The sequence below is a fragment of the Tachyglossus aculeatus genome, chromosome 3 (assembly GCF_015852505.1).
Source record: "Tachyglossus aculeatus isolate mTacAcu1 chromosome 3, mTacAcu1.pri, whole genome shotgun sequence".
Classification (NCBI taxonomy): domain Eukaryota; kingdom Metazoa; phylum Chordata; class Mammalia; order Monotremata; family Tachyglossidae; genus Tachyglossus; species Tachyglossus aculeatus.
In genome coordinates, this window is record NC_052068.1 from 39,040,314 (window position 1) to 39,184,492 (window position 144,179).

General features: G+C 46.2%; 1 protein-coding gene and 1 non-coding gene across 3 annotated transcripts; both read right to left on the reverse strand.

Moving 5' to 3' along the window:
- Positions 1–647: 647 nt before the first annotated feature.
- Positions 648–101,763, reverse strand: PAPSS2 (3'-phosphoadenosine 5'-phosphosulfate synthase 2). 2 transcript variants are annotated; one of them, XM_038744098.1, is made up of 13 exons: positions 101,621–101,763; positions 40,429–40,534; positions 37,442–37,677; positions 36,515–36,653; positions 35,032–35,150; positions 33,765–33,878; positions 32,320–32,431; positions 28,527–28,541; positions 21,670–21,875; positions 16,930–17,065; positions 11,365–11,633; positions 2,371–2,600; positions 648–1,299 (listed from the first exon to the last, which is right to left on the reverse strand). In XM_038744098.1, the coding sequence occupies exons 1-13, from the start codon at positions 101,645–101,647 to the stop codon at positions 1,158–1,160; spliced, it is 1,851 nt and encodes a 616-aa protein (XP_038600026.1). In that variant the 5' UTR covers positions 101,648–101,763; the 3' UTR covers positions 648–1,157. The 2 variants fall into 2 exon arrangements, with proteins under 2 accessions (XP_038600026.1, XP_038600028.1); XM_038744100.1 differs by lacking the exon at positions 28,527–28,541.
- A 38,920-nt stretch (positions 101,764–140,683) lies between these two features.
- Positions 140,684–140,821, reverse strand: LOC119925998. The gene has a single exon (XR_005449917.1). It is a non-coding gene; the product is annotated as a small nucleolar RNA SNORA7 (small nucleolar RNA).
- Between the last annotated feature and the right edge of the window lie 3,358 nt (positions 140,822–144,179).

A 144,179-nucleotide genomic window follows, 5' to 3' on the forward strand; every position in this document is an offset into this window, starting at 1 on the left:
AAGTTAAGTGACTTGCCCAAGGTCACACAGCAGACATGTGGCGGGGTCTGGATTAGAACCCACATCCTCTAATTTCCAGGCCCATACTCTTTTTACTAGGCCACGCTGCTTCTCTAATTAGTACATGCTCACTCTGAGCCAAACACTGTACAGATTCTTGGGAGAATACAATAGAGATAGTCGATACAATCCCCAAGCTTACGCTGTAGTGGACTAATAATAATAATAATGATAATAATGGTAGTACTTGTTAAGTGCTTACTATGTGCCATGCACTGTACCAAGCGCTGGGGTAGATTCGAGATAATCATATCCCACTTGGGGCTCACAATCTAAGTAGGAGGAAGAACAAGTATTGACTCCCCCTTCTAGACTGTGAGCCCGCTGTTGGGTGGGGACCGTCTCTATATGTTACCAACTTGTACTTCCCAAGCGCTTAGTACAGTGCTCTGCACACAGTAAGCACTCAATAAATACAATTGAATGAATGAATGACTTTCCAATTTGCAATCGAGGGAACTGAGGCATAGAGACGTTAACTGCCTTGCCCCAGGTCACACAGCAGATATGTGGCAGACCCGAGTTTCGAACCCAGATCCCCTGACCATGCTGCTTCTATCATTGTTATTATTATTATTATAGTACTTGCTACGAACTTACTAGGCGCCAAGCGCTGTACTATGCACTGGGGTCAGGCAGTCCTTGTCCCACGTCGGGCTCCTGGTTGGTCTAAGTGGAAGAAGTTTGTCCGTGTTGGAAAGCCAATGGGGAAAATGGGAAGTAGTAGTAGTATTTATAGAGTGTCCCGCTTAGTGTGGGGCAAATAATTAGGCACTTGAGAAGTACAGACTAAAGCAGTCAGCCCTGCCCTGAAGTGATGTTCTGGGCTGACTGACGAGACTGCAGTCTGCCCTGGAATGAGATGTGGGGCCCTAGCATAGCATCATTCCAAGATAATTAATGAAAGCAGAAATGTACGAGATTGTGGTTTTCCACAGGGCAAAAGTTGGTTGTCAGTTGTGACGCTTCCTTTTGGATCTCTCAGTTGGTTTGGAACTGCAGGCCCGGTTGGAGCCAAGGAGCAAACAATGAGCTATAATTAGAAGAGAGAAGGGAGAGGAGGGCCAGGCCGGGCGAAGCTGCTGGGGCCAGCCGCTTTAGCTGTTCTTTTCTAGGGATTGGTAATATTCGGTCAGGACTTTCCAGGCTTTGGGGGCCATGAAGCCATCTGGAGGGTTTTCTCCTTCCCGGGCGAGCTTCCTCATCCGCGTTCCTGAGATGAAGTCAAATTCGCTGTGCCTGTTGCAAAACAGTGACTGGGTGAGCAGAATCCGCCCAAGCGATTCTTACCACGCATCTGGCCAGCTACCTGGGGGTCGCGCTTCTGAACGTTTTCCCCATCAGCTCCCTCTAAAACCTCCCCAATCAATCAGTCAATCAATCAATCGTATTTATTGAGCGCTTACTGTGTGCAGAGCACTGTACTAAGCGCTTGGGAAGTACAAGTTGGCAACATGTAGAGACAGTCTCTCCCCAACAGTGGGCTCACAGCCTAAAAGGGGGAGACAGAGAACAAAACCAAACATACTAACAAAATAAAATAAATAGAATAGATATGTACAAGTAAAATAGAGTAATAAATATGTACAACCATAAATACATATATACAGGTGCTGTGGGGAACCGTTTAACAGATACCACAATTATTAATACGATTATTAGTACATCCACACAGACCACCACTCTTCCTACTTCCGAAGCCTTTTTCAGATCACATCCTCAACCAAGAGGTGCTATCCAATTAAGCCTTCATCTTCTCTCCCCCCTCCCTCTCCCTTCGGTGTCACTTAGGCACTTTGAACTTTACCCTTAAATTGATTTTAATGTCCGTCTCCCCCTCTAGACCGTAAACTCCTGGTGGACAGGGGACACGTCTACCGACTCTGTTGTAGCGTACTCTCCCAAGGGCTTAGGACAGTGCTCTGCCACTGATTGACTGACCGATTACACAGAGGTTTCACTTGGCGGCCAGCAAGAGCCCACCACCAGTCATCAGGAATCGGTCCCTTGGCCCCCCCAAAAACCCCCAAAACAGAGGAAAGCAAGGGTGGGCTTAGCAGGGACCCCCACCACCCTCCCACCTGGGTAATCTCACCACAGCCGGCCTTGTAGGCCCATGGCAACGGCTTTCCCAAGATGAAATAGAAGGCCAGAGGGGTTACTGCTGAAAAAGTTTTTAGACCTTTCCCACTCCCTCCTGCACTGCCTCTCTTCTTCCTTCATCTCCTTCCAGTTCTCCTCCCCGTGTCTCCTCCTGATCTTCCCATCCGTAGGGGGCCAGGTGAAATTCCAGCGCTCCGAGAGGCTCACCTGGCCTGGTCGTAGAAGGCCATGGATTTCTCCACTTTGTTGTACGCCGCCACTCGGAAGGGGATGATTTCCACCGAAGTCAGGCCGGGGGCCATGCTCAAGACCTTCCCGCCGTGGGTGGGCTCGTACAGGTCCTTCTTGGTGTCGGGATGCGGCATTCCCGCGGGGTCCCGCCCCACGATGTAGAAATTGGCTCCTGCGATCATCCGGGCCCTGCAGTGCCACTGGACCTGAGGGAAGCGAAGACACACACACGAAGCAAAGACTTTCAATCAATCGTATTTATTGAGCGTTTACTGTATGCAGAGCACTGTACTAAGCGCTTGGGAAGTACAAGTTGGCAACATATAGAGACGGTCCCTACCCAACAGTGGGCTCACAGTCTAAACCCATGGAGAGCTGGTCACGCTGAGTTGGACCAAGCAGTGTGGCATAGTGGATAGATCCCAGGCCTGGGAATCAGAAGCTCGTGGGTTCTAATCCTGGCTCCGCCACTTGTCTGCTGCGTGACCTTGGGTAAGTCACTTCCCCTCTGCCTCAGTAACCTCATCTGTAAAAGACGGAGATTGAGTGGAAGCCCAAGGTTGGAACTGTATCCGACTTGATGAAGTTACATCTACCCTAGCCTTCATTCAGTCGTACTTATTGAGCGCTTACACATAGAACAGTGCTTGGTACGTAGTAAGCGCTTAACAGGTACCTTAATTATTATTATTAGGGCCGCCCCCACATTCTGGGAATGTAGATGGAGGGGGCGAGCCAAGAGGCCAAGGGTCTGAACCACTTCTACAGAACCTGATGGTCCTTTCCGCTGAGACTGAGATTGAAGCATTAGAACAGTGTTAGAACCGTGCTTGGCACATAGTAAGCGCTTAACATTTGAACCCATGACCTCTGACTCCAAAGCCCGGGCTTTGGAGTCAGAGGTCATGGGTTCAAATCCCGGCTCCGCCACTTGCCAGCTTTGTGACTTTGGGCAAGTCACAATTTCTCTGGGCCTCAGTTCCCTCATCTGTAAAATGGGGATAATAATAATGATAGCATTTATTAAGCGCTTACTATGTGCAAAGCACTGTTCTAAGCGCTGGAGAGGTTACAAGGTGATCAGGTTGTCCTACGGGGGGCTCACAGTCTTCATCCCCGTTTTACAGATGAGGGAACTGAGGCCCAGAGAAGTGAAGTGACTTGCCCAAAGTCACACAGCTGGCAATTGGCGGAGCCGGGATTTGAACCCATGACCTCTGACACCAAAGCCCGGGCTCTTTCCACTGAGCCACGCTGCTTCTCTGTCATGAAGACTGTGAGCCCCCGGCGGGACAACTTCATCACCTTGTAACCTCCCCAGCGCTTAGAACAGTGCTTGGCACATAGTAAGCGCCTAATAAATGCTATCATTATTATTATTATTATTAACAAATACCATAATAATAATAACAACAATTGGGGTATTTGATAAGTGCTTTACTAGGTGCCAAACAGTGTTCTGCGCACTGGGGTAGATACAAGGTACTCAGGTTGGACATAGTCCCTGTCTCACAGTCTTAATCCCCATTTTACAGATGAGGTAACTGAGGCACAGAGAAGCAAAGTGACTTGCCCAAGGTCACACGGCAGACGTGTGATTAGAACCCATGTCCTCTAACTCCTGGACCCATGTTCTTTCCCCTAGGGAACACTGTTTCTTCTATGTTTGTCTCCTGATGAGAAGTCCCTGAGTCCAGACCAACCATGGCTTCTCCTTCTGAATCGTTACAAATCAGCCAGGAAGCGCATCTCGCTGGCCGCCGCAGGAGTTGAAAGTTACTATTTATTATGTCTGCTGTGTGACCTTGGGCAAATCACCCGACTCCTCTGTGCCTCGGTTCCCTCGTCTGCAAAATGGGGATTCAATACCTGCCCTTCCTCAGACTGTGAGCCCCATGTGGGGACTGGTTACCTTGTATCTGCCCCAGCGCTTTGTTCAGTGCTTGGTACGCGGTAAGCGCTTAACAAATACCACAGTTATTATGATCATGATCAGAATAGCTGGTAGGGGAGAGGGAGAATAGCCTCAAGTCAACATATAAAGCCCAAACATCAACGTTTTCAAAAAACAAACTCGACTTTGTTGATTGGCGTTAGGGAATCAATCCATCAGTGGTATTTATTCATTCAGTCATATTTACTGAGAGCTTACTGTGTACAGAGCACTCTACTAAGCACTTGGAAAGTACAATCAATCAATCAATCGTATTTATTGAGCGCTTACTGTGAGCAGAGCACTGGACTAAGCGCTTGGGAAGTACAAGTTGGCAACATATAGAGACAGTCCCTACCCAACAGTGGGCTCACAGTCTTACAATTCAGCAATAAAGAGAAACAGTCCCTGCCTACACCGGGTATTGAGGGCTGAAGCAGCGTGGCTCAGTGGAAAGAGCCCAGGCTCGGGAGTCCGAGGTCATGGGTTCAAATCCCGGCTCTGCCAGTTGTCAGCTGTATGACTTTGGGCAAGTCACTTCACTTCTCTAGGCCTCAGCTACCTCATCTGTAAAAAGGGGATTAAGACTGTGAGCCCCCCGTGGGACAACCTGATCACCTTGTATCCTCCACAGCCCTTAGAATAGTGCTTTGTACATAATAAGCACTTAAATGCTATAATTATTATTATTACATGCAGAGCACTGTACCAACCACAATAGGGTAGGCTTTATTCTATTTCCCAATCTACATTTTTCTGAATGGTATTTGTTCAGTGCTTACTACATGCCAGGCACTGTACTAAGTTCCAGGGTAGATACAAGGTAATCAGGTTGGATACAGTGCTTGCCCCACATGGGGATCACACCCTTAATCCCCATTTCACAGATGAAGTAGTTGAGGCACAGAGAAGTTGAGTGACTTAGCCAAGGTAACACACACTTCAATGTCTGGCTTCCTCAGTAGATAGCAAGCTCCTTGTGGGCAGGGTTAAGGGTTAGGAAAAGAGTTAAAGATGGGAATCGATGAAAATTCCTAAAAGATAGGAATCGATTAGGTCCATGGTTCAAACTATATATTAGATGATCCATAGATCGATAATTTACCTCGAAGCTTTGGATTTCCCCCAATTTGTTGTACCGGTTCTGAGAGCTAAAACTGTGCTTTGCACACGGTAGGCGCTCAATAAATACGATTAAATGAATGAATGAAAACGAGGGGCTTAGTTTAGGTGCCAAGATCCGCCCTTTCCTCTCCATCCACACCGCTACCCTGCTCATTCAAGCTCTCATCCTATCCCGTCTGGACTACTGCATCAGCCTTCTCTCTGATCTCCCATCCTCGTGTCTCTCCCCACTTCAATCCATACTTCATGCTGCTGCCCGGATTATCTTTGTCCAGAAACGCTCTGGGCATATTACTCCCCTCCTCAAAAATCTCCAGTGGCTACCAATCAATCTGCGCATCAGGCAGAAACTCCTCACCCTGGGCTTCAAGGCTGTCCATCCCCTCGCCCCTTCCTACCTCACCTCCCTTCTCTCCTTCTCCGGGCCACCCTGCACCCTCCGCTCCTCTGCCGCTAATCTCCTCACCGTACCTCGTTCTCGCCTGTCCCGCCGTTGACCCCTGGCCCACGTCATCCCCCGGGCCTGGAATGGCCTCCCTCTGCCCATCCTCCCAGCTAGCTCTCTTCCTCCCTTCAAGGCCCTACTGAGAGCTCACCTTCTCCAGGAGGCCTTCCCACACTGAGCCCCTTCCTTCCTCTCCCCCTCGTCCCCCTCTCCATCCCCCCATTTTACCTCCTTCCCTTCCCAACAGCACCTGTATATATGTTTGTACATATTTATTACTCTATTATTTATTTATTTTACTGGTACATATCTATTCTATTTATTTTATTTTGTTAGTATGTTTGGTTTTGTTCTCTGTCTCCCCCTTTTAGACTGTGAGCCCACTGTTGGGTAGGGACTGTCTCTATATGTTGCCAAATTGTACTTCCCAAGCGCTTAGTACAGTGCTCTGCACACAATAAGCGCTCAATAAATACGATTGATGATGATGAGGTGGAACCCGTTCCCTGTTCCTGCCCTTGGGATCCCGAGACTTGGTTTGGCTTCAAATAGAGGCCCCCGGCCTTGGAGTCCCGTGAGCTGGATCGGAGCAGGCTGGATGGCTGGGTGAGAGGCATTCTAGGTTTTCTCTTTAAACCTGAAGCAGTGACCTTCCCTGTCCTCCCTCTGGCATTAATCTTCAGAGACACGTGTGGGCTTCTCTGGTGGGTTGGATATTTTGGCCCCTATGGGAGCTAATTGCTATTGAAGGCCCATCTCCTCCAAAAGGCCTTCCCAGACTAAGCTCCACTTTCCCTCCTTTCCCACTCCCTTCTGCGTCATCCTGACTTGCTCTCTTCGCTCTTCCCTCTTGAGAAGCAGCGTGTCTCAGTGGAAAGGGCACGGGCTTTGGAGTCACAGGTCGTGGGTTCAAAACCCGGCTCCGCCACTTGTCAGCTGTGAGACTTTGGGCAAGTCACTTCACTTCTCTGTGCCTCAGTTACCTCATCTGTAAAATGGGGATTAAGACAGTGAGCCCCCCGTCCCCCACCTCCCCCTCTCCATCCCCCCCGCCTTACCTCCTTCCCTTTCCCACAACACCTGTATATATGTATATATGTTTGTACGTATTTATTACTCTATTTATTTATTTATTTTACTTGTACATATTTATTCTACTTATTACTCTATTTATTTATTTATTTTACTTGTACATATTTATTCTACTTATTTTATTTTGTTAATATGTTTTGTTTTGTTCTCTGTCTCCCCCTTCTAGACCGTGAGCCCACTGTTGGGTAGGGACCATCTCTATATGTTGCCAACTTGTACTTCCCAAGCGCTTAGTACAGTGCTTTGCACACAGTAAGTGCTCAATAAATACGATTGAATGAATGAACAACCTGATCACTTGTAACCTCCCCAGCGCTTAGAACAGTGCTTTGCACTTAATAAATGTCATCATTATTATCATTATTATCATTATTCCCCCATCCCAGCCCCACAGCACTTACGTACTTATCTGTCATTGTATTTATTTGTACTGATGTCGGTCTCCCCATTTCTAGACTGTAAGCTCATTGTGGGCAGGGAATGTCACAGTTTATTGTTGTATTGTACTTTCCCAAGCGCTTAGTACAGGGCTCTAGTGATTCTAGACTGTAAGCTCATTGTTGGGTACAGATTGTCTCTATCTGTTGCCAAACTGTACTTTCCAAGTGTTTAGTACAGTGCTCTGCACACAGTAAGCGCTCAATCAATCAATCATTTGTATTTATAAATACGATTGAATGAATGAATGAATGAATGAATGAATGGCTGAATTGGAGAAGAGTTTGGCTCAGTCTGGCCTGCAATCTGTTAGGGAAGTCCAGAGCAGGGGCCTGGGTTCTAATCCCCACTCTGCCACTTGTCTGCTGAGAGACCTTGGGCAAGTCGCTTAACTTCTCTATGCCTCAGTTACCTCATCTGTAAAATGGGGTTTAAAACTTTGAGTCCCATGCGGGACACGGACTATGTCCAACCCGATTATCTTGTATAGGTGCTTAGTGCAGTGCCTGGCATCCAGGAGGCACTTTAAAAATACCACAATTATTATTATTATTGTATTTACCCCAGCACTTAGTACAGTGCCTGGCACTTAGAAAGCACTTAAATACCATTTAAAAATAAAAGCCACTGACGTAGCCCGGGTTTTTCCGACAGTCTCATTCTGCTGCTGTCTCTATATGTTGCCAACTTGTACTTCCCAAGCGCTTAGTACAGTGCTCTGCACACAGTAAGTGCTCAATAAATACGATTGATTGATTAGAGGTCTTTCAGGCAGACAGAAAAACCAAATAAACCCAGAACCAAAAATAACAGAGAAGCAGCATGGCTCAGTGGAAAGAGCCTGGGCTTTGGAGTCAGAGGTCGTGGGTTCAAATCCTGGCTCCGCCACTTGTCAGCTGTGTGACTCTGGGCAAGTCACTTCACTTCTCTGGGCCTCAGTGACCTCATCTGTAAAATGGGGATGAAGACTGTGAGCCCCACGTGGGACAACCTGATTACCTTGTGCCTACCCCAGCGCTTAGAACAGCGCTTTGCACATAGTAAGCGCTTAACAAATACCAACATTATTATTATTATCTGGTTCGTAGTGACAAATTTCCCTATAGGTCTCAGCCCTTGAGTGGCACATTTGGGTGAAGGTGGTGATTTTTCAACAAAAAAGAAAAGAAAAATGTTTTCCATGGGGAAGCCGAGGCCCTTGGATGTGTTTGTCTTCCACTGCATTCCTTGTGCACCCAAGGGGGCTCAGAAGTCACCTCAGAGGCAGGGCGGTGCTTCATCATCATCAATCGTATTTATTGAGCGCTTACTGTGTGCAGAGCACTGTACTAAGCACTTGGGAAGTACAATTTGGCAACATTTTGAGACAGTCCCTACCCAACAGTGGGCTCACAGTCTAAAAGACTGCACTTGTGCAGTGCTTGCACAAGAGATGCTTTTTTTTCCCAGATAAGGAGTGGTGATAAGCTAAATGCCTGTGTGGAGGGGTCACAAGACGAAGCCACCCATAGTCCAGACCAAACGTCAGCAGCAAACAACCTCTCTACTTTTAATCGCGTCAACACTTACCTAATGGCCGCACCCCCCTTTAGAAAGCCAGTCCCTCAGTGGGTCTCTGAAGGACGATAATAATACCAATAAATTGTGCTATTTGCTAAGTGCTTATTAAGTGCCAAGCACTGCACTAAGCGCCAGGGTAGATGATCACAGTCCAAGTGGGAAGGAGAGCAGATATTGAATCACTATTTTACAGATGAGGTAACTGGGGCAAGGGAAGTTAAGTGACTTGCCCAAGGTCACTCAGCAGGTAAATGGGAGAACGGGGATTAGTACCGCTCCCTATGGAGTGAAATCCTCACCCCATAGATTGTAAACTCCTTGTGGGCAGGGATCATGCCTACCAACTCTGCTGTATTGTTCTTTCCCAACTGCTTAGTACAGTGCCCTGCCCAGAGTAAGCACTCGATAGATACCATTGATAGATAAATACTAGTCCATTCATTCTCCTGTAACACGGAGGAGATAATTCTTCCGGAATCCCACATTAAGGAAGCCACCCCAGCTGGGTGCGTCCACATAACTGTTTTCCCGGACATCGCGGCACATTCTGTGAGCCCACTGTTGGGTAGGGACTGTCTCTATATGTTGCCAATTTGTATTTCCCAAGCGCTTAGTACAGTGCTCTGCACATAGTAAGCGCTCAATAAATATGATTGGTGATAATGATGATCATGCCTACCAACTCTGCTGTATTGCTCTTTCCCAACTGCTTAGTACAGTGCCCTGCCCAGAGTAAGCACTCGATAGATACCACTGATAGATAAATACTAGTCCATTCATTCTCCTGTAATTCCAGATAATTCTTCTGGAATCCCACATTAAGGAAGCCACCCCAGCCGGGTGCATCCACATAACTGTTTTTCCGGACATCGCGGCACATTCTGTGAGCCCACTGTTGGGTAGGGACCATCTCTAGATGTTGCCCACTTGTACTTCCCAAGCGCTAAGTACTCTGCACACAGTAAGTGCTCAATAAATACGATTGAATGAATGAATGAATTCCTCCCAGAGAACCTGGCGGAAGGTGCGGTCGGAAGAACCACCTTATCAATCAATGGCATTTATTGAGCGCTTACTATGGGCGGAGCATGGTACTAAACGCTTGGGAGAGTATGATACAACAGAATTAGTAGACACTTTCCCTACCTTTAATGAGCTTACCATTTTGGAGACAGACACTAATATAAATAATATATATCATTTAAAGATGTGTACATATGTGCTGTGGGGTAGACAGTGGAGTGAATGGGAAAGCAGCACGGCCTAGAGGATAGAACCCGGGCCTGGGAATCAGAAGGACCTGGGTTCTAATCCTTGCTCCACCACTGGTCTGCTGTGTGATCTGGGGCAAGTCACGTCATTTCTCTGTGCCTTACACTTCACTTCTCCGTGGCAGCCCACACAGTTTGCTCCTCTGGTGCTAACCTTCTAATTGTACCTTCATCTCCTCTATCACGATGCTCATCTCCTGCCCACGCCTGCCTCTGACCTGGAACGCCGTCTCTCCTCATAGCTGATACAGACAATTACTTTTCCCGCCTTCCAAGCCATATTGAAGGCACATCTCCTCCAAGAGGCCCTCCTTTTTTCTTCTTCCACTCCCTTTCATTCATTCAATTGTATTTATTGAGCGCTTTTACTGTGTGCAGAGCACTGTACTAAGCACTCCCTTCTGGGTTGCCCTGACTTGCTCCCTTTTTCATCTCCCTTCCAGCCCCACAGCACTTACGTGCCTGTCTGTCATTTATTTATATCGATGTCTGTCTCCCTCTCTAGACTGTAAACCCATTGTGGGCAGGGAATGTGTTTGTATATCGTAATACTGTACTCTCCCAAGGGCTTAGTACAGTGTTCGGCCCACAGTAAGCGCTCAGTAAACACGATCGACTGACCAGCTTGTCCGTTGTGTGATCTTGGGCGAGTCGCTTCACTTCGCAGTGCCTCAGTTACCTCCTCTGTACAACGGGGATTAAGACTGTGAGCCCCACGGGGGACAGGAACTGTGTCATCATCAATCGTATTTATTGAGCGCTTACTGTGTGCAGAGCACTGTACAAAGCGCTTAGCACTGTACAGTGTCCAACCTGATGAGCTTGTATCTGCCCCGGCACTTAGTACGGTGCCTCGCCATAGTAAGCACTTAAAAATACCATTAAAAAAGGGCCCAAAGGTCAGAGATCCAGGTGCCTGGATGAGTTTCTAGTTTCCCGCCAGGAATTCATCCAACTTGTACTTCCCAAGCGCTCAGTCCAGTGCTCTGCACACGGTAAGCGCTCAATAAATACGATTGAATGAATGATTGAATCCAAGAGAAAGAGGGGATGGGAGAAGGGGTCGAGGGGAGGACCTCGTCTGCCCCGAGCGGGGTCGGTCTCACCTCGGTCGGGCCGGCGTAGAGCATGGGAGACGGGAAGATGGCGATGGCGGTGGAGCTGGGCTCCAGGACTCCCTCCTCCAGGACGGCCGCGTGCTGCTTCATGCGCCACTCCAGGGGCACGTCGTCGTCCTTGGTCCAACCGCCCAGCGGGTGCAGGAGGAGCACCGGGTGCTTGTAGCCGCGCTCCAACAGGCGCCGCCGCGTGTCCTGCATCAGCAGCGCGTGGCCGTTGTGGACGGGGTTGCGGAGCTGGAAGGCGAAGACCGCATCTGCAACGAGAAGGGGCAGAGCCTCCCAGGACGCGGGAAGGAACGCGCGAAATGCGGCGCGGCCTAGGGGATAGAGCAGGGCCCTGAGAGGCAGAAGGACCCGCTTCGTGACCTTGGACCAGTCACTTGCCTTCTCTGGGCCTCAGTCACCTCCTCTGTAAAATGGGGATTAAGGCTGTGAGCTCCGGGAGGGACGGGGACTGTGTCAAACCTGATTATCTTGCATCCACCCCCTCGCTTAGAACAGTGCTTGGTACCTACTCATTCAATCGTATTTATTGAGCGCTTACTGTGTGCAGAGCACCGTACTAGGCGCTTGGGAAGTACAAGTCGGCAACATATAGAGACGGTCCCTACCCAACAGTGGGCTCAGAGTCCCTAAGCACTGGGGAGGTTACAAGGTGATCAGGCCGAAGTACAAGTCGGCAACATATAGAGACGGTCCCTACCCAACAACGGGTTCACGGTCTAGAAGGGGGAGACAGACAACAATCCAAAACACGTGAACAGGCGTCAAGTCAGCAGAACAAATAGAATTAAAGCTAGACGCACATCATCATCATCATCAATCGTATTGATTGAGCGCTTATTGTGTGCAGAGCACTGTACTAAGCGCTTGGGAAGTACAAGTTGGCAACAGATAGAGACAGTCCCTACCCAACAGTGGGCTCGCAGTCTAAAAGGGGGAGACAGAGAACAAAAACAAACATACTAACAAAATAAAATAAATAGAATAGATATGTACAAGTAAAATAGAGTAACAAATATGTACAAACATATATACATATATACAGGTGCTGTGGGGAAGGGAAGGAGGTAAGATGGGGGGGTGGAGAAGGGGAGAGGGGCACATCATTAACAAAATAAATAGAATAGTAAGCATAGTAAGCACTTAAGTAATTCCATAACAACAACAACAACAACAACAACAAAAAGAAAAGTCTTCCCCAAACTGGTCACTTCCCCAAATCTGCCTCTCAAGGAGGAGGAATTGTAAAGGGGCGTGATGCCCAGTGTGGCCTTGTGGAAAGAGCTTGGTAGTTGGAGTTAGGAGACTTGGGTTATAGCCTTGGCATTGCCATTTGCCAGCAGAGTGACCTTGGGCAAATCACTTTATTTCTCTGTGCCTCTGTTTTCTCACGTGTCAAATGAGACTTCAATACCTGTTCTGTCTTTCCCTTAAACAGTGACATCCATGCGCGGGACTGTATCTAAGCTTGATTAACTGCTTAGCGCAGAGCTCTGCACATAGTAAGTACTCAGTAAATGCCACTGATTGATTAACTTGTATTTGCCATAGTGCTTGGCACCTTGTAAATAAATGTTTAGGTGCCACAGTTGTTATTAAAGCCTGCTTTCTGGATCATTCTCACTATAGCTACTTGAAACATGCTTTCTAAATAGCTTGGGAAGCTTTGGATTGCCCCTCCCTCAATTCAATAAAGGGAAGTTATAATAATAATAATAATAATAATAATAATAATAATAATAATAATTGTTGTATCTGTTAAGCTCTTAATGTGTGCCAGGCACTGTACTAAGCACTGGGGTAGATATAAGCTAATGGGGCTGGACATAGTCCCTGTTCCACTTAGGGCTCACAGTCTTAATCTTTCAGGAGTCTTTTAGACCGTGAGCCCACTGTTGGGTAGGGACTGTCTCTATATATTGCCAACTTGTACTTCCCAAGAGCTTAGTACAGTGCTCTGCACACAGTAAGCGCTCAATAAATATGATTGATCCCCATTTTACAGATGAGCAAACTGAAGCACAGACAAACCAATCAATCATATTTATTGAGTGCTTACTGTGTGCAGAGCGCTGTACTGAGTGCTTGGGAAGCACAAGCTGGCAGCATATAGAGACGGTCCCTACCCAACAGTGGGCTCACAGTCTAGAATAATAATAATAAATAAATAATGATGGCATTTGTTAAGTGTTTACTATATGTAAAGCACTGCTCTAAGCGCTGGGGCAGATACAAGGTGATCAGTTTGTCCCACGTGGGGCTCACAGTTTTAATCCCCATTTTACAGATGAGGTAACTGAGGCTCAGAGAAGTTAAATGACTCGCCCAAGGTCACACAGCAGACGTGTGGTAGAGCCGGGATTAGAACCCATAACCTCTGACTCCCAAGCCAGGGCTCTATCCACTAGGCCATGTTGCTTTCTCAATAAAATGGCAGTTCAATATTTTCATAAGCAGCAATAAATACGATTGATTGATTGATAAGCAGCCTGGCCCAATGGTTAGATAAGGCCAATCAGGAGATTCTTTCATTCATTCAATTGTATTTATTGAGCGCTTACTGTGTGCAGTGAACTGTACTAAGCGCTTGGGAAGTACAAGTTGGCAATATATAGAGACGGTCCCTACCCAACAGTGGGCTCACAGGGTTGCAATCCCACTCTGTCACTTGCCCGCAGGGTGACCCTAAGCAAATCACAACTTCTATGTGTCTTAATTTTTTCATCTGTAAAATAGGGTTTTAATTCCTATTCCTTCTCCAATTTAGACCGTGAGTCTCATGTGGGAACAGATGCTGTAGCTGATCTAATTGTATTATACCTGCCCTTGCGCTTATAGCACAGTGCTTGGCGCATAGCAAGTGCTTAACAATCAATCAATCAATGTTATTGATTGAACACCTACTGTTTGGCAAAACAGTCAGCCAATCCTATCTTTGAACACTTACTGTGTGCAGAGCACTGCACTACACGCTGGAGAGTGTACAATGAAACAATATAATAGGCACATTCCCTGCCCACAGTGAGCTTCCTTAGCACTTGGAAAAGTACAGTACAACAGAGCGCGTAGATGCAATCCTTGTCCTTGGGTAAGTCACTTAACTTCCCTGTGCCTCAGTTTCCTCATCTGTAAAATGGGGATGAAGACTGTGAGCCCCCTGTGGGACCACCTGATCACCTTGTAACCTCCCCAGTGCTTAGAACAGTGCTTTGCACATAGTAAGCGCTTAATAAATGCCATCATTAAATGCCATCATTGTCCCTAAGGAGCTTACAGTCGACAGGGGGACTTAGATATTAAAAGCGGCGTTGCTCAGTGGAAAGAGCCCGGGCTTTGGAGTCAGAGGTCAGGGGTTCAAATCCTGGCTCCGCCAATTGTCAGCTGTGTGACTTTGGGCAAGACACTTTACTTCTCTGTGCCTCAGTTACCTCATCTGCATAATGGGGATTAAGACTGCGAGCCCCCCATGGGACAACCTGATCACCTTGTAACCTCCCTAGCGCTTAGAACAGTGCTTTGCACATAGTAAGTGCTTAATAAATTTCATCTTCATTATTATTATTATTATTATTAAAATAAATTATAGATAGGGGAAATAGTAAAGTGTAAGAATACATAGATACTGTGGGATTGGGGTGAGCAATGAAGTGCTAGGGGGAACGCAGTCAAGTACATAGTAAACTAATTGTATTTATCAAGCGCTTACTGTGTGCAGAGCACTGTACTAAGTGCTTGGGAGAGTACAATATAAGAGTTGTTGACCCATTCCCTGCTCCACACTGAGCTTACAGTCTAGAGGGGGAGACAGACATTTACATAAATAAATTACAGACATGTACATAGGTTCTGTGGGGCTAAAGAAGGGGTGTAAATCCACATAAGGGTGACACAGAAGAGAGTGGGAGACGGAGAAATGAGGGCTTAATCGGGGAAGGTCTCCTGGAGGAGGTGTGCTTTTAATAAGGCTTTGAAGGTGGGGAGAGCGATGGTCTGTCGGTTATGAAGAGGGAGGGCGTTCCAGGCCAGAGGCAGGACGTGGGTGGTCTGATAGATGAAATCGAGGTACAGTGAGTAGGTTGGAATTAGAGCAGTGAAGCATGTGGGCTGTGTTGTAGTAGAAGTGAGGTGAACAATAAATAATTATGGTATTTGTTAAGCGCTTACTATGTGCCAAGCACTGTTCTAAGCCCTGGGGTAAACACAAGGTAATCAGGATGTCCCACTTGGGGCTCACAGTCTTAATTCCCATTTTACAGATGGAGTAGCTGAGGCGCAGAGAAGTTAAGCGGCTTACCCAAGGTCACACAGCAGACAAGCAGCAGACTCGGGAGCAGAACCCGCGTCCTCTGAATCCCAAGCCCGAGTCCTTGCGGCTAGGCTGCGGGTGGAGGGCGAGATGATTGAGTGCTTTAAAGCCAATAGTAAGGAATTTCTCTTTGATGCGGAGTTAGCTGGGCAACCACTGGAGGTTCTTGAGGTGAGGGAGATGTGGAATGAATGTTTTTTTAGAAAAATGATCCAGGCAGCAGAGTGAAGTATGGAGCGGAGTGGGAAGACACAGGAGGCAGGGAGGTCAGCGAGGAAGCTGATACACCCTCTCCCCGTCCTCCCCCTCTCCATCCCCCCCGCCTTACCTCCTTCCCTTCCCCACAGCACCTGTATATATGTTTGTCCGTATTTATTACTCTATTTATTTATTTATTTTACTTGTACATATTTATTCCATTTATTTTATGCTGTTAATATGTTTTGTTTTGTTCTCTATCTCCCCCTTCTAGACTGTGAGCCCACTGTTGGGTAGGGACCATCTCTAAATGTACTTCCCAAGCGCTTAGTACAGTGCGCTGCACAAAGTAAGCGCTCGAATACGATTGAATGAATGAATGCAGTAAACAAGGCAAGACAGGATAAGTGTTTGGATCAACATGGTCATTGCAGAGGGAAGGGTTGACATGGGAAATAAAGGGCTTAGTCTGGGAAAGCCTCTCGGAGGAGATGTGGGTTTTTAAAATTTTTATTATTATTACTATTAAAAAAAATTAAGCAAGGTTTTAAGAAGCTCTTAGAACAGTGCTTTGCACATAGTAAGCGCTTAATAAATGCCATTATTATTATCAAGAAGAAAGGCCTTGGCTGGGGAGATGGAACCGGTTGGAACAGGTGAATTCATTCATTCAATCGTATTTATTGAGCGCTTACCGTGTCCAGAGCACTGTACTAAGCGCTTGGGAAGTACAAGTCGGCAACATATTGAGACGGTCCCTACCCAACAGCGGGCTCACAGTCTAGAAGGGGGAGACAGACAACAAGGGGAATTTGTATTGAAAAAATGTCAGCCTTGGTCCTGTCTTCAAACCATCCACTCCTAACCCATTAATTCCCACTGGGTCACTAGAATAATAATAATAATAATGATAACGATAGCATTTATTAAGCGCTTATTATGTGCAAAGCACTGCTCCAAGCGCTGGAGCGGTTACAAGGTGATCAGGTTGTCCCACGGCGGGCTCACAGTCCTAATCCCGACCTTACGGAATAAATACCCACCGGCATTCATTTCTTTAAACTTCTGTTTGAGCTCCAGAGGCGTTAGGCGGTAAAGATCCAAGCCGTCATTCCATCTGATCCTCTCCAGCACATGCAGGTCTCCCCCGACTAGCCAGTCTCCACTTGCCAGGACCATCTTGGAAGAAAGGAAGGGGTGTTGTCAGGGAAAGGCGGCTGAATGCAAGAATCCCAGTGATCTATGCTGCAGGCAAAGCCCATTATTTTCTAATGTCCCCAGTTGGGTCCCGAAAAGCTGCAGATGATGGTATCTGTTAAGCGCTTCATATGTGTCAAGCACTGTTCCAAGCACTGGGGTACATATAAGCTGATAATAATAATAATAATGATAGCATTTATTAAGCACTTACTATGTGCAAAGCACTGTTCTAAGTGCTGGGGAGGTTACAAGGTGATCAGGTTGTCCCACGGGGGGCTCCCAGTCCCCATTTTCCAGATGAGGTAACTGAGGCCCAGAGAAGTGACTTGCCCAAAGTCACACAGCTGACAATTTCGGAGTCGGGATTTGAACCCATGACCTCTGACTCCAAAGCCCGGGCTCTTTCCACTGAGCCACGCTGCTTCTGATCACATTGGATGCAGTTCCTGTCCCACATGGGGCCCACGGTCTTCATCCCCATTTTACAAATGAGGTAACTGAGGCACAGAGAAGTTAAGCGACTTGCCCAAGGTCATACAGCAGACAAGTGGTGGAGCCAGGATTAGGACCCAGGTCTTTCTGACATCCATTGAAGCAAAAGAGAATCTGGAGAGAATCATATGGGGATGTATGATTCTCATTCTCATGATTCTCATGATGTATCATACGGAGAAGCAGCGTGGCTGGAGAAGCAACGTGGCTCAGTGGAAAGAGCCCGGGCTTTGGAGTCAGAGGTCATGGGTTCAAATCCCGGCTCTGCCAATTGTCAGCTGTGTGACTTTGGGCAAGTCACTTAACTTCTCTGGGCCTCAGTGACCTCATCTGTAAAATGGGGATTAAAATTGTGAGCCCCACACATGGGACAACCTGATCACTTTGTATCCTCCCCAGTGCTTAGAACAGTGCTTTGCACATAGTAAGCACTTAACAAATACCAAAATTATTATTATTATTATTATTATGTATTTTCTGCATTTCTCTTGTTGGAATTTCACTGATCCAAGCAATGTCTTAAGAATATCTCTCCCCAAAAGATACTCTGGATAATAATAATAATAATAATAATAATGGTATTTGTTAAGCGCTTACTATGTGCAAAGCACTGTTCTAAGCGCTGGGAGGGGATACAAGATGATCAGGTTGTTCCACTTGGGGCCCACAGTCATCATCCCCATTTTACAGATGAGGTAACTGAGGCTCTGAGAAGTTAAGTGACTTGCCCAAGGTCACACAGCAGACATGTGGCAGAGCAGGGATTCAAACCCATGACCTCTGACTCCAAAGCCCGGGTTCTTTCCACTGAGCTACACTGCTCCTCCAGATGCGGAAGCAGTGTGTCCTAGTGGTAAGAGCCCGGGCCTGGGAACCAGAGGACCTGGGTTCTAATCGCAGCTCCACTACCACTCGTCTGCTGGGCAAGTTGCTTGATTTCTCTGGGCCTCAATTCCCTCATCTGCAAAATGGGAATTCAACACCTGTCCTCCCCTCCTACTTAGACTGTGAACCCCATGTGGGACCTGATCATTTTGTATCTACCCCAGTGCTTAGTACGTACCTTAGTACCCCGGTAATATGTGCCTGGCACATAGCACTTAACAAAGATCATTATTATTAGTAATAATATCATTATGCCACAAAGAAAGTAATGTTCTAAGAATGTGAAAGAATAGAGCAAGATTTCCACTAAACCATCACCTTCCCCCTCCTCTCTTACCCCCGGCGTACCCCCCCAAACTCCCCCCCACCACACCTACCCACTTTTCAACTAAATCTTTCCACCCCAGTCCCTGCTCCCGTATCCCATGGTGAGGTGATGCAGGGAAGAGAGGAAGTCTATCTTGATCCACTGGACTTCTCAAACTGGACAATGGGATTCTTTGGAGAAGCAGCGTGGCTCAGTGGAAAGAGCACAGGCTTGGGAGTCGGAGGCCATGAGTTCTAATCCCGGCTCTGCCAATTGTCAGCTGTGTGACTTTGGGCAAGTAACTTCTCTGGGCCTCAGTTCCCTCATCTGTAAAATGGGGATTAAGATTGTGAACCCCACATGGGACAACCTGATCACCTTGCATCCCCCCAGCGCTTAGAATAGTGCTTTGCACATAGTAAGCACTTAAATACCATCATCATTATTATTATTTGGGCAAAATTGGCCTAAAATTTCCCTGCATCGCATGGTCCAATGGGCATCGCATCCCCCTCCCTTAGTTGTGCAACATTTGGACTGGATGGAGCCCCAACCCAAAGAGAGGTCATTCAGGGACACCCCTCTGGGACACCAGGTTCAATGCAGGGCAGCTTGTAATAACAATGATAGCTATTATTAATAATAATAGTGATATTTGTTAGGTACTTACTATGTGCCCAGCACTGGAATAATTTTATTTTTTTAATGGTATTTGGTAATAATAATAATGGTATTTGTTAAGCGCTTACTATGTGCCAAGCACTGTTCTAAGCACTAGGGGGGATATAAGGTGATCAGGTTGTCCCACATGGGGCTCACTGTCTTAATCCCCATTTTACAGATAAGGTAACTGAGGCCCAACGAAGTGAAGTGACTTGCCCAAAGTCACACAGCTGACAAGTGGTGGAGCCGGGATTAGAACTCATGGCCTCTGACTCCCAAGCCCGTGCTCTTTTCACTGGGCCACGTTGCTTCATCACAGTAAGTTAAGCACTTACTGTGTGCCAGGCACTGTACTAAATGCTAGGGTAGAGGCAAGATTATCAAGTTGGATACAGTCCCTGTCCCCCGTGGGGCTCACAGACTAGGAGGGAGGGTTACACCTGGACACTAGTGCTGAGAGACCAAAGCATCCCAAACGGGCCGGTTGAATTTTTAATTTTAGATCCTCCTACATGATAACTGAAATCAGCTCAGATTTCCTTAGCCAAAGTGAATCCTCTGTGGAAAAAGATCTAAGCACTGCGGGCACCTTGAAAATGTCTTAATGCTTTCTGTGGTTGGTTTTATCAGTGGGTCCTACCTGGGATTCCCTCCTGTTGGAAAGACCCTGAATTATATTTCCTGCCCTCTGGGAACGGGGAGGAAGGCCCGAAAGCCCGGCCAAAGGCGGATCTGTGGAGGCCTGCCTGGCACTACCCCTGCCCCAATCAAGCAGTGACCTCTCAGGCTCCAACGAAAGGAGTAATTGCCCTCCCTCACTGGCCCCGGGCTCCCTGCCCAGCTCAAATCCAGGTATCTTTTGGTAGAAAAAAAAAACAAGACCGTGTGTCATCATAATTTCAAGGAAATAAGGCTTTGTTCTTCTCAAACCAGTGAGCTTGTGAGTTAATGTGGGCGTGTGTTCCCGAATGCTTGTTCATAAGCTTTCCCAGAAATAATGTTTGCAGATTTCAATGCCATCACCGTAGAAATGCAGCACTTTCTCCTTTGAACTATGGGATCTAGACCTTGGCTTTGGTGGTAGATAAGAGCAGTAGCATGGCCTAGTAGAGAGAGCACAGGACTGGTAATCAGGAGACCTGGCTCTGCCACTTGCCTGATGTGTGACCTTAAGTCACTTGACTTCACTGTGCCTCAGTATCCTCTATAAATGGAGATTAAATACCTGTTCTGCCTCCCCCTAGACTGTGAGTCCTATGTGGGACGGGAACTTTGTCTGACCTTGATTATCTTGTATCTAACCCAGGGCTTAGTTCAGTTCAGTTCTGGGCACGTAGTAAGTGCTGAACAAATACTGTTGTTATTATTGTTATTATTATTAACATGGGAGTGAGGTGGGGGTGGATATGGGCTTGGTAATCTATCTGGGGAATCATTCTCTTTTCAGAATTTCTGGGCTGATCTGAGGGAGAAAGGGAAGAGGGAAAGGAGAGAGGGAGGAACAGAGGGAGGGAAGAAAGGGAAGAAGGAAAGAAGAAAGGAAAAGAGGAAGGGAAGGAGAGAGGGAGGAAGGAAGGATGAGAAGAAGGAAAGCAGAGAGAGGAAGAAAGGAAGGGAGGAAGGGAGGAAGGAAGGATGGAAGGAAGGAAGGAAGGAAGGAAAGAAGGAAGGAAGGAAGGAAGGAAGGAAGGAAGGAAGGAAGGAAGGAAGGAAGGAAGGAAAGCAGAGAGGGAGAATGGAAGAGAAGAAGGAAAGAAGATAGGGAAGGAAGCAGGGAGGGAGGAATGGATGAAGGGAGGGATGGAGGAAGAAAAGGAAGGAGATAATCAATCAATCAATCAATCAATCGTATTTATTGAGCGCTTACTATGTGCAGAGCACTGTACTAAGCGCTTGGGAAGTACAGATTGGCATCACATAGAGACAGTCCCTACCCAACAGTGGGCTCACAGTCTAAAAGATAACATGTTCTTTTGGGCAGGAAGTCACTCCCCTCCCACTGAGTGGAAGTCCACCATACAGCAGACTGGTGAGGTGGATGGCAGGCTCAGGTCAGGGCCATCCCAGCTGATTGACTGGGAATACAGTGGAGAAAGAGGAGCCTAACAGCTTCCCACACTGCCCTTTTTCCTGCCCTGCCCTGAGACCACTCTCCACAGCCAGCCCTCCCCTTTCACTGGCTCCATCTCCGAAGAGCTGAGGAAAGACCTGGACTTGCCCAGGCCCCCGGACTTACTTTGATGTGAGGGTGCTTCTCACAGGTAGTCCCCCAAACCTGGGCACAGCGCTCTTCCTTTCTGTGTTCAAAGAACTCGGGGTCTCGGAGGATGGCAACTTTCCGCCCATTGTACTCCAGGGCGAACTCGGAGGCCCCCGCCAGCCGCTTTCTGTCTTCCTTGGAGACCGGCAGCACGATGGGGATGGACAGGTTAATCACGCCATCTGTAGGAAGAGGGGGTGCCACATTAGTTGGTGGCCTGATTGGAAGGGTGGAAAAAGGTGAACCAAGCAGGGAGAGCCGGGAGGGGGTGTGGGCTGGCAGAGGAATATGAATAGGCCAGGATGGACACCACTCAATTTCAGGGTGTTGGCCAAGTGAGTCAGGGGGCCAAGGCTTGAAAGTTGGGGGTACACCCCCTCCGGACCCCCAACCCAGTGGCACCAACCACATCCACTTCCTTCCCCCTCAGCAGCTGTCTAGTTTTGACTGGCATCATGTGTCTGGGGTGGTGCCAGAGCACAGCGAAGGGCACAGCTGCCCCAGGGCTCCTTCCACAATGCCATTCTAAAACCACACAGTTCATTGATTCTGGCACTTTAGAGCAGCAGTGTGGCAAGTGGAAAGATCCTGGGCCTGAGAATCAGGGGATCACGGTTCCAATCCTGGCCCTGCCACTTGCCTACTTTGTGACTTTAGGCAAGTCACTTAATTTCTCTGTACCTCAGTTTCCTCATCTGCAAAATGCCTCTTCTCCCTCTCTCTCCTATTGCGAGCCCCACGTGGGACAGGGAATGTGTCCAACCTGTTCATCTTGTACCTGTTCCAGCATTCAGTACGGTGCTTGGCACATACCAAATACCATAATTACTATTACTAAAATGGGAATTCAAAACCTGTTCTTCCTCCTTCCTAGAATGAAAGTCCCATATAGGACAAGGACTGTGACTGGCAGGATGCAGCGTGTGGCTGCATCGTGAAGCAGCCATCGAGAAGCAGCGTGGCTCAGTGGAAAAGAGCATGGGCTTTGGAGTCAGAGGTTGTGGGTTCAAATCCCAGCTCCACCCATTGTCAGCTGTGTGACTTTGGGCAAGTCACCTCACTTCCTTCATCTGTAAAATGGGGATGAAGACCGTGAGCCCCCCGTGGGACAACCTGATCACCTTGTAACCTCCCCAGCGCTTAGAACAGTCCTTTGCACATAGTAAGCGCTTAATAAATGCCATCATTATTATTATTCACTCATTCAATCGTATTTATTGAGCACTTACTGTGTGCAGAGCACTGTACTAAGCTCTTGGGAAGTACACGTTGGCAACATATTATTATTATCTTGCAGCTACCCCTGGGAACGGCACATCCTGAGCACTGAACGAATACTACCATTATTATTGGCTTTATCCCAACAGTCCAAATGCATCTCCCAAAGCAGAGACCCAAGAAAAAAAAATCACCCTATATCAAGCATCATCATCAGTGGTATTTATCGAGTGCTTACTGTGTGCAGAGCTTGTGCAAAACAACACAGATGGTATTCACATTTCCTGCCCACAGGAGCTTATATCTTGCCCTTTTCTCTAGTTTCTTTCCCCACCCCAGCCACGTGTCAAGCTTTTTTTTTCTTCCGAGGAAGATTTGGATTGTCAATTTTCTAGATCTGATTCTGACTGGGGAGGGAGGGGAAAACTGAATCCTTCAGTGACACCCTTTTCCTCAGAGTGGGCGCTTGGGGCCGTAAACAGCTATTTGGTGGGTGAGGCCAGGAGCGCAGTTTAATCTTTCTCCCTCCTCTGATGGGTCCGTAGCCCAGGGGTTGCCCCACTGCTTCGAAGGCGGATTGGGGAGGTAGCATCGGACGGGGTCACGTGTCACGCTGGCCATCCCGCCCAAGTCAGTCTACAGATGACACGATGCTGGCCCGGCTCCGAGCAACGGACCTAAAGTTGCCCAGAAAGCCAGTGGTCGAACCGGTTGGCGAGCGTCCTAGTCCACCTGCCTTCTCTGCTGACTTTGGTTTGGCAGAGGCTCATAATAGTGATTTCCATCTACCTGCACTGTGGTCAGGGAGAGTTCTGCCCACTACCCACCTCCTCCATCTCAGGCTCCTGGTAGCCAAGGGCAGGTGGTGGTCGTGGTCCCCTGCTAAAGCAGCTTTCACTCCCCTATCCCCATTCTGCTCCCAGGCCCAGGGCCCAGAATCAATCGTATTTATTGAGCGCTTACTGTGTGCAGGGCACTGTACTAAGCGCTTGGGAAGTACAAGTTGGCAACATATAGAGACAGTCCCTACCCAATAGTGGGCTCACAATCTAAAAGGGGGAGACAGAGAACAAAACCAAACATACTAACAAAATAAAATAAATAGAATAGATATGTACAAGTAAAATAAATAAATAAATAAATAGAGTAATAAATGCGTACGAACATATATACATATATAGAGGTGCTGTGGGGAAGGGAAGGAGGTAAGATGGGGGGGATGGAGAGGGGGACGAGGGGGAGAGGAAGGAAGGGGCTCAGTCTGGGAAGGCCTCCTGGACAAAGACAATCCAGGCAGCAGCATGAAGTATGGATTGAAGTGGGGAGAGACACGAGGATGGGAGATCAGAGGCACCAGAATCCCCTGGGGCTCCCGTGGTGCCTTACCCCTGCATGGCTCCCCATAATAATAATAATAATAATAATAATAATAATAATAATAATAATAATAATAACGGCATTTATTAAGTGCTTACTATGTGCAAAGCACTGTTCTAAGCACTGGAGAGGTTACAAGGTGATCCGGTTGTCCCACGGGGGGCTCACAGTCTTAACCCCCATTTTACAGATGAGGGAACTGAGGCCCAGAGAAGTGAAGTGACTTGCCTAAAGTCACACGGCTGACAATTGGCAGAGCCGGGATTTGAACCCATGACCTCCGACTCCAAAGCCCTTGCTCTTTCCACTGAGCCACGCTGCTTGCCATCATCCTCAGGGAGGGCCAGCTGAGAAGTCTGGGGCCACGTTCAAAGGGCCAGCAGGCAGGTAGACAGGAAGAAGGGTGAGCAAGCAGGCAGGTATGTGGGCAGGCTTTTCCTGCGCTTCAGGGAGGCGTCAGCCTGGGCCCACTCCGCCGGGAGCCCTAGAAGTAAGCAGCCACCCCCTTCGTCCCACCCGTGGGCTCTGCTAAGCCCAAAGCAGGGGACCCGCCACATGCCTTCCACGAGGGCAGAGTCACACCTCAATTCCGACTTGGGCCACTTGGCCGAGTAATAATAATAAATAAATAATGATGGCATTTGTTAAGTGCTTACTATGTGCAAAGCACTGTTCTAAGCTGGGGGGGGATACAAGGTGATCAGGTTGTCCCACGTGGGGCTCACAGTCTTAATCCTCACTTGACAGATGAGGTAACTGAGGCTCAGAGAAGTTACGTGACTTGCCCAAGGTCACACAGCAGACATGCGGCAGAGCCGGGATTCGAACCCATGACCTCTGGCTCCAAAGCCCGGGCTCTTTCCACTGAGCCACGCTGCTTCTCAACATAAACCTTCTGGAGAAGACTAGCTCAAATTTTCCCCAACCCTGCTCCAGGCCAGGCAGGGCCTTGGTCGTCCGTGGGTGGTTGAGGAAGGGGAAAGCTGCTGGCCTTTTTCATTTTTGAAATTTGGTGGTGCTAGATTGTAGGCTCCTCAAAGGCAGGGATCTCGTCCACTGACTTTTTAGTTTATTCTCCCAAGTGCTTAAACGCTTGAGTGCAGGGATCATGTCTACCAACTCTACCGCGCTGTGCTCTCCCAAGAGCCCAATGGAGAGCTCGGAACACATAAATATCATTTTTGACTGACTGCTCAGTACAGTGCTCTGCACCCAGCAAGAGCTCAATAAATACCACTGATTGATTGAGGACTATTCCCTGAAGCTGGAGAGGTGGAGAGGAGCCAGTGTGATCCTTGCAGAGGCAAAATGAAGGGAAAACCCAATACGGTAATAATAATAATATCGATTGTGGTATTTCTTAAGTGCTTACTGTGGGCAAACCACTCTGCTAAGCGCTGGGGCAGATTCATGATAATAATAATAATAATAATAATGGCATTTATTAAGTGCTTACTATGTGCAAAGCACTGTTCTAAGCGCTGGGGAGTTTACAAGGTGATCGGGTTGTCCCACGTGGGGCTCACAGTCTTAATCCCCATTTTACAGATGAGGGAACTGAGGCGCAGAGAAGTTAAGTGACCTGCCCAAAGTCACACAGCTGACAAGTGGCGGAGGCGGGATGTGAACCCATGACCTCTGACTCCAAAGCCCGTGCTGTTTCCACTGAGCCACGCTGCTTCCCCAATAATCAGGTTGGACGCAGTCCCTGTCCCAAATGGGACTCACAGTTTAAGTAGGAGGGAGGGCAGATATTGATTCCCCATTTTACGGTTAAGGAAACTGAAGTACAAAGCAATTAAGTGACTTGCCCAAGGCCCCACATAAGGCAAGGAATGGAGCAGAGCCTAGAACCCAGCTCCTCGGACCAATAGGCCGGTGCTCTTGCCACTAAACAACATTGTTTCTAACGGGAGCCTGGAAATGTTCCTTCAGGGATTTCTCCTCAAATGTGAAATATCCTGAACGCCGGACAAAAATGGCATCCTGTCCTTCAGTAGAACCGATGGAAAATTTCAGACACTTGGAATTCGTGTCTGGGGTAGGGTTCTGAAAGCAAACTCTTCAGTCACTGCCCATTTTCATGTAACAAAAGCTCTACAAAATTTAAGAGTGCCCTAAAGAATCTGAAGGATCGAGAGAGCAAGGTACTAGCGGCCAATTAAAAAGCGAGACCTAACACAATGTCTGAAGACTGTGCCAAGGTGAACTTATAAATTCTGAGTTCAGTACTGCACTTGGTAATAAACCACTTAATATTTTAGTGGTTTTATTTTAGTAAAAAAAAAAAAAACCAAAGGAATGATTTGAGTCAAATTAACCTTATCATCTAGGTGAGGAAAGGAGCTGAACAAATCAGGAAATTCAGGTGGTGTGGGCCCTAATTTTTTTTTTCATCCTTCAATGCCCCCAAAAATGCTATCCAGTGATGGATTTCAGGGAAAAAGCCTGTCTCTCTCTTTCGCCACCCCCCTAGACTCCTTCTGAGGTCTGGAGGGACTTTACGAGACAGCCAGTCAGAAGGGGCTGAGAAATATTCCCAGATATATTGAACCCGATCATTCATGGTTTTGAGGAGGAGCTCAGCCTGACTCCTTATTGAGGAGAAACAGGTAGTTTTCCCATACTGAAGTCAGGTCCAGTCGTCACCCCCTCCCACCCAATCCTCTTCCACACCTCTTTTTTTCCTCTCCTTAAGAGGGTTTATTTTTCCATCAAAATGTGCAATTTATGCCTTATTTAATTTACAGTTTTTATGGTATTTGTTAAGTGCTTACTATGTGCCAGGCACTGTACTAAGTGCTGGGGTAGATACAAGCTCATCAGGTTGGACACAATCCATGTCCCACATGGGGCTCAGTGTATTATATCCCGGCTCCGCCAACTGTCAGCTACCGGGTGGCTTTGGGTAAGTCACTTGACTTCTCTGTGCCTCAGTTCTCTCATCTGTAAAGTGGGGGTGAGGACTGTGAGTCCCATGTGGGATAGCCTGATGACCTTGTACCTACCCCAGCGCCTAGAACAGTGCTTGGCACATAGTAGGCGCTTAATAAATTCCATCATTATTATATGTTTTGTTTTGTTCTTTGTCTCCCCTTCTAGACTGTGAGCCCACTGTTGGGTAGGGACCGTCTCTATATGTTGCCAATTTGTACTTCCCAAGTGCCTAGTACAGTGCTCTGCACACAGTAAGCGCTCAATAAATACGATTGAATGAATGAATGAATGAATCCCCATTTTACAGAAGAGGGGACTGAGGTATAGAGAAGTGATTTGCCCAATGTCACTCAGCAGACAAGTGGCAGGGGTGGAATTAGAACCCAGGTCCTTCTGATTCCTAGACCCACGCTCTATCCACAAAACCACGCTGCTTCTCATGTCTTTTCTCTATGATATTTAATTTTTTTATTCTGCACTCAGTCTTGCCTTTACAACATGTACTTTACCTTTGATATTCGGCACTCATCCGTTTTTTTTTTTAGTGGATAAGACAGGAATCCCACTTTTTAAACAGAAGTTATTCTTTTTCACAGTTGATCCATCTATTTATGCACTACTTTAGACTGCTCAGTTACACATTACAGAGGGTTTTATTTTGATTCCAAGAGATTAATGAGGGACTCCACGGATTAACAAAATTAATCCTAGTACCAGTGAGTGACCATTAAATGAAAATACCCATGAATTCTCACTTGCTTCTCTGAGAGTAGGCAAGGCATGCACAATCATTGTCTATTTCCATTATTTCCAATTCCATAACTGTCTACCAAACATTCCATCATTAGCACTGAAATTAAACTCATGCACAATTACGCACCTCAACCAAATACTACAGTTCATGTTCAATGCAACCAGATGCTTATTTAACTTTTGTCTACAATGGAGTTGTCCTTAATTCACCAAAACTCCTTTAAAACGCATCAAGAAAATTTCTCTCAGATGCCAGTTAGATGAAACAAGAACCAACCAATTAATAAATTGCTGCAAAACAATTAAAATGAAAGTTTTCTCCTGACATCCAAATAGATTGGAAAGCCCATCAGCTGCATATGCTTCTACAACTTCTATTCCACCCAGGATTCAATCAGTAAAAAAAATATGGGAGAAGTTAATCCATTTTAACTGGTTGGATCATGAACTGAAGGCAACTATAATTGGCTAATTTGGTTTTGTCCCTAATTGATATGAAACAATCTAAACAATTTCTCTTCCACAGGGAAAGCTGTTAAAATACATACCACGTTGGATGGTACCTAAAGGAACACAAACACAATTAACAAGCCTGTTTGCTTCCCACCAAGACAACAAAAAATGACAGTTTTAGGAGTCAAATCCATTAAGAAACTTTATATAACATCGAATACATTTCCAGTGTATCCTTTGCTCCCGGTGACACGGAAATACATTAAGACACAAAATCACTAGCGACAGGGTGGACAAAAAATTGTCGGTTCCCTTTGGGCAGAGATTGTTTTCACCAACTCTATTTTTTAAAAATGGTATTAAGTGCTTACCAAGTGCCCGACTATATTAAGCGCTGGAGTTAGGTACAGGTTAATCAGGTTGGACACAGTCCATGTCCCACGTGGGGCTCACAGTCTTTTATCCCCTTTTTACAGATGAGGGAACTGAGGCCCAGGGAAGACTTGCCCAAGGTCACACAGCAGACAAGTGGCGGAGCCAGGTTTAAAGCCGGTCCTTCTGACTTTTCGGCCTTTGTTCTACGTACTAGATCATGCTGCTTCTCATTTTATTGTTCTCTCCCAACCACTTGGTACTCCGATTTGCTCCAAAGGAGGCAAGGACTCAGTAGCATTGATATGAACATCAGGTGACAACCCAGCCCAGTGTTCCCACCTGGGGGAAAGGGAAGAAGGCAGCAGAGCGTAGTGGAAAGAGAACAAGGCTGGGAATCAGAGGAACCTGGGCTCTAATCCCGGGCTTTGCCACATTTCTGCTGTGTGCCTTTGGACAAGTCACTGAGATTCTCTGTGCTGCTGCAAAATGGGAATTTAGACTGCGAGCCCCATGTGGGACATGGACTGTGTCCAACCTGATTAGCCTGTACCTACCCAGTGCTTAGTATAATGCTTGCTACATAGTAAACGCTTAAATACCTCGTTGTGGGCAGGGACTGTCACTGTCTATTGTCGTATTCATCATCAATCCTATTTATTGAGCGCTTACTGTGTGCAGAGCACTGTGCTAAGCGCTTGGGAAGTACAAGTTGGCAACATATAGAGACAGTCCCTACCCAACAGTGGGCTCACAGTCTAAAAGTATTGTACTTTCTCCAGCACTTACAGTACAGTGCTGTACAAAGACAGTACAGTGCTTTGCACACAGTAAGCGCTCAATAAATACAATTGAGGGAATGAATGAACAAATACCATTAAAAAAAATAAAAGGGCTAGAGTTGATTCAGAGGGTCTCCTCAGGTCTTTGAACTGAGGGCACAGGTGGTTGGAGAATAGCAGTACCACCTATGCTCCCACAGACAGCTGCCCCACTCCATGGTAGAGAGCTGTGTGTCTGCTGAGAGCTCACCTCCTCCAGGAGGCCTTCCCAGACTGAGCCCCTTCCTTCCTCTCCCCCTCGTCCCCCTCTCCATCCCCCCATCTTACCTCCTTCCCTTCCCCACAGCACCTGTATATATGTATATATGTTTGTACATATTTATTACTCTATTTATTTACTTTACTTGTACATATCTATCCTATTTATTTTATTTTGTTGGTATGTTTGGTTCTGTTCTCTGTCTCCCCCTTTTAGACTGTGAGCCCACTGTTGGGTAGGGACTGTCTCTATATGTTGCCAATTTGTACTTTCCAAGCGCTTAGTACAGTGCTCTGCACATAGCGCTCAATAAATACGATTGATGATGATGATGATGATGATGATGGTAGCTTTGGTAATTCTACCTGGGAGCCCAGTCCATACCACCAAGCTCTACTGGGAGAGCCTAGAGGGCCTGATTTCCTCTGTGCATTCAGGGAGTATAGGAAGCTGGGATGAGGGGCTCGGGAACTGAGAGCTGGATTTAGCAGAATTTATGGTGGTAGTCTCAGAACAAGTTACCCAACTGAGCCTGTGGTATAATAATAATAATAATGATAATAATAATAATAATAATAATAATAATGGCATTTGCTAAGCGCTTACTATGTGCAGAGCACTGTTCTAAGCGCTGGGGGGATACAAGGTGATCAAGTTGCCCTAAGGAGGTGGGCGAGGAATTGGGGAAGTTCCTTGGCTCTCTGAGTTGCAGGGGAATTAATGTAAGCTCTCTGGAGCCCCAAGGGCAGCCAACCATCTCAAATCCAAACTAATAATAATAATAATGATGGTATTTCAATCATATTTATTGAGCACTTACTGTGTGCAGAGCACTGTACTAAGCGCTTACTATGTGCCAAGCACTGTTCTAAGTGCTGGCACAGATACAAAGTAATCAGGTTGTCACACTCGGGGCTCACAGTCTTAATCCCCATATCATTCATTCAACTGTATTTATTGAGCGCTTACTGTGTGCAGAGCACTGTACTAAGCGCTTGGGAAGTACAAGTCGGCAACATACAGAGACGGTCCCAACCCAACAACGGGCTCACAGTCTAGAAGGGGGAGACAGACAACAAAACAAAACATGTAGACGGGTGTCAAAACCATCAGAATAAGTAGAATTATAGCTATATGCACATCATTAATAGAGTAGTAGATATGTACAAGTAAAATAAAGTAATAAAATATATACCCCCATTTTACAGATGAGGTAACTGAGGCACAGAGAAGTCAAGTGACTTGCCCAAAGTAACACAGCTGATAAGTGGCAGAGCCGGGGTTAGAACCTTAGAACCAAACCAACCTCTAAACTCCCAAGCCTGTGCCCTTTCCATGAAGCCAAGTTAATACCACAGCGCAGTGACAAAGGCCTTGTATCTGCAGTAGCAGTGGTGCTATTTATTAAGTGTTTACTGGGTGCAGAGCACTGTACTAAGTACTGTGAGAGGATACATAGGTGGGAATTGGACATGGTCCCTCAATCCTAAAAAATTTAGCCTAATATGTCTTTCCAGTGAGCTCTGTCTTTGTTTCTGGTCTGGTTTGAGGCCCAGACAGCACTGGGAACTGTGGAAAATAAAAAATAACAAAAAACAGAAAGGCAGAGCGGGTGCATTTTTGAGCTCCAATGAGGTTTTCACTTTCCTCATCTGTCCCCACTCTCCAACCCTTCCCCCTGTCCCATTCCCAGGCTCTGGAAATCCCAACTGCACACTGGTCTATGTATGACAGGGATACGAGCGAGAAGGGGAAATGAATCTATTAGAGCTTCCCTCCCAGGCTGTGTATTATTATTATTATTGTTACTACTATTATTAGTGTATTTCTTAAGAAGTTACTATATCTCCAAGCATTGTTCTCAGTGCTGGGGCAGATAAAAGTTAATTGGGTTGGACACAGTCCCTGTCCCATATAGGGCTCATAGTATGAACTGGAGTCCTGTAGACCTCTGTTTGGTCCTCAACCAAAAGGAAGCAGCATGGCCTAGTGGATAGAGCCCGGGCTTGGGACTCAGAAGGACCTGAGTTCTAATCCCTGCTCTTCCACTTGTCTGCTATGTGACCTTGGGCAAGTCACTCAATTTCTCTTTGCCTCAGTTCTGTCATCTGTAAAATGGGGCTTAAGACTGTAAAGCCCCACGTGGGACATGGACTCCATCCATCCCCGTACTTAGTACAGTGCCTGGCACAAAGTAAGGGCTTAAACAATACCACAATCATTATTAGTATTATTATTATCATTATTATAAGGAAAGCTGGAGGAGAACCCAGTAGGGGGCCAGGCAGCTCCCCCCAAAAGATGCTTTTTAGAAAACCAAATCTGACCACAAGGAATGCATTTGTTTTTCCATTGACTTCCTCAATATATTGGCTAAGGAACACTGCCCGGATAAACCTTTTCAAATGGGCTTGCAAGGCTCGGAGAGAAATATATTTCCTCTTCTACGAAGTTTTAGGAAATAAAGAATCATACCGTCCAGCAAAGTGCCAAAGTGAATTGCCTGCAGGTACTCTTTCTCTCGCATAAAGCCCTTGAGGGGTGAAGCCCATCCTTCACTCAACACTTGAACCCACTGAAGATCCAGCTGTAAAACAAAGTTAAACACATCAGCATCTCAGCCTGACTGAGAAGAGGGGAATTAAGCCTTTCCCTATGAGCCAGACAAAAGTGATAAGGGCCATCTGAGAGAACCTGAAAGGGCATAGCAGCAAAGGACACATGCCTAGACCCTATATGGTTCAAAAATTGAGCCTTCTGCAAAGACAAATGCACTTCTGCAGGGGCCTCGGAAACGCTCTGAAAACCTAGGCCTTAAATCCTAGTTTGTGGAACCTTCTCATTTCGGGGCAGGGAAAAGAAAAAAAAAGTTGTGGTATTTGTTAAGTGTTTATTATACACCAAATACTACACTAAATGCTGGTTGGGTACAGTCCCTGTCCCACATGGGGCTTATAGCTTAAGTGGGAGGAAGAACACATACGTAATTCCTAGTTTTCAGGGGAGGAAACTGAGGCCCAGGGAAGGTAATTGACTTGCCCAAGGTTAGCTAACAGATGAATGGTAGATCCAGGATTAGAACCCAGGTCCTTTGACTTTCAGGCCTGTGCTCCTTCCACTAATAATAACGATGGCATTTATTAAGCGCTTACTATGTGCAAAGCACTGTTCCACTAGGCCATGCTGCTAAACAGACAAGGTGAAGTGGATTGATGGATTGAGGAGCAGGGCCCGCCGAGGACCCCCTCAGAGGAAGCTGCGTTTCTCTGCACATTTCTCTCACCTTGAGAAGCAGCATGGCCTAGTGGAAAGAGTACGGGCCCGAGAGTCAGAGGACCTGGGTTCTAATCACGACTCTACCTTGCTCAAGTCACCTAACTTCCCTGTGCCTCAGTTTCCTCATCTGTAAAATGGGGATGAAATCCTGCTCCCTCCTATCTAGAGTATGGACAGGGCCCACATCCAACCTGATTGTCTTGTATTTACCTTAGTACAGTGCTTGGCACACAGTAATCGCTTAACAAATACCTCTGTTATTTTTATTATCACCTACCATTTCTCAGATTGGACCCATCTTGGGGGCTCAGGGGCTGACTGCTCAGTGGGTGGATCACCCAGACCTCTCCACTTAGCCCACTCACAGCCCTCCCCTCCTGCCAAAGGGTGAGCAGGAGAAGGGACAGAATGCAGCCTGGCCGTTTCAAGGCAGCCTAAAGGTAACATTGAGTTGTGAAAGAGGCACATTGCTGCTATTGCTGCACATGTGCTGCTATTGGCCGAAATGAGGGCTGGGATGGGCTGCTGGATTTCACTTGGCCACGTCCATTCCCATGGCCACTTGAAATTGGGCCCAGATTTCAAGGCAATCGAGAACGGCTTCATTTTGCTGACATCATTTGATCTAGTCGGGACCATCTCACCTTGGAAATTATCAGTGATGGCAGCTTTTCAGCTTCAGCTCGGGCCAGGTCAAGTTTGTTTTCGGGTACAAAGAGTTCGTGGATGCCTTTTATTACAGAATGTGGGACGATGTTCTGCAGTTAAAGAGAAATGATCCAGGGTAATTAGAAACCGTGCAGTGTCTTCAGTGGTCCATTCAACCCAGGGCTCTGTCGCTGATAGGAGACCAATGACGCTCTGAACTTCATTCTAACCATCGGAAATGATCACAAAATGGGGCTAAGCTCATTTAAGACAAGTGAGAACAACTTCCAACCTGTAGCTTCAGAGATGTACATCCTGCCGGGTCACACTACTGACATTCTGCATTACCCAAACTTGTAAGAAAGCTTCAGACAGAAACTCCTGGCCATTAGTTTAAAGGCGATTGATTCTCGCCCTCCTACTTTCCAATTTCTTCTCCCACTAGACTCCAGCTCGCAATCTTCCTTCCTGTCAGGCTAGCCTAGTTACTGTTTCTGGTTCTCGTTTCTCCTCCCACTGAACGCTTGCTGATGCCCTGCCCCTGGCATGAAACTCCCTCCTCCTTCAAAATCCGCCAGACACCACTCTCCCCATCTTCCAAGTCCTGAAATCACATCTCCCCCAAGATGCCTTCCCCGATTAATTTTTCTTTCCCCACAGATTTTATCCCGACTACCACTTAACTTACAACTACGCACTTGTGTGCTCTCTCAAGTGCTTAGCACAGTGTTCAGCACACAGTAAGCTCTAATATAGTTGATTGATTCTGTACATATCAATTTATCTACCATTATTTAAATCCAAACACACACTCAAACTCATCCACTTCTCTTTCTTCCTTCTATTTGTAATTTACATTCTGTCAGTCCCGACTCAATTTTCAGGTCCCTGAAGGCAGGGATCATAGCCACTGTCTCTACTATCTTCTAAGGGCTTTGCATTCAATCGCATTTATTGAGTGCTTACTGTGTGCGAAGCACTGTACTGTTTGGAAAGTACAATACAGCAATTAAGAGAGAGAATCCGTGCCCACAGTGGGCTCACAGTCTAGAGGATCTAGACTACTCATTCATTCAATTGTATTTATTGAGCGCTTACTGTGTGCAAAGCCCTGTACTAAGCGCTTGGGAAGTACAAGTCTGGAGGCGCTTCTCACATTAGGTCCACAATAAATACTATTGATTAATTGATCGCCCAATCGAACCTAAGGGGTCAGGGTGCAAAGACTGACAAACATAGCCAGAGTTTCCTTTTCCAACTCACCTGTTCCTGCAGGAGCTCCACTACCTGGACGATACAGTCACTCACTGAGGACAAGTTGGTTTTCAGTACAAGTTCAGGCGTTTCGGGTTTCTCATAGTCGGAATCGATTCCCGTAAACCCTGCAAACCACGAGAGAGGAAATGGCTGCAGACAATGCTTTGCACATAGTAAGCGCTTAATAAATGCCATTATTATAATAACAAATTGACTCGAGACTGTTAAATCAGAGAGGGATGGCAATCTCCCGGATGGGGAACATGGGTTTGGAAATGACTGACAAAGGGGCCCAAGTCCCAAATGAAGAGCTCCTCTCTCTCAAAGACACTCATGTTGTCGCATTGTCGTCAGTGTCACCCCTGAATGGAAAGTCCAATATTCTGCTCTATTTGGAGGGCTGCAGGGGCACAGAGGCTTCACAGAGAAGCAGCGTGGCTCTGTGGAAAGAGCTCTGGCTTGGAAATCAGAGGTCATGGGTTCTAATCCTGGCTCCGCCACTTGTCAGCTGTGTGACTTTGAGCAAGTCACTTAACTTCTCTGTGCCTCAGTTATTTCATCTGTAAAATGGGGATTAAGACTGTGAGCCCCATGTGGGGCAACCTGATAATCTTGTATCTACCCCAGGGCTTAGAACAGTTCTTGGAACATATTAAGTGCTTAACAAATACCATCATTATTATTAGTATTCACAGAGTGCCTAGCACAGAGCCAGTATAATTAGGAAGGGATTTGGAAGGACTTGCAAAGCAGTGTGGCCTAGAGGAAAAAAGCACCAGCCTGGGTATCAGAGGAGCTGGGTTCTAATCCCAGCTCCGGCCCTGTCTGCTGTGTGACCTTGGGCAAGTCACTTAATTTCTCTGTCCCTCAGTTACCTCATCTGTAAAATTGGGATTAAATCCTCCTCCCTTCAATTTAGACTGTGACCTCAGTCTTGGACAGTCACTGTTCCCAACTTAGTTTATCTCATATCTACTCCAGTATTTAGTGAAGTTCCAGGAAAATAGTAAGTGTTTAACAAGTATTGTAAAAAAAAAAAGGGATTAAAAAAACAAAAAGGGGCAATTTCAAGTCCTTTTTCCCACCTGGCAACTGGCCATTCAACTTTCAGATGAGCATGTACCAGTCCTGATTTTAATTGACATTATCAACTCGCCTTCGGACATAAAGCAATTACGATCATTAACAAAAATTATCGACCCCATTTAATTTGGGGGATCCATGACATAATTGTTCAGGTGTGGGCAAGTCACTTAACTTCTCTGGGCCTCAGTTACCTCATCTGTAAAATGGGGATTATGACTGTGAGCCCCCCGTGGGACAACCTGATCACCTTGTAACCTCCCCAGCGCTTAGAACAGTGCTTTGCACATACTAAGCGCTTAATAAATGCCATCGTTATTATTATTATTATTATTATTATGTGGTTACTGGGCAGGGTTGAAAGAGAGACAATAAGGATAGATGCATTGCCAGTTGTTTGTCATACCTTTGATTTCTCCTGCTCTGGCTTTTTTATAGAGGCCTTTCACATCTCTGCTCTCACAGATATTGAGCGGAGCATCTACAAAGATCTCAAAGAACGGGAGCCCTGCAGACTCATGAATTTTTCGGGCATTCTCACGATCCTTTAAAAGATAACAGAAAATCAGGGAAAATGGAGGTATTGCGAAATTCTTAAAGTGTTTTTGCAACCTATGCCTCTCCTCTAGGTCAGATTGTTGGCTCCTGTTGGGATGTCTGTTATATCATACTTTCCCAAGCACTCTGTTCACAGTACGTGTTCAATAAAAAGCAGTGATTAATTGACTGATTAATTGGTCTGTTCTTTAAAGGGAAATGTAGAAACACACACTAAACGCATAGGTTCCTCCCTCTTGGATTTTCATGGAAACCTTAAAAAAAAGAATATTATCTCTTTACTAGAACAGCAGGATCAACCCTCTTTTAATTCAGGTCTTTAAACCACCTGCAAAAAGCAAGACTATTAAGGAATGCATCTGTAGCCTATTGAAATTCCTTCAGAGAAGCATGTCTCTGTGGAATTTTAAAAGTATGAGGGCCATATCTTGTGTTAACACTTCATTAAATAAAAAAAAGTCTGAAATTGGCCACTACAAAACATGTCTTTCATTCTTCAGTTTTCCTCCAAATTGAAATAACTGAGCTCTGGTGTGTTTTCCCAGCCTAACTTTTCCTTCCTTTCAAATAAAGCCAAATGCAGAGGCATCTCTGAACGTGAAAGATTATGGCAACTGCTTCCGGCACCTGGAACAAAGGAATTTTCTCTTAGCCCCTAAGGAAGAGCAGAGGGACGGGTAGGGAACCAACAGATTGGAAAATGCCCCCCTAGAAGTCCACTCTCGGCTCCAGAAGCGTTTGGATGACCAGGTGCTGGTTGGGAATTCCAACTTACCTTCGCGAAAGGGGAAATAAAGCTGGTAATGCAAACCAGACCGGCATCAGCGAACAGCTTGGCCACCTCGGCTATCCGACGGATATTTTCCTCTCGGTCTCCAGAAGAAAAGCCAAGGTTTTTGTTGAGGCCGTGGCGCACGTTGTCACCATCCAGCGAGTAACAAGGGATGGAGTGAGACACCAAGTACTCTTCGAGAGCAAAGCTGATTGTCGTCTTTCCAGCACCAGAGAGACCTTTTAGGAAGGACAGACAAAGCAGTCTGAGTTAGACGGGAACCCAAAGCGGAGCTGGGATGCTTGACTGGAGCAAAACATCTGTTATCCAAAGAAAATCACTGAGAACTCACCAAACAAAATTAGTTTCGGTGACTGGTGTCTACACTGCACAGCGAAAGAGCCCAAAATGGTATTTCTGGTAGTTGGTTTGGAGTAGTAGTGTAGCAGTAATAGTATTTACTATTTTATTTTTGGTATTTTCTAAGTGCTTACTATGTACCCTAAACACTAGGGTAATCAGGTTGGGCAAAGATCACGTCCTACAAGGGACTCACAGTCTTCATCCCCATTTTACAGATGAGGTAACTAGGGCACGGAGAAGTGAAGTGACTTGCCCAAGGTCATGCAGCAGACTAGTGGCGGAGCCAGGACTGCAAACCAGGTCCTTCTGAGTCCCAGGCTCGTGCTCTATCCATTAGGCCATATTGCTTCTTTAAGTGCTTACTGTATGCAGATCACTGTAGAAAGAGCTGCTTCATACCTTTGTATAAAGCAAAAACTCCTCAGTATTGTCTTCAAAGCTCTCCTTCATCTCGCCCCCTCCTACCTCCCCTCCCTTCTCTCCTTCTCCAGCCCAGCCCGCACCCTCCGCTCCTCTGCCGCTAATCTCCTCACCGTACCTCGTTCTCGCCTGTCCCACCGTCGACCCCCGGCCCACGTCATCGCCCGGGCCTGGAATGCCCTCCCTCTGCCCATCCGCCAAGCTAGCTCTCTGCCTCCCTTCAAGGCCCTACTGAGAGCTCACCTCCTCCAGGAGGCCTTCCCAGACTGAGCCCCCCTTTTCCTCTGCTCCTCCCCCCCTCCCCATAGCTCCTACTCCCTCCCTCTGCTCTACCCCCCTCCCCACCCCACAGCACTTGTATATGGACATATTATTCTATTTATTTTATTAATGTGTACACATCTAGAATTCTATTTATTTTGGTATTAATAATAATAACAATGGTGGTATACTTACTATGTGTCAAGCACTGTTCTAAGTGCTAGATACAAGGTAATCCAGTTGTCCCACATGGGGCTCACAGTCTAAATCCTCATTTTCCAGATGAGGGAACTGAGGCACAGAAAAGTGAAGTGACTTGCCCAAGGTCACCCAGCAGACAGGTGCAGTCCTTCTAGACTGTGAGCCCACTGTTGGGTAGGGACCGTCTCTATGTGTTGCCAACTTGTACTTCCCAAGCGCTTAGTACAGTGCTCTGCACACAGTAAGCACTCAATACGATTGATTGATTGATTGATTGATTGAAGTGGTGGAGCCGGGATTAGAACCCATGACTTCTGACTACCAAGCCTGGGCTTTGCCACCGAGCCACGCTGCTTGATGCTATTGATGCCTCTACTGATGCCTGTCTACTTGTTTTGTCGTCTGTCTCCCCCCTTCTGGACTGTGAGCCTGTTGTTGGGTAGGGATTGTCTCAAATTGTACTTTCGAAGTGCTTAGAACAGTGCTCTGCACACAACAAGCACGATTGAATGAATGAATGAAAGACTATACAGGTAGGAGCATTTCAAGATGAAGTTAGGCATTCTAAACTCTAGACAGTGACAGGCTGTCTGAACTCTGGGCACTGTTCTGAGGCTACCAGGGTGGTAGTGGATTTGGCGGGATGGAGAGGAAAAGAGCTAAATCCAAGTTGGACCCCTTCAAAAATGCTTTCCACCAGGATTCCTGGGCCAGTTCTGAAGAGGGGCTAGTGACTCCTAGCTCCAAAAATGTTCATCTTGTCTGCTTGTGCAATCCCCAAAATGTCAGGCTGTCTAAACGCGTTAAATTTGCCCCAGGACAAAGTGGACATTCAATTTGAAAGCAAATCCATAAGTGATTGCGCGCCTCGCCACAAAAGGCCACTGGCTGTGTGACTTCATCATCATCATCAATCGTATTTATTGAGCGCTTACTATGTGCAGAGCACTGTACTAAGCGCTTGGGAAGTACAAATTGGCGACATATAGAGACAGTCCCTACCCAACAGTGGGCTCACAGTCTAAAAGGGGGAGACAGAGAACAAAACCAAACATACTAACAAAATAAAATAAATAGAATAGATATGTACAAATAAAATAGAGTAATAAATATGTACAAACATATATACATATATACAGGTGCTGTGGGAAAGGGAAGGAGGTAAGATGGGGGGGATGGAGAGGGGGACGAGGGGGAGAGGAAGGAAGGGGGTCAGTCTGGGAAGGCCTCCTGGAGGAGGTGAGCTCTCAGCAGGGCCTTGAAGAGAGGAAGAGAGCTAGCTTGGCGGATGTGCGGAGGGAGGACATTCCAGGCCAGGGGGGATGACGTGGGCCGGGGGTCGATGGCGGGACAGGCGAGAGCGAGGTACGGTGAGGAGATTAGCGGCAGAGGAGCGGATAAACAGATTTTTAAATAATGGCTCCTGCCCAAATAAATGTGTGGGCATACAACAATATAAATCTCAAGTTTATAGACCCCATGAAAATCATGCTTTCCTTGATCTGCAGGGGTGTCTTTGAGGTGGGGTCTCTTAATGAGCCACAAAACAATTTACCAGGATGTGAAAACATAAAGCTGTGGAGAACATCTAAAATCTGCTGTGTTGCCAAATGTTTGATGTCTTAGCTGGCACTCGGTTCGCTTGGGCTCCTTACGTTACTCCTTGAAGAAGGTTAAAAGTAAACTCTAAACATTGGAAACACGTTTCCCAGGCGGATTTTTGGTGAGAAAGGAATATGAGGTACCTGTCAACCAGACCGTACATCCTCGAAATCCTCCCCTCGTGCCCACCACCTGTCCTCTCTTACTCCGGCTCACGTGATGAGCTTGGTACACCACATTGGTGGATTTCTGGAAAGAAACAAACAAACAAACTCAATGCCATTCAGTACATGGAGTGAAACACCAAGTAACAGAATCGCCTTTCACCCTAACCCCTCTTCCTCCTCCTCTCCCCGTCTCATCCCCTGCAATCCCTCCTCAAGCCTATATTTGATAGGCTGAATGTGCATTTTTAAAATACCACTAGTTTAAAAACTAAAATTGTGAAAGGTAATTTTTTATGGTATTTGTCTGTTCTAAGCACTGGGGAAGGTATAGGTTTATCAGGGGGAATACTGTCCCTGACCCACATGGGGCTCACAGTCTAAATATGAGGGAGTAATGTAATGCAATGCTCTGAAAGTTGAAAGACAATTCAAATAGAGATGTCACTGACAATGCTTGGCTGATTTAGTTCAAGAAAAGGCAATTTTACAATCTGCAGATTTATTGTATTTGCCTATGTCTTTAAAATTTTATTAATCACTTCCCCATGCCCAGAAATGTCCTCTCATTCTTCAAAGTTGCTCCTGGCTAAGGCCGAAGGAGGAATTATTTTAAGGTGAAGGGCGTGATCCCACTCCTTGAAACCAACCCATGGCTCTGAATGTCCACAATAAAGACTTATTAATAATAATAATAACAACAACAACAGTAGCAACGATAACAACTATGGCATTTGTAAAACGTGGCTCAGTGGAAAGAGCCTGGGCTTGGGAGTCAGAGGTCATGGGTTGAAATCCTGCGTCCGCCAATTGTCAGCTGTGTGACTTCGGGCAAGACACTTCACTTCTCTGTGCCTCAGTTACCTCATCTGTAAAATGGCAATCAAGACTGTGAGCCCCACATGGGACAACCTGATCACCTTGTATCCTCCCCAGCACTTAGAACAGCGCTTTGCACATAGTAAGCGCTTATCAAATGTCATCATTATTATTATGATTATACTTGCATGCCAAGCACTGGGATGGACCCAACACATTCAGATCAGACACAGTCCCTGTCCCATGAGGCCCTTATGGTCCAAGTGGGCAGGAGAAGAGGGATCATCCGTATTTTATATATAAGGTAGCTGAGTTCCAGAATAGTTAAGCGATTTGTCCAAGGTAACATAGCAGGCAACTGGAGAAACAGGGATTAGAACCCAGGTCCTCTGACTCCAGTTCTGGGCTCTTTCCAGTAGCCCACATTCAACCCTACTGCTAGATAGCAGTCTATTTATTTTATTTTGTTAGTATGTTTGGTTTTGTTCTCTGTCTCCCCCTTCTAGACTGTGAGCCCACTGTTGGGTAGGGACTGTCTCTATATGTTGCCAACTTGTACTTCCCAAGCGCTTAGTACAGTGCTCTGCACACAGTAAGCGCTCAATAAATACGATTGATGATGATGATGATGATGATGATAGCGGTCAGGCTGGAGTGGCGTTCTTTTTTTATCCAACAGGAGCAATGTGGTAATAGTTGTAGAAGCAGTGTAGCCTAGAGAAATAGTGCGGTCTATTGAATAAATCCCAGGCCCGGGAGTCAGAGGACCTGGAATCTATCCCCAGCACCACCACCTTGGGCAAGTCACTTAACTTTTCTGTGCCTCAGTCACCTCATCTGTAAAATGGGGGTTAAGACTGGTAGCCCCATGTGAGACTGGGACTGTGTCCAACCTGATTAGTTTATATCTACCGTAGTTCTTAGTACAGTGCTTGGCACATAGTAAGTGCTTAACAAATACCGTTTTAAAAAATAGCAATGGTATTCCTTGAGCTGCCATTGGTTGCAATGGCTGTATTCAGGGAATGTGTCTGTTTATTGTTGTATGGTAATAATAATAATAATGATGGCATTTATTAAGCGCTTACTATGTGCAAAGCACTGGGGAGGTTACAAGATGATCAGGTTGTCCCACGGTGGGGCTCACAGTCTTAATCCCCCTTTTACAGATGAGGGAAGTGAGGCACAGAGAAGTTAAGTCACTTGCCCAAAGTACTGTACTTTCCCAAGCACTCAGTATAGTGCTCTGCATCCAGTAAAATGCTCAATAAATACCACTGAATGAATATTAAGTGCTCGGGATAGTATGAGAGAAACAAGAGATCAGTTCCCTACCCATAGGGAGTTTACGGTCTACTGGGGGAGATGGATATACAGATATTTACAAATGGACTCATTCATTCATTCAATCATATTTATTGAGAGCTTACTCTGTGCAGAGACTCAAAGTCTGCTGATAAACTAGATCTATGTATTCCTTAGCACTTTGACACTCACCCCAATCCCACAATATTTATGTAAATATTCTTACACTCTACTATTTCCCCTAATCCATTTTAATATCAGTCTCCCCCGTAAATGTAAAGCTACCTGTGCATCTACAAACTCTGTTGTATTGTACTTTCCCAAGCACTAGTATAGTGCTCTGTACCCAGTAAGCACTCAACCAAGCAATGGTATTTATTGAAGGTTTACTGTGCACACGGAACTGTTCTAAGCACTTGGGAAAATACAATACAATAGAGTTGGTAGGAACATTCCCTGCCCAGAAGGAATTTACAGTCTACAGTCAATAAATACCATTGATTAATTGACTGGGTTAACTTCAGTGGGAAGTGTCATTATTGATATTCTGCTAATCTACCAAGTTCAAATTTTGGGGAAAACAAAATGGGGGGTGCTAGAATTAGAATTGGAAGTACTCTACTCTCTAAAGGAGAGCTGAGATTTCCACAGATCTCCAAAACGAGACATCTGCGGACCTGTGCCCAGCAAATGGAATGGACCTTCCCCGGGCCTGACCTCCCCCGATCTCTCTGGTCTTCCTGAGACACGTGTCTAGTAGCGATTTGTGTACAGTCCCATAATTCTTTTTATTATTCACAGTTTGTTATATATGAAAATTCCAACCAAGATCAGTAGATATCCTGTGGTTACAATGTAAACACAAACGAATACGATCTCATGTACCGTCGCACGCCACTCGCTGACCGAAGGCCCGAGGGAGAAGGAGCCTTCAGATGTCTGGGGTTTTGCCCACAGTGCGGAGAGGCTAAGTAAGAGCTTAAACAGATGGAGGCTCTTTGTTTCTGACCTCTTGGCTCTTCAAAATAGCCCAAGGGTGGCAGTTTGACGCAGTTGCTCAAGAATCCTGGCTTGCAAAGAGCTCTGAAGTGTTATTGTGAAATCTCACTACCAGCCTGTAGCCTGCTTCAGACTGCAAGGACTCCTTCCCCCTTGATCAGATCATAGTTTGTCATATTGACTTCTTAAGGGAGCAAGGGACTCTTCTGGCCCTGCACGATTACCTCAGAGAATCTGAAATGTAGGATGCTACCTCTCTCCCCTCGGCCCCACCTCTTTCTTCAGGACCTCAATGGAGGAGGCAGAGCCCTCACTAAGAAAGCACCCACCCAGCTGAGGAAAGTGCAAGTGTGAGTGTGAAAGACATATTTTTTCCTAGAAGTGTGAGGTGGACAGGATATGTCAAGAGTAGATGCCTTCCGACCAAGGAAATTCTGAATCCACAAGAGTTTGAAATTGAACACTGTCAAGGGACAGCGGGCCTGCAACTCTATCAAACTCGGGGTAAAGCCAAAAACAGAAAAATCCAGCAAAACATACCCTGTCATCTTGAGGGAAAAAATCTTGGAAAGCAGGACAATCTGAAACACTCAGTGGGGGAGACTGAACTCTACAAGACCTTTTTCTATGTGGAAAAGACAATCCCTAGCTAATTTTTCTTCTACTAAAACATAATGTTCACTAAACCCATCTCATGATTTTTTGGAAATCCAGTCTTGGAAACCCAGAACCTTTCTCCCTCCACCTCCCCATCCCCCACCTCCTTTCCATGCAGTCGTTTAATGAAATAATTGTTTTTTAGCACACTGTAAAGACAGAGTCTCAGATCTGCAACCCAGAGATCTTTCTGCTGGGAAATCTGTCGGACCCACCAAATATCTAACGCTGTATACACCCTGGGCTTGGTTTTTGGAACAGAATCACGTTCTAAGTTAGCTGGAACTGGATAACTCACATGAAAAGAGCAGTCACATGATATCCCAGAAGCATAAGTAATGAAAGGATGTTACACTGTTCACCAGCTAATCTTATTAGCCACGTGCTAATATGACCAGGCTTTTACCATTAAGCACTCAGAGGATCTGACCTCAGGGATATTATCAAGAGGCTTCATGATTATCTGGAGGGAAAATAAGGATTTAACAAATTCTTTGGTTCTCCCTGGGCCTTGGTGTTTCTGTTTGCCATAACTGGAATGAATCTCCTCTGAAGTTTAACCCATTCAAAGGAGGGAGAAACACAAGTATTGTATTTGTGATATTATTGTTTTCACCTTGTAGATGCCCCACCCTGATTTTTGAGGTGAAAATAAAAGATTATTTTTTGTACTACATAATTATAGAGAGAGCTGTGCATGCTGGGGAAAGAGGAAGAGCAGAAGGATGAGAATGAGAAAACATAGCAGGAGGGGTAGTTAATTCACTAAAACTGCTATTGGGGAGGAGGAGCAGAAATCTGATAAGGTGGAGGGAGTTAATTCACTGAGTCCTTACTGTAGGCAGCATTTAGGTGACTGTAAGAGAACTAAGAAACATAGTCTCAAAATGCCCCTTTACCTTCCTCCTCCCCTTCTTTCCGCCTCCTCTTTTTCTTCTCTTTTCTCTCCTTCCCTTATCACTAGGCTTAATCATTATATCACCACCTCATATTAGCCTCACCCTCTTCTAATGATACAAAAAATGTGAAAAGGGAGGGCAACTGTGCAAGTAAATTTTTTTAAAACAGCATTTGTTAAGCACTTACTATGTTCCAAGTACTGTACTAAGAGCTGGGGCAGATACAAGTTAATCAGATTGGACACAGTCCATGTACCACATGGGGCTCCCAGTCAATCCCCGTTTTACAGATGAGGTAACTGAGGCACAGAGAAGCAAAGTGACATGCCCAAGGTCAGGTCACACGGCAGATAAGTGGTGGAGCCTGGATTAGAGTTCAGGTATTTATTGAGAGTTTACAGTGTGTGAGAGCACAATATAACAAATCTGGTATTTCACATGCTCTGAGAGATCTGCTGGATACCAGGCCTTCCCGGTTCAACATCCTTCCTTCTCCACCCTAGAGCTGCATCCCCAGCCTTTGTATATCCCAGGTGCTCAGGGATATTCTCTCCTGATTCCCCTTCTCCTGCCTTAGCCCCTCCCAAGGTCTAGATAAAGGCCCTCAAAGACCACCAAACTGAAGTAAGGTCCTGGAAAAGTCAGAAGCTTCTGTGGAGGCCTCCTTGGGAGAGTTTTGGGAGATGGTGCATCCTGCTGCTTTCCGATCTTCCTCTGGGCTCCTTGCCTAGTCCACAGTGCTAAGCTGGAAATTCAGTGTGGCCATGAAGGGATGGCAGGAGCCTGGGACTGGCCCTGCCCAGACCACTGTTGGGACCATTATTAAACCCTTTAAAAATAAATCCTTTACAAGCAATGTATAAAGGCTGGGGAGGAGAGCTGAACTCATTGTCAAGGGAGGGGTTTGGCTACCAGGAAATCTTGTTGTGGGAAGGGAATGTGACTGCTTATTGTCATATTGTATTCTCCCAAGCGCCTAGTACATTGCTCTGCACACAAGCACTCAATATAATTGAATGAATGAATGAGACTGCCCAGATGGCCTCCTCCCAGATGGGTTAGGTGGAGAAAGGCTGGTTAGGGCGTGGGGGGAATCTGACTGGTGAGTTCCCCACTGGTGTGACGTGGCTTGCTAGAATGGCTCGAGGAGCTCTGAAGCGGACACAACAATTTGTGTGGCTTGGGCACGTCTAGTTTCCCTGCCCTGAGCTCCAAGGGCAGGACTGACCGCTAGAGCAAGATTGTGCAAGAGCCGTAATAGCCAAAACAGGGCTGAACTGAATGGGGAAATGTCCTTCAAAATTCTACTAGAAGCACGTCTCTTCCACGAAGCCTTTCCCAATTAACCACCCGCTGCCCGATTCATTCATTCATTCAATCGTATTTATTGAGCGCTTACTGTGTGCAGAGCACTGTACTAAGCGCTTGGGAAGTGCAAGTTGGCAACATATAGAGACGGTCCCTACGCAACAATGGGCTCACAGTCTAGAAGGGGACTTCCAATCATACCATTCACTGCTGCTACTGCAACAATTATGTCTAATCTGAAAATCTCAGGTATATAGATTTCCTTTATTATGTACTATTAAGCTTTTACCTCTGGCATTTGCTCTTTGCTTAACTGTTGTTCATTTAAGTCCTGTTTCTCTCATTAGATCGTGAATTTCTTGAGGGCAGGGGCCGACCTCTTCTCAGAGTGTCGCTTATTCAATTTATCTTCCATTCTCTTTTCTCTTAACTTGTAAAGTATTCTGTGTCTGCTGTCCATCACCCCACCACTCCTCCTCCAAAAGCACTTTGCCCTCATTAGCCTCTACCCGCATGACTGCATGGATGGAGAAGCTACTTAACAGGGTTTATGGTGGGGTAAGATTAGAGGAGGTAATTAATGATGAAAGTTTAATACATTGGAAAAAACCCTTGCTTTCTGTTTTCAAGATGAGCCCTCAAGACTTCCCTCTCCTCTGAAATGAACTCATCTCCCCAACCTTCTGCTGATCTCGATCTCCTACCACTAATCCGTTACCCTGCATCACCACCACAGTCCTCTTCCTCTGCTCCTGTGCACGAGCTGCAGAGGGCTGCTTGTGGAAATCCAGATATCAGACCAACTTTATCCTCACCTACTTCAACTCTGCCCTCTCCTCCACCCAGCAACATTATTTCTCCAACCTTATTGACTCCCGTCCCCTTGGTCCTTGCCAGTTGTTTTGGATGTTTAATTCCCTCCTCAAACCTCCTGTTCTCTCTTACCTTCCATCCCTTGCTCCTACTGACCTGGCCATTTGTTTTATTGATAAAATTGAAACCATCAGGTGTGGTCTCCCTAAAATCTCCCTTGGTCCTCTCCAGTCCCTCCCTTCTCCTGCTCCTAATAATAATAATAATGATGGCATTTATTAAGCGCTTACTATGTGCAAAGCGCTGGGGAGGCTACAAGGTGATCAGGTTGTCCCACGGGGGGCTCACAGTCTTCATCCCCATTTTACAGATGAGGCAACTGAGACACAGAGAATGAAGTGACTTGCCCAAAGTCACCCAGCTGACAGTTGGTGGAGCCGGGATTTGAACCCATGACCACTGACTCCAAAGCCCGGGCTGTTTCCACTGAGCCATGCTGCTTCTCATTTATGTGAACTCTCAACTCTCAACTCTTTAACTCTCCCATCTTTCCCAGCAGAATCTCTAGGAGAGCTCCCAACTCCTCTCAAAATCCAAGACCTCCACCTGCACTTTCAATCCTTTGCACCTTATCAAAACGCTTGCCTCCTCCCTTCTTCCCTCCCTGCCCCCCATCTTCAACTGCTTTCAAACATGCTCAATGTCTGCCCTATCCTAAAAAAAGACCCTCTCCTGACCTTAAGTCTCCCTCCAGTTATTGCCCCATCTCCCTCCTATCATTCACCTCTAAATTCTTGGGGCGAGCTGTTTACACCTGCTGTCTCTACTTCCCCTCCAGTTCTCTTCTTGCCTCCCTCCAATCTGGCTTTCACCCCCTTCACTCCTTCAAAACTGTCCTCTCAATGGTCACCACTGACCTCCTTCTTGCCAAATCCAACAGTCCCTACTCCAGCCTAATCCTCCTCTATCTCTCAGCTTTGACACTGTGGACCAGCCCCTTCTTATGGAAACATTATCAAACTTTGGCTTCACTGACACTGTCCTCTCCTGGTTCTCCTATCTCTTTGGCCACTCATTCTCAGTCATCTCTTTTGCTAGCTCCTCCTCTGCCTCCTACCCCCTAACTATGGGAATGCCTCAAGACTCAATTTTGGTCCCCTTCTATTATCCATCCACACCCACTCCTTCAGAGAACTCATTTTCTCCCACAGCTTCAATTACTGTCTTTATGCAAATGATTCCCAAATCTGTATCTTCAGCCCTGATCTTTCTCCTTCTCTGCAGTCTTGAATTCCCACCTGCCTTCAAGGCATCTCTACTTGAATGTTCCATTGACACAAACTTAACGTCCAAACAGAACTCCTTATCTTCCCATCCAAACCAACATCCTCCCTGTTTCACAAGGCCGTAACCTTGGCATTATTCTTGATTCACCTCTTTCATTCAACCCACATATTCAGTCTGTTTCCAAATTCTGTCAGTTTTATCCTCACAGCATCACTAAAATCTATCATTTCCTCTCTATGCACACTGCTACTATGCTGATCCAGCACTCATCATATCCTGTCTTGACTATTGCATCATTCTTCTTGCTGGACTCCCTGACTCCAGTCCATACTACACTTTGCAATCATTTTTCTTCAGTCCATGATTTCTCCCATCCTTAAGAACCTCCAGTGGTTGTCCATCCACTTCTTCATTAAACAGAAACTTCTTATCACTGCCTTTCAAGCACTCAATCACTTTGTCCCCTCTTATCTTACCTCACTGATTTCTTTCTACAACCCAGCCCACTCACACTCCTCTGACACCAATTTACTCATTGTACGTCCAGCTCATCTATCTCACTGGCAATTTCTTGCCCAGGGCCTGCCTCTGGCCTGGAACTGCCTCCTCCTTCAATCAATCAATCAATTGTACCAACTGAGCACTTATTATGTGCAGAGCACTTTACTAAGCACTTGGGAGAGAATTAGCAGACACGTTCCCTACCCATAATGAGTGTATGTTTTATTGATAAAATAAAACATGTTCCCTACCCATAATGAGTGTATGTTTTATTGATAAAATAAAACACATTCCCTACCCATAATGAGTGTACAGTTTAAAGGAGGAAATAGACAATATAAAGAAACATAATATACAATTGAAAGATACATTCATAATAATAATGGCATTTATTAAGCGCTTACTATGAGCAAAGTACTGTTCTAAGCGCTGGGGTTCATAAGTACTGTGGGGTTGGGAGTGGGGAAAATATCAGATGCCATGTTATTTCAAATGTCTTCATATGTGACAGGACACCAATCTCCCAACTTCCAAAGCCTTATTAAAATCACATCTCCACCAAGAGGTCTTCCCTGACTATGCCCTCATTTCTTCTCTCCCTTCTATGTCGCCTACACCCTTGGATCTACAACCTTTAAGTACTTGATATTACTTCATTCATTCATTCATTCATTCAATAATAATAATAATAATAATGGCATTTATTAAGTGCTTACTATGTGCAAAGCACTGTTCTAAGCACTGGGGAGGTTACAAGGTGATCAGGTTGTCCCATGGGGGGCTCACAGTCTTGAATCCCCATTTTACAGATGAGGTAACTGAGGCCTAGAGAAGTTAAGTGACTTGCCCAAAGTCACACGGCTGACAATTGGCGGAACCGGGATTTGAATCCATGAGCTCTGACTCCAAAGCCCGTGCTCTTTCCACTGAGCCACGAGTATTTATTGACTGCTTCCTGTGTGCAGATCACTGTACTAAGTACTTGGAAAGTACAATTCGGTACCAGATAATCCCTACCAAACAATGGGCTCACAGTCTGGAAGGCGGAAGACATACAACAAAACGACAGGCATCAATAGCATCAAAATAAATAGAATTTTAGATATATGCACATCATTAATAAAATAAATAGAATAATAAATATGTACATATATACAGAAGTGTTGTGGGGCGGGAAGGGTAGAGCAGAGGGAATGGGGGTGATGGGAGTGAAAGAGGAGCAGAGGAAAAGGGGGGCTCAGTCTGAGAAGGCCTCCTGGAGGAGGTGAGCTTTCAGTAGGACTTTGAAGGGGGGAAGTGTGTTAATTGGGCGGATGTGAGGAGGGAGGGCATTCCAGGCCAGAGGTAGGACGTGGGCCAGGGTCGACGGTGGGACAGGCGAGAAAGAGGCCCAGTGAGGAGGTTAGTGGCAGAGGAGCAGAGTGTGCAGGCTGGGCTGCTGAAGGAGAGAAGGGAGGTGAGGAAGGAGGGGGTGAGGGGATGGAGAGCTTTGAAGCCAATAGTGAGGAGTTTTTGCTTGATTCGAAGGTTAGTAGGCAACCACTGGAGATTTTTGAGGAGCAGGGTGACATGCCCAGAGTGTTTCTGTAGAAAGATAATCTGGGCAGCAGAGTGAAGTGTAGACTGAAGTGGGGAGAGACAGGAGGTTGGGAGATCAGCCCCACAGCACTTATGTACATATCCATAATTTATTTTAATGTCTGTCTCTCCCTGCCAGACTGTAAGCACCTTATGGGCAGGGAACATATCCACCAACTCTGTCATACTGTCTCTCCCAAGTGCTTACTACAGTGCTCTGCAGACAGTAAATACTCATTAAATATCCCTGATCGGCTGATATTCAGCCAGCCCTAAACACATATTTACTAAGTCACCTAAGCAGTTGGTTACACATTCCTCCTCCCCTTCTTCCCACAGCACTTATGAATGGAAGTTGCGACTCTGTTGCTTCCCTCTACTTGCAATTTATTTTAGTGTTGTCTCCGTGTACTACATTGTAAGCTCCTTGAGGGCAGAGATCATGTCTCCTAACTCAACTGTACACTCCCAAAGGCTTAGTATGGCATTCTACATAAAGTAAGTGTTCTGTAAATACTACTGATTGAATTGTTGCATTACTGGAAAATGTGCTAGATTACCACAGACCACTGGTAAGTCTGTATTAATTTCTCACACTGTAACAACATTGAACACTTACTATGTGCAGAGCACTGTACTAAGGGCTTGGGAGAGTAAAACAGAATTAGCAGATAATTTTATTAATTTCTCACACTGTAACAACACTGAACACTTACTATGTGCAGAGCACTGTACTAAGGGCTTGGGAGAGTAAAACAGAATTAGCAGATAATTTCTCTGCCCTTAAGTGCTTGTGAGAATACAATATAACAGTTGGTAGACATGCTCATTGGTTCCCAATCCAGCACTGTAACACAGAGTCCCCCAGCTTCAAGCACTGTGATGAAATTATTATGAAGAATTCTCTCTCATCCTCTTCCACTCCCATAGTCCATGAACATCTGCCATTTCAGTTCATGTTTTTTATAGAAACAAAAAGTTCTGGAGGTTCTGAGTGTTCTTCAGACATAAGGTAAAAATTATTTGGGCTTTTGAGAACTCCTCAGAATGGGTAATTTTAGAATGGTCAACAGTATTGACATTTCTGAGCACTTTGTGTAAAGCACTGTGAAGTCGCCTAGTGGATAGAGCACGGGCCTGAGAATCGGAAGGACCTGAGTTCTAATCCTGGCTCTGCCACTTGTCTTCTGTGTGACTGTGGGCAAATCACTTCACTTCTTTGGGCCTCAGTTACCTTATTTGTAAAATGGGGATTAACACTGTGAGCCCCATGTGGGACAGGAACTGTGTCCAACCCGATTTGCTTGTATTTACCCCAGCGCTTATTTCAGTGCCTGCTAAGTAGAAAGCACTTAACAAATATCACAATTATTATTGTTACTATTATTATTGCTAAGCACTGAGCAAAGGGTATTACCCATTAGGGTCCCTGTTCCATGGAGGGGGCTCACAGACTATAAGGAGGGAACTGAGGACAGTCACAAAGGGACAGAAATAACAGGGCATATTCAGCAGAAATGACCACTCAACCACAAAGAGAAGAAGCAAAGCAATGGTACATCACCAATCAATGATATTTGAGTGCTTACTATGTTCAGAGCACTGAACTAAGTGTTCTATCACTGCTACCGAGAAGTCACAACCTTTTCAACACTGTAAAACTTGTTACAGGGACATCTGTCCACTCTTCCCCTCAGAATGGGCCTGCCCCTGGTGAGGGCAGGGAGGGTGTCTTCGATCCATCATTCGGTGGTATTTATTGAGCACTGACTGTATACAGAGCACTTGGCATGATACAATACCACAGAACTGGCAGACACAGTCCCTGCCCACAAGGAGATTACACTCTACAGGGTGATACAGGCATTAAAATAGAATAGGGATAAGGGAAGCAGTAGAGTATAAGAATATTTGCAGATGTACTGGGGGCCTGGGGTGAGTATCAAAGTGCTTAAGGAATACAGCCAACTTGGACTCAGAGTCATTGTAGAGGGGAGAGTGGAAATAAAGGGCTCAGAGTCAATGTAGAGGGGAGATTGGAAATAAAGGGCTTGGTCTGTGAAGGCCTCTTGGAGAAGATGAGATGTTAAGAGGGTTTTGAAGGTGGGGAAAGTAGTGCACTGTTGGAAGTAAAGGAGGAGGACATTCGAGACCCAGTGGAGAATGTGAGAAAGGAACTAGTGGCAAGATTGAAGAGCTCGACGTGTAGAGAGTAGGTTGGTGTTAGAGGAACGTAGTGTCCGGTTTGGGTTGGGTTAGAAAATCAGCTAATTCAGGTAGAAGGGAAAGAATTGTCTGAGTGCCTTAAAGTCAGTACTAAGGAGTTTCTGTTTGATGCAGAGGTGGATTGGGAACTGCTGAATGTGTCTACCAGCTCCCTTAATAATAATAATGATGGCATTTGTTAAGCGCTTACTATGTGCCAAGCCCTGTTCCAAGTGCTGGGGGGATACAAGGTAATCAGGTTGTCCAACATGGGTCTCACAGTCTTTATCCCCATTTTACAGATGAGGGAACTGAGGCACAGAAAAGTGACGTGACTTGCCCAAAGCCACACAGCTGACAGTTGGTGGAGCTGGGATTTGAACCCATGACCTCTGACTCCAAAGCCCATGCTTATTCCACTGAGCCACTCTGATTCTCTAAGTGCTGCTTCTCCATTATAGTGTACTCTCCCAAGCACTTGGTACTGTGTTCTGCACACAGTAAGTGCTCAAAAAATACGATTGATTTATTGATTAACTGATTAACTGATTGATTTATTGATTAACTGATTGATTGGAGGTTTGAGGGGAGATACAGAGCAAACAGTTTTTCAGAAAAATAATCCAGGCAGCAGAGTGAAGCATGGACTGGAGGGGGGGGATGGGATTCAGAGAGGTCATGGGGAATCTATTGCAGTAGTCAAGATGGAACATGATGGATCAGCTTGGTAGCAATATGGATGGAGAGGGAAAGGTAATTTGGGAATTGGGAATGTAGAACTGACAGGATTTGGTGACAGATTGAATGTGTGGGTTGAATAAGAGAGATGAGTCAAGGATAATTCTAAAGTTATGAGCTTAAGAGCCAGGGAGGATGGTGGCACTTTTTATAGTGATGGGAAGTCAGCAGGAGGACAAGGTTTTGGGTGAGAAGATGAGGAATTGTGACAGTATTTATCATTGGTATTTACTGGCATCTACTGTGTGCTAAGCTTGGGAAGGAGTGGAAGACATAGTCCCCACCCTTGAATCATTTAGAAACTATTTCTGGGGGAGACCAGCAGACACAAATTACAAATACACAATAAGAACAGAAAAAGGGAGTATAAATAAATTCAGAAGTGGGTAACTGAATAAATAAATATGCATGAGGGCTAAGAGTATCTGATGTGATGACATGATCATCTCCTCAAAGAGGCCTTCCCAGACTAACCCCACTTTTCCTCACCTCCCACTCCCTTCTGCACCACCCTGACTTGCTCCCTTTGCTCTCCCCCATCCTCCCAGCCCCACAGCATATTTGTACATATCTGCAATTTTATTTATTTGTATTGAGGTCTGTCTCCCCAACTCTATTGTGGGCAGGGAATGTGACTGTTTATTGCTATATTGTACTCTCCCAAGCACTTAGTATAGTACTCTGCACACAGTAAGTGTTCAATAAACACAATTGAATGAATGATCAGACAGATGGACAGACATCTGCTCTCCCCGTCAGCAAGGCCCTACTCAAATCTCATCTCCTCTAGGAGACCGTTCTTAATTAATCTCTCATCTCCCCACCCTATTATTCCTTCCTACTGTCATTTCAGCAGCTCTGTATCACCTACGCACAGGAGGGCTCAGCTCTCCTTCTCCTTGTTTATTATTGTAGTGTACTCTCTCAAGCACTTAGTGCAGTGCTGTGCACACAGTAAGCGCTCAATAACTACGATCGATTGGCTGACTACCTGACTGTTTGAGGTGTAGTCAGCTCATTCAGGTGGAGGAGATTAAAGATTGCAAAACAGGTAAGAGGATAGGGTTGGAGAGGTAGATTTGGAAACCATCCACGAAGAAGAATTATTTGAGAGCGGATGAGTGGATTAGCTCCCTAAAGGAATAAGTGTATAGCAAAATGAGCAGAGGAACAAGAATAGAGCCTTGTGGGTCAATTACAGTTAAAGAGAAAGGGGATAATGAAAAGCCAGCAAAGGAGACTGAGAAAAAGCTTTTGGGGAGATACAAGTAAACCAGTATTAGCATTGAGTAAAGAGTACTGAGTAAAAAGTATTGGGTTGGGTAAAACTAGGCTGGAGAAAGTTTATAGGGGGAGAATGCTTAACCAAATCAAAATTGAGAGATCAGGGGCATTGGAGCAGAGTAGGTAGGGCCTAATAGATTGAGCCAAAAGAAAGCCACTTGAGAACTTGATGAGGGTGGCTTCCTTAAAGGAGGCAAAAACCAGATTGCAAGGAGCGAAGAAAAGTGCTGGTGGAAAGGAAAAAGAAGACCATGCAAGAAAGCGGCCCATTCAAAAGATGGGTTAGGAACAGAGGCAGGGAAATGGAGTCGTAGCTGGAGCTGCAGGTGGTTTAGGAGATTTAAGCGTGTCGAAGGTAGACGGCAAGGAGCCAGAGGAGAGAGGAAGAGGGTCAAGGTAGTAGAAAGGGAGAAGGGGATGGTAGGAGCAAGTGCTTTTTAGAGAGGTGAGTGGGGACAGGGTTCAGAACACAAGTAGTAGACTGTACGTACACTGTAAGCTCGTTGGCAGGGATTATGTCTACCAACACTGTTGTATTGTACTTTCCCAAGTGCTTACTACACTGCTCTGCCAACAGTTATTATTATTAAGTGCCGTCGAGTCGTTTCCGATTCATAGCAACTCCATGGATATACTTTCTCCAGAACGTTCCTGTCCTCTGCAATAATCCACAAGTTTTCTAATGGTTCTTTCGTTATCGTTGTTATGGTCTCTATCCATCTAGCTGCCGGCCTGCCTCTTCCACATTTTCCCTGGACTTTTCCCAGCATTAGTGTCTTCTCCATCATCATCATCATCAATCATATTAATTGAGCGCTTACTATGTGCAGAGCACTGTACTAAGCGCTTGGGAAGTACAAATTGGCAACACATAGAGACAGTCCCTACCGAACAGTGGGCTCACAGTCTAAAAGGGGGAGACAGAGAACAAAACCAAACATACCAACAAAATAAAATAAATAGAATAGATATGTACAAATAAAATAAATAAATAAATAGAGTAAAAAATATGTACAAACATATATACATATATACAGGTGCTGTGGGGAAGGGAAGGAGGTAAGATGGGGGGATGGAGAGGGGGACGAGGGGGAGAGGAAGGAAAGGGCTCAGTCTGGGAAGGCCTCCTGGAGGAGGTGAGCTCTCAGCAGGGCCTTGAAGGGAGGAAGAGAGCTAGCTTGGCGGATGGGCAGAGGGAGGGCATTCCAGGCCCGGGGGAATTAGTCCTCCTGATTGTGTGTACAAAATATGCTAACCTAAGTCATTCGGTCGTCCAAAGACCATTTTGGTTTAATTTGCTCCAAAATCCATTTATTTATTTTTCGGGTAGTCTACACTATTCACAAAAGTCTTCTCCAACACCGCATTTCAAAAGAATCGATGTTCTTTCTATCCTGTTTTTTCACTGTCCAGCTTTCGGATCTATACTGTTGGAAAATATGGCTTTGGAAATGGAATCAAGCCGGGGACTGACAATGATTTCTGTAAAACAAATGACTTTTTTATTGCCAACACCTTCTTTATCCAATCTAAACGATGACTGTACACATAGACTTCACCAGATGGACTATATAGAAATCAAATAGACTGTATTATTTGTAGAAAGAGATAGAGGAGTTCTACTTTGGCAATGAAAACATGGCCTGGAGCTGATTGTGGAACAGATCATTCACTCATTCATTCAGTCATACTTATTGAGCGCTTACTGTGTAAACTCAGGCTAAAAGTTGCCTGAGTTGCAATTAATCAATCAATCATGCCTTACGGCTGCCCAGATATGACCTGCCAACAGTAAGTAATATTTTTTGAGCACTGATTGAATGATTGGTCAGATATATTGTTATCCCTCTCCAGCCAGCTGTCCCAGGATGTCTCCCCTTCCCTACTGCCACTCTCATCTCCATGGATTAGTGGAAATAGCACAGGCTTGGGAGTCACAGGACATGGGTTCTAATCCCAGTTCTTCCACTTGTCTGCTGTGTGACCTTGGGCAAGCTGCTTAACTTTTCTGTGCTTGTTCCCTTATCTGTAAAATGGGGATTAAGACTGTGAGCCCCATGTGGGGCAACCTGATTACCTTATATCTACCTCAGTGCTTAGAACAGTGCTTGGCACATAGTAAGCGCTTAACAAATACCATAATTATTATTATTATATAGAGAAAGCATAATGGGAGGGAACACTGTGAGCACAACTGCAGATCAGTCTCAGTACAGGAAGCCATGGGACTTGAAAGTTCGGACATATCTTCAATAACAACCGCGGTATTACTAATCAATCAATCAATTGTATTGAGCGCTTACTGTGTGCAGAGCACTGTACTAAGCACTTGGGAAGTACAAGTTGGCAACATATACTATACATATACATATTACTAAGTGCTTATTATGTGTCAACCACCATACAAGATAATCAGATCCCACACGAGGCTTACAGTCCAAATGGGTACTGAATTCCCATTTTCCAGATGAGAGAACTGAGGCACAGAGAAGCTCAGCCCCCAGTTACACAGCAGACAAGTGGCAGAGCCGGGATTAGAACCCAGGTCCTCGGACTCCCTGGGCCCTGCTCTTTTCATGGGGCCTCGCTGCTTCTCAAGTCAAAAGGCTTGGAAGACATTGCTGAATTTCAGGATGGAGGAGACACACTTTGGCCAGACAATTGTCCTGCCTGATGGGGCCTGAAAGAAAGTCCAGGTCAGGTGAGGGGTCAGCATCCAAGCAAGGTCGGTTCAGGAGGAGTAAGCCAGCCTTTAAGGAACTCTGTTTGCAACAGCCTGAGAGGAAGGGAAGAGACATAGCAGGGGAGGTTGAAACCCTTGGGGGCTACAGGTCGGGGGCTGGGGGCAGGCGGGAGGGGAGACAAGACAGAAGGGAGAGAAGCTGGGACAAAGCGACGGGCAGAACAGGGTCAGTTGAAGACCACTCCCTCACCACAGCATACAGCCCTCATTCTTGAAACCGTTCATTCCACACAGGATTTCTGATGGCACTTCTAAAGGGAGGATCTAGCCCCAGAACGGAAAAAGAAGTTTTCCAAAGGAAGGTAGATTGTCCAGTTTAAATATGGCAAGTCAACTCTGTTTCAATCGATAACTCAAAATACGGCTCATCGCTGGGAACCGGCAAACTTCACCCGGCAGAAACACTATCTTGTTCCAGTCGATAAGCAATGCTGGGTGCCATCCCACTGAAAAAGCCAGCAATTCCTTCAAATTACCACTCGGCTGATGTAGAAGCGGTCTGGACCAAATCCAGAAAATATGCCTTTAAGCAAAGTTGCTTTGGTGAGCAAGTCTGTGTTTGGCCCATTTATACCCCTGATGATTTTGTAGACTTTAATTATATCCTCTCAGCCTTATCTTTCCAGGATGAAGACTCTAATCTTTTCAGTCTGTCTTCACACAGAAGCTTTTCCGTACCCCCGGATCATTCTGTGTAACAGTGACAATGATAATAATGATATTTGTTATAACTTACTATGTGCCAAGTACTATAACAGATACAAAATAATCAGCTCAGAAACAGTCCCCGTCCTAAGGGGCTCGCAGTCCAAATAGGAGGGAGATCAGGTATTGAACCCCTCATTTTAATTGAATTCCTCATTTTATCAATGAGGGAAACTGAGGCGCAGAGAAGTTAAGTGATTGCCCACGATCACAGCAGGCAAGTAGCAAAAAAAAAGCATCTGTCTAGTTTCATCCCTTTCAGGATTTACCTACTTTAGATGTAGTGTTCTGTGGTATTCTGGTTTGGGTGTGCCCTAATAGTTTTAGTTGTTATTTTTCTACAATTCTGAAGCCTCTTGATAGAAATCTGCCCAGTGCTGTGGCCCAAGACACCACCAGTTGTCCCAATTAACTCTGGAATTAGTGAAGGTTATGTCACCACTGAAACTGAGGAGAAGGCACTGACTGAACTGGGCTTTCTTGTCTGACACATAGCTCTGAAACCAACTTTGTAAACCACACACATACTTCCTGGCCCAAGCTCAATTTTCAGTCAGCTTTAGCCCCTTTCTGCCATGAAAATAACCTAGATGATGCTCAGGAAAGCAGAGAATGTCCAGGAAACCAGCTGGGTCAATCTGGGAAACAAAGAGACTTTCAGCTTAGAGACTTTTTTGCAGCCTGAAATGCTAGAACCACTATTTGCTTTGAGAAGTCTGTGTTAGAAAAGCAGCCTCTAGGCAAACATGTCTACATGTTTTGTTTTGTTGTCTGTCTCCCGCTTCTAGACTGTGAGCCCATTGTTGGGTAGGGACCGTCTCTATACGTTGCTGACTTGTACTTCCCAAGTGCTTAGTACAGTGCTCTGCACACAGTAAGCACTCAATAAATACAATTGAATGAATGAATGAAACATATCCAATTCTGTCCCGGGGAAATTTGGAACTAAATATCCACGGTGTGCTCAACTGCCATGCTCATTGTGCGCAGTGAGAACTGGCTGGAGCACTCTGAAATCCATAGGGGAAGCAGCGTGGCTCAGTGGAAAGAGCTTGGGCTTTGGAGGCAGAGGTTCAAATCCCAGCTCCGCCAATTGTCAGCTGTGTGACTTTGGGCAAGTCACTTAAACTTCTCTGTGCCTCAGTTCCCTCATCTGTAAAATGGGGATGAAGACTGAGAGCCCCCCACCATGGGACAACCTGATCACCTTGTAACCTTCCCAGTGCTTAGAACAGTGCTTTGCACATAGTAAGCGCTTAATAAATGCTATTATTATTATTATTATTATTATTATTATTATTATTATTATTATAGGGCTTGGCCTGCCATAAAAAACTCTCCCCCAAACTAAGGTGTCCACTGGCAGGAAATACCCAGCAAGGAAACCTGAACAATGTTCCACAGAATAGAGAAAGCAGTCACAGTCATTTTCGCCAGCACCACTACAATCCTACTGCTTCCCAATGAGGAAAAAATAGCTTAGTATTCCGTGAGCTTTTTTCCAAAAGTTGGACCAGGTCCCTGTCGACGGCCTAGCAAGAAGGCAAACCAACCACTGCTCACCCACAGGGCCTAGAACCTAATGGCTTCTCTGACACGAGCATGGATGGGGGATGTGGCCAAGGCAAGCGTTAGAGGGGCCCATCAGCCCTGGACTGCGTTGAGAAAATGGAGTTTAGGGAGGGGAACTGGTAGCTGAGGAAACAGGGCTTTCCTCTACCTTTGCGCAGCCGGTTCCAAAGCCCAGAAGGTAGCCAAGGTCATTGGCTCACAAGTCCTTCAGTAAGGGTGATCACCCAGAAGAGACTGTGAGCCCATTGTTGGGTAAGGATTGTCTCTGTCTGTTCCCGAATTCTCCTTTCCAAGCGCTTAGAACAGTGCTCTGCACATAGTAAGCACTCAATAAATACGATTGAAAGAGACAGAGAAAACCTGATAGCTCTAATTAAGAACCTGAGTGTTTTCCGGGTGCGGACTCTGGTCTGTGCCCCTAACTTGTTCAGCCCCGAGTTCTTTCCTCCCTAGACTTGCGGGAGTCGAGTGTATTTTCTGAAGATAATTTTGGCTCAAATCTGCAAGGGGCCATTCTTAGGTAAATGTCAACCCGCAGCACACTCGAGAAATACCATAGGTTTTTCAACGTAAGGTGAGTGGGGTTTGGGCCGTGCAAGAGATGCTAATATTTTTGGAACCACAGTCTACTAACCCCATCCCCCAGAGGGGCACATCTTCCTGATAGACAGGCAATATTTTAGGCCCCCTCCTCCTTCCCCTTCTATGCTGCCAATCTCACTCTGGAAAACTGGAGACAATGGAGAGCACGGAAATAGTGTAGGTTGATCAGAAAGTTAACAGCCACTGCCCTTGCCTGCTGTGTGACCTTAGGCAAGTCACTTAACCTCTCTGTGTCTCCCTTTCCTCATCTGTAAAGTGGGATTTAATACCTCTTGTCTCTTCTACCTAAGACTGCGAGCCCCATGTGGGTCAGGGACTGCATCCAACCTGATTATCTTGTATCTATTCCAGAGCTTAGTACAGAGTAAGCATTTAGCAAACACCACAGTCTTCTTAGCCTATAAGCTTGTTGTGGGCAGGAAATGTGTCTGTTATACTGTACTTTCCCAAGCACTTAGTACAGTGCTCTGCACACAATAAGTGTTCAATAAATGTAGTTAACTGACCACAGTTATAATTATTAAAAGAAGAAACACAAATAAATGATCCCAGTCTCAGAATTCTTCATCAAGCAAGAGTACACTTCTCAGAAGATCCAGAGAAGAATGGAGGATCCCCCTGAACTGAATTTGGGACTGCTCCGCTGTATATACCATCAAGTTAGGGCTGACAAGATTCCCCAACCCAAGCTCGACATCACAAAAGGTGTATATAGTTATAATTCTATTTATTCTGATGGTATTGACACCTGTCTACTTGTTTTGTTGTCTGTCCCCCACTTCTACACTGTGAGCCCGTTGCTGGATAGGGACTATCTCTATATGTTGCCGATTTGTACTTCTCAAGCACTTAGTACAGTGTTCTGCACACAGTAAGCGCTTAATAAATGATTGAATGAATGAAAGGGCAGAAGTGCAGGTATGGATAGAGGTGAGGCCACCCACTATTCACTCCCTAATAAGCCCCTAGAAATCCCAGAGACCACACCTGAGCTGCACGCACAAGCACACATGAGAAGCAAACAAAATTTTAAACAACACAGACCACTGAGGTCATTGTCTACAGTAACTCCTGAGAGTTTTTCATACTGATCAGCAGAACATTCTCCTAAAAATCAGTCCTAATCAGTCAGTCATGGGGATTAGGGCTTGAGTCGCTTGACAGATCCTAAATAACCTGAGTTTAAACAAATTATCCCCCCATGACATTTCTAATCAAATTAATCCACTTTAGCCTTTCTTTTTTATCCCAGCTGCACCTTAGGGAAAAAAAACGCAACTTACCACAGGTGATAGATGCATCTTTAGGCCTCTCAGTAAGAACCCAGAATCCAATCTCAGCTCAGCCTAGTTTCCAGTGAAAGGGAGTTAAGTTTTGGGGGTTTTGTTTCCATTTTTTAAAATGATATTTAAAGCACTTACTATGTGCCTGGCACTGTACTCAATACTAGGGTAGGTATAAAATTATCAGGTTGGACACAGTCCCTGTCCCACATGGGGCTCATAGTCTTAATTCCCATTTTGTAGATGAGGTAAGTGAGGCACAGAGAAGTGAAGTGACTTGCCCAGGGTCATACAGCAGACAAATGGTACAGCTAAAAGCCAGGCCTTCTGCCTCTTAGGACCATGCTCTATCCACTAGGCAATGCTGCTTCCCTTTTCTTCCTCACACCCCATCTCTGACACACCTGAGGCACTTTCACTGTATTGGCTCATTCCTTTCCAATCAATCCAAAACACCCTGGAAGGGGATGATGGGGGAAGGACTGCATCATCACTCCAAACTGCAGGTGACTCTTAGGTCTCACAGCCAATTTTCTGGTATTCCTCACAAAAACTGCTGTTACCCCCAAGTTCTGAGACATCCTTTCTTCCCACCTGCCTCCATGTAAGCTTCAATTACAGTCTGTGTTTCATCTCCAGAATTTATTTATTTTTCTCACAGTTAGAATTAGCCTGTTGTTCTAATTCAAATCTATTACATTTGTTTAACCAGTTTGCTTTATGGCTATGTTTGGAAATGAACTGACTTCATCAAGCCCTGGCCTTGTCGTGGTTTCTGGCCACAGGTGTTCCCAAGCTACTTCTTGGGTGTTGGCTCATGCCACTAATGCTTTCCCTGGCCCTCCTTATGCTTTGGGCAATTTGTGCCTGGTTCCTTGGAATCACGGTCCTATCCCACCTTGAGTGCCAAGACTCCTTGCCAGAGTTGAGCAGTAGGACTTTGGAGGATAAAAGCTTTGCAGGTTATCCACTACATCGGTCAATTAAACAGCACCGAGTGCCTACTATTAGCAGGGCACTAAGTGCTCAGGAGTACAATAGAGTTAGCAGACATGAGGTTTTTTTTCTGAGGGAGGGGGAGTTTAATGGCATTTAAGTGATCATTGTGTGCCAGACACTATACTAAGTGCTGAGGTGGGGACAAGTTAATCAAGTTGGCAGATAATCAAGTTGGCCACAGTCCATTTCCCACATCAATCAATCAATCGTATTTATTGAGTGTTTACTGTGTGCAGAGCACTGTACTAAGCGCTTGGGAAGTACAAATTGGCAATATATAGAGACAGTCTTTACCCAACAGTGGGCTCACAGTCTAAGATCCTAATGGGCTCCACATGGGCTCCTAATCCCAATCCCCATTTTACAGATGAGGTAATTGAGGCAAGGAGAAGTTAAGTGATTTGCCCAAGGTCATATAGTAGATAAGTGACAGAACCAGGATTAGAACCCAGGTTCTCTGACTCCCAGTGCCCTTTCCACTGGACCGCACTTCTTCCTAGAAATCTGTTTTAAAATTTTTAATTTTAAAACATCTGGGTTCACCTCCCCCTTGCTAAGGAGGTATAACCTCTAGTGAATAGATTTTCACTCTTTATTCACCACAGCACTTAGGTATGTATCCATAATGTATTTATATTCGTGTCTATCTCCCCCCTATACTGTAAGCTCCTAATGGGCAGGGAACATGACTACCAATTCTGTTAAATTGTACTTTCCCAAGTGCTTAATACAGTGTTCTGAACATAGTAAGTGCTCAATAAATGATTAATTGATTGACTGTCAAGCCCCTACATGGATTTGTGTGATGGGGAAAATGAATGGGCCTCCTCGCCCTCCCCCCTCAGCCCCACTGCAGAATACACAGAGCCATTTGAGTTGTTCTGGAGCCTGGGAACCACTCACATGACAGCAGGAGTGCTCCCACTCTGCGCCCCTTGAAGTTGCATGGGGAGGAAGTGAACCTAGGCTCAGTGAGTCTCACTTTTGCTCTCCCCTCTGCACTTTCAAGGCGGGGGCTGAAAAAGTTGAGCCGGCATGCCGGTGATCCCTGCTGTCCATAGGGCAGCTGGTTTCTGGGAAAGGGTGGGGGTTATTAGGGCAACAACCTCGGTGGCGGGCAAATGGGCATGCTGGAGTGGGACAGGTGCCTGGCCAGCCAGTGGAGCCTCTGCCAGTCACACAGCCCAGGGTCTCGGAGCAGAGAGCAACCATCCACGCCCGAATAAGCCTCTATAAACCCCAGAGACCACACCTGAACTGCATTCACAAACAAGCATGAGAAACTAATGAGATTTTAAACACAGAATATTGAGGGCAAAGCTTGTGAGGTCACTGTCTACAGTAGCTCCTGAAGGTCTTTCAGACTTATCTGCTACCCTCACCCCTGCCCCACATCCTGGAACGTGCCAGGGCTTGTTCTTAGGCTGGAGCTGAAGTCCAGTCCATTCCAGCTTACTTCCAGCACAACAACTGCAGCAGATTCATTCATTCAATCGTATTTATTGAGCACTTACTGTGTGCAGAACACTGTACTAAGCACTTGGGAAGTACAAGTTGGCAACATATAGAGACAGTCCCTACCCAACAGCGGGCTCACGGTCTAGAAAGATGACCATAGTGAGCAAACTACAGTCATCTGGGTGATGTGCGTAGTGTCCCACGGGGTCCATCTGATTAACCCAAAAACTTCAGCTGACATGCTTTGTTTACCTTCCCATTCAGGGAAGAGGAAAAGTCACTCATAACAATTCAGGATTTGGAAACTTAATCCTAACTGGCAAGAAAAACAGGGACAAGTAGTCGAATGGTTGCAGTAAACCAGAACCAACAGTAGAACAAAGAAGCTTTTCTTAGAAAACAGACAGGGTCCATGACTTCACTACTTGAATGAATTAGAACATCTGAAGCAGGCTTTGTGGAGGTCTGATTTAAAGATTCTTTTCTTTCAAGTCGATCAGCTCATAATTTCAGTACAATGGAACACCACTTCTCTGCTGCAACTTGAAGGACAGGGATTCCACAGTATTTTCATTCGTTCATTCATTCAATTGTACTTACAGAGCTTTATTGAGCAGAGCAATGTACTAAGCACTTGAGAGAGAACAACATAGCCCATAGCAGTGGGTGGGTGGGGGGGGACAGATATTAACATAAATAAATAAATTACAGATATAAACATAAGTGCTGTGGGGTTGGGATGGGGAGGGTGAAAAGAGGGAACAAGTCAGGGCAACACAGAAGGGAGGGCTTAGTCAAAGAAGGCCTCTTGGAAGAGCTGTGCCTTCAATAAGGCCTTGAAGCAGGGGAGAGTAATTTTTTGTCAGATCTGAGGAGTGAGGGAATTCCAGGTCAGGAGTAAGATGTGGGCGAGGGGTCAGTGGTGAGATAGGTGAGATGGAGGCACAGTGAGAAGGTTAGTATTAGAGGAGTGAAGTGCGAGGGCTGGGTTGTAGAAGAGTAGTGAGGTGAAGTAGGAGGAGCAACATGATTGAGTGCTTTAAAGCCAATGGTGAGGAGTTTTTGTTTGATGTGGAGGTGGATGGGCAACCACTGGAGTTTTTCGAGGAGTGGGGAAACATGTCCTGAACATTTCTGTAGAAAAATGTTCCAGGCAGCAGAGTGAACTATGGACTGGAGTGGGGAGAGGCAGGAGGCTGGGAGGTCAGCAAGGAGGCTGATGCAGTAATCTATGCGGGACAGGATGAGTGCTTGTATTACCATGGCAGCAGTTTGGATAGAGAGGAAAGTGTGGATTTTAGTGATATTGTGAAGGTGGGAGCAGCAGGATTGAGTGATGGATTGAATATATGGATTGAATGAGAGAGAGGAGTCAAGGTTAATGCCAAGGTTCCGGGCTTGTGGGACAGAAAGAATGGTATGTACTTATGTATGTATTCGTAATTTATTTATATTAATGTATGTCTCCTCCCTCTGTAAACTTACTGTGGGCAGGGAATGTCCACCATCTCCATTGTACTGTTATACTGTACGCTCCCATGTGCTTAGTGCAGTGTTCTGCATACAGTAAGCGCTCAATAAATAGATCGATTGATTGGTATGCAGGCCTAGTTTGAGAGCGCTCCGCTAAACTCTACCCTGCTCTATTGTGAAGAGAGCCTGAGCTCAGCCCGGGGAAACAAAGGGATTATCATCACTGCTCTAGTTTACCACATCATTGCCTCGCACAACCCCGTGGACTTGGCCTTAAATGTCTTCCGGTTGGTAAGAGAATTTGTTAAGTGTTTACTATATGCCCTGAGGCACTGTATTAAGTGCCAGGGTAGATAGATACAAGATAATCAGGTTGGACATAGCCCTTTGTCCCATACTGGGCTCACAGTATCAATCCCCATTTTACAAATGAGGTAACTGAGGTACAGAAAAGTGACTTGCCCAAGGTCACACAGCAGACGAGTGGCAGAGTCAGAATTAGAACCTGGGTCCATGCTCTTTCCACTAGGCCAGGCCATGTTGCTTGTTTCAGCTGGGACTGTTCAATCTATCTAAGAATTAAATGATAGTAATAACAATAATGATAACTGTGGTATTTAATAACAGATCGGACATAACGTCTGTCCCACATGAGGCTCGCAGTCTAAGGAGGAGGGAGAACAGGTATTTTATCCCCATTTTACAGCTGCGGTCATTGTCACAGAGAAGTTAAGTGACTTGCCCAAGGTAATTCTATTGTATCCTACTCTCCCAAGTACATAGTACAGTGCTCTGCATAGAATAAGCACTCAATAAGTACCACTTATTGACTGAATGGTTACACAGTGGGTAAGTGGGGGAGCAGGAATTAGAACCCAGATGCTCTGACTCCCAAGTCCGTGCTCTTTCCATTAGGTCATGCTGCTTCTCAATAAAATTCTGATTGATTCTGATGAAAAATAAGAAGGCCATACGGCCCATTAGACTTGTTGCTGAACATTTCTGCAGTCAGATGCAGAATTCCTTTCCCATGTTCAGTTAATAAGTTCGTGTTATTCTAGAAATTCCAAGGACGGACAAAACACAAGAAAATCAGCTCATTTTGGATATTCTGACACTGCCTTCAGGATTGAGTTAACAAAAGGACTTTTCACGTGGGATTTAGAAATCTATTCGCTTACTTCCCTTCTCTGAAAAGATTCACAAAGGGAATTCCACACCTCAAAATAGCAAGCCTTTTCTTCACTCTTCTTCTAGTTTCATCTGCAATTAGGATGGTTCATTTCTGGGATGGAGCTAAACATAGGGGAAAAAAAAAACCTTGGTTTAACTGTTGAGTAATTAAAATAATGCATTTGAAATTTCACTTCTCTGGGTTCTTGTTCTGAAGAGAAGATCGGGTTGGAAGATTGTGCAATGCAATGAAGCAATACGTGGTCTTCTTTGCAATACTGCATCCACATCTCCTGACCTCTCCTTTTTGTAACAAAGTCGCGAGAGCTAAGGAAGCATACTCTAGATATGGCCTGTCATTTACTCTAAAACTATACATTCCAACTCAAAATCTGGTGTTCTCTCTCTGACAAAAGTAGGCGTACTTAAAGCAAAACTGCCAAATTGAGGAGATTTATGAATTCTCGCCTATTTTGGTATTACGGTGGGAAATATTACAGGGCTGTAATCAAGTCTGTGCTAGCGAACACTTCAATCATCTCAACCCCAACAAATTCTTTTTTCTCAAATACATGATTATTTCAGGTCAAATCTGCCAACGTCCTTAAGGTCCAAATAAGTGAGGTCAAATTACATTTTGAGGCTTGAATTTTCAGGATAATTTGCAAGTGAAAGACCTGTGCTATGTCTACAGCAGGGCAGTGTTGGAAATGTATTCAGAAAAAAATCCTATATATGCTGTTCCCATTTCAGATTCTCTACAAGGGAAACAGAGGGGCAGTTCAGGTGACCTCACCAGAATCCCAGGCCACAAGGCTACCTGGTCAAAATAACTCAAACTGCAATGCTGAGAAGCTATTCCTCAGGTCACATGAGATTATCTGGTCAACTGCTCTGGAGTCCTAAAGTTTCGAGGCGGGGCATGACTCATTTTGAAAACGGGCTTGGTTCTGCCATTTTGAGTGATTTTACTGCACATTTGGGTTAGAATGTGGATAGGGAATCGGGCAACTCTCGGCCAATCGCTTTGGCCTGTTTGTTGCCGCGGTACCATAAAGAAATAGCTTTTATGGATCCAAGCAGTGTCGGAAATGGTGAGTAGGACAGCTCAGGACTTCCTTAGCTTGAGGTTTTGCAAAAATGTTATCTTTATGTTGGAAGTGATCCAGGCGGGTGGAGGGATGGGGGGAGCTTCTTGAAACTGCCTAAGACCATACTACTGAATGTCGAGTAAATACAGTTTCTCAACATGTGCAATTGCCCTGTGGCTGCTCCAGAAAAGGGCAATTTTGGTGAAAGAAGACATGGGCATTTGGCCACAGACCTAAGAGGATGCTATTTTATCCCTTCCAAGGATTCTCGTGTCCCTTTTGAGACAGGTGTGAAGATCCTGTCGTGAGGTCGGGGGATGAGTGTGAAAGTCTTTTTTTCTAGGGGAATTCATTACCCTTGACGCCAAAGTCAAAAAAAACTATGCAGACTTTTCTCAGGACAGGGTGCTCATGCCCTATCATAACAGTCTGGTCTGTGGTTGATTTCCCCAGTGAAGTAGAACACAGGAAAAGGGTGAATCAGTAGAGGTTTCTGCCCAGGGCTCTTGGACGTATCTCCCATCTCTAAACCATCTCTAAACCGTGGAGTTAAACTCAACAGAAATGCCTTAAAAACATCAGGAGCTACTATCAGCAGGGCAATCTCTTATCTGCCTTCTGTTGCTAATGAAACTGACTTATCTTTATCTGTGCCAAAGGAAAGGAACAGTTTGAGAACGGTATGCTTCATCTCTCTGCAAACAGTTTCCATTTCTTTACATGCATTTTAAGGCTGCTTTGGGAAGCCCAGCTGCTTAGGATCCCAGTGCACAGGAAGCTATGCAGGTCAAGTGTTTTCGGGGGGAATTTTGCTGCTCATTATCACTAGGCAACTCATTCTTCTTCTCTCCCTCCTCACCAGGTGCTGGAAGAAAGCAAAATATTCTCCCCTTTCCTACTCCTCCCGACCCACTCCTCCGCAGGAGATCTGGTCGATTTGCATCCTGCCCCTCCAGATGGAACCAGCCAACCAGCCAAGGGCTTCTAGGCATCACCTCTTCCCATCTCTGACGCAAGAAGGGTGAAGGAAGGAGTGATGAGGGCTTCTAGGCATCCCCTCTTCCCATCCCTGACCCAAGAAGGGTGAAGGAATAGTACTCCACTGTTTTACAGCTACAGAGGCCTAAGCTTATACCCTCAAGCTCCTACCTCCAACCCTCTTTTCCCAAAGTTATGCCACCTCCTGACCCTTCTTGCCCCTTCCTGCTTCTGCTTCCCCCCTCCCTCCTCAGCTTGCCCCTTCCTACGTTGGCTCACTCCCTCTCCCTCTGGTCCCCACCTCCTACCTCTGTTTGCCATCTGGGGTCTCTGCTGGCCTCTAAGCTCCCTGAGGGCAGGGAACACATAATAGAAATTCAATAAATGCTAATCATCCCACCTTATATCCTCCAATTCCCATATCAACATTTTCATACCACCTAAGCCCTCGGGTACTCACAATCCCTCCAGCTTCTCTCCCTTTCCCCTCTCCTGCCATAGCATTTTGTGTGTGTATCTCCAGGCTCTATTACATCCCTTTATCTGTCATTTACTTTAGCCCCCTCCCCCTTATTCAGGCACCTTGAAGGCAGGAATCATGTCTCTAAGTTCTAGCACACTCAACCAAATGCTTGGCACCGAGCTCCGTCCACAGTAGGAGTTCAATATTTGGGGGAGGGGGTGCTTGTTTTTAATGTTATTTGCTAAGCTCTTACTCTGTACTAAGTGCTGGAGTAGGTACAAGCTAACTGGGTTGTATCTACCCTGTAGGGCTCACAACCAATCCCCATTTTACAGATGAGGTAACTTGAGGCACAGAGAAGTCAAGTGACTTGCCCAAGAACACCCAGCAGACAAGTGCCGGACCCAGGATTAAAACCCAGGTCCTTCTGTCTCCCAGGCCCTTGCTCTGTCCACTAGGCCATGCTGCTGACTGCAGAGACAGGAACTTACCCAAAACACATGGGCTCAAGCTCACAAAAAAATACTGTCTGCACAAACGATAATAATAATAATCGAGTAATCAGTGGTTTTTAATGACTGCTTACTGTGTGTAGAGCATCATCATTGGTATTTATTGAGCACTTTCTGTGTGCAGAGCACTGTACTACAGAGAAGCAGTGTGGCTCAGTGGAAAGAGCACGGGCTTTGGGGTCAGAGGTCATGGATTCAAATCCCGGCCCTGCCAATTGTCAGCTGTGTGACTTTGGGAAAGTCACTTAACTTCTCTGGGCCTCAGTTACCTCACGTGTAAAATGGGGATTAAAGACTGTGAGCCCCCCGTGGGACAACCTGATCACCTTGTAACCTCCCCAGTGCTTAGAACAGTGCTTTGCACATAGTAAGCACTTAATAAATGCCATCATTATTATTAATCAATCAATCGTATTTATTGAGCGCTTACTGTGTGCAGAGCACTGTACTAAGTGCTTGGGAAGTACAAGTTGGCAACATATAGAGACAGTCCCTACCCAACAGTGGGCTCACAGTCTAAAAGATTATTACTATTATTATTATTAATAACTTGGGCATGTGCAGTACAACATGGTTGATTGACACATTTCCACCCCTCTCCCTCCCCCTGCAAAAAAAAAACAATGAACCTACAGTCTACAGGGGCAATAATAATAATGATATTTGTTAAGTACTTTATAATATTTGTTAAGCTCTTACTATGTGTCAGGTGCTGTACTAAGTGCTGGATTAGGTACAAGATAATCGGGTTGGACCCAGTCCCTGACCCACATAGAGCTCTTTAGGCATTTGGTACTCACCCCAACCTCAGCACTTATGTACATATCTGTACATTTTGTATTTATGTTAATGTCTGTCTCCCCTTCAGGTCTGAAAATTTGTAATGGGGAGGGAATGTGACTACCAACTCTGTTCTACCGTACTCGCCCAAGCACTTAGTACAGTACAATATCATTGATTGATGGATGGATTGATTAATGACTGAGTTTCTTGATGGACGGGTTGAGTTTTTCCTTTTTACATTGTCCCCTTCTCCTGCTCTTCCCCAGCGACCTATTTATAAGAATACCTTAAGAAAGTTTAAGAAGGGCTTGAAGAGATTTATAGACGATAGTGGCAAGAAGATGAATGGAGAGGACAGTAAGAAACACTAGATGTTTCATCCATTGTCATGAGGGTGAAAGCCAGAGAAGGTCACAATCGCATTTTAATTCCAAACTTCTTTTGGCGCCACTGCTGAAAACAAATGAGGGGGCTGGATGGACCTTTTACTTAACTAAGGATGGCATTGCTTAGGGCACATTAGCACGCTCAAATTCACCGCCCGATCCCAATGGCAGAACAGCCACGCCCCACCCCTCTGGTACTGCAACAGTCCAAACAACGGACAATAATAATAATGATGATGATATTTGTTAAGCACTTACTATGTGCCAAGCCCTGTTCTAAGCCCTGGAGTAGATACAGGGTAATCAGGTTGTCCCACATGGGGCTCACAGTCTTAATCCCCCTTTTACAGATGAGGTAACTGAGGCACAGAGAAGTTAAGTGACTTGCCCAAAGTCACACAGCTGATAAGTGGCAGAGCCAGGTTTAGGACCCGCGACCTCTGACTCCCAAGCCTTCTTTCCACTCAGGCTCGCTGACAGTGAGAGGGATCCTTCTATCCAGATTCCCGCTGGAACCATGTCTGACGAGTGAAGGATTGGAGCTTGTCCAATATCAAAGGTCATAAGCGTATGAAAAATGAGTCTTTGCCTAAATTGTGATGCTGGAGCCAGATCGCCTGGGGCCAGCAGGAACCCAGACAAGGAAGTGTGGCGTCCAATCCTTGCCAGGTTTGCGGAGAGAAACTATGAAGACAATTTTCTGGCCATGGGCCATCACTGAGGGATTCAGCAAGTCAAACCCTCCAGGGCTTTGATATTCAGATCTAGATTCCCTCTGGACTGTAAGATAACAGTGGTCAGGGAGCATGTTTACCTACTCTGTTATATGGTACTCTCCCAAGCACTCAGTACTGAGTTCTGGACACAGTAAGTGCTCAATAAATATGATTGATTGATCAATCAAGGTTTGTACATTTGGGTTTGAAATGTGTGCACCAGGCTGCGTGTCTGGGTTAGGGGGAGTTTTAAAACCTCTCTAGTGGTCGATGGCTGATTTGGAAAGGACACTGGAAGCTGGATCTCTCTTTTCCTATGCCCCTATCAGTGCTAAACCCAAAGGGCTTTTTCCTTTTTCAATTCTGATGATAATAATAATAATAATGGCATTTGTTAAGCACTTACTGTATGCGAAGCACTGTTCTAAGCTCTGGGGGGAGATAAAGGTCATCAGGTTCTCCCACGTGGGATTCACAGTCTTAATCCCCATTTTACAGATGAGGTAAATGAGGCTCAGAGAAGTTAAGTGACTGGCCCAAAGTCACACAGCTGACAAGTGGCGGAGCCGGGATTAGAACCAATGACCTCTGACTCCCAACCCTCCAAGAACTGTTGATCCATTCCTGAAGTTGCTGAGGGAAACAGTCTGTGGGAGCTGTAGGGTGGCCCAAACTATAGGCAGCCCAGTAGGCTCTAACAGTGGAGCAGACTGTTTCAGTCAACCAATGAAGCAATTAATCAGTGGTATTTATTGAGCGCTTACTGCATGTGAAGCACTGTACTAAGTGCTTAGGAGAGCAGTCAATCAATCATGTTTATTGAGCACTTACTGCGTGCACAGTACTATACTAAGTGCTTGGGAGAATACAATATAACAGAATTGGTAGACACATTCCCTGCCCACAGCAAGCTTACAGTTTAGAGGGGGACAATGACAATCAACCAATCAATCGTATTTATTGAGCGCTTACTGTGTGCAGAGCACTGTGCTAAGCGCTTGGGAAGTACAAGTTGGCAACTTATAGAGACAGTCCCTACCCAACAGTGGGCTCACAGTCTTAAAGGCGGAGACAGAGAACAAAACCAAACAAACAAAATAAAATAAATAGAATAGATATGTACAAGTAAAATAAATAAATAAATAAATAAATAGAGTGATAATAAATAAATAGAGTAATATGACAGCAAGTTGGGGAATAGCGAATAAAGAGAGCAGGATGATAAGGTAGGGCCAGATGGTTGAAAACCTTGAGCTGATTGTGAGGAGTTTGATGTGAAGACACAGAGAGACAGTGGAGGGTTTGGAGGAGAGAAAAGATGTAGAAGCAAAGTGGCTCAGTGGAAGGAGCCTTGGCTTGGGAGTCAGACGTTATGAGTTCTAATTCCGACCGCCACTTGTCTGCTGTGTGACCCTGGGCAAGTCACTTCACTTTTCTGAGCCTCAGTTACCTCATCTGTCAAATGGGGGGATGAAGACTGTGAGCCCCACGTGGGACAACCTGATGACCTTGTATCCTCCCCAGGGCTTAGAACAGTGCTTAGCACATAGTAAGCGCTTAACAAATGTGGGAAGCAGCGTGGCTTAGTGGAAAGATCCCGGGCTTGGGAGTCAGAGGTCATGGGTTCTAATTCCGCCTCTGCCACTTGTCAGCTGTGTGACTTCGGGCAAGTCACTTAACTTCTCTGTGCCTCAGTTACCTCACCTGTAAATTGGGGGTGAAGCATGTGAGCCCCACTTGGGCTAACCTGATTACCTTGTATTTACCCCAGCGCTTAGATCAGTGCTTGGCACATAGTAAGTGCTTAACAAATACCATTATTAATATTATTACGTAGGCCAGACATTGCTTCAGGATGATGATCTGAGCAACGGCATGCAGTATGGATTAGAGCTCGCTGTGGGCAGGGAATGTGCTACCCACACTGAGAAACACAATACAATATGGTTGGTAGACATGATCCCTTCCCTCAAGGAGCTTACAGTCTACAGGACCGTAAACAGTATGTGAAACAGCTATGTACAATAGATTCCATTCTGAATTTGCTTTGGGTTTTGCTTTTTCACCTGTAGGAGAAAACGTGAGCTTCTAGAGCTTTGTCAAGTGGGTCTCATTCTGATAGGAAGAATGATCACACATTTTTAAAACAGGGTTTTAAAACACCCTAAAAATGTTGCTTAGCATAAGTAACGGAGAATGCTAAGTTCATTTCTTTTTATAACAGGAATAAACTAATTGATTAATCTGGTCATCCAGCGCAGTTCTTCTTAGTCCATATTGTGATGAACTATTTTTAGTGGTTCGTACACAACTTCTGGCCTTGTCTGAACAGAGCTCGTAGCGAGTTCAAAAATTCCACAGAATTCACCTGCTGCTAATTGGGTCTCCCACTTCAGCCTGCTAATAATGATAAGAATGATGAGAAGAAGGTTTACTACTATTTATGCTGCAATTGTCAACTATATTACGATATAAAAGTGCTTGAAACCTGTTCTCCTTCTTACTTCAACTGTGAGCCCCACGTGGGATAGGGACTGTATCTGACTTGATTATCTTCTATCTACCCCAGCACTTAGTTCAGTGCTTGGCAAGTGGGGTAGCAGAAATAACACGTCCCTGGGAGTCAAAGAACCTCTCTTGCAATCCCGGGTCCACTACTCATCTGCTGTGTGGCCTTGGCCAGGTCACTTCACATCTCTGTGCCTCATTTGCCTTATCTGTAAAATGGGGATTAAGGCTGTGAACCCTATGTGGGACAGGGAGTGTGTCCAACCCAATTAACTTGTACCTACTCCAGTGCTTAGTGCAGCACCTGGCACATAGTAAGAGCTTAACAAATACCCTAAAAAGTGCTTAGCATTACCGCTATTATCATTGGCCCTGTAAACTGTAAGCTCATTATTGTTTTTGCAGGGGGAATGTGTCTACTATTTCTGTTGTACTGTACACTTCCAACTGCTTGGTACAGTGCTCTGCACAAAGCAAGTGCTGAATAAATACCATTGATGATGATGATGATGCTCTGCACACAGTAAGCGGTGGATAAATGCCATTGACGAAAGCTGGCTCAATCAATTAGTCAGTCAGTGGTGTTTAACTCCTCACTCTCGGCTTCAAGGCTGTCCACCACCTCGCCCCCTCCTACCTCATCTCCCTTCTCTCCTTTTACAGCCCAGCCCACACCCTCCGCTCCTCTTTCGCTAACCTCCTCACTGTACCTTGTTCTTACCTGTCCCACAGTCGACCCCCAGCCCACGTCCTCCCCCTGGCCTGGGATGCCCTCCCTCCGCACATCCACCAAGCTAGCTCTCTCCCTCCCTTCAAAGCCCTACTGAGAGCTCACCTCCTCCAGGAGGCCTTCCCAGACTGAGCCCCCTTTTCCCTCTCCTCCTCCTCATCCCCCCGCCCTACCTCCTTCCACTCCCCACAGCACCTGTATATATGTTTTTAAAGATTTATTACTCTATTTATTTTACTTGTACATATTTACTATTCTATTTATTTTGTTAATGGTGTGCATCTAGCTCTATTTCTATTTATTCTGATGACACCTGTCCACATGTTTTGTTTTGTTGTCTGTCTCCCCCTTCTAGACTGTGAGCCCGTTGTTGGGTAGGGACCGTCTCTATATATTGCCAACTTGTACTTCCCAAGCGCTTAGTACACAGTGCTCTGCACACAGTAAGCGCTCAATAAATATGATTGAATTAATGAATGAATGAATTCAGTCGTATTTATTGAGCACTTACTGTGTGCAGAGCACTGTGCTGAGTGCTTGGGAGAGTTTAATACAACAGAATTAGCCAATACGTTCCCTGCATGTAACGAGCTTACGGTCTAGAGGCTGAGCTTACAGTTGGCTGCTCCTTTTTTTTGAGAGGTCTTTCTTCACAAGAGCATAGGCAACACAGCTGGTGGAGTCGGTCAGGCAGTTGCCGTAATCACATCTCCCAAATTTTATTAATCGATCAGTCAATCATATTTATTGAGCGCTTCCTGTGTGCAGAACACAGTACTAAGTGCTTGGGAAAATGCAGTATAACAGTGGAAGTTAAGTGACTTGCCCAAGGTCACACAGCGGACAAGTGGTGGAGCCGGAATTAGAACCCACATCCTCTGATTCCCAAGCCCGGGCTCTTCCCACTAAGCTATGTAGAGACTCTGGTAATTCGGCTCCCCATGAAACAACTCTCTGTGCCTGCAGAAGCCCTGCTGCGCTTTGCCGTGCCTGCTCTTTTTTAGGCTACAAGTCTGACCATTAGAGGGAAATTGGCGAAATCATTTTTTACTAACGCAGTTCTTTGTTTTGCCTTTCCCCTGGTTTTAGACCACCGGGAATGTTGGAACTCCCTGACAGCAGTCCAGGAGGAAAAGGAGCATTACCTGGATGGAAGCTATCCAAACTGAGTGGAAATCATCACCTCTAGCCACATTGGCATTGCTGACCAAGTGCCTTCCTTTGTCCCAGGAATGAGAAGCTTGTATTTTTCAAGCTTCTTCAACTCGACAGGTGACCCGTACACAAAACAAAAGTCCTTTCTCTGTCTCGGGGCTGATAAGTGTGCTCTTCAAGGACACAAATACACACCAGAAAACGCATCAGAGATTGTCATCTGCCCTAAAGATTCAGTCCAGGGTTAGGGGCAGATGATAAGGATGCAGAAAGTTGAGATCATGGCCCAGCTTGCAGAAGGAAAACGCTAGCTCTTGCCGAAGACTTTTTATCGGATTTGCAAATGCGAATGTTGCCTGAATTCACTCCCAAGGCAGGGCTGTGTCCCACAATCCTGCTGATTCCCAAAGAAGCAGATAGCCATCTCCAGTAGATCCGCATGTCCTTTGGAAGCCTGGTCTTAGATCTGAGTGGAAGCAATCATAGGACTAAGGTGAAAGCATCACACTTACACTGGTTTTCCTATTCATTCATTCAATCGTATTTATTGAGCGCTTACTGTGTGCAGAGCACTGGACTAAGCGCTTGGGAAGTCCAAGTTGGCAACATCTAGAGATGGTCCCTACCCAACAGTGGGCTCACAGTCTAGAAGGGGGAGACAGACAACAAAACAAAGCATATTAACAAAATAAAATAAATAGAATAAATATGTACATTCACTCATTCAATTGTATTTATTGAGCGCTTACTGTGTGCAGAGCACTGGACTAAGCGCTTGGGAAGTCCAAGTTGGCAACATAGAGAGACGGTCCCTACCCAACAGCGGGCTCACAGTCTCCATGGTCCAAGTTGGCAACATATAGAGACGGTCCCTACCCAACAGCGGGCTCCCAGTCTAGTCATTCATTCATTCATTCGCATTTATTGAGCGCTTCCTGTGTGCACAGCACTGTACTAAGTGCTTGGGAGTGAATGAATGAACATATAGAGACGGTCCCTACCCAACAACGGGCTCCCAGTCCAGTGAGCACTTCTGTGTGACCCCGGGCTATTTAATGAGGGGGGCATTTGTTAAGCAGTTACTATGTGCAAAGCACTGTTCTACACGCTGGAGACCTCTCTGGATTCCCAAGGACCACGGCGGAGGTGGCATCGCCCCACACCCCCCTTCCCTCCCGGACCCGCGACCCCGGACCCTTGACGGTTACTCATGAGGAGCAACATAGAATAGTGCCTGGGTGTCAGAGGACCTGGGTTCTTTCCCCGGCTCCAGCACGAGCCTGATGTCATCATCAATCGTATTTATTGAGCGCTTACTGTGTGCAGAGCACTGTACTAAGCGCTTGGGAAGTACAAGATGTGGGCCTGATGTGTGATGTGATGTGACTTGAAAGCAAGTCGCTTTCACTTCTCAGTTACCTCATCTGTAAAATGGGGATTCAGTACCTGTTCTCCCTCCTACCTAGATTTTTGAGCCCTGTGTGGGACAGGGACTGTATCTGATCTGATTACCTTGCATCTTCTTCAGCGCTTAGAACTGTGCTTGACACATAGTAAGCGCTTAACAAACATCACAATTATCATTATTCATTCATTCATTCAATCGTATTTATTGAGCACTTACTGTGTGCAGAGCACTGTACTAAATGCTTGGGAAGTACAAGTTGGCAACATATAGAGACGGTCCCTACCCAACAGCGGGCTTACAGTCTAGAAGGGGGAACTCCTGCTATCATTATTTTTATTATTATCATCCCTTATCCCTAATTTATTTTAAGGTCTGTCTTCCCCATAGTCTGTAAGCCCCTGTGGGCGCAGCTCACATCTGCCGGCTCTGTCATTTTGTACTTTGCGTAGCTCTTAGAACTACGCTCTGCACACAGGTAAACACTCAATAAATTCCATCAGTTGACACTGCCAACTACTGAAGGAGTTCCATCAGTACAGTGCTCTGCACACAGTAAGCACTCAATAAATACGATTGATAGATTGATTGATTGATTGATCAGGGGCATTTACACTGGGGACCTCTTTTTTTTTTTGTAATGGCATTTGATGAGTGCTTTCTACCTGCTAGGCACTGTACTAAGCTCTAGGGTAGATACAAGATAATCAGGTAATAATAATAATAATAATGAGTAAAGGGAGAAAGTCCTCACTGTACCTCGCTCTCGCCTGTCCCGCCATCGACCCCCGGCCCACGTCATCCCCCGGGCCTGGAATGCCCTCCCTCTGCCCATCCGCCAAGCTAGCTCTCTTCCTCCCTTCAAGGCCCTGCTGAGAGCTCACCTCCTCCAGGAGGCCTTCCCAGAATGAGCCCCTTCTTTCCTCTCCCCCTCGTCCCCCTCTCCATCCCCCCGTCTTACCTCCTTCCCTTCCCCACATCACCTGTATATATGTATATATGGTTGTACATATTTATTACTCCATTTATTTATTTATTTATTTATTTATTTTACTTGTACATTTCTATCCTACTTATTTTATTTTGTTGGTATGTTTGGTTCTGTTCTCTGTCTCCCCCTTTTAGACTGTGAGCCCACTGTTGGGTAGGGACTGTCTCTATGTGATGCCAATTTGTACTTCCCAAGCGCTTAGTACAGTGCTCTGCACATAGTAAGCGCTCAATAAATACGATTGATTGATTGATTGATTGATTAATGATAGCATTTATTAAGCACTTACTATGTGCAGAGCACTGTTCTAAGTGCTGGGAAGGTTACAAGGTGATCAGGTTGTCCCACGTGGGGCTCACAGTCTTAATCCCCATTTTACAGAGGAGGTAACTGAGGCACAGAGAAGTTAAGTGACTTGCCCAAAGTCACACGGCTGACAAGTGACGGAGTCGGGATTTGAACCCATGACCTCTGATTCCAAAGCCCGGGCTCTTTCCACTGAGCCACACTAATTCTCTGTCTCACATGAGGCTCACAGTCCTAATCCCCGTTTTAGAAATGAGGTAATTGAGGCCCAGAGAAGTTAAGTGACTTGCCCAAGGCCACACAGCAGACAAGGGGCAAGGCCGGGATTAGAACTTTGAATTATATTTAGCAATCCAAGGCCAGGCACCATCACCCAGTAACAAAGTTCAAGAGCTCGGTGACAGCCCCGTGCCATCGCTAGTCACAACTCCACCCAAATTGTTCGATTACAGGCACAGTTCGCATTTTACAGTCCCCTAGGCTGTAAGCTCCTTGCGGGCAGGGAATGTGTCTGCTTATTGTTATATTGTATCTCTCAAGCGCTTATTACTATGCTCTGCGCCCAGTAAGAGCTCAATAAATACGATTGCCTGACTGCCTGAGATAGCCAAGTAGTTGACATGGGTCAGAGTACACAGGGTGAGCAGAAGAAACCCAGAGGGGCACGCCCTGGCAGGCTGGCAGGCTTCAGTAGCAGGCACCAAGAACCTACTTCATTCTGAATAATAATAATAATGATGATCGTATTTGTTAAGCGCTTACTATGCGCAAAGCACTTTTCTAAGTGCTGCGGGAGGTTACGAGGTGATCAGGTTGTCCCACATGGGGCTCACAGTTTTAATCCCCATTTTACAGATGAGGTAACTGAGGCACAGAGAAGTGAAGTGACTGGCCCAAAGTCACACAGCTGAAAGTTGGTGGAGCTGGGATTTGAACCCATGACCTCTGACTCCAAAGCCCGGGCTCTTTCCACTGAGCCACGCTGAAGTGGCAGCCACGGAAGGTGCTCCGTCCAGTAGAGCAGAAGCTGGGCTTCCTGCGGCTTGGGCTCTACTTTGTTGGATGAGGGACTGAGGGGTTTGGGAGATGATACATTTGCCCCCCTCCCTTCTTTCCTCAGTTCCCCCTCCCTTCCGTGGCACCTCAACTCACTCCCTTTGCCCCCGGCACCACCAGCACTTATGTATATATCTACAATTCTATTTATTTATGTATATATCTACAATTTATTTATATTGATGCCTGATTGCTTGTTTTGGTGTCTGTCTCCACCCTACCCCACCCCCGAGACTGTAAGTCTGATGTGGGCAGGGATTGTCTCTCTTTATTGCTCTACTGTACTTTCCAAGCACTTAGTACAGTGCTCTGCACACTTTAAGCGCTCAATAAATACAATTGAATGAATGAATGAATTGTCTCCCCCTTCTATCAATCAGTCAATCAATCAATCAATCGTATTTATTGAGCGCTTACTGCGTGCAGAGCACTGTACTAAGCACTTGGGAAGTACAAGTTGGCAACATATAGAGACAGTCCCTACCCAACAGTGGGCTCACAGTCTAAAAGGGGGAGACAGAGAACAAAACCAAACATACTAACAAAATAAAATAAACAGAATAGATATGTACAAGTAAAATAAATAAATAGAGTAATAAATATGTACAAACATATGTACATATATACAGGTGCTGTGGGGAAGGGAAGGAGGTAAGATGGGGGGATGGAGAGGGGGACGGGGGGGGAGAGGAAGGAAGGGGCTAGATTATAAGCCCGTTGTTGGGTGGGGACCGTCTCTATATGTTGCCGACTTGTACTTCCCAAGCGCTTAGTACAGTGCTCTGCACACAGTAAGCGCTCAATAAATACAATTGAATGACTGAATGAATGGACTACACACAGATAAGAAGGGCAGGTGGCAAAGGGCGAAAGTCTGAGCGGAGCACAATTTCTAGTTCTGCAGCCACGGCAGAGCAGCCTTTTGACAGACCAGCTATGGAAGGCAACAAATCCTGTTTCCAATCCTGGCTCCTCCACTTATAATAATGTTGGTATTTGTTAAGCGCTTACTATGTGCAAAGCACTGTTCTAAGCGCTGGGGTAGAGACAAGGTGATCAGGTTGTCCCACAGGGGGCTCACAGTCTTCATCCCCATTTTACAGATGAGGGAACTGAGGCCCAGAGAAGTGAAGTGACTTGTCCAAAGTCACACAGCTGACAAGTGGCGGAGCCGGGATTTGGACCCACAACCTCTTGACTCCAAAGCCCGGGCTCTTTCTGAGCCACGCTGCTTCTCTTGACTGCCATGTATCACGTGCAAGTCACTTCACTTTTCTGCCCCACAGTTACCTCATCTGCAAAATGGGGATTAAGACGTGAGACCCATGTGGGACATGGACTGGGTTCAATCTGCTTTTCTCGTCTCTATCGCAGGGCTTAGCACACCGTCCGGCACATAGTAGGGGCTCAACAAAACATTGAAAAAAAAAATTCAGGGAAGAATCCTCTGAGGGTCCAAACCCCTCAGTGGCAGCCACAAACTCCTTCCTAGTTCAGTGTAATAGGGAGGTGGTCCCCAAAGTGCTGAGGGAGCCCTGTCTTCACCCTACGCCTCCATCCCAGCTCCGCCAATGGTCAGCTATGTGACTTTGGGCAAGTCGCTTAACTTCTCTGTGCCTCAGTTACCTCATCTGTAAAATGGGGATTAAGACTGTCAGCCCCCCGTGGAACAACCTGATCACCTTGTAACCTCCCCAGTGCTTAGAACTGTGCTTTGCACATAGTAAGCGCTTAATAAATGCCATTATAATAAATAAAATCCCTGTTTATTTTACTTGTACGTATTTATTATTCTATTTATTTTATTTTGTTAATATGCTTTGTTTTGTTGTCTGTCTCCCCGTTCTAGACCGTAAGCCCGTTGTTGGGTAGGGACCGTCTCTATATGTTGCCGACTTGTACTTCCCAAGCGCTTAGTGCAGTGCTCTGCACACAGTAAGTGCTCAATAAATACGATTGAATGAATGAATGAATGAATCCCTAAAAAAACATCAGGAGCAGGCACAGAGAAGTGAAGTGACTTGCCCAAGGTCACACAGCAGCCAAGAAACAGCATGGCCTAATGGAAGGAGCATGAGTCTGGAATTGCAGTATCTTGGTTCTAATCCCAGATCCTCCACTTTTTTTTGTGTGGAATTTGTACTGTACTAAATGCTGGGAGAGACGCAGGTTAATCAGGTTGGGTACAATCTCTGTCCCACATCGGACTCACATTCTTTATCACCATTCTACAGTTGAGGTAACTGAGGCACAGAGAAGTGAAGTGACTTACCCAAGGTCACACAGCAGACAAGAGGCGGCGCTGGGATTAGAGCCCAGGTCCTTCTGACTCCCAGGCCATGCTGCTTCTTGCCTGCTGTGTGACCTTGGGCAAGTCACTTCACTTCTCTGTGCCTTAATTAGTACAATGCTCATCAGTTCATTATTAGTTCATCAGTAAAATGAAGATTAAATGCTACTTCTTCTGATTTAAACTGTGAGTCCCATGTAGAACAGGGTCTTTGTCCAACTGGATTATCTTGAATCTACCCCAGAGCTAAGTACAGTGCCTGGCCCATAGTAAGTGCTTAACAAGTACCATAAAAAAATTAAAATTAAAAAGGGAGTACGGCCCTCACCCTAGATCTCCTTCCCTAAACAAATCAGCTCATTAGGTACCGATATTTCCGGGGGAAGTTTGCTCACATTACATTATGATATGCAGATTTCACAAACCTCTCCCAGAAAATAGTCTGGATTTGTTTGAATGATCTCACCCCTGTATCCCACGCAGTTTTCTGGTCTGATCTTTTCTATCATCTACCCATTTGCCATTCTTAAAATCATTGTATTTCAAGGGGAATCTGCCAGGAGAACAAGCCAATTGTCAATATCCCTAGATATAAAAGCTGGCCTAGAGCATCATAGCAAGGCACCATCTCTCTAATGTTACCATGCTTCTAAACACCCTATTGTAAACACAGGCCTTCTGGAACACATTGCGTTCAAATCTTTGGAATCTCGTTTGATTTCAAAGTCTGTAATGCCTGTTCAAAAACTTTATCTTCTCTGTAAATAGACTGGACGCCGATGTCCAGTTAGATCAAAGATTCTACTGCAAGTTTAGGCTCATTGCGGACAGGGAATACGACTGTTTATTGTTATATTATACTCTCCAAAGTGCTTAGTATAGTGCTCTGCGCACAATATGCACTCAATAAATATGATTGAATGAAAGCTTGAAATGAAAACTTAACAAATATCTCTGTTGAAATGCAGATACAGCGTTGAATACTGTCCTTTCTCCACGTTCTATTTTGCAAGTGCATGACCTCCAAAAGGAGGAAAAGTTCTCAATAATATGCCAAGCCGATATTATTTAAGGAAATAGACAAAGATAGCGGATTGTGTGAAACAATGCAGAGAAGACAATGTGCTTCTTGGGAGAATAATTCTTTTGTGTCCCATAGGTTAAAAATGGGACACAGTGAATTTCCAGCCAAGGAAAACTGTAGCTCAGAATTTCCTTTTCTTTTTTCAGAAAGCTTCATGCCTATTACTCTAACTTGCTTTACTGTGTTGGTTTTCTTTAAAACATAAAAACAGAAACTCTAGAAAGACAAATGAATCATTGAATGCAATGATAGTACCGTATTTACTCACATACTTGCCCCCCATTTTTTGCATAATTTTGGCAAGTCCCAAACTGGGGAGGGGCTGTTATATGAGGTCATCAAAATCAAGTCAGGCAACAAGGGGAACAGGAGAAAAGAGAGAAGAAGAAAAAAAGGAGGAGGGGAGAAGAAAGAGCAAAGAGGGCCTAGATCAATAAATTAATCAATCAGTCATATTTACTGAGCGTTTACTGTGCGCAGAACACTGTACTAAGCACTTGCGGGAGTACAATATAATAGAGTTGGTAGATATGTACCCTGCCTACAAGGAAGAGCATGGATTTGGGAAGTAGGTTATAATCCCGGCTCTGGCACTTGTCTGCTGTGTGACCTCAGGCAAGTCACTTAACTTGTCTGTGCCTCAGTTGCTTCATCCATAAAATGGGGATTAAATCCCACTCCCTCCTATAAAGACTGTGGGACAGGGACTGTGTCCAACCTGATTTTCTTGTGTTGACCCCAGCACTAGGGACATAGTAAGTACCATAATTATTCTTTCTATTCTCATTATTAGGACACTTCGAAATTGCATTCCTTCTCTCTACTGTACTCTCCCAAGTGCTGCAAACAGCAGTCACTGAATGAATTAATGCCTCCTCCCTTCTCCTCTACTTTTTCCTGAATTCTCACGTCTCACTGAAGAAACTCCCTCCCTGGGGAAGGTTGCATCTGTCCTGCATTCTGACACTTATTTCTACCCCAGCATTCTCTGCTGCCGCCACTTGCAAAAATCACCTTTGATTTTTGTGGCAAAAATCGGTGTAGTGGGAAGAATTATGCAGTAGGGGCAATTATGCAAATGAACATGGTTTGCTATTAATGTGACAGAAGAGCCCCACCCTTGTTGGTGGAAATGAAGCAGTCTCAAAGTACATCACCAAGTTGTGACCACCTCCACAGAAAAAGAATAAAGCTCTTTTTTCACCATCAGTGTGGAGACATTTGTTCTGCAGATTTAAGTACTAGAGGCCAGAGGCATCGATCACCTCAGGGACACACTCCTCCTCTGGCCTGTCCATCACCTTGGCCCATAACGTGGGCACTAATGATTGAGCCAGTCTCCATGCCATTGCTATGGTTACTGATTACCCCCCGACACTGCTTCTAGCTTCGGGTCATCTCTCATCAGCAGAAATATTGGGTTCTCTCTGCTCCCCTCCATCGGGTAAACGTGAATTGGGTTGGGCTGGGGTGCCAGAGAAAGAAGGGCAGATTTTAGAAGCAGAAATCAATCAGGCAATCAATCGTATTTATTGAGCACTTATAATGTGCAGAGGATTTTACAAAGCACTTGGGAGAGTACAGTAAACAGAGTTGATGGACACATTCCCTGCCCAAAAGGAGCTGCCCCTTCCCATAAAGAACTTACAGTCTAGAGGGGGAGACAGACATTAAAGTTTCTATGTAAAAATGTACATCTAATGTAAACTAATGTCTAAAGATTATTTATAAAGCTTCTGGAGTTCTGGATCAGAAAGAGATTATGGAATATAATGTGCTATACTGCTCTATCCTTATTGTTTTGGTATCAGTCTCCCCCTCTAGACTGTAAGCTCCCTGTGGGCAGAGAACATGTCTACCAATTCTGTTATAGTGTACTCTCCCAAGCGCTTAGTAATGTACTCTAAACATAGTAAGCACTCAATAAATTAGATTAATTGATTGACTGATTGAGTGAAAGCTCTCCAGGTGAATTGTGTTGTAGTACCAGCTTAGACTGTGAATCTCATGTGGGACAGAGACCTTGTCTGACCCGATTAACTTGTATCTCCCCCAGAACTTAGGACAGTATTTGACACATAGTAAGTGCTTAGCAAGGGCCATTTAAAAATATTGCTTTTGGATGGTATTTGTTATGCACTTACGAAGTGCCAGGCACTGTATTAGCTGCTGAGGTAGATACAAAGTAAACAGTTTGGATACAATTCCTGTCCCACATAGGGCTTGCGGTCTTCCTCCCCATTTTACAGATGCAGTAACTGAAGCACAAAGAAGTAAAGTGATTTACCCAAGGTCACACAGCGGACAAGTGGCAGAGCAGGGATTAGAACCCCGATCCTAAGACTCTCAGGTCTGGACTCTTTCCCTTAGGCCACACTGCTTCTCACACAGCTCTTCCAAGCACCCGACATGTTCTACTGCAATTACTTGTCAGGGCGATGTGGTATGAGGCCTTATGAGAGAGGCCACTTGCCTGTGAAAGATTGCTTCTGTTCCGAGCTAAGGAAATACCAACGAAACCCAGGTGCAGACGGAGTCAGGCCCGTAGCTTGTGGGGTTTTTGCAACTCGTAGCTCATGAAGGCACTTCTGTGCAACCCTCACATAGTGAAAAAGGTTAAGTCTAGAGTTACATGTTACTTCTGGAGTTTATTTCTAAGGAGACTTATTCCAAGTTCACCCACTGCTACAGTTAGGCTTTGTACGACTGAGGTGAGATAGTCTGTGCTGTTCCAGAGACCACACTTCCTCCAGATGACTACCTAGCCCACTTACCACTTTTAAACAAGACCTATTGAGGTATATATTCGGTAAAGATGATAGATTGGGACACCTAAAACAAATGCCTACATGCCAATGATGATGAGCAGTTACCTGGTGTTCCCTTTATCGGTCCAGGTCTAGCTGGGTAAAATCAAGTAAAGAGTTTGGAGATTATTAAGGGGATTTAGACAAGACAACTAAATGGGCATTTTCCCCTTCAATCATAGGTTTCCGGGTCTATTTTGCTTGGACAACCGATTCCTCAATTCTCCACTTTCCCCAGCCTCAAGGTTCTTCATGGACTGGAGAAAGCAAGCATGTTTAAATCCAAGAATATCTCTTCAACCCAAGGACAGAGTTAATGTGCACTCTTGCTGACTACAACAAGGAATCCCTACCCTGAAAATTCTTGCAAAAGTTTCATTTTACAGTTTACATAAAACTAGAATGATGGGTTCCTAACCATTCCAGGGAAATACATGGGTGGGAGTGAGAGAGGGATATGTGGATAGATGAGGCGATAGTCAGTTAACAATCAGGCTACAATTCAAATGGTCTATGCTGTCTTCTCTAATTCTAGCTTCTTTTCCCCCAAATCCTGAGATTAAACCCAGCCGTCATCACTTCTATTTAACTCACAATAGAATAATAATAATAATAATAGAAAACTAAGTCATTTATTCTGGGCCCAATGACTACATCATGGTTGAACAGGAAGTGGAAGGCTGGGCGGTACAGTGCCACTGAAAATCAACATCAAAGATAACTTCTCTGCTTCAAACACAGACCAACTCTGGCTGGAGATGGACTACGCGTTCAGTCTGCTCCTTTTCAGTTTCTCTTGGATCTATTTTATAGTTCTTGTCCCTATCTGTGTGGCCAAAACGATCATTGTAAATGCCCAGATGGCACTTGAATTGCAGTCTCGGATTCCCAGCAACTAAAAACCTCTCTGTTGCTAGAAATTTGAGGCTGCCAATGAAACTGAGAGATGGGTCTAGCTGGGCCCATCACTAATATTTAGAGAAAGTGATTACCAAATTGATCACGGTGGGGGTTTTATAGTTCATGGAAGGCTCCCTGCCCTCTAACTCTGATCCCAACAAATGTTCCTTGTGGACGGGGTCATCGCATCTACCAACTTTGTCTTGTTGTACTTTCCCAAGCGCTTAGCATAGTGCCGTGCACACAGTAAATGCTCACTAAATACCACTGATTGATTGAGACAACAGGGTAGGGCCTATCCAGCTATACTGCAGTGCACAGAAAATTATCTGTCCGAACGTGCGGTAACAGTTCATGGAACCCAATATTGTACTGTATTTTAGTAAATAATAATAATAATAATAATAATGGCATTTGTTAAGTGCTTACTATGTGCAAAGCACTGTTCTAAGTGCTGGGGAGGATACAAGGTGATCAAGTTGTCCCACGTGGGGCTCACATCTTCATCCCCATTTTACAGATGAGGTAACTGAGGCACAGAAAAGTTAAGTGACTTGCCCAAAGTCACATAGCTGACAATTGGCAGAGCCGGAATTAGAACCCATGACCTCTGACTCCCAAGCCCGTGCTCTTTCCACTGAGCCACGCTGTTTCTCTAATGGTAAATGGTGGGGAGAAAAATTGTAGACCCCAAAGCTGGGTCCCAATTCCTGCCATTCATCTTGACTGACAGCTGCTATCACCCCAGATCTCCTGAACCGGGACCAGTCAGTTCCAGGAGTCTGGAGTTGGCCCGAACTTCCACAGAGAGAAGTTCACAGGCAGGTTTAATGAGAAAATGATTGTAGCAATACTGGGAGAAAAAGTATTTATCGAGCCAAGCTACTCAGGGCAGGGATTGTTTCCTACTTTGTACTCTCTCAAGTGCTTAGTACAGTGCTCTGCACATAGTCTGGTCTTGTCTTATGCCATCGAGTCGCTTCCGACCCATAGCAACACCACGGATGCATCTCTCCCAGAACGCCTCGCTCTCCATCTGCAATCACTGTGGTAGTATATCCCGAGAGTTTTCTCGGTAAAAATCTGGAAATGGTTTACAATTGCCACCTTCCGCGCACTAAACTTGAGTCTCTGGCCTCAACCCTCTCCCATGCTACCCAGCCTGAGTGAGTTTTGACTTGTAGCAGATTGCCTTCCGCTTGCTAGCCACCGCCCAAGCTAGGAATGGAATGGATATTCATTCACTCATTCAATCGTATTTATTGAGCGCTTACTGTGTGCAGAGCACTGTACTAAGCGCTTGGGAAGTACGCCTCTGCTTGATTCTCCCTCCTGTAGCTGAGACTGGTAGAGTACTGGAAATTCTCCAGGCTGCTCACAGCACAGCACTCAGTAAGTATCACCGATCGACTGATTGACTGACTTTGCTTCATTCCGGCCTCTCCCATTATATCTTCTGCTCATACCCTCATCATCATGATCATCAATCGCATTTATTGAGCGCTTACTATGTGCAGAGCACTGTACTAAGCGCTTGGGAAGTACAAATTGGCAACATATAGAGACAGTCCCTACCCAACAGTGGGCTCACAGTCTAAAAGGGGGAGACAGAGAACAAAACCAAACATACTAACAAAATAAAATAAATAGAATAGATATGTACAAGTAAAATAAATAAATAAATAGAGTAATAAATATGTACAAACATATATACATATATACCTCCCCTTCGGTCTGTAACAACCCCCTCTCACTTGGCATCTGGCAAACCACAGCTCTCTCCATCTTCAAAGCCCACCTAGATGTCTTCCCTGATTAACTTTTTTTTAATATGGTATTAGTTAAGCACTTACTATGTGCCAGGCACTGTGTTAAGCATTGGGTTAGATACAAGCTAATCAGGTTGGATGCAGTCTCTGTCCCACATGGGGCTCGCAGTCTTAATCCCTATTTTACAGATGAGGTAACTGTGGCATAGAAATGTTAAATGACTTGCTCAAAGTCACACAGCAGACAAATGGTGGAGCCAGGATTCTCCCAGGCAGTGTCCCTCTCAACCGCCACTCCAGCCTTTCCAAGTCTCCCACACACCAGGGCTTTTAGATATGGATCTTTATTCTCTATCACTTCCTCCTATCTATAATTCATTTTGCTATTTCTCTCCCCTGCTGGACTGAGAGCTCCTGCCTACAATAGGCACTTAATAAATGCTATTGATTAATTGCACCTACTGAGTACAATGCACTATGTTAAGCACTTGGGAAATGATAATAATAATGTTGGTATTTGTTAAGCACTTACTCGGTGCCGAGCACTGTTCTAAGTGCTGGGGTGGAGACAGGGTAATCAGGTTGTCCCACATGGGGCTCACAGTCTCAATCCCCATTTTACGGATGAGGGAACTGAGGCACAGAGAAGTGAAATGACTTGCCCAAAGTCACACAGCTGACAAGAGGCGGAGCCGGGATTAGAACCCACGACCTCTGACTCCCAAGCCTGGGCTCTTTCCACTAAGCCATGCAGTGAGCTCCCTCTAGACTGTGACTTCACTATGGGCACAGGGAATGTGTCTATTGCTGCATCGTACTCTCCAAAATGCTTATTACAGTGCTCTGCACACGGTTGTGAGCCCACTGTTGGGTAGGGACTGTCTCTATATGTTGCCAATTTGTACTTCCCAAGCGCTTAGTACAGTGCTCTGCACATAGTAAGCGCTCAATAAATACGATTGATGATTGATGATGATGATAAATATGATTGATTGAATGAATGAATGAATGAAGTACAGTGGAAACACAAGGCTTGCCCCCAGGGCCCAGTGAGAACAAGCTATACCCTCTGCTCTCAAACAATCAATCGATCAATCGTATTTATTGAGCACTTACTGTGTGCAGAGCACTGTACTAAGCAGTTGGCCCCTGACCCCCCAGAAAGCTTGGAAGCAGCTGCCCTGGAGATGAGGCAATGTCCAGGGCTGCTGCGGCTACTGCCACATGTCTGCTGTGTGACCTTGGGCAAGTCACTTCACTTCTCTGTGCCACAGTCCCTCATCTGCAAAATGGGGATGAAGACCGTGAGCCCCACGTGGGACAACCTGATCACCTTGTATCCCCCCAGCACTTAGAACGGTGCTTTGCATACAGTAAGCGCTTAACAAATGCCATCATTATTATTATTATTATTACTGTTTAGACTCCACAGAGTCAGTCTGCTCAGCTGACCACCAGTCAATCAATCAATTGTATTTGAGTGCATACTGTGTGCAGATCACTGTACTAAGCACTTGGGAGAGTCCACTATCACAGAGCTGATAGATGGGTTCCCTGCCCACAACGAGTGCTCCCGAGCTCAGAGTGGCTTTTCTACACAGCTGCTGCCTCAGCCCCTCTAGCAGCATTCGTTCATTCAATCGTATTTCCTGAGTGCTTCCTGTGTGCAGAGCACTGTACTAAGCGCTAGGGAGGCAGCGTCTCCTTATCAGCAGGTTCATCCCAGCTGGCACCGTGTTCACTACCACTTCATCAAAGGTGGCAGCAGCAATGGAGGAGTTGGCAGGGAAATGGACGGTGAGTAGCCTCTCTTTTCCCTTCTCCTTTCCCCTCTATTCGGTCTTCTCTCCTCTTTCTACCTTCTCCCTCCCTCTCCCCTTTCCTCCTCTCCTCTTTTCTTCTTTCTTTCTCCCCCTCTCCCACTCCCTCAAAGCCCCACCTCCACAATGATCCACCTCAAATTCACCCCCCACAGTCCAAATAAAAAGTTGGCACCGCCCCACTCACAAGGGCTTACTCTGATCTGGAAAGTGTCAACCAACCCAGTTACATTGTACTTTTCCAAGAGCTTCGAACGGTGCTCTGCGCACAGTAAGTTCTCAATAAATACGGTTGATTGACTAATTAACTACTGAGCAATAGTCGTAATTGTATTTAGTAAGCACTAATTGTGTGCAAAGCACTGAACTAAGCAGTTCAGCGTTAGACAGGGGCCAGGAGTAATCTAGGAGTAAGTGGGGCAGGGGAGCTGGCAATAGATACATATGGAAGTTATTCTATTTATTTATTTATTACTCTATTTATTTATTTATTTTACTTGTACATATCTATTCTATTTTATTTTGTTAGTATGTTTGGTTTTGTTCTCCGTCTCCCCATTTTAGACTGTGAGCCCACTGTTGGGTAGGGACTGTCTCTATATGTTGCCAACTTGTACTTCCCAAGCGCTTAGTACAGTGCTCTGCACACAGTAAGCGCTCAATAAATGCGATTGATTGATTGATTGAAGTTAAAAAAATAACATCAGTATGAGACAAGGATGGTGATGATAATAATAACGATGGCATTTGTTAAGTGCTTATTATGTGCAAAGCACTGCTCTAAGTGCTGGGGTGATACAAGGTGATCAGGTTGTCCCACGTGGGGCTCACAGTCAATCCCCATTTTCCAGATGAGGTAACTGAGGCCCAGAGAAGTGAAGTGACTTGCCCAAAGTCACACAGCAGACAGGTGATGGAGCCGGGATTAGAACCCACGACCTCTGACTCCCAAACCCAAGTGCAAGAGCAGTAAAGCATTGTGGATTGAGCGGCAGTGAGAAGCAGCATGGTGTAGTGGATAGAGCAAGGGCCTGGGAGTGGGAAGGGCATGAGTTCTAATCCCAGCTTTGCCACTTCCCTGCTGTGTGACCTTGGGTAAGTCACTTCACTTCTCTGTGCCTCCGCTCCCTCATCTGTAAAATGGGACTTGGGACTGTGAGCCCCACATGGGACAGGGAATGTGTTCAACTCAATTTGCCTGACACATGGTGAGTGCTTAACAAATACTATTATTTGTTATTATTATTATTATTATTAGTTCCAGGTTCTTCCCAGTCCAATCCAATGGTCAAAACAGACCAGTCACAGCCTACCCAGGGTTCTAAAATTTAAGAAGGCCACAGGCTTTCTCAGCTCTCTCCTCCTGTCCCTCCGAGGGGTGGAATCCAGAGACGCCGAATAGAACTGCACGCCTTGGGTTAGGTTTCGTTGGTCGGTTACAGAACTAAAGTCTCTTGAGGGACCAACAAAATGGAACGCAATCACAGAAATGTTTATGGTACCGAACAATGACCTTTGATGCTCTTGCCTGTGACTTAGTCATCTAACTTCTGGGGTATTTCCGCAAGTGTAAGCAGTAGTCAGTGGTCCTGGGAGGGCCCGGGTAGAGAGCTGCATATGCCAAGATGGTGAACCCTCTCCAAGGCCAGGGTCCCCTGGAAGTCCCCAGAAGATGGCACGCCCTGAACTAGAGGCTCTTACGGGAAACTCCTGCTACCCTGGATGCCATCTGGGGGAAGGAACTACCCCCAGGGAGACCCCAGACTTCCCCCTTTCCCCTGAGGCCTCTTGGAGCTGGGGTGGGGGGAAGAATGTCAGCTGTTCCCTCTCCACCACACTCCTGAGGAAGCCAATGGACTCTGAGCTGAAGTCTTCCGAGGCTTCTCGGAGTGGTTTGGGGCTAGTGGGATCGTGGCCTAGTGGATAGAGCACGGGCCTGGGTTCTAACCCCGGTTCCGCCGCATGTCTGCTGTATGACCCGGGGCACGTCACTTAACTTCGCCTCAGTTATCTTATCTGAAAAATGGGGATTAAGACTGTGAGCCCCACGTGGGACGGGGACTGTGTCCAACCTGATTATATCTACCCCAGCGCTCAGTAGAATGCCTGGCACATACCAAGTGCTTAACAAATACCATAAAAATAACAACAAACCTCTGGTTCCTGGACATCATGATGGCACCTTTCTCCAAACCACCACTACATCTTGACCCTGCTCCTAGGCATTCAAGCAGAAAAGGTCCTGGAAGAAAGGAACCACGGATAGCAACACTGGGCACCCTTTGTGGCTCTAGGGGCCAGGAAACATAACTTCTGAGGGAAGTCTTCCCTCCACACCTCCAGAACTTATGCTTCCTCCCCCGTAGAGGGAAGTTTTCTTTCGCTTTGTCCGATAGTCTCTGGTCACATGTGGTTAGGCCCATTTGACAGGAGAATTATTGTCCATGGATCAAATCCTCCGGGGCCTCTTCCTCTGCGCACACCAACAGGTGCCGGGCACTATTGTCCAGGGATGGGGACACCACTCTGGCCACATGTGCCAAGTCAGCGAAGAACACAAGGAAGATATTTGGGCACCCTAGGACAAGTTCACACGGGCCCACTGTCACCCGTGTGGGAGAGAAAGGAGGGCAGAATGCTGGGGCAGCAGGGATGAGACTGAACTGCCCAAGAAGGAAGGGAAAGGAGACATTTTTTGACATTCCGGGAATAGAATGGGTGAAGACATCAAAGGATAAAATTCGGGGGAAAACTGCTCAAAACCTTCAGTCACATGACCAAGAACAAAGACTTTGAGGTGATCGGCGCTCCTGAGTGGGAGGTGAGAGAAGGGAAGGATGGAGAAAAAGCCATCAAGAGTACTTCTAAAGGCGAATGTACTTGTAACGCCCAAGTCCCACAGGGTCACTTTTGGATTCACAAGCTCAGTGACCTCTGGGGAGCCTCCTCTGCTCGGGGAGGGAGGACGAAATAATCTTTGAACCCTCTCAGCTGCCAATGCTGATAAGCGTGGCTGGTGAGCAGTTCCAGAGGTGACGTTTATGAGTTACGCCTCTGAAGAATGGGACCAAGGTCATCGATTCCTTCCGCATAGGTGCCCTGTTGTTACCTTGGGTCCATTGAAAACACAAATCATTGAAATGTGTTTAGTGGCGAGAGCAGGGGCTTGGGAGTCAGAGGACGTGGGTTCCAATCCTGGCTCAACCACTAGTCTGCTATTTGACCCTGGGCAAGCCACTTCACTTCTCTGTGCCTCAGTTACCTCATCTGTAAAAAGGGGATTAAGAGTGGGAGCCCCATGTGGGACAGGGACTGTGTCCCACCTGATTAGTTTGTATCTACCCCAGCGTTTAGTACAACGCCTGACACAAAGAAAGTGCTTAACAAACACCATTAAAAAAAACCAAAAAAACTACTAATGAAGAAGGATTGATGTATTCTCACCCTCGAAGGGAAAATATGAACGTTGGAAAAAGTAAGCATTATGCATTTTTTTCGAAAGTGCAATCCCTGCAGGGTCAAGGAGAGAGAGGTTGATAGTAGCATAAAATCGAAGATGTCTGGAGCCCTCTAGAGTGGAAGATCTGGGATTGGTAGAAACTGTAGAAGGGAGAAAAGATCAGAAGTAAATTGGAAAATGAATTCTTGGCTTTTACCAGGCCAAGTGACTCAGACAACAAAGAATATTCACTCACTCCTTGATCAGCAAAGATAAGGATTGAGAGCCTCGAGCCTAAACACGCTCATGCTGGAATGATACATCGATTACTTGGCCTCCTGGCTATCTGTGCCATCTCCTGTACTCCGTCCTCTCTCCTTTGCCCCGTCACCACCCATCTTTTATTTGCCTAGAAATGCCTGCTTTGATTTGAATGGGAATCATTTCACAATATTTGCAAGTTGGCAGAAAGTGTGGGGAGATTGAACAAGCAGTTTGTAAACCCAATCAACAGTATTTATTATTATTATTAATTAATAAATGGCATTTATTATTGAAAATAATAATCAATAAATGGTATATGTTATTATTAATAATAATTGATAAATGGCATTTATTATTATTAATAATAATGATATTTGTTCAGCACTTACTATGTGCCAAGCACTGTGTAAGTGCTGGGGTAGAAACAAGGTAATCAGGTTGTCCCACGTGGGGCTCACAGTCTTACTCCCCATTTTAGAGATGAGGTAACTGAGGCACAGAGAAGTTAAGCAGCTTGCCCAAGGTCACACAGCAGACAAGTGGCGGAGCCGGGATTAGAACCCACATCCTCTGACTCCCAAGCCCTTGCTCTCGCCACTAAGCCATGCTGCTTCTCATTTATTTATCGAGCACTTACTGTGTGCAGAGCACTGTAATGAGTGCTTAGGAGAGTGCAATACAACAGAGCTGGTAGATATGATCCCTGCCCTCAAGGAGCTTCCAATCTAGCCGTGGAGACAGATATTAAAATAAATTACAGATAGGAGAAATAGGAGAGTATAGGGGTATGTGCACAAGAGTATAGGGGTGGGAAGAGTAACAAAATGCTGAAGAGATACGGATCCAAATGCACAGACGATGCAGGATGGAGGGGTGCTGGGGTGAGGAGTTTCTCCACAGCTCTCTGTGTCTCTCGGATACCAAATAGATCCTGGTTTAGGCCAAACAATTTTCAACCTGGCCTGAGCCATTAATAATAATGATGGTACTTATTAAGCACTTACTATGAGCCAAGCACTGTTCTAAGCGCTGGGGTAATAATAATAATAATGATGATGGTATTTGTTAGGCAGTTACTATGTGCCATGCTCTGTACTACGTGCTGGGGTGGATACGAGCAAAGATATAAGATAATCAGGTTGGACACAGTCCCCGTTGTACATGGGGCTCACAGTCTTAACCCTCATTTTACAGGTGAGGTAACTGAGGCAGAGAGAAGTGAAGTGACTTGTTGAAAGTTAATGATAATAATAATAATAATAATAACAACAATAATAACTGAGGTGTTTTTTAAGTGCTTACTATGTGCCAGTAAATAGTTCAATAAACTATCTTCTAGACTGTGAGCCCACTGTTGGGTAGGGACCGTCTCTATATGTTGCCAACTTGTACTTCCCAAGCGCTTAGTACAGTGCTCTGCACACAGTAAGAGCTCAATAAATACGATTGAATGAATGAATGAATGAATGCCAGCCACTGTTCTAAGCGCTGGGGTGGATACAATCAAATCAGGCCGGGTACAGTCCCTATCCCACATGGGGCTCACAATCTTAATCCCCATTTTACAGATGAGTTAACCAAGTCTTAGAGAAATTAAACGACTTAACCAAGGTCACACAGCAGACGCGTGGTGGAGGCAGGATTAGAACCCAGATCCTTCTGACAGTCAGGCCTGCGCTCTATCCACTAGGACACCCACACGGCAGGCAAGTGGAGTACCGGCATTAGAACCCAGGTCCACCTGATTCCCAGGTCTGTGCTCTAGCCATTAGGCCACTCTGCTTCATTGGGCTCGGAACAGGTTTAGGTCAGTTTGGGAGAAGAGGAGGGCCTGGGTCTCAGTTCTGAGGGGCTAGTTCAGTGTTTTGCACATAGTGAGTGCTCAATAAAAACCATGGATTGATTAAATAATAATAATAATAATAATAATGGCATTTATTAAGTGCTTGCTATGTGCAGAGCACTGTTCTAAGCGCTGGGGAGGTTACAAGGTGATCAGGTTGTTCCACGTGGGGCTCACAGTCTTAATCCCCATTTTACTGATGAGGTAACTGAGGCCCAGAGAAGTGAAATGACTTGCCCAAAGTCACACAGCTGGCAATTGGCGGAGCCGGGATTTGAACCTGTGACCTCTGACTCCAAAGCCCGGGCTCTTTCCACTGAGCCACACTGCTTCTCCAAGAAATCTCTTTCCCTGATTGGGAATTAAAGCCGGGCTGTGGCGGTGAGAGCGCCGAACCCTAACCACTAGACCACCAGGGAAACTTATTGATTGATATCTAAGTCATCCCTGCAGCCCTTGAGAGCAGCCAGACACCTATAGCAAGGCCCCACAGCTTTCTGCACCAAAGCCCCTGGACGATCCCAAATGAGAAGGGGGAGGCCAGTCCCAATCAGGCTGGGGCAGCTCATCCAATCAATCAATCAATCAATCAATCATCCCTCTAGGCTGTAAGCTCCTTGTGGGCAGGGAATGTTCCTACCAACTTTGTTGTATTGTAATCTCCCAAGCACCGAGTACAGTGCTGTGCACACGTTCAATAAATATCATTGATTGATTGATCGATCAATCAATCAAGGGGGGACTGGGGAGGTGTTTTGGGTGTGGGCTGTGAGTTCTACGTGGGCAAGACCAAGACCCAGCCTGCAGAGATTGGCAGGGCTGGTTGACTTTTCGTTCTGCCCTCAAAGCCCTGGCCTCTTCTCCCTCGCTAACATATTTTGCATTTAAACTTCCAATCTGGATTTAAGGCATTTGGCAAGGTGGTCTGTAATTAAAGTTAAAATAAAACAAAAATTAAGGGAATGTTCAATCAGGGTAGGCCTCCCCGCTGAACTCTTCCCCAGATCTGTGCACTGAGCTGTTCTCCAGTCTGCCGCCTGCGCTCTCCCCCTGGTCAGCCCACTGTCCTCCGCTCGACCCCCTGTGCCTTCCCCACAATCTTCCTCTGCACTCTCCCCCAGGTCTGTCTACTTTGTAATCCCCCTGTTTGCCCACCATACTCTCCCCCAGATCTACCCACTGTGCTCTAATAATAATCATAATAATAATAATGATAGCATTTATTAAGCGCTTACTATGCACAAAGCACTGTTCTAAGCACTGGGGAGGTTACAAGGTGATCAGGTTGTCCCACGGGGGGGGCTCACAATCTTAATTCCCATTTTACAGATGAGGTCACTGAGGCACAGAGAAGTTGTGACGCCCAAAGTCACACAGCTGACAATGGGCAGGGCTGGGATTTGAACCCATGACCTCCGACTCCAAAGCCCAGGCTCTTTCCACTGAGCCACGCTGCTCTCCCCAAACTCCCCAGCTCTGTCCAATGTGCTTTCTCCCAGCTCTGCCCACTGTCCTAACCCTAGCTCTCCTCAACTCTGCCCACTGTGCACAGTGGAAAGAGCCCGGGCTTTGGAGTCAGAGGTCATGGGTTCAAATCCTGGCTCCGCCAAGTGTCAGCTGTGTGATTTTGGGTAAGTCACTTCACTTCTCTGGGCCTCAGTTACTTCATCTGTAAAATGGGGATTAAGACTGTGAGCCCCCCGTGGGACAACCTGATCACCTTGCAACCTCCCCAGCGTTTAGAACAGTGCTTTGTGCATAGTAAGCGCTTAGTAAATGCTATCATTATTATTATCATTCCCACTGCACTCTTCCCACTGCATTCTCCCCAGCTCTTCCCAGCTTTTCCCACTGCGCTCTTCCCAGCTCTCTCCATTTCTGTCCACCGTGCTCTCCCCCAACTCTGCCCACTGTGCTCTCCCCCAATTCTGCCCCCTGTACTCTCCCCCAGCTCTGTCCACTGTGCTCTCCCCAGCTCTGCCCACTATGCTTTCTCTCAGCTCTGCCCACTGTCCTAACCCTAGCTCTCCACAGCTCTGCCCACTGCGCTCCCCCCACTGCGCTCTCCCCAGCTCTTCCCACTGCACCTCCCCAGCTCTTCCCACTGCACCTCCCCAGCTCTTCCCACTGGGCTCTCCCCAGCTCTTCCCAGCTCTGCCCACTGTGCTCTTCCCAGCTCTCTCTATTTCTGTCCACCGTGCTCTCCCCCAACTCTGCCTACTGTGCTCTGCCCCAGCTGTGCCCACTGTACTTTCTCCCAGTTCTTCCCACTGGGCTCTCCCCAGCTCTGCCCACTGTGCTCTTCCCAGCTCTCTCCATTTCTGTCCACTGTGCTTCCCCCCAACTCTGCCCACTGTGCTCTGCCCCAGCTGTGCCCACTGTACTTTCTCCCAGCTCTTCCCACTGTGCTCTCCCTAGCTCTTCCCACTGTGCTCTCCCCAGCTCTCCCCAGCTCTGCCCACTGTGCTCTTCCCAGCTCTATTTCTGTCCACCGTACTCTCCCCCAACTCTGCCCACTGTGCTCTGCCCCAGCTGTGTCCAGTGTACTTTCTCCCAGCTCTTCCCACTGTGCTCTTCCCAGCTCTTCCCAGCTTTTCCCACTGCACTCTTCCCAGCTCTTCCCACTGTGCTCTCCCCAGCTCTTCCCACTGCGCTCTCCCCAGCTCTTCCCACTGGGCTCTCCCCAGCTCTTCCCAGCTCTGCCCACTGTGCTCTTCCCAGCTCTCTCCATCTCTGTCCACCATGCTCTCCCCTAACTCTGCCCACTGTGTTCTGCCCCAGCTGTGCCACTGTACTTTCTCCCAGATCTTCCCACTGCGCTCTTCCCAGCTCTTCCCACTCCACCTCCCCAGCTCTTCCCACTGGGCTCTCCCCAGCTCTTCCCAGCTCTGCCCACTGTGCTCTTCCCAGCTCTCTCCATCTCTGTCCACCGTGCTCTCCCCTAACTCTGCCCACTGTCCTCTGCCCCAGCTGTGCCACTGTACTTTCTCCCAGCTCTTCCCACTGCGCTCTCCCCAGCTCTTCCCACTGCGCTCTTCCCAGCTCTTCCCACTGCACTCTTCCCAGCTCTTCCCACTGGGCTTTCCCCAGCTCTGCCCAGCTCTGCCCACTGTGCTCTACCCAGCTCTCTCCTTTTCTGTCCACCGTGCTCCCCCACAACTGTGCACACTGTACTCTGCCCCAGCTGTGCCCACTGTACTTTCTCCCAGCTCTTCCCACTGCGCTCTCCCCAGCTCGTCCCACTGGGCTCTCCCCAGCTCTTCCCAGCTCTTCCCACTGTGCTCTACCCAGCTCTCTCCATTTCTGTCCACCGTGCTCTCCCCCCAACTCTGCCCACTGTGCTCTGCCCCAGCTGTGCCCACCGTACTTTCTCCCAGCTCTTCCCACTGTGCTCTCCCCAGCTCTTCCCACTGCGCTCTCTCCAGCTCTTCCCACTGTGCTCTCCCCAGCTCTGCCCACTGTTCTCTTCCCAGCTCTCTCCATTTCTGATCCACCGTGCTCCCCCCCAACTCTGCACACTGTGCTCTGCCCCAGCTGTGCCCACTGTACTTTCTCTCAACTCTTCCCACTGTGCTCTCCCCAGCTCTTCCAACTGAGCTCTCCCCAGCTCTGCCCACTGTTCTCTTCCCAGCTCTCTCCATTTCTGATCCACCTTGCTCCCCCCCAACTCTGCACACTGTGCTGTCCCCCAACTCTGCCCACTGTGCTCTGCCCCAGCTGTGCCCACTGTACTTTCTCCCAGCTCTTCCCACTGCACTCTCTCCAGCTCTTCCCACTGGGCTCTCTCCAGCTCTGCCCACTGTGCTCTTCCCAGCTCTCTCTATTTCTGTCCACCGTGCTCTCCCCCAACTCTGCCCACTGTGCTCTGCCCCAGCTGTGCCCACTGTACTTTCTCCCAGCTCTTCCCACTGTGCTCTCCCTCTGCCCACCGTTCTGTCCATCTCTGTCCACTGTGCCCTCCCCCGACTCTGGCCACTAATGGTGTAGGCTGGCCCATTCGCCTCTCCCCCAGGTCGGCCTGCCGACACTCGGCCCTCAGCCCTTGAGCCCCTCCAGTTGTGCAGGCCGAGAATTCACTCCTCCCGGCTCACTGGTTTGAAACCTGGAGGACCACCCGCTTCGTACCGTGTCTTATTCTCCGAAGCGCAGTACTAAGCACAGTGGCCCGCACCCAGTAATCACGCAACGAACACCATTGGTTGCTTTAAGCCATTCTTAATAATGATGGTACTTGTTAAGCGCTTACTATGGGCACAGTGAGCTCAGTGTGTGGTGGGGAGGCCCATTTTTAAGTTATTCAGAGCAGATATAAAAACCACGGTGCACATGACGGATCCTACTAGACACCTGAGAGTCACCGAAGAGTTGGAGCAAATTGGGCAGAACCAAAGTCTGACAAAACACCCCGAATGCTGGAGTGAGTGACCGGCCCCGTTCTACTTTAGTGACCTTGGGACTATTCATTCATTCAATTGTACTTATTGAGCGCTTACTGTGCGCAGAGCACTATACTAAGCGCTTGGAAAGTACAATTTGGCAACAGATAGAGACAATCCCTATGAACAGCACTGTGTAGTGGATAGGGCTTGAAGGTCATGGGTTCTAATCCTGGCTCCGCCACTTCACTCATTCATTCATTCAATCGTATTTACTGAGCGTTTACTGTGTGCAGAGCACTGTACTAAGCGCTTGGGAAGTCCAAGTTGGCAACATATAGAGACGGTCCCTACCCTACAGCGGGCTCACAGTCTAGAAGGGGGAGACAGACAACAAAACATTAACAAAATAAAATAAATAGAATAGTAAACATGTACAAGTAAAATAGAGTAATAAATCTGTACAAACATATATACAGGGGCTGTGGGGAGGGGAAGGAGGTAGGGCGGGGGGGATGGGGAGGGGGAGAGGAATGGGGGGCTCAGTCTGTTGTGGGGCCTTGGGCAAGTCACTTCATTCACCGATTCAATCGTATTTCTTCATTCATTCAATCGTATTTATTGAGCGCTTTCTGTGCGCAGAGCACTGGACTAAGCGCTTGGAAAGTACAATTCGGCAACGGATAGAGGCAATCCCTACCCAACAACGGGTGAGCATTGTACTAAGCGCTTGGAAAGGACAATTCATTAATAAATAGGAAGAACAGTGCCCAGCGCTTAGAACAGCGCTTTGCGCATAGCAAGCGCTTAATAGATGCCATCATTATTAATCCCTACCCCGTCACAGGCTAGAAGGGGGTCTCTGGGCCTCGGTTCCCTCCTCTGTAAGATGGGGATGGAGACCGTGAGCCCCACACGGGACGGGGGCTACTGTGTCCGACCCGCTTGGCTTGTAGCCACCCCAGGCGCCCAGTACAGTGCCTGGCGCGCAAAGTAAGCGCTTCATCGACCCCACGGTTGTTGATTACGATTATAATTTGGATGCTCCCGCTGGAGAGAGCCGGGACCCAGGGGGAGGGGGGGGGGTCCCCACCTACCGTCCCCGGGTCTGGGGTGCCGGACATGCTGGGCGACGGGAACTCGGGCGGCGGCTGGGCGCTCCGCGGGACGGGGAGCTCCCTGACCTCAGGAGGCGGCCGGGCGCCCGGCAGCCCCGGACGAGGAGAGGGAGGAGGAGACGGAGGAGGAGGAGGAGGAGGAGGAGGAGGAGGAGGAGAGGAGGAGGAGAGGAGGAGGAGAGGAAGAGGAGAGGAGGAGGAGAGGAAGAGGAGAGGAGGAGGACCCCCCTATAAGTCAGGCGGCGGAGGGGCGGGGGGCTGGGCGCCCGGGAAGAGGAGGAGAAGGAGAAGAGGAGGAGAGGAGGAGGAGGAGGAAAAGGAGAGGAGGAGGGGGAGAGGGAGAAGGAGAAGGAGGAGGAAGGGGAAAAAAGGAGAGGAGGAGGAGGAAAGGAGGAGGAGGAAAGGAGGAGGAGGGGGAGAGGAGGAGGGGAAAAGGACAGGAGGAGGGGGAGAGGAGGAGGGGGAAAAGGAGAGGAGGAGGGGGAGAGGGAGGAGGTGGAGGAAGGGGAAAGGGGAGGAGGAGGAGGAGGAGAGGAGGAGGAAAAGGAGAGGAGGAGGGGGAGAGGGAGGAGGTGGAGGAAGGGGAAAAGGAGAGGAGGAGGAGGAGGAGGAGGAGGAAAAGGAGAGGAGGAGGTGGTGGAGGAGGAGAAGGAGGCGGAGGAAAAGGAGAGGAGGAGGAGGAAAAGGAGAGGAGGAGGTGGAGGAGAAGGAGGAAAAGGAGAGGAGGAGGTGGTGGAGGAGGAGAAGGAGGCGGAGGAAAAGGAGAGGAGGAGGAGGAAAAGGAGAGGAGGAGGTGGAGGAGAAGGAGGAAAAGGAGAGGAGGAGGGGGAGAGGGAGGAGGTGGAGGAAGGGGAAAAGGAGAGGAGGAAAGGGAGAGGAGGAGGAGGAGGAAAAGGAGAGGAGGAGGTGGAGGAGAAGGAGGAAAAGGAGAGGAGGAGGGGGAGAGGGAGGAGGTGGAGGAAGGGGAAAAGGAGAGGAGGAAAGGGAGAGGAGGAGGTGGAGGAGAAGGAAGAGGAGGACCCCTAGAAGGCCGGCGGCGGCGGCGGCGGCGGCGGAGTTGCTGTGTGCGGGCGGCGGTGTGGGGCCGGGGCAGAAGTATAAAGGGCTCGGGAGACACGTCGCCCTTCCCCTGCCCAGCCCCGCCACTCCGCCCTCCTGCTCCCTGTCCCTCCTCCTCCTCCCTCCCTCCCAACCCCCGCTCCCTCCCCAGTCGCTCCCCTCCCTCCTCCTCCGTGCCGGTCCTTGTGCTCCTCCTCCTCCTCCTCCTCCCGCTCCCCGTCTTCCCTCCTGCCCCCCGCCCCCTCCCCAACCCTTTCCCGCTCCCCTCCCCTCCCCTCTCCTCCTCCTCCTCCTCCTTCCCGGTCCTTGTGCTCCCTCCTCCCGCCGTCCCGGTCCCTCTTCCCTGGCCCTCCGGCCCGGCCCGGTCCGGCCCGAGGGTCCCGCCCAGCCGTGGCCCCCGAGGCCTCGGGGACACCTCCAACACCGGCCAACCCCCCAAACCTCCAACCCTTTCCTATCCTCCTCCTCCCTCTTCCAACCCTCGACCTCTCTCTCATCTGTGGGCAAAGTAATAAAAATAATTGGGTATTTGTAACTGAGGCCCAGAGAAGTGAAGTGACAGGCCCAAGGCCACACAGCGGACAAATGGAGGTGGTAGGATTAGAACCCAGGCCCGTCCTCCATCCATCCTCCATCCCTTCAAAGCCCTACTGAGAGCTCACCTCCTCCAGGAGGCCTTCTCACACTGAGTCCCTTCCTTCCTCTCCCCACAGCACCTCTATATATGTTTGCACATATTTATTACTCTATTTTACTTGTACATATTTATTCTATTTATTTTATTTTGTTAATATGTTCTGTTTTGTTGTCTGTCTCCTCCTTCTAGACTGTGAGCCCGCTGTTGGGTAGGGACCGTCTCTAGATGTTGCCAACTTGGACTTCCCAAGCGCTCAGTACAGTGCTCTGCACACAGTAAGCACTCAATAAATACATTGAATGAATAGTCACTAATTAGATCAGACACATCCCCCCCCCCACACACACACACACACCAGATGTGGAAACTGAGGCACACAGGAGCTTGGTGATTTGACCAGGAGGCAGAAGAACAGGGGCAGAGTTGGGACTATCTGTCAATCCATCAATCAATCCATAGTATTCGTTAAACACTTTCTGGGTGTGCAGAGCACTACTGTACCAAGTATTTGGGAGCATACAATACTCATTGAACACTGTCTGTGCATACAGAGTACTGTATCAAGTATTTGAGAGTGTGCAATACTCATTGCAATACTTATGTCACCAACTTGTACTTCCCAAGCGCTTAGTACAATGCTCTGCACACAGTAAGCGCTCAATAAATACAATTGAATGAATGAATTGAGCACCTACTGTGTGTGCAGAACAGTGCTCAGTGCTTAGAACAGTACTCAGTGCTTAGAACAGTGCTCAGCATATAGTAAATGCTTAATAAATGCCATTAAAAAGAGTATTTAGGAGCATATAGTACTCACTGAGCACTTAGAGATGCAGCATCGCTCAGTTGAAAGAGCCCGGGCTTTGGAGTCAGTGGTCATGGGTTCAAATCCCAGCTCTGCCAATTGTCAGCTGTGTGACTTTGGGCAAGTCACTTAGCCTCTCTGTGCCTCAGTTACCTCATCTGTAAAATAGGGATTGACTGTGAGCCCCACGTGGTACAACCTGATCACCTTGTAAGTGCTTAAAAAATGTCATTATTATGATTATTAATATTATTATTACTTACTGTGTGTGCAGAGCACTGGGCCAAGTATTTGGGAGAATAGAGTACAATAGGGTCTATAGACACTGTCCCTGACTAGAGTGAGTTTACAGTCTAGCGAGGGAGACAGAACACAAGTCTCCTGACTCCCAGTATTTCTCCAATCAATCCATCAGTGGAATTTATTGAGTGCTTATTGTGGGCAGAGCACTGTACTAAACACAACACAATAAAGTCGGTAGACTCTATCCCTCTCCACAAGAGCTTACAGTCTACAGGGGAAGACAGACTGTAATTACAGATAGGGGAAATGGCAGAGTGCAAAATTCTGCGGGGCTGAGGATGGGGTAAATATCAAGTGCTTAAGGGGTACAGCTCCGGGTGAACAGAGGGAAGGGCAGGTAAGGGAAATGAGGGCTTAGTCAGGGAAGGTCTCCTGGATGATTTTAGGAGGTCTTTGAAGGTGGGAGAGAGTCTCCTCTCCTTGCTACAGAGCCAGTGGTAGGACCTACTGCCCTGCCCTGCCTTCTCTTTCTCATTCATTCATTCCTTCAGTCGTATTTATTGAGCGCTTACTGTGTGTAGAGCACTGTACTAAGTACCAGTCAGCAACATACAGAGACAGTCCTGGAGTGTCCAAGACTCCAGCGGTCAGCAGCGTTCCTTCCAAATCTCGCTGCTTTCATGCCCGGGTAGACCCGGCTACAACAGGGTCACGAGGACATAGCCGTCCTCTGAAAAGCTTTCGAGGGATTCCTGAGTCACTGGCAGGCCGCTGCGGGTGGAAAGTCACTTCACCGTCACCATCATTTCCCGCTCGGGCTTGGGAGAAGGAGGGAGATCTGAAGCCCAAGCTGAGCAGAGCCTGGGAAAGTAACAGCAGAGAGGGTGGGGAAACCCGCAGGCCCTGTCTGGCAGGACAGGACAGGGCAATTGTTGCTGAATTGTACTTCCCAAGCGCTTAGTACAGTGCTCTGCACACGGAAAGCGCTCAATAAATACGATTGCATGATTAAGTGAATGGAAGGAGGGGATGCTGTCTTGGGGTGACAGCATTTCTGCCTCTGTAGGCCTCCTCCTCTGCAAACAGCACTGGTCTGGGAATCAGAGGACCCGGGTTCTAATCCCAGCTCCACCACTCGTCGGCTGCGTGACCTTGAGCAAGTCACTTAATCAATCAATCAATCAATCGTATTTATTGAGCGCTTACTATGTGCAGAGCACTGTACTAAGCGCTTGGGAAGTACAAATTGGCATCACACTTAACTTTGCTGGGCCTCCGTTGCCTCATCTGTAGAATGGGGATGAAGACTGTGAGCCTTGTGCGGGACAGGGATTGGGTCCAACCTGATTATCTTGTATCTACCCCAGCACTTTGTACGGTGCCTGGCACATAGTAAGCACTTAACAAATACCATTAAACCATTTAAAAATGAAAAAAGTCCCACCAACACTAGCTGGGGGAAAAAGGCTAGGAGGTCAGGCCCAAACGGAGGACCGCCTCACCCCCACCCCAGAGGGCCAGACACCTAGTTGGAAATGCCTGAGAACCTGGATATTTCTCATCTATCCCAAGTAAGCCCAGCTTCAGCCCAGACTCCTGGGAGGTGGAAGGCCCTGGAGCCGAGGGGACAACTTTGCAAATGCTCTGTCTATGTAAGGTTTGTAAGATTGCCCCGTGACAGACCTCTGGTAAATCCAATCTGATTTTTCCACCTCTGATGGAGTGTTGGAGAAACTGCATGATGGTTCCCTTCCTTGACCTGATTAAAATAAATAAAATTAATTTTGATATTTGTTAAGCACTTACTATGTGCAGAGCGCTGCTCTAAGCGTGGGGAGGATACAGGGTGATCAGGTTGTCCCATGTGGGGCTCACAATCTTAATCCCCATTTTACAGATGAGGCAACAGACACAGAGAAGTGAAGTGACTTGCCCAAAATCACACAGCTAACAAGCAGTGGAGCCAGGATTTGAACCCCTGACCTCTGACTCCCAAGCCTGTGCTCTTTTCACTGTCGCGCTGATTACAAATAATAATATAATAATAATGATGGCATTTATTAAGCGCTTACTAGCAAATGAACTAACTAACCTGACTACTTTTCCCTCTGATAAGCCCCTTGGATCAGTGGATCTGAAGCCTTCTTGACTTGCTGACATCTTTTGGCTAAACAATTTCCCTGAGGCAGTGAATTCCAAGTGCTGACCACTGCTCTGGGAGCAACCTTCAACTTCCCTGGGTGTTCCTAGTCCCTGTGGTGTGAGAGGTATAACCAACTTTTCTTTTCACCCCTTCAGTGGTCTTGAAACATTCCCACTAGACCGTGAGCTCCTTGAGGACAGGGATCCTGTCGACCGACTGTCTCATATTATAGTATCCCAAGAACGTAGTACAGTATTCTGCACACATTTATCTATTTTGATGGTATTGACGCCTGTCTGCTTGTTTTGTTTTGTTGTCTGTCTCCCCCTTCTAGACTGTGAGCCTGTTGTTGGGTAGGGATTGTCTCTATCTGTTGCCAAATGGTACTTTCCAAGCTCTTATACGGTGCTCTGCACACAGTAAGTGCTCAATAAATACAATTGAATGAATGAATAAATAAATACGATTAAACGAATGAATGATCTGCACACAGTAAGTGCTCAATAAATATCATTGATCGACTGGTTGATTGATTTAATCAGCTCCATAGGTGGCTGCTGGACACAAGGGGAGGGGGACAGTTAATAATAATCAATCAATCAATCAATCATATTTATTGAGCGCTTACTATGTGCAGAGCACTGTACTAAGCGCTCGGGAAGTACAAATTGGCAACACATAGAGACAGTCCCTACCCAACAGTGGGCTCACAGTCTAAAACAGTGGGCTCACAGTCTAAAGTGGGCTCACAGTCTAAAATAATAATAATAATAATAATAATAATAATAATAATAATAATAATGGCATTTATTAAGCACTTACTATGCACTTAAGCACTTACTATGTGCATAGCACTGTTCTAAGCGCTGGCACTATTTTAAGCGCAGTTCTGGCCAAATTGCCACTTGCTTCACCCTACTGCATTCTGCAGAGGGTAGGCAGCCAGAGCTGGTGCGATCCACCTCTCTGATTACATTCTTCCCCCTTGAAAAGTGGTCATGTGTTCTTACTCGCTATCTCCTATCTTTTTAGTCCCTTTTCTATCCAGAAAACCCTGCCTTGAAGGTTTTATCCCTGGAAACTCAGATTAAGAGACCTTGCCGTGGAACCTTAATTTATTTATTTAGATTAATGTCTGTCTTCCCCACTCTAGACTGTGAGCTAACTGTGGGCAGGGAACACTTCTATTAATTGTATTGTACTCTCCAACGTGCTTAGTGAGTGCTCTGAACACAGGAAGCGCTCAGTAAATACTGTTGAACGAATGGATGAATGAAAGCCCCTACCCACATTCCTGTTGACTCTGTCAAAGAACTTTTAATTAGAGAGGCATGATACCTCTGAAAACACCAAATGACCTTGCCCCCGGCAGGTCATCTTAATGCTCGTTGATCTAAACTTGGTTAAAGATTTTACCCATCTGCCAGCGGTAAAAAAGAGGTTTATGATCTGTAATTTCCAGGATCATCTCTGAATTTCTTTTCATGAATGGAAGCTACACTGATGATGCAGGAAAGTAGCCATTTATAATAGTTTAATGCCCCTAGTTCTGCCACTTCCCCTGACTTAGATTGCAGCCATCTGGCCCTGGGGTCATTTCTAGGTTCATATTAGGCTCACACTTAACACTGGCTTCCTTTTATTCTGGTGGTGACCAGTAGCCACAACGTGGTCCTCCTTGGCCTAGAAAGAGAAGCAGTATGTCCCAGTGTCTAGAGCATAGGCCTGGATTCATTCATTCATTCATTGAGCGCTTACTGTGTGCAAAGCACTGTACTAAGTGCTTAGAAAGTATAAGTTGGCAACATATAGAGACGGTCCCTACCCAACAACGGGCTTACAGTCTAGAAGAGGGAGACAGACAACAAAACAAAACATGTGGACAGGTGTCAAGTCATCAGAACTAATAGAATTAAAGCTAAATGCACATCATTAACAAAATAAATAGAATAGTAAATATGTACAAGTAAAATAAATAGAGTAATAAATCTGTAGAAACATATATACCGGTGCTGTGGAGAGGAGAAGGAGGTAGGACAGGAGGATGGGGAGGAGGAGAGGAAAAAGGGGGCTCAGTCTGGGTTCTAATCCTCACTCCTCAACTTGTCTGCTGGGTGACTTTGGGCAAGTCACTTAAGTTAACTTAATTTGTCACTTAACTTCCCTGTGACTCAGTTACCTCATCTGTAAAATGAGGATTGAGACTGTGGGACATGGACTATGTCCAACCTGATTAATTTGTATCTTCCCCAGTGCTCAATACAGTGCCTGGCACAGAGTAGTGCTTAACAAATATTTTTTTTTTTAAAAAAAAGAGGAACAATTTTAGAGGTTGCCCTCCTCAACATTGCCAAGATCCGCCCTTTCCTCTCCATCCAAACAGCTACCCTGCTCGTTCAAGCTCTCATCCTATCCCGTCTGGACTACTGCATCAGCCTCCTCTCTGATCTCCCATCCCCGTGTCTCTCCCCACTTCAACACATACTTCATGCCGCTGCCCGGATTGTCTTTGTCCAGAAACGCTCTGGGCATGTTACTCCCCTCCTCAAAAATCTCCAGTGGCTACCAATCAATCTGCACATCAGGCAGAAACTCCTCACCCTGGGCTTCAAGGCTGTCCATCACCTCGCCCCCTCCTACCTCACCTCCCTTCTCTCCTTCTCCAGCCCAGCCTGCACCCTCCGCTCCTTGGCCGCTAATCTCCTCACCGTACCTCGTTCTCGCCTGTCCCGCCGTCGACCGCCGGCCCCCGTCCTTCCCCTGGACTGGAATGCCCTCCCTCCGCACATCCGCCCAGCTAGCTCTCTTCCTCCCTTCAAGGCCCTACTGAGAGCTCACCTCCTCCAGGAGGCCTTCCCAGACTGAGCCCCCTCCTTCCTCTCCCCCTCATCCCCCTCTCCATCCCCATCTTACCTCTTTCCCTTCCCCACAGCACCTGTATATATGTATATATGTTTGTACATATTTATTACTCTATTTATTTATTTATTTTACTTGGACATTTCTATTCTATTTATTTTATTTTGTTGATATGTTTGTTTTGTTCTCTGTCTCCCCCTTGTAGACTGTGAGCCCACTGTTGGGTAGGGACTGTCTCTATATGTTGCCAACTTGTACTTCCCAAGTGCTTAGTACAGTGCTCTGCATGCAGTAAGCGCTCAATAAATACGATTGATTGATTGATTGATTGATTGATTGATTGATTCAGAGAGGCATCCAAACCTGACTAGAGCCTAGAGCCTAGCCGGATTTAACTTGGTGCCAGCCTGGCCAGGAATTTTAGCTTGTTTGGCACTCCCTTGGTACAAAAACAAGGGAAGCGGAATGGCTTAGTGGCTGTGGAGTCAGAGGTCATGGGTTGAAATCCCGGCTCCATCAATTGTCAGCTGTGTGACTTTGGGCAAGTCACTTCACTTCTCTGGGCCTCAGTTCCCTCATCTGTCAAATGGGGATGAAGACTGTGAGCCCCCGGTGGGACAACCTTGCAACCTCCCCAGCGCTTAGAACGGTGCTTTGCCCATAGCAAGCGCTTGCCTTCTAGACTGTGAGCTCACTGTTGGGTAGGGACCATCTCTATATGTTGCCAACTTGTACTTCCCAAGCGCTTAGTACAGTGCTCTGCACACAGTAAGCATTCAATAAATACTATTGATTGATTGATTAACAAATACCATCATTATTATTATTCTCTGTGCCTCAGTTACCTCATCTGTAAAAATGGGGATTAAGACTGTGAGCCCCCCGTGGGACAACCTGATCACCTTGTAACCTCCTCAGCGCTTAGAACAGTGCTTTGTACATAGTAAGCGCTTAACAAATACCATCGTTATTATTATGAGGAGCAGCGTGGCTCAGTGGAGAAGAGCCCGGGCTTTGGAGTCAGAGGTCATGGGTTCGAATCCCGGCTCTGCCACATGTCTGCTGTGTGACCTTGGGCAAGTCACTTAACTTCTCTGAGCCTCAGTTACCTCATCTGTAAAATGGGGATTAAGACTGTGAGCCCCATGTGGGACAACTTGATCACCTTGTATCCACCCCCAGCGCTTAGAACAGTGCTCTGCACATAGTAAGCGCTCAACAAATGCCATTATTATTATTATTATTATTCTCTGTGCCTCAGTTACCTCATCTGTAAAAATGGGGATTAAGACTGTGAGCCCCCCGTGGGACAACTTGATCACCTTGTAATCTCCCCAGCGCTTAGAACAGTGCTTTGCACATAGTAAGGGCTTAACAAGTGCCATCATTATTATTATTCTCTGTGCTTCAGTTACCTCATCTGTGAAAGTGAGGATGAAGACTGTGAGGCCCCCCGTGGGACAACCTGTTCACCTTGTAACCTCCCCAGCGCTTAGAACAGTGCTTTGCACATAGTAAGTGCTTAATAAATGTTATTATTATTATTGTTATTATTATTATTATTATTATTATTATTATTATTGTTAAAACCCTGGTTGCTGGGATTGGGATGCCAGGAAAATCACAGCCTGGGTCCTGGGATAACTCCGCTCAGCACACTGCTCCTGCTGCCATCTGATGGGAGCTTCAGCCTGCAGACACAGACTTGCTTCAGTCTGCCATTTGAGGGTCCCCTGGATGCAGCTGGCATTGAACCGATGTGACTTTGGGCAAGTCACTTCACTTCTCTGTGCCTCAGTTGCCTCATCTGTAAAATGGGGATTAAGACTGTGAGCCCCCCGCGGGACAACCTGATCACCTTGCAACCTCCCCAGCACTTAGAACAGTGCTTCGTGCATAATAAGCGCTTAATAAATGACATCATTATTATTTATTACTATTTGCCACCTATCAGTGCTGTGAAAGCAGGGCTTTCGTTTTACTTTATGCACAGAAGGGCACACACCAGAGAGAGGAAAAGAGGGAAGCAAAGGTTCATTACTTTTACTACAATTGTGTTACTATTAAAGAAGGAAAAATAGCTGCTGGATTGTAGGAAGTGTCCCTTGTAATATGTACAGCATTTCAAGATGAATGGTGAGTTTTCATTCTTCAACAGAGAAAAAGGTAATTTTGGAGAAGCAGTGTGGCTCAGTGGAAAGAGCCCGGGCTTTGGAATCAGAGGTCATGGGTTCAAATCCCAGCTTCGCCAACTCATTCATTCAATCGTATTTATTGAGCGCTTACTGTGTGCAGAGCACTGTGTGTGACTTTGGGCAAGTCACTTAACCTCTCTGTGCCTCAGTTACCTCAACTGTAAAATGGGGATTAATAATGTGAGCCCCCTGTGGGACAACCTGCTCACCTTGTAAGCTACCCAGCACTTAGAACAGTGCTTTGGACATAGTAAGCGCTTAATAAATGCCATTATTATTATTATTATTATTATTTAAAATCACTGGATTCCTCCTTTCAGTGGTCCGTCTGTATTTGAAGAAAGAATGCTACCACTGTGTGGCATTAGAGCCAACGGTGAATAGACAAAAAGCAGTCATTTTTTCTAAAACATAGTTTTCATGTTTTAGGATTTGGAGGTGAAAACTTGGTCTGGGGGAAATTTATCAGGAATACATTTGAGACAGGAGCAAAATGTCCTCCCGAAATAATAATAAATGTGGTATTTGTTAAGCATGTTCTCCGTGCAAATGCTGTACTAAGTGCTGAGTTAACTCCAAGATAGTAAGGCCAGACACAGTCCCCTGTCCCATATAGGACTCAAAGTCTAAGCTGGAGGTAGAACAGGTATCAAAGATGAGGCAAAGGTGGCACAGAGAAGTTAACTGACTTGTCCAAGGTCACACAGCAAGTATGTGCCGGGAACAGGATTAGAACCCAGGTTCTCTCTGATTCCCAGACCCATCCACTTTGATCTGCACACTTTAAAATACTTCTTAGTCACCCCACCCTCAGCTCCTCGGCGCTTACATACATATCCATATTTTTTTTCCTTTATGTTAATGTCTGTTTCCTCCTCTAGACTGTAGGTCCTTGTGAGTGGAGAGCATTTCTACCAACTCTGTTGCACTGTACTCTCTCAAGTGCTTAGTACAATGTTCTGCATGCAGTAGGTGCTCAATAAACACCATTGATTAATTCAATCAATCAATCAATCAATCGTATTTATTGAGCGCTTACTGCATGCAGAGCACTGTACTAAACACTTGGGAAGTACAAATTGGCAACATATAGAGACAGTCCCTACCTAACAGTGGGTTCACAGTCTAAAAGGGGGAGACAGAGAACAAAACCAAACATACTAACAAAATAAAATAAATAGAATAGATATGTCCAAGTAAAATAAATAAATAAATAGAGTAATAAATATGTACAAACATATATACATATATACAGGTGCTGTGGGGAAGGGAAGGAGGTAAGATGGGGGGATGGAGAGGGGGACGAGGGGGAGAGGAAGGAAGGGGCTCAGTCTGGGAAGGCCTCCTGGAGGAGGTGAGCTCTCAGTAGGGCCTTGAAGGGAGGAAGAGAGCTAGCTTGGCTGATGGGCAGAGGGAGGGCATTCCAGGCCCGGGGGATGACGTGGGCCGGGGGTCGATGGCGGGACAGGAGAGAATGAGGTACGGTGAGGAGATTAGCGGCAGAGGAGCGGAGGGTGTGGGCTGGGCTGGAGAAGGAGAGAAGGGAGGTGAGGTAGGACGGGGCGAGGGGATGGACAGCCTTGAAGCCCAGGGTGAGGAGTTTCTGCCTGATGCGCAGGTTGATTGGTAGCCACTGGAGATTTTTGAGGAGGGGAGTAACACGCTCAGAGCGTTTCTGGACAAAGACAATCCGGGCAGCAGCATGAAGTATGGATTGAAGTGGGGAGAGACACGAGGATGGGAGATCAGAGAGAAGGCTGATGCAGTAGTCCAGACGGGATAGGATAAGAGCTTGAACGAGCAGGGTAGCGGTTTGGATGGAGAGAAAAGGGCGGATCTTGGCAATTTTGCGGAGCTGAGACCGGCCGGTTTGGGTGACGGCTTGGATGTGAGGGGTGAATGAGAGAGCGGGGTCGAGGATGACACCAAGGCTGTGGGCTTGTGAGACGGGAAGGATGGTAGTGCCGTCAACAGAGATGGGAAAGTCACGGAGAGGGCAGGGTTTGGGAGGGAAGACAAGGAGTTCAGTCTTGGACATGTTGAGTTTTAGGTGGTGGGCAGACATCCAGATGGAGATGTCCTGAAGGCAGGAGGAGATGTGAGCCTGGAGGGAGGGGGAGAGAGCAGGGGCAGAGATGTAGATCTGGGTGTCATCAGCGTAGAGATGATAATTGAAGCCGTGGGAGCGAATGAGGTCACCAAGGGAGTGAGTGTAGATTGAGAACAGAAGGGGACCAAGCACTGAACCTTGGGGAACCCCCACAGTAAGGGGATGGGAGGGGGAGGAGGAGCCTGAAAAAGAGACTGAGAATGAACGACCGGAGAGATAAGAGGAGAACCAGGAGAGGACGGAGTCTGTGAAGCCATTGATTAATTGATCTTTCAACGAGGCCATGTTGCATCTCATACTCTTTGAAATCAGGAAACAACTTGCTGGATGGGTCTGCACAAGATTCTTGGTTTTAAGGAGAATAGTTTTCTGTGGAAAATAGTGTTTAATGCCCCACATCTTCATGGGGCTCAAGCCTCCCAGTAGGTACTCACCTGTGTTGCTATCAGTGATTGAGGAGTGAAAGCAAAACTTGCACCCACAGAAAACTAGCCAACAGGGCAAACTGGCATCTGTGCCCTGATGGATCAATTGTCCCCTGACCAGATTGCTCAACAACAGGGAAGAGGTTCAAAGACCGAAACGCCTCCACCCCTGATGAAGGGCCACTTGGCTCCTTACTGGCCCTGGCTCTGCTTTGAGCCACTGATGACAAGTCCGTGTCCAAATCCCTCAACAGCTCCATGGCCACAGCCCTTGTCAGCAGCAGGCTCCTCTTCCCAGCACCTGCCTTGGCCCCCAGGGCTCTGCCCAAAGAAGTGCCCAGGCTCACCACAGATGGAAACCCAGGCTCTCCTCAGATTGATCCCCGGGCTCACCACAGACAGGTTATTAAGCTCCTCACAGATGGATCCCCAAGTTCACCAAAGCAGCATGGCTCAGTGGAAAGAGCTCGGGCTTGGGAGTCAGAGGTCATGGGTTCAAATCCCAGCTCCGCCACTTGTCAGCTGTGTGATTTTGGGCAAGGCACTTCACTTCTCTGTGCCTCCGTTACCTCATCTGTAAAATGGGGATTAGACTGTGAGCCCCATATGGGACAACCTGATCACCTTGCATCCTTCCCAGCACTTAGAACTGTGCTTTGCACACAGTAAGCACTTAACAAATGCCATCATTATTATTATTACCAAAGATGGATCCCCAGGCTCTCAACAGACAGGTCCCCAGGCTGTCTGCAGATAGGCTCCCAGGCTCATCACAGATGGATCCCTGGGTTCTCTACAGACAGGTCCTTTGGCTTTTCTCAGATGGATGCCCGGGATCTCTGCAGATGGATTCCCCAGACTCACCAGAAATTGATCCCCGGGCTCTCCACAGATGGATCCACAGGCTTGCCAAAGACAGAATCCCCAGGCTCACCACAGGCGGGTCCCCAGACTCTTCACAGACAGGTCCTCAGGCTCCCCAAAGATGGACCTTCAAGCTCGCCAGAGATGGATTCCCAGGCTCTCCACAGACAGGTCCCCAGGTTCTCTGCCGACGGGTTCTCGGACCTTCTGCAGATGGGTTCCCAGGTTCTCCGCAGATGGGTCCCTGGGCTCACAATAAATGGATACCTGGGCTCTCCTCAGCTGCGGGTCCTTTGGCTTTCCGCAGACAGGTCCCCAGACTCTCCATAGATGGATCCCAAAGCTTACCACAGACGGGTCCCCAGGCTTTCCACAGATGAATCTCCAGGCTCGCCATAGATAAATCCCCGGGCTCTCCACAGAAGGCTTCCCCAAGCTCACCATTCATTCATTCATTCAATCGTATTTATTGAGCGCTTACTGTGTGCAGAGCACTGTACTAAGCACTTGGGAAGTACAAGTTGGCAACATATAGAGATGGTCCCTACCCAACAATGGGCTCACGGTCTAGAAGGTGGAGACAGAGAACAAAACATATTAACAAAATAAAATAAGTAGAATAAATATGTACAAGTAAAATAAATAAATAAATAAATAAATAAATAAATAAATAAATAAATAAATAAATAAATAAATAAATAAATAAATAAATAAAAAGTAATAAATACGTGCAAACATATATACATATATACAGGTGCTGTGGGGAAGGGAAGGAGGTAAGGCGGGGGGATGGAGAGGGGGAGGAGGGAGAGAGGAAGGAGGGAGCTCAGTCTGGGGAGGCCTCCTGGAGGAGGTGAGCTCTCAGTAGGGCCTTGAAGGGAGGAAGAGAGCTAGCTTGGCGGATGTGGGGAGGAAGGGCATTCCAGGCCAGCGGGATGACGGGGGCCGGCGGTTGACGGCGGGACAGGCGAGAACGAGGCACGGTGAGGAGATTAGCGGCAGAGGAGCGGAGGGTGCGGGCCGGGCTGGAGAAGGAGAGAAGGGAGGTGAGGTAGGAGGGGGCGTGGTGATGGGCAGCCTTGAAGCCCAGGGTGAGGAGTTTCTGCCTGATGTGTAGGTTGAATTCCCAGATTTGACATAGATGGATCCCTTGGCTCTCCACAGGAGGATTCCCCAAGCTCACCATAACTGAATCCCCAGGCTCTCCACAGACAGACCTCCAGCCTCAGCACTGACAGGTCCCCAGGCTCACCACGGACGAATCCCTGGGCTCACTGTAAACGAGTCCCTGGTCTTTGCGCCAATAGGTCCCTGGGCTCTCCCTAGACGGGCCTCAGGATGACCACAGCCAGGTCCCGGCTCTCCCACGGACAGGTCCCCAGGTTGGCCGCAGACTGATCTCTGGCCTCTCTGCAGATGTGGCCCCTGGCTGATAGGTGGGCCCCGTCAACTCCAGAACCAAGACTTCTAGACTGTGAGCCCACTGTTGGGTAGGGTCCGTCTCTATATGTTGCCAACTTGTACTTCCCAAGCGCTTAGTACAGTGCTCTGCACAGAGTAAGCACTCCATAAATACGATTGAATGAATGAATGAATGAACCAAGTACACCTTGCTGCCGGGGAACCCTGGCGTTACCGCGTCAGCCTCTGTGGCAGATTCTTCACCTTCGCCTCACCTGGGAATGTGAATGGATAGCTCAGCAATCCTCAGAGTCAAGGTAGGTTGGCAGCAACAGCAGGAGAGAAAGTGGCATAGGAGGACAGGTAGATTGGCCACGGGTGGCACTTGAAACCTCTGGACACTGAGACACCCATCACACCATCTGTGTTGTGTCAGGTGCGCGTCCAAAGATTTTGACAAATTTGGTGGAAGCTCACTGAATATGAGCAAATCTAGAGCTTTTCTATGAGGGTGTTCATGACCCCCCCAACACCAATTGATCTAGAACTCAGTCAGTGAACAGAGACACCATGTCTGAGCCATGAAACTTGGTGGCAGGAGCTGTGCCAGAGGGAGGGTGGAAATTAAAAATAAAAATACCAGACCTAAAGACTCTAGTGCCTGATCTAGAAGCAGCATGGCCTACTGGAAAGAACAAGGGCCTGGGATTCAGAGGACCTGGGTTCTAATCCCACTCTTCCACATTTCTGCTGTGTGACCTTAGGCAAGTCACTTATCTTCTCTGTGCCTCAGTTACCCTATCTGTATAATGGGGGAAAAATCTTACTGTTACTTAGACTGTGAGCCCCACGTGGGACAGGGACTGTGTCCATAGTAAGTGCTTAATAAGTACCATAGTTAATTGATTGATTGTCTATCCCAGACAGGAGAAAGATCCACTGAAAAACAGATTGCCCGGTAGAACCCCAGGTAAGCCCGGTGTGGGCAGGTTGCTGAATTGTACTTTCCAAGCTCTTAGTACAGTGTTCTACACACAGTATGTGCTCAATAAATATGAGTGAATGACTGGCCACTGTAACTCTGTGTCCTGGACAAAGCAAAGGCCCCAACATCATGGTCCCAGCCTATCGTTTTTCAGTTCTGTCATGACACACTGGAACAAAGAGTGCTGGTGGCACTTCTAACAAGTCAGATAACATCAGAGCATTTAAGATACAGTCAGATCCTGTGAAAGTGTCTCAACCCGCAGATATGTTCTTGGAACGTTAATATGTAGTGAGTAATGAAAGGAAAGTTTCTTAGTTTATTGAATCTTGCAATCTGCATACCTACCAGGGAAATACGATGCTATTTTTCCAAGAAGTCTCCATCAACTCCAATGTTGAACCGAACGAGATGCACCAGTGTCATAAAACTTCTTTGCCATGTAATCCCATAACAGTCAGGAACTTTCCTCTTGGCCTTGTTACCCTTTAAATGTGGCCCACTTAACTCCAACTATTAGCAGGACAAAACGATAGCCATCTGAGGTGGAGGCATTAATGGATGAAGGAGGCCAGTTCCCCGCTCCCTTCCCCCGGCACAGAGCTGTATTATTAATCCTCAATAATCTTCACACTGTCCCTGTGATATGGGCAAGAGGAAAGTTTTACTCACTTCACAAATGGGATGACTAAGGTACAGTGGTGAAATGAATTGACCAAATGTCTATGAAACATTTAAGAGGAAGATCAATCAATTAATCAATCAGTTGTATTTATCGAGATAAGCTTATTTTGTCCAGAGCACTGTACTAAGCATTTGGGATAGTACAATAGAGTTCGCAGACACGATGAAGACAGACATTAAAATAAGTTAAATATACAGAATCAGCATGGCCTAATGGATAAAGCAGGGGCGGGAGAGTCAGAGGAACCTGGGATCAAATTCTGGCTTTTTGGGCAAGTCACTTAATTTCTCTGTGCCTCTGTTCCCTTATCTGTAAAATGGGGATTAAGGCTTTGAGCCCCACGTGGGACAGGGACTGTGTCCAACCCAATTTGCTGTATCCACCCCAGATCTTAGTACAGTACTGGAGCTCACAGTCTTCATCCCCATTTTGTAGATGAAGCACAGAGAAGTTAAGTGGCTTGGCCAGGATCACACAGCAGACAAGTGGCAGAGCTGGGATTGGAACCCATGACCTCCCAAGCCCGGGCTCTTTCCACTCAGGCATGCTGCTTCTCTATGTTTGTCTATGTGTATATTTATGTGTATACATGTGTGTGTTTATATCTATAATTCTATTTATTTATACCGATCCCTGTTTACTTGTCTTGATGTCAGTCTCTCCCCCCCAACACCCCCAGTCTGTTAATCTGTTGTGGGAATGGATTGTCTCTCTCTTTTTGCTGTATTGTACTTTCCAAGCGGTTAGTACAGTGCTCTGTACAGAGTAAGCACTCAATAAATATGATTGAATGAATGAATACTAAGTGCTGAACAGATACTACAATTATTATGATTATTATTACATATGGGAGGCAGCAGAACATTTGAAACTCAGTGCTCGGGCCCAGAATAATAATAATTGTGGCATTTGAGGTAACTGAGGCACAGAGAAGTTAAGTGACTTGCCCAAAGTCACTCAGCTGATAGTTGGCAGAGCCGGGATTCAAACCCATGACCTCTGACTCCAAAGCCCATGCTCTTTACACTGAGCCACGAGAGGGACCAGGACAAGCAGCAGCAGGAGGAGGAGGAGGAGGAGGAGCAGCAGCAGCAGCAGCTGCCGCCCGCGTGTCTCTCTGCCCAGAAGGCCAGATGCCCGCTCTACAACCACAACCAACACACTGAGGCAAAGGCCGCAGGACGGCCCACCCCACACCCTCCACTCCTTCGCCGCTAATCTCCTCACCGTACCTCGTTCTCGCCTGTCCCGCCATCGACCCCTGGCCATCGTCATCCCCGGGCCTGGAATGCCCTCCCTCTGCCCATCCGCCAAGCTAGCTCTCTGCCCCCCTTCAAGGCCCTACTGAGAGCTCACCTCCTCCAGGAGGCCTTCCCAGACTGAGCCCCTTCCTTCCTCTCCCCCTCGTCCCCCTCTCCACCCCCTCATCTTACCTCCTTCCCTTCCCCACAGCACCTGTGTATATATATATATATGTTTGTACATATTTATTACTTTATTTATTTATTTTACCTGTACATATGTATTCCATTTAATTTATTTTGTTAGTATGTTTGGTTTTGTTCTCCATCTCCCCCTTTTAGACTGCGAGCCCACTGTTGGGTAGGGACTGTCTCTATATGTTGCCAACTTGTACTTCCCAAGCGCTTAGTACAGTGCTCTGCACACAGTAAGCGCTCAATAAATACGATTGATTGATTGATTGATTGATTAAGCAGAGAAGCAGTGTGGCCTAGTGGAGAGTACAGGCCTGGAAGTTAGAGTGTGAGTTCTAATCCCGGCTCTGCCACATGTCCTCTGTGTGACGTTGGGCAAGTCACTTAACTTCTCTGTGCCTCAGTTACCTCATCTGTCAAATGGGGATTAAGACTGTGAGCCCCACGTGGGAAAACCTGATAGCCTTGTATCTACCCCAGCACTTAGAACAGAGCTTGGCACATAGTAAGCACTTAACAAATACTATTGTTGTTATTATTATTATTATTATTATTACTTTGCTAAGTGCAGGGGTAGATCAGACCCCAAAGTCCATATGATGCCTTGTGGACCCTTCTAGACTGTGAGCCCGCTGTTGGGTAGGGATTGTCTCTATGTGTTGCCGACTTGTACTTCCCAAGCACTTAGTACAGTGCTCTGCACACAGTAAGCGCTCAATAAATACGATTGATTGATTGATTAAGCCAAGCTGCTTCTCTTCAAGACCGGCCCTCAGTTCATTCCTTCAATCGTATTTACTGAGTACATACTGTGTGCAGAGCACTGCACTAAGTGCTTGGGAAAGTACAAGACAACAATAAACAGTGACATTCCCTACCCATCCTGAACCACTATTCACTCAGCAGCAGCACTCAAGGTAAAGTAGGAAAATCCTCGGGACAATCTGGACTTGGAGCAAGGATTGGTGTCCTCACTTCTGGTTTGGGCCCTGTATCCTCCATCCCTTCGAGGTAACTGTTGGCTTCATCTCCAGCCGAACATTGGAAAATTTTCAGAGCTAATCTCCAGCTGAAACACTGTGTTTTTGTATGTTGCTCTGTAGGCCCAGAAGTCAACTTCAGCCTCGTACTTTGTGCTATCTTATGTGCATCATGGCACAAATGGTGGGTTCTGGTAAGCTCCATTCTTCATGAACTTTCTGTTCATCTAGGATCGTTTCTTAAACTGTAATTCTCTCCTTGCAACCATTTCGGTCAAAGATTCTCCTTTCCCTTTTATTCCCCCTCAAAGTCTTATCGATCTCTGAGGGCCAATTTTTCAACAGGATTTTCCATTGTATTGGACCATCCATTTCACAAAGAGGATGTTCTCAGGAAGAAGTTAAGGAATCTGCTTTACCTCTGCAGATCTCTTTTCCCCAGCCTCCAGGGTTGGTCTCCAAGAGTTATCTTATGACCATCTCTGCTTCCCAGAAACCCCAGGAAAATGGGCCTTCAGTTTTCCTGTCAGACACTTATGGATGCCAGGGAGATTGAGGCTCCTTTGCTCAGGGGAGGTTTGGGCTGGGTGCCAGCAACTGCTCAGTCCAGGAGGCTTCTAACAGTCTGGCAAGAGGAGTGAATCTGTAAATAATCTTTCACCGTTGCCCCTCAGTAAATAGAGACTGCAGAATTTAACTAATGGGGACACGTTAACCAGACTTTAAGACCAGGCTCATCATATAAGGTTGGAAGACCATAAACAATGCCACAGAGAGCGAGATTAACAGTTTAGGGTGTCCAGGACTCTGTCTCTGAAAGTAGCATTAAAGCACTGTCCCACTCTAGACTGTAAACTCGGATTGGGCAGGGAAACTGTCTGCTAATTCTATTGTACTCTCCCAAGCACTTAGTACAGTGCTTTGCACATAGTAAGCACTCATTATAATTGATTAATCGATTGACTGATTGAAAGCACACAGTGGAACAGCCATAGTTACCCCATTTGACATCCAACTGCAAACCAACATGTAGTGTGTTCTCCCAAGTGCTTAGCACAGTGGTCTGCCCACAGTAAGTACTCAATAAATACCATTAATTGATTGATTGATTCCATCACTTTCTCAACTTACTTGGAAACTCATTTTTAGTTTGCTGCTAGAAAATAAAAGCAATGCACAGTATCTTTCAGAAAGATGCGGGTTATAATAGGGGAAGAGTGCAAATGGATGGGGAGAAAAGAATAAGAAGGTATTTGTGCTGCTGACTATGTATATGTACATTTTATCCAAAATTATGAAATGTATTTCAGATGTTTGTGATAACTCTGAGATGAAGACTAAATGGGAAAATAACTGCTATCTATGTTTGAAGAGACTTACCTAAGATAAGAAAAGGACAGAGTACACTGAAAAGACTCAGTGTTCTGTACCAAGCAAGAATGCTTTTGGAGACACTCCAAGAATCATCAAGAAGCCCTCAGTCACTTCCTAGAAAATCAGGTAAACCCAACCAGCTTTATGACTTTACCAGGACTTGAAGTATCTTCAGTTACTTAGTGTGTCAAACAGTCCTCCTGAAGGGAATTTACCTGAATTCCTGAGTGCTTATAGTTTTGTTTTAAAGATCAGCAGATGCTCTAGGGGAAAATTTGAAACGTTCTCCTCAAAAGCTTTTTGTTTCCTTTGATGTTACTCATTCCAGTATGCTGCTAATGATGAGTATTCCTGATCTTCAGTTTCCACTTGACCCCCCTGACCTAAAGGGACAATCAATGTGGGTGGAAAACTGATAATTTAGGAATTAAGGCTGTCGTTGAACTGTTCAGAGGACATCTCCTAAGATCCTAGTTTTGATTGTGCAAAGCAAAATTGTGGCTTTGAGTGGCCCAGTTTGAGACTGAGAGAAGAGAAGAGTCTGAGAGAAGAGAAGGAGGAAAAAAAATGATCTGGTTGACTTGTTTCATGCAGACCACCACTCAAGGAGTTGATTTAAGTTAAAAAAAAACCCACTTTGCTTTCTGTACTAGTACTCAATACAGTGTTTTCCGAACAGTCAGCACTCAATACATACAATTAATGGATCGATGGATTGATTGACTTTCTTTCCCATCCCTGTAGACGGTACCACCATCCTTCTCATCTCACAGGCCTGTGACCTGTAACCTTCCTCTCTCTCATTCAACCCATCAGCAAATCCCATCGCTCCCAACTTCACAACATAGCTAAAATCTGCCCTTTCATCCCCATCCAAGCTGTTACAACATTAATACTATCACTCATCCTATCCCGCCTGGATTACTGCATCAGCCTCCTTGTTGACCTCCCAGCCTCCTGTCTCTCCCCACTCCAGTCCCTATTTCACTCCGTTGCTCGGATCATCCATCTACAAAAACATTCAGGACATGTCACCTCCTCCTCAAAAATCACCAGTGGTTGTCCATCCACCTCTGTCTCACACAAAAACTCCTCACCACTGGCTTTAAAGCAGTCCACCACCTTGCCCCCTCCTACAATACCACGTTTCTCTCCTTCTACAACCCAGCCCACATACTTCGCTCCTCTAGCGCTAACCTTCTCAGTGTGTCCTGATCTCGCCTGTCTTGCCACCGACTACTGGCACACGTCCTGCCTCTGGCCTGGAACACCCTCCCTCCTCAAATCCGACAGATAACTCTTCCTCCTTTCAAAGCCTTATTGAAGGCACATCTCCTCCAAGAGGCCTTCCTAGACTAAGCCCCACTTTTTCCCATCTCCCACTCCCTTCTGCATCACCCTGACTTGCTCCCTTTGCTCTTCCCCTCTCTCGCCATCTGGCAGAATTTATGTGTATATCTGTAATTTTATTTATTTACATTAATCTCTGTCTCCCCAACTCCAGAGCTTGTTGTGGGCAGGGAATGTCACTGATTATTGTTGTATTGTACTTTCCCAAGTGCTTAGTACAGTTCTCTAAACATAGTAAACACTTAATAAATGTGACCGAATGAATGAATTCATTGTGTAGTTGATGATGATGATGGTATTTGTTAAGCACTTACTATGTGCCAAGAACTGTTCTAAGCACTGGGGTAGATATTTGGCAATCAGGTTGTCCCATGTGGAGCTCACAGTCTTAATCCTCATTTTACAGATGAGGTAACTGAGTCACAGAGAAGCTAAGTGACTTGCCCAAAGTCACACAGCTGACAGCCAGGATTAGAACCCATGACCTCTGACTCCCAAGCTTGTGCTCTTTCCACCAAGTGATTCCACTAGTAGGGGGAGCACAGGACTGAGGGTCAAGGAATCTGGGTTTGAGTCCTAACTCTGCCACTCATCTGCTCTGTGACCTTGGACAAGTCACTGAACTTCTCTGGGTCTCAGCTTTCTCATCTGAAAGTGGGGAGTGAATAAATGCTTTCTCCCCCCCTTAGATTTTGAGTGCTGTGAGGAATGGGGACCATGTCTGACCTGATTATCTTGTATCTACTTCAATGCTTAGCACATAGTAAGTGCTGAGAAACACTATTAGTAATTATTATCATTATTAGTATCATCATCATCATCATTATCCCTGCCAGGGGATGAGGGACTGGGAAGGAGAGCTAGGGATGAGGGTGATCACAATTAGAGTTTCAGCCTGGACTGTGCCAAATAGAAGATTTTGGGTCCATCCCTTACCCTCCCTTTGTTCAGTTGTCCTATTAGAAAAAGAATGGAGATAGTCTCTTTTTTTTTTAGAACATAAACAGAAATGAGAACTTGAGCTGCACAGGAGAAAAAGCAAGTAGATTGAAGGCATCATTAGCATTATTGCTCAGTTTCTCCACATCAGCTCTGGCCCAGTATTCTCTCAGGTGCTCAATATCTAAGGTGAGCGAAGTATGTTAGAAGCAGCGTGGCTCAGTGGAAAGAGCACGGGCTTGGGAATCAGAGGTCCTGGGTTCTAATCCTGGCTCCACCACTGGTCAGCTGTGTCACTTTGGGCAAGTCACTTAACTTCTCTGTGCCTCAGTTGCCTCATCTGTAAAATGGGGATTAAGACTGTGGGCCCCATGTGGGACAACCTGATCACCTTGCATCTCCCCCAGCACCTAGAACAGTGCTTGGCACATAGTAAGTGCTTAACAAACACCATTAGTATTATTATTATTATTGTGTTAGAATAGTTTCTACATTGCAGGAATCATGAAGGCTTTGATACAATAGGCTTGTGAGAAACATTGACTCACTTCTCCTTCCTGTCACTCCAAGAGCCTGAAGCAGGAACCTAGGTCAAAAACCTGCAGGGCTTTTCTAGCTGATTGAGCAGAAAAACTAGAACAGCCTGGTTAAAAAAACTTTCCTACTGCAATCTCTATTGGGTTGGGTTGGAACATTTAACTTTCCTTCACTTTCCAGTGGGCCCCTCTGCTGCATTCAGTTGTCAGCTTCTTTCTTTGAAAACCTCTTCTGCTTTCCAATTCAGGCAAATCTTAAACAGCTTCTGGGCCACTTCAATGGCCTCCTGTCTCTCCATTCTCCACCGGGCTCCCGGGGCCTCTTCTCTTCCGTTCACATTCTGACCCGCTCCCTCCAGGAGTCCTGTGAGTGGGGAAAGGGAAGTGGTCCTGGACCACTGTGATTCAGGGAGAAGCAGACACAGATTACCATCCTGGGGACTGGGGAGAGGGAGAGGTCCTGGAGCAGCTGGGACAATGGAAAGCTGCAAGACTGAGGTGGGGTGGAATAATCATAATAATGAATAATTATGGTATTTGTTAAGCGCTTACTGTGTGCCAAACACTGTTCTAAGTGCTGGGGTAGATACAGGGTTATCAGGTTGTCCCACATGAGCCTCACACTTTTAATCCTCATTTTACAGAAGAGGTAACTGAGGCACAAAGAAGTTAAGCATATTGCTGCAATTCTATTTATTCCGACGGTTTTGACACCTGTCTACATGTTTTGTTTTGTTGTCTGTCTCCCCCTTCTAGACTGTGAGCCTGTTCTTGGGTAGGGACCATCTCTATATGTTGCCAACTTGTACTTCCCAAGTGCTTAGTACAGTGCTCTGCACACAGTAAGCGCTCAATGAATACGATTGAATGAATGAATGAATTAAGTGATTTGCCCAAGGTCGCACAGCAGACATGTGGCATAGCCAGGATTAGAACCCACATCCTCTGACTCCAAACCTCTTAGTGCTCTTTCCACTAAGCCACACTGCTTCTCTCAAGCAAGGGGAAGTGGGGAGGTAGAGGGGCATTCACTATCTGCAACAACCATAGCCACTTTCTGCCACCTGCCACCATGTCAGAGGATCACTCTCCCCCACCTTCAAAACCTTACTGAAGGCACATCTCCTCCAAGAGGGCTTCCCTGTCTAAGCCCTCATCATCATCATCATCAATCGTATTTATTGAGTGTTTACTATGTGCAGAGCACTGTACTAAGCGCTTGGGAAGTACAAATTGGCAACATATAGAGACAGTCCCTACCCAACAGTGGGCTCACAGTCTAAAAGACTGTTTAAAAGACAGTCTAAAAGACAGTCTAAAAGACTCATTTCCTCTTCTCCCACCTTCTGCATCTTTCTTGCACTTGAATTTGTTCCCTTTATTCACTCCTTCCTCAGCCCCACGGCACCTACATAGATGGCCATAGTTTATTTATTTATATCAATGTCTGTCTCCCTGCCTAGACTGTGAACTCACTGTGGGCAGAGACCATGTCTACCAACTCTGTTCTGTTTGTACTCTCCCAAGTTACATTTTACATTTACTCCCCATTTTACAGATGAGGCAACTGAGGCACGGAGAAGTTAAGTGACATGCTGCAGGTGCTCAATAAATTTGATTGATTGATTGGTCCTGGGTCATTTTCTACCCCCAACTCTGTTGCCAAGTCAGTCTCAGAGAGGACTGACCATAGGGCAGCTGGAGTCCCAGAAATATCCCATGGATATCCCTGGTCAGCAGAGTAGGGAAGGCGCTAGATGAGGAGGAGATGGGGAACAGGTTAAGCTACAGCTTGACAGGACCAGATGATCCAAGGTGGGATAGCTAATGATAATAATAACAATAATATAATAATAATTTTGTTGTTATTTTTACCATTACTCTGGCAATTATGGTAATCGTTCATTCATTCATTCAATCGTATTTATTGAGTGCTTACTGTGTGCAGAGCACTGTACTAAGCGTTTGGGAAGTATGTCAGCAACATATTAAGCACTGTTCTAAGCACTGGGGTAAATGCAATTTAATTAGGTTGGACACTGTCTAACATGGGGCTCACAGTCTAAGAAGAAGCAAAGAGGAACTGAGTTTCCACTCTACAGATGAGGTAACCGAGATACAGAAAAGTTAAGTGACTTACCCAAGGTCACACAGCAGAAACGTGGCAGAGCCGGGAGTAGAACCCAGGTCCTCTGACTCCCAGGACCATGCTCTTTCGAACACACTGCCCCAATTGCCGGGGCAAATCCAAAATAATCAGTTTGGACACAGTCCCTGTCCCACTGCTCACAGTCTAGAAGTGTTTCAGTTATCAATCAATCAGTCATATTTAATGAGCAATTACTGTGTGCGGAGTACTGTACTAAGTGCTTGGGAGAGTTCAACATAACAATTAACAGACATATTCCCTGCACCCAATGAGTTTACAGTTTAGAGGGGAATACAGACATTAATATAAATAATTAAATTATGGCTATGTACATAAGTGCTGTGGGGCTGAGGAGGTGTGAATAAATGGAGCGAATCAGGGCGATGCAGAAGGGAGTGGAAGAAAAGGAATCACATAGACTACATAGCCCAGTATGGCCGTCCTAAATTGTACCATTTTGCCATATTAACAACCGGCTTAATACTGCTTTCTTCCCATGCTAACTGCCTTGTTCCAGTTTTTTGTCCTTCCAGCAATGATAACGTTATCGTGCCCTTCAATTTTCATATTCTGGTTCAACATAACAATTAACAGACATATTCCCTGCACCCAATGAGTTTACAGTTTAGAGGGGAATACAGACATTAATATAAATAATTAAATTATGGCTATGTACATAAGTGCTGTGAGGCTGAAGAGGTGTGAATAAATGGAATGAATCAGGGTGGTGGAGAGGGAGTGGAAGAAAAGGAATCACATAGCCTCCATAGCCCAATATGGCCCTCCTAAATTGTACCATTTTGCCATATTAACAACCCGCTTAACCCTGCTTTCTTCCCATGCTGACTGCCTTGTTCCAGTTTTTTGTCCTTCCAACAATGATAACGTGATCGTGCCCTTCAATTTACATATTCTGGATCAGGAATGGGGTGTTCCATGAACATCTTTAGTTCCTGTTACTTCTAATCTCTTTAAAGAACTGTCAGCTCCACAGCCAAAGCATAGTTTGTTCATAGACCTCACACAGTGCCTCAGTTAATAATATCCATTCATTCATTCAATCATATTTATTGAGCGCTTACTGTGTGTAGAGCACTGGACTAAGCGCTTGGGAAGTCCAAGTTGGCAACATATAGAGACGGTCCCTACCCAACAGCAGGCTCACAGTCTAGAAGATGACAATCACTGTAGATTAACTATGTTTTATGCACCTTGTCTGCAAAGTCTCTCCTCGAGCTTTACAGGGCTGCGTTTGTGAAATCAGAAATTTGCTGAGGAAAACGTTATAAATACAATCAAAAACACTCAGAGAATGGTTCATGGCATTTATATGTCCTTAATGCTCAAAGCAGGAATACGAACAGCAGCCAGTCTCCTCTCCAATAATTCATTAGCTAATCTTCACAGCCGCCCTGTCGATTGGAAAATCGAGTCACTGTTTTCCTGATAAGGAAACAGTGGCTGGAAAGTAGTCAGTGCCAGAATAGGATCTACATAAAATATTGTTGAGTTTTTATAAGAAAAGGAAGGTAAATTCAGAAAGCATTTTAAGAATTAGGCAGGAAAAGAGGACAGAGAGAGGTGGACACAGATGCAATAAAAAAGGGACAAAGAGGAAAACCTAGGGAGAGAGACATGGGAAGGAAAGGAATGCCAAGAGAGAAAATAATAATAATAATGGCATTTTTTAAGCACTTACTATGTACCAAGCACTGTTCTAAGCGCTGGGGTAGATACAAGGTAATCAGGTTGTCCCATATGGGGCTCACAGACTTAAAGAAAAGAACCAGGCTTCCAGGCAGGGACAAAAGTTCCACTTAAATGAGGGAAGATAGACCCATAAAGACAAAAGAACCACACCCACACGCCCACATACACATTCACATCCACACCCACTCAGACACAGACACCCTTACTCCAAATTCATCACACATCCTTGGCACGAATACCATCACACAAACACACCCCGAAGCGCTTAGTACAGTGCTCTGCACACAGTAAGCGCTCAATAAATACGATTGAATGAATGAACCCCCACCCACTCATACACAGACACCCACACTCCAAGTTCAACTTGAATGCTTGACATGAAACCCATCATGCATACATGCACAAACACTCATATTCAGACAACCTTACTCCAAGTTTTATCAGGAATGCTTTTCATTCATTCACTCATTCAATCATATTTATTGAGTGCCTACTGTGTGCAGAGCACTGTACTAAGCGCTTGGAAAGTACAAGCTTGCAACATCTAGAGACGGTCCCTACCCAACGGCGGGCTCACAGTCTAGAAGGCGAAGAGAGACAACAAAACAAAACAAAACATACAAACCAAATAAAATTAATAGAGTAATAAATATGTACAAATATATATACATATGCTTGTCACAAATCCAATCACACACACACACATATGCACACACACTCATACACAAACACCCATACTCCAAGTTTCATTCATTCAATCGTATTTATTGAGCGCTTACTGTGTGCAGAGCGCTGGACTAAGCACTTGGGAAGTACAAGTCGGCAACATATAGAGACGGTCCCTACCCAACAACAGGTTCACAGTCTAGAACAGGGAGACAGACAACAAAACAAAATATGTCGACAGGTGTCAAAATTGTCAGAACAAATAGAATTAAAGCTCTACGTACATCATTAACAAAATAAATAGTAAATATGTACAAAACAGAGTAATAAATCTGTACAAATATATATACAGGTGCCGAGGGGAGGGGAAGGAGGTAGGGCAGGGGGATGGGGAGGAGGAGAGGAAAAATGGGGCTCAGTCTGGGAAGGCCTCCTGGAGGAGGTGAGCTCTCAGTAGGGCTTTGAAGGGAGGAAAAGAGCTAACTTGGCAGATGTGTGGAGGGAGGGCATTCCAGGCCACTTAACTTCTCTGTGCCTCAGTTACCTCATATGTAAAATGGGGATTAAGACTGTGAGCCCCCCGTGGGACAACTTGATCACCTTGTAACCTCCCCAGTGCTTAGAACAGTGCTTTGCACATAGTAAGCACTCAATAAATGCCATCATTATTATTATTATTATTATTATTTAAGGATGTGGGCTGAGGGTCAACGGTGGGACAGGCAAGAATGAGGCACAGTGAGGAGGTTAGCAGCAGAGGAGCAGAGGGTGCGGGCTGGGCTGGAGAAGGAGAGAAGGGAGGGGAGGTGGGGGGGCGAGGTGATCAACCATCAATCAATCAATCAATCATATTTATTGAGTGCTTACTGTGTGCAGAGCACTGTACTAAGAGCTTGGGAAGTACAAGTTGGCAACAGATAGAGACAGTACCTACCCAACAGTGGGCTCACAGTCTAGAAGGTGATGGAGAGCCTTGAAGCCGAGAGTGAGGAGTTTCATCACAATTCTCAAAGTTTCATCACGATTGCTTGGCATGAATCCCATCACACACACACACACACACATACACCCACACACTCATGCACAGACACCCACACTCCAAGTTTCATCACAAATACTTGGCATGAATCCCATCATACACACACACTCACACTCCGGTACAGACACCCTCTACTCCAAGTTTCATGAGGAAAGCATGGCACGAATCCTATAGCCCCCTGTCCTCTGGGGCAGACAGAGTTGGGCAGCAGCCCGGAGCAGCCCAAGGGGCTGGGGTGGCTAGGACTTCAAAGCTTGACTCCTGCTGAAACTCACCATCTCCTCCTCCTCCTCCCACTTCTGATCAGCTCTGCACCGCTGACAGCTTCGAAGAGCTCTTACCGCTGCTGCCCTGGACCGAGGCAGCACGTTTGGCTCCCCTTTCCATCTTTTCATTATTATAATTATTAATATTGTAATCGTAATATTAGAGCTGAGTTATTTATGCAGACTGCGAGCCCGCTGTTGGGTAGGGGCCGTCTCTAGATGTTGCCAACTTGAGCTCACCTCCTCCAGGAGGCCTTCTCAGACTGAGCCCCCTCCTTCCCCTCCCCATCCCCCCCACCTTACCTCCATCCCCTCCCCACAGCACCTATATATATATATATATATGTTTGTACATATTTATTACTCTATTTATTTATTTCACTTGTACATATTTATTCTATTTATTTTATTTTGTTAATATGTCTTGTTTTGTTTTCTGTCTCCCCCTTCCAGACTGTGAGCCCACTGTTGGGTAAGGACCGTCCCTATATGTTGCCAACTTGTACTTCCCAAGCACTTAGCACAGTGCTCTGCACACAGTAAGCGCTCAATAAATACAATTGAATGAATGAATGAATTTATCAGTCATTTATTAGGTGTAGAATCTCAGAATCCCCAAGTCAGATAGAAGATGTTCAGCACAGGCCTTTCTGTGCTTGAAGTGGAATCATAGGCAAAGGCCCTGGGCCCCTCATACTAACAATGGTAGGGACTGTCTCTATACGTTGCCAATTTGTACTTTCCAAGCACTTAGTACAGTGCTCTGCACATAGTAAGCGCTCAATAAATACGATTGATGATGATAATAATGGTGGCATTTATTAAGCGCTTACTATGTGCAAAGCACTGTTCTAAGTGCTGGGGAGGTTACAAGGTGATCACGTTGTCCCACGGGGGGCTCACAGTCTTAATCCCCATTTTACAGATGAGGGAACTGAGGCTCAGAGAAGTTAAGTGACTTGCCCAAGGTCACACAGCAGACATGTGGCAGAGCGGGGATTAGAACCCATGACCCCTGACTCCCAAGCCCAGGCTCTTTCCACTGAACCATGCTGCTTCTCTGGCAATTAACTCTCACAAACAACACAACCCACCCGGCATCCCTGTTTGGGCGTGCGTTGGATTATTGTCCCGAGGTGGTGTTTAAGGGGGGACAGTCTGGAGAGGGGAAGGCCATTTCCCAGGCCGGAATGGAAAACTCGTCCACAACAGAGCCTGGATTATGACTCTGGCTGCCTGGAAAGAAGGCCCATTTTCTAATCCAGCAGAAAGTCATTTCTGGAAGTTGGGAGTTGGTTGGGAGGCCCAGGTGGCAGAGGGGAACAGGTAACTTTTTGATGGATGTTTTTTGCTCCTGGTCCTATCAGTGACTGAGAGGCATAAGCTGTATATATGTAAATATGTTTGTACATATTTATTACTCTATTTATTTATTTTACTTGTACATATCTATTCTATTTATTTTATTTTGTTAGTATGTTTGGTTTTGTTCTCTGTCTCCCCCTTTTAGACTGTGAGCCCACTGCTGGGTAGGGGCTGTCTCTATATGTTACCAACTTGTACTTCCCAAGCGCTTAGTACAGTGCTCTGCACACAGAAAGCGCTCAATAAATACGATTGATGATGATGATGATAAGCTCAGTGAGGGCTGGGTTTGTGTCTACCAAATGGACTGAATTCTCCCAAGCGCTTTGTATGTTTCAATGCTTGTTCTCCCTCTCTACTTAGACTGTGAGCCTTAGTCCCAGACTAAGCCCCCCTTTTTCTCAGCTTCCCCTCCCAGCCACCTCTCCCCAACTCACCCCCTTTTTGTTTACCCCCAGAGAAGCAGCATGGCTCAGTGGAAAGAGCGTGGGCTTTGGAGTCAGAGGTCATGGGTTCTAATTCCGGCTCCGCCATATGTCTGCTGTGTGACCTTGGGTAAGTCACTTCACTTCTCTGAGTCTCAGTTCCCTCATCTGTAAAATGGGAATTAAGACTGTGAGCCCCCCGTGGGACAACCTGATCACCTTGTATCCCCCTCAGTGCTTAGAACAGTGCTTTGCACATAGTAAGCACTTAACAAATACCATCATCATCATTATTATTATTATATCTAATTCTATTTAATTTTATTTTATTATTTTATCTAATTTTATTTTAGAATATTGGAATTTCTGGAATTTTATCTAATTCCAACTTGTACTTCCCAAGTGCTTAGTACAGTGCTCTGCACACAGTAAGCACTCAATAAATACAATTGATTGATTGATTTATATTAATGCCTGTTTTACTTGTTCCAATGTGTATATATATATATATATATATATATATATATATATATAATTCTATTTATTTATATTGATGCTATTGATGCCTGTTTCCTTGTTTTGATGTCTGTCTCCCCTCCTCTAGACTGTGAACCTGTTGTGGGCAGGGATTCTCTCTCTTTGTTACTGAATTGTACTTTCCAAGCACTTAGTCCAGTGTTCAGCACACAGTAAGTGCTCAATAAATATGATTGAATAAATACTATTGAATGAATGAATATGGCACAGAGACTGTGTTCAACATGACTATCTTATTGAACACACCCCAGCCCTTACTAGGGTAGTTGGCACATAGCATGCATTTAATAAATGCCATTGTTATTATAATTTTTATTATCACTGATGGTACCTGGTAAGCATTTACTATGTGCCAGGCACTATACTAAGCTTTGGGGTAGATACAGGTTAATCAGATACCAGTTAATCAGGTTGGACACAGTCAGTGTCTGACGTGGGGCTCACAGTCTTAATCTCCATTTTACAGATGAGAGAACTGAGGCACAGAGAAGAAGTGGCTTGCCCAAAGTACCACAGGAGACAAGTGACAGAGCCAGCATTAGAACCCAGGTCCTTCTGACTTTCACACTGCTTCTCTGCTGGGTTGATACAGGCTAATTAGTTTGGACATGGTCATTATTATTATTATTACTACTGTTATTGTCATTATTGTTATTATGATTATACCTGAATCAACTGCAAAACTTGGAGGGTAGCAAGTTGTACCCTGGCAGGGGGAGTCTCTGTGTATTCTAATAATAATAATGATGGCATTTATTAAGTGCTTATGCTGTTCTAAGTGCTGGGGAGACTACAGGGTAATCAGGTTGTCCCCCGGGGGCTCACAGCCTTCATCCCCATTTTCCAGATGAGGTAACTGAGGCACAGAGAAGTCAAGTGTCTTGTCCAGAGTCACACAGCTGACAATTGGGGGAGTTGGAATTTGAACCCGTGACCTCTGACTCCAAAGCCCGGGCTCTTTCCACTGAGCCACGCTGCTTCTCTAAATGTCTCTCCCCGTCGGGGAATCGAACCCTGGTCTCCCGTGTGACAGGTGGGGATACTTACTGCTGTACTAACGAGGAGCTGCCCAGGAAAGATTGTACCTGGTTTACCTCTCTTTCTTTTACAGATCTTGCCACGGTGCTCTTTAAACTCATGCAGGAGCTGCGGAAATTGGCAGTTGGAGGCCCCTTCTGCATTGAGCTCTCCTTAATCCCAGGCCAGGCCACAGCTGCTAGCTGATTAAGGAAAAGCAGCGCTTAGAACAGTGCTCTGCACATAGGAAGCGCTTAACAAATGCCATCATTATTATTATTTATTATTTAAAAGCAGCCTGTCCTAGTGGAAAGAACACAGGCTGGGGAGTCAGAGGATCTGGGTTCCAATGGCCAAACGACTTCACTTCTCTGTGCCTCAGTTACCTCATCTGTATAATGGGGATTAAGACTGTGAGCCTCACGTGGGGACATGGACTGTGTCCAACCTGACTAGCTTGTATTCATTCATTCATTCAATTGTATTTATTGAGCACTTACTGCAAGCACTGTACTAAGCGCTTGAAAAGTACAGTTCAGCAACAGAGACAATCCCTGCCCACAACGGGCTCACAGTCTAGAAGTGGGGAGACAGACATCAAAACAAGTAAACAGAAATCAATAGCATCCATATAAATAAATAGAATTAGAGATGTATATACATCAGAACAAGTAACAGGCATTAATATAAATAGAATTATAGATATGTACATAAGTGCTGTGGGGCGGAGAGGGAGGGTAGAGCAAAGGGAGAGAGTTGGGGTGATGGGGAGGAGAGGGAGAGCTGAGGAAAAGGGAGCTTAGTCTGGGAAGGTCTCCTGGAGGAGGTGAGCCTTCAGCAGGGCCTTGAAATGGGGGAAGTGTGGTTGTTTGGCAGATTTGGGGAGAGAGGGCATTCCAGGCCAGAGGCAGGACAGGGCCAGGGGTCAATGGCGGGACAGGCGAGAACAAGGCAGAGTATCTACCACAGTGCGTAGTACAGTGCCCAGCACATGGTAAGTGCTTAACAAATACCATTAAAAAGCAAGTCACAGAGGAATGCAATGAAGTTGCAATATATGTTGCCAACTTGTACCTCCCAAGCGCTTAGTACAGTGCTCTGCACACAGTAAGCGCTCAATAAATGCGATTGATTAATTGATTGAATGAAGTCACATCGCATGTCGGGCCCAAGGGCAGTGCTTCATCAGTAGAGCAGCTGGGGGCTGATTCTGTCTCACTGACCTCCTTGGAGTGCTCATTCAACATATTACCCTCTCCAAGAAAGCCCTGAGGATTTTTTCTTCTTTCTCCTTTCAACTCCCACAAAGAGGGAATCGAGGGAGTTTTTATCTCTCTCCTGGCTTGCTTGCAATGCCAAACCAACGTATCAGACATCTGACCTTATCAAGATGTCAGAAAATTGATGAGTAGAACTGCCTCCTCATAGATTTAGGAGCCCCATCTGGGTGGGGGGCTGTGTTCTCATCTGATTAGCTTGTACCTCTCCCAGTCCTTTGCACAGGGCTTGGCACTAAGTAAGTGTTTAATAAATGTCATTCTGGGATTTCAGAACGTGCCTACCAACTCTGTGTTTTTTGTTGGTGGTGGGGGGGGGGTTTTATGGCGTTAAGCACTTAATATGTGTCAAACTCTATTCTAGGCACTGGGGTAGGTACAAGTTAATTAGATTGGATCCAGTCCCCATCCCTCATTGGGTTCACAGTCCCAAGGTTGTGTTCTGCACAGAGTAAGCACTCAATAAATACCACTGATGGATTGAAAAGTAGTTTTTGTAGCAAGGCCCATTCGCTTGCTGGCTCACAGGTTTTCCACTTGATCACACACCAACCCTTTTACAGACTCAAATGTACATTCCTACGTGCACTTTCTCACACACTCTACCTCCTCCTCCCACACTTCCTCCTTTCTTCCCTCCCTTTCTCTCAAATAAACACACTCCCTCCCAACCCTATCTCCCACACCTTCTCTTCCTGTCCCTCATACGTACACGATCCACTTCTAAATGTGTTGTGTGTGTACCTTTTAACTGAACGAACCTGTCCGCCGTTCTGAAAAACAAAACTGAATAATGAGCAAACACCTGCTTGAAAATCCTTATCTCCACACAGAATTTGAGAGTGATAAGATTACCTGTGCATTCAGCTTTAAAATCTTCTTAGCATTTCAGCTTAGATAAAAAGAAAAGGTTTTTCGGGTTGGGGAGACACACTACCAGTGAAATCAAGGGAGGTGGATTGGGAAAAAGTACAAATATGTAATTATTTTAGCCTCTCTGAGAACTCCCTGAAGGTAATTGAGCTTCTAGGACAAGAAACAATCAAATCTGATGAGGTTGTACTGAAAACTTTCCTGACACAGCTGCTCCTACCGTATAACACCGTTTTCATTCTGGATCACTGGGGCCCCAAAGTCACATTCTGTCCTGGGTTTCCCAGTTAGGTTTTCTGCCTGGCAAAGTGATCATTTCTAAAAGTCTCGTTATTATGAGCACTAATTATTCTGGTTCCAGTACAGCTTGGGTTCTGTCTGTGGCAGTTCTCCAGGCTGCCAAACACTGTACCTGTTCAGCGTATGATTCCGATGAGGTCTAAGCCCAAAATAGACTTCCAGTGTTCTGCTCCTTCTCTGACTCGCCTGGGTAGAGACAGTAAGCCCACTGTGTCTGGGAGCTGTGATTCTTTGGGTGTTTACTGACCACACTGCCGTGGTTAAGTCCTTGGGACAGGCTCCTTTTGCAGAACAGTACTGTGTCTGTGGCAGGACACCACCCCCTTCTTTAGGGTGACAGAGTGCCCATGAATGATATCCAGAGTCTGGGCTTGGACAGCACATGGGGGGCTGGCCACGAATCAAGGACCGACACCCTGTGGCCTGCTGAACACAGTTTTCCGGCATCAAATGCCGCCACGGGGGCCCTTGGAAGCCCGCAGCCTTGCAGTGGAACACTGGAGAAGAGTACAAATACCATCATCATCATCATTCAATCGTTCAATCGTATTCACTGAGAGCTCACTGTGTGCCCAGCACTGTTCTAAGCGCTGGGGTAGAGACAAGGTAATCAAGCAGTGTTCTAAGCACTGGGATAGACACAAGATAATCAGTTTGGGAATGGTCCTTTTCCCACATGGGGCTCACTGGCTAAGTAGCAAAAAGATCAGGTATTGAATTCCCATTTTATAGGGGAGGGAACTGAGGCATAGAGAAGTGAAGTGACTTACCCATGATCATACAGCAGGCAAGCGGGCAAGAGCCAGGGTGATAATAATTGTGGTATTTAATTATCATCAGTCATATTTATTGAGCGCTTACTGTGTGCAGAGCACTGTACTAAGCACTTGGGAAGTACAAGTCGGCAACATATAGAGACAGTCCCTACCGAACAGTGGGCTCACTATGTGCCACGGAGCTAAGTGTGGTACGGCGCTTAGAACAGTGCTTTTCACGTAGTAAGTGCTAAATAAATGCCATCGTCATTATTATACAAGATAATCAGGTCCCATGTGGTGTTCACAGCCTAAGCAAGAGGGAGACAGGCACTGAACCCCCATTCTGTAGATGAGGGAATTGAGGAATGGAGAGGTTAAGTGACTTGACTGCACAGCAAGCAAATGGAGAAGTCAGGATTAGAACCCAGGTCCTCTGACTTCCAGGCTCTTGCTCAATTCATTAGACCATTCTGCTTTTCTTTGCTCTATAGCCCTGGGTACAGCATGAATCAAAACCTGGAAGACAAAAATGATGGATTTGGTGAAACCATTTATCATCCAGGCACATAATCCAACTGATAAATCAATGTCTACTATTGTGAAATCTTGCCGGCTTCACAGTGAGATTGAAACAGAAAAGTTGCGTTTCTAAACTATGGGATTGAGGGAAAAAGTCTTTTGAGGAAGCCAGATGGGTTGAAAAGATTTTTCAGGAAAATAAAAAATATATAATAAGGGTTTTCTGGTAGACATGATACGTTTATGGTTGTTGACTCTACTCCTTTTTTGCCTTTTTCAGTTGGAATTTGTTAAGTAGTTACTATTAGCCAGGCACTTGTACTAAACAGTAGGGTAAATGCAAGCTAATCATGTTGGAAAAAGTCCATGTCCCAGGTGGGGCTTCCAGTCTTAGTCCCCATTTTACAGATGAGGTAACTGATGCACAGAGAAGTTAAGTGATTTGTCCGAGGTCACACAGGAGGCAAGTTGTGGAGCTAAGATTGCAACCTAGAGTCTCTAAGTCCCAGGCCTGTACTCTTTCCACGAGGCCACGCTGCATCCTAGCAGGCTGGGAACGTGTCCACCAACTCTGTTATATCGTCCTCTCCGAAGTGCTTAGTTCAGTGCTCTGCATAAAGAAAGCGCTCAATAAATACCCTAGATTGATGCCATGGGAAAGATTTTCTTTGGGCTGACAAAACACCTGCACCGCGCAGCTCTTCAATCCCAGAAGTCCCTCCTCCACATTTCACACCACTTTAAGGACCATCATGAACCACGGTAGATCTATGGGCCCTCAAAGTGAGGGAGAAGATCGTTAATGCACAATCTCTTCTAAGCTCCACACTCTGGATGGTTTGGAATGAGTTCAGTGTGGGCCTTGCCTGAGATAAACGTTGCCTGAGATAAACCCCTGAGATCCCAGAATCGATCTCAAAAAATTGGAGAAGCAGCAAGCAATGGGCCTGGGAGTTGGAGGATCTGGGCTCTAATCCCAGTTTCAACAGTTGTCTGATGTTTGGCCTTGGGCAAGTCACTTAACATCCCTGTGCTTCAATTCCTTCATCAGTAAAATGGGGATTCAATACCTGTCTCCCTCCTACTTAGACCGTCAGCCCCATGTGGAACCTGATTATCTTTGTATCCACCCCAGAGGTTAGCACAGCGCTTGACACAGAGTAAGCATTTAACAAATGCCACAGTTATGAAAGTGCTTCTCCTCTGCTAGGAAAGCTCTCAATGAGAACGAGAGGAGGCCAAAGGTAAAGACTGAAGGGAAGGGAATGGTTTCAGGGCAAGAGGGAAGATGACAGGATGGCACCTGACAATTATGGGATTAGCAGAGCTGTGCTAGCATTTAGCATAAGCTTTAAAACCGAGGGACATTATTGAATGATGCAGCCCAGCAAAGTCTACACTTTCCCTGGGTCTCAACTGATCTGTGCGTAATTTGGGTCCAGATGGAAATCAAATAAAACTCATTTGTTTCTCCTTTACCCTCCCTGGGGACAGGTTTGCATTCTTAGCCATCCCAGTAACCCAAAGGGTGGGGTAAATGTTTTGTTCTCTCCCCAGCATGTAGGAAGCAGCATGTTGCAATGGACAGAGCAAGGGCCTGGGAATCAGGTCATGGGCCCCGCCACTGGGCCCCTGCCACTTGTCTACTGTGTGGCCCTGGGAAAGTCACTTCACTTCTCTGGGCCTCAGTTACCTCATCTGTAAAATGGAGATTAAGACTGTGAGCCCTATTCAGGACAAGGGACTATATCCAACCCAATTATCTTGTATTCACTTCAGAGCCTAGTACAGTGCCTGGCACATAGTAAATGTTTAACACATACCATAATTATTATTATTAGAACAGTGAAATATTCCAAGCATATCAACCAGTCAATCAATTTTATTTACTGAACGCATACTGTGTACAGAGCACTGTACTAAGTCCTTGGGAGAGAACATAAAACAGGAGCTCACTGTCTAGATGGGGAGACAGACACTAAAATAAATTATGGATATGTACGTAAGCGTTATGGAGCCGAGGTGGGCGGAATAAAGGGTACAAATCATATTTCAGAAATGCATTTTGACAAAATTCCAGCTAACAATAATAATAGTAATAATAACTGGAATATTTGTTAAGAGCTTGCTATGTGCCAAGCACTATACAATGCATCGGGGTAGATACACGGCCCCTGCCACTCATGGGCTCACAGTTTAACTAGGAGGGAGAATAGCTATTCAATCCCCATTTTACAGATGAGGAAACTGAGGTTTGCCAGGGAAGGCTTCCTGATTGTAGGTGGCCTTTGAATCTGGTGAGACTGGTCATCTTTCAGACATGAAAGGGGGAGGGAGTGAGCAAAGAGTCGATGGCGAGAGAGAAGAGATCAAGAAAACATCTAAAATTGGGCCTTGGGTCAGTGTACCTTTCCCGAAGAGGGCAAAGATAAAAGGGAAGCCATAGATTCCCCCAAAGCAATTCTTGGAAGCGTATTTCTTTATTGTGACAAAAAGAGTGATGTAAACGCTAGCCCTTCCCAAAGGAAAGGAAAATAGAGTCCAAAGCCCGGAAGTCCTTGGGAGGTCAAGGGACCTGCCCCCAATCACATGGGAAGGACCTGACTAAACAAAACCAAACCTAGGCCTCCGTGGTAACCACTGATTGACTGTCTTTAACCCAAACTTTTACTTATTCTAGTAGAGTGAGGCCAACCTTTAACTGCAGGTGTCCCATTAAGGCGGTCTGCTTGCACTGTGAATAGAAAGGAGAATGTCTAACTGAGGGGAAAAGAATGGGTGGAAATGTAGGAGAGAGATAGAAATAAAAAAAAAAAACAGCCCAGAAAAAGGAGGATCTCTCCTACCTTAGAAGCCCTCGAAGGTAGAGATTTCCCCAGTCTTTCACTCCTGTTGTTGCCTTATGCTGTTGAGTCGTGTCCGACCCATAACGACGGCACGGACACATCTCTCCCAGAACGCCCCACTTCCATCTGCAATCGTTCTGGTAGTGGATCCATAGAGTTTTCTTGGTAAATATACAGAAGTGGTTTACCATTGCCTCCTTCTGCACAGTAAAAGAGTTTCTGCCCTGGACTCTCCCCCAGCTGCTGAGGCCCAACACAGGTGAGTTTTGACTTGTAGCAGATTGCCTTCCACCCACTAGCCACTGGCCAAGTTAGGAATGGAATGGGTAGGCCTCTGCTTGACTCTCCCTCCTGTAGTCGAGACTGGTAGAGGACTGGAAACTCTCCAGGTGCGACCCTGAGAGGGACTTCCACCCTTACCACTGCAATAATTGTGGCGTTTATCCCGCTGGATTGCAAGCTCCATGAGGGCAGGAATCATGTCTATTTCTTGTACTCTCCCAAGGGCTTAGTGTGCATGCAGTAAGCAGTTGATACAAGCCATTGATTGGGGGCAAAGAAAATCAGATCAGACACAGCCCTGTCCCACAGGAGGGTCACAAATCTAAGAAAGAGAGACAGCAGGGATCTTTTCCCCATTTGAAGGAAATGAGGCACAGAGAGCTTAAGTGACTTTTCCAAGGTCACACAGTGGGCCGGTAACAGAGCTAGATGTAGAACCCAGGTTTCTTGATTCCCAGACCCATGATATTTCCACTAGGCCACACTCCAGTGTTTAATAATCTTCACTGTCAGCAGATACTACCTTGTGGCCTAACCTGCATCCCTTATGCTAACGTTTGAATCACACTTAAAGAACCAGTTTGATTTAGTGGAAAGGGCATGGGCCTAGGAATCAGATGGCCTGGTTTCTAATCCTGGACCTGCCACTTGCTTGCTGTGTGACCTTGAGCAAGTCACTTAAGTTCTCTGTGCCTCAGTCTTCCCCTCTGAAAATGATAATTAAATGCCTATTCTTCCACCTCCTTAGGTTGTGAGCCCCATGTGGGACTTGGACTGTGTCTGATTTGCATCCACTGCAATGTACCCCAGGGTGGTACATTGGAAGCACTTAACAAATAATCCCAATTATGAGTTCCTCTGGCTCTTTCTTCAATGGAATCAGAAACTTCTGATCATTTTCCTCCATGTGAAACTAGTTACTTTGCTTCTCAGCCTTTTATTCTCCAGGCAAACCAGCCCAATTCCCATAGCTTTCCCCCCTCCCTTTAATCAACTTTACCACTCTTCTCTGAACCCCTTCCAAGTTTTCCTGGTCTTGCCTAAGATGTGGAGCCCAGACCTTGGCACGGGGTGTGATTTGTGAATGCTGAATGTACAACAAGGGCATGACTGACCTCACAGTCCCTCCATGGGGGGGGCTCCTGCTGTGACCCAGGCAGGAAGGGCCTTTTTTAAAAAACGGTGTCTGTTAAGCGCTTACTATGTGCCAGGCACTATACTAAGCTCTGGAGTAGATACAGGATAAGCAGGATGGACATAATCCATGACCCACAAGGGGCTCACAGTCTTAATCCCCATTTTACAGATAAGGCAACAGACAAAGAGAAGTGAAATGACTTGGCCAAGGTCACATAGCAGACAAGCGATGGAGCTGGGATTAGAACCCAGGTCTTCCTGGTTCCCAGGCCCATGTTCTATCCAATAAGTCCAACCCCGCTTAGACATTTTCCTGATGCTTGGACTTGCAGGAAATTTCCACGAAAAGTCTCCATGAATGCCTTGTTCTGAGTGCCTCCATTCATTCATTCATTCAGTCGTATTTATTGATCACTTACTGTGTGCAGAGCACTGTACTAAGCTCTTGGGAAATACAAATCTGCAACATATAGAGACAGTCCCAACAATGGGCTCACAGTCTAGAAGGGGGAGACAGACAACCAAATAAGTAGACAGGTGTCAATACCATCAGAATAAATGGAATTATAGCTATATACACAGCTATATTGGGTAGGGACCGTCTCTATATGTTGCTGATTTGTACTTCCCAAGCGCTTAGTACAGTACTGTGCACACAGTAAGCGCTCAGTAAATACGATTGATTGAATGAATGAATGAACTGAGCAGGAATGCCCCTGTTAGCCCAGGGAGCAGGCTGCGTTTCTGACTGTCCCAGACGACCACTGTTACCCGCTCTGGCGGGTGAGGGATTTCACAACTCGGGGGTCTGTGGCAGGGCTTTTACCCTGGGCCAAAGCTTTCAGTCTGCCTGGGAATGGGGCCAATCACTCCAACTCCCGAGCTCAGTTGGTTAATCAGACCCGATAAATGATCCACCTTCCCTGGTTTCCCCTAAAACAGAGCAGCGTCTGGAGGAGTATAGAGTTTCTTCTCAAACAGTGGAAAAAAACAATGGGGAAACATATCTTCTGGAGAATTAAGATGTCAATTATAAAGCACGGGCCTTGGAATCAGCCACATGGTCTAGTGGAAAGAGCACAGACCCGGAAATCCAGGGGACCTAGGTTCTAATCCCAGCTCTGCCACATGTCTGCTGTGTGACCACAGGCAAGTCACTTCACTGCTCTGTGCCTCAGTTACCTCATTTGGAAAATCGGGATTTTACAGATGTGAGTCCCATGTGGGACAGGGACTGTATCCAACCTGATTACCTTGTCTCTATCCCCAGTGTTTAGAACAGTGCTTGGAACATAGTAAGCACTTAATGAATGCCACAATTATTATTATTATGTGGGACAGGGACTGTGTCCAACCTATCTACCCCAGGGCTTTGAACAGTGCCTGACACATAGTAAGCGCTTAACAAATACCATAAAAAGTATCCTTCCTTCCTTCAATCGTATTTATTGAGCACTTACTGTGTGCAGAGCAATCCAGTTAGTGAGCCCACATTTAGCTGTTACTACCATTAATCTAAAAGAAAAATCAGCAGACAAGCATGAGAGTAAGACTGGAGGATCTGATCTATTTTGTACCTACACTGTCACTCAACCCAGTGCTTGGCACATAGTAAACGCTGGACAAACACCATTATCATTTTTTTATTATAATTATTTTTAAAGAAGAGGGGAACCTCCTGCAGGCCCTTGACCAAGAATGGCCCGTCCTTGCCTGAAGAGGCTGTGGCAGCTCCCTGGCCATCTCTGCAGCGGGCTTGGATTCTCCCAACTGCTTAGTACACAGTGCTCTGCACACAGTGAGCGCTCAATAAATATGATTGAATGAATGAAGGGCTGTGACCAGGCTCTGGGGGTTTTGCTGGGAAGCAGTACTGCCCTGGAGTTGGGCAAGGCAAAAAGTCAAAGCAGAAACCCCCAGAGAGGCTGGAGTAATCTCTGGAGATGGCCATCACAGGGTTCATCCTCTGCTCATCGGCCGGTGCCACTATTGGCTCCGCAGCGTGACCTACGGGGGTCTGCCATGAAGTCTGCCAGACCCCCCAACGTGTGCTGGCCAGCCAGACTCTGCATAATCATCAATCGTATTTATTGAGCGCTTACTGTGTGCAGAGCACTGTACTAAGCGCTTGATCCACAGCTTTGGCCGAGTGAGTCTGGATAATCATCTCCCTCCCGGAGAAAGATTCCAGAGAAGGTGAGCAAAAGCTTCCCTGATTCCAGCCAGACCGACTGTGGATCGAATTCACTCAATTCCAGTCTTCCATGGTTGGGGAGGAATCACTTTTCTTGCCCAAGGGGAAACGGTCTGTGGAGAAGGGATCGCAGAGACTCATCCGGCCTGTGG

Excerpts from the sequence above, each read along its gene's own strand:
- PAPSS2 (XM_038744098.1), bottom strand. The coding sequence starts at position 101,647 with ATGTCCGGCACCCCAGACCCGGGGACG. Across the intron at positions 35,151-36,514 it reads CAGAGCAGGAGAAATCAAAG|GGTTTACGGGAATCGATTCC; the intron begins GTATGACAAACA and ends CGTGGTTTGCAG. Across the intron at positions 17,066-21,669 it reads AGAAGCACCCTCACATCAAA|ATGGTCCTGGCAAGTGGAGA; the intron begins GTAAGTCCGGGG and ends CTTTCTTCCAAG.